The sequence below is a fragment of the Cyprinodon tularosa genome, unplaced genomic scaffold, assembly GCF_016077235.1.
Source record: "Cyprinodon tularosa strain WSP-4 unplaced genomic scaffold, ASM1607723v1 ctg16, whole genome shotgun sequence".
Lineage (NCBI taxonomy): Eukaryota > Metazoa > Chordata > Actinopteri > Cyprinodontiformes > Cyprinodontidae > Cyprinodon > Cyprinodon tularosa.
The window spans coordinates 1674954-1819132 of NW_024038437.1; the positions used below are offsets into that span (position 1 = coordinate 1674954).

Consider the following 144179-nt stretch of genomic DNA (forward strand, 5'->3'; position numbering starts at 1 on the left):
ATGTCTGGTTTACATCAAGTAAAAAGCAATGTCTATTTTTTTTCCCTAAAATCTATTAGGTTTGGGGTAATAACTTTTGTCATATTAAAGAATTTTCTAATTCAAGTTATATAGTTATGGCATTTTCCCCCCATTAATAAAAATATCAGTGCATAAAGGTTTTACCATGTTTAAACATATACCTACCTCTGATCTTCTTTATATTTAATTATATACATATATTATATATATTTTCTAAGTACCACTGTATACAAAATTGGTTGATTACTAGTTAGTTTAAACATTATCGGAGTTAATATGTGTAAATATAAAAACATGCCACACTATTCAGATTTTCTATTTGAATTTCAAGCCTGTCTTTTTTGTTTGTCTCAACATTGTTGTTCATAGTTCTAAAGTGACACAATTTAAAAATGATTAACGATGCATTTACTGTATTGCTGATAATATTCTGTAGTAGAGAATACCACTTTGGCAGAGGATTCAAATAATATCCACCGGTCATCCGTCGCTTCTAGATAATTAAACTCTTTATTTACAAAACCCTGGCTACCGTATGTGGCAATATTGTGTGATATAGCTTATTAAAAAACTGTAAAAATAGGAGACAATTGCAAGTATGTCATTGGTATTTTTTTTCCCCGTGTCACCTGAATGCAGCATAGTGACAGTTTTCCTACGTCGTGATTGGCTGTCTGGATTGGCCAAACATAAAGGCTGACGTAAAAAGCATGGCGACGCTTGCTGGCAAAATCGTCCAATCACATTGGAGTGGGTTGGCTTCAGGACTGCTCGTCGCCCGCGTTTGTTTGATAGAATATGAATGAGAAACATAGCTTGAATTTAGCTACGGAGTTTATTTTTTGACATTTTCCCCCTGTTTCTATATAATAAAACTATAAAGAATCGGCTAGTATAGATACATATGGAGCTCGGTTGACTGTCTTCCTTGGGTTTGTATGTTTACCTAACAAACGTCTCGGAAATGGAACATAACTCTCCAGTCTGGTGCTAATAAATATTAGCAAATATGGGAGGTTGGAGCTCTTTGGATAAATATATAAGGAAAACAACGTGAAGAGGGTTATAAACATCACACAGAAGCGTCGTCCTAGGTTAGTATGAAATTAAAATAAATATGGAGTTTGATGCAGGCAAGCAGAAGATAATATTGCTAACACTTAGCATGTTAGCAACATCCACCTCTATGTTAACATGTAAAGTGTTGCGGTAATGTTAAGTATTATCTTAAATCAATGTGGTTTGTTGATGGCATTACATTAAACTTAACCCTGGTCAGTAAAGAACACAGTCCTGCATGTTCAAGATGTTTCTCGGATCAGATTGGGATAAATGCATTTAAGAAAAACCATGTTAATTAGAAATCAGTGACACTGAAGCAGGGAAACATTCTCAAACATGCAGGGCAATGTTATGATGGTTGGGGTTTCAAAACACTTCACTGCTCTGTGCCATTCAGGACGTTTACCTCCACCCATCTTGAAAAGTATATTAGTTTGGGTCTTTTAATAATGCTTTAATTTAAACTTTTCTCTCTTGCAATTATCATGACATCACTAGAGCTGCAGCTAACGATTATTTTGCAAATTAATTTTTTTTTTCAATTAATCCTTTAATTGGAATAGTTTCCTTAAAGAAGATTTTTTACGAAATTGAACCAGGTGAAACATAATCTTTTTCCACTTGAAGAGGTCTGGGTGGAGCATAATGACAGACGAAAACATTCTTTTTTGTATCTTAAATGCAAAATGTTTACATATTTTTTTATTGTATTTACAATTTTGATATATTTACTGTTCTAAGTAGGTTGCTCTGTAAGAGCAGTAATAGATTACTAAATTAGTTGATGATCATTTCAATAATCGATTAATCACAATGAATCCCATTAATTGTTTCAGCTATAGACATCAGCCAACTTATTGCACACCTCAGTATAGTTTCACCTTTCACATTTTTAAAAGGGTTTAGGTTTGATGAGTGTTTGGGATCATTGTCCTGTTGTTGATGGAATTCTGACTTGGGGATAATCAAGAACAACCTCGGACCCCCCTCCCCCTCCATCTTTAACCAAGTTATGTGAGTTTTCCATCACCGAGAACTGAAAGGTTGCTGACCAAAATTGAAGTGAAATGCAGAGTTTACATCAAAACGCTTGATCCTCTGCTCAATAAATCTATACACATGGGCAAACCAAACATCATGTAGATGAGAGCTTCACAGTTTGATTAGAGAAAAATGAAGGATTTGCCCTTGATAGAAGAATGTCTGTGTTCCACATGTTAAGTGTAAGCTTGTTGCATATTGAAATGACTCTGTTTCACTGCCAGTGGTATAAAGTGCAAAGCTGGTTGGTTAACGAAAAGCAAATTTCTCTTTAAATCAACAGGTTGTGGATAATGCAAACTATAGACCATGCTTAAAACTAGTGTTGCACGATACCAGTATCGCCCCGATAATGCACTAAAATGGTGGTATCAGTATTGGCGAGTACCAAAAAAATAGGGCACCGATACCATTTTGTTTGCCAAAAGTTTATTTAAATATTGTCACCCATTCCAGGTAGGCAATAAAAAGTACTGGATTCACTTTATATTAGTCTTTTTCCTGATTCACAAAGGTAGGCAGCAGCTTGATAAAGCCATGATGACAATTATTTTACATCCAAGTAGTATGCAGTTCTTCATATATACACACAGACACGTTAATTTCAAACAGATGGTATCGGTATCGGCCGATACTGCACAGCCAAAATGGCATCAGCGCAACACTACTTAAAACCAGACTCCGAGGCACAAAAACAAACCAATATATGTGAGCGCTTCCAATTCTGAGAAGAAAAGTTGCATATCTACAAAAATGTGCCAGATTAGGGTGGGTGGTTATAAATGGCATGTTTTTTGTCTTTAACTTGCTACGGGAGATTAAACTATCTATGGGGCGTTTTAAGTTGTGGCTGTATGTAAAGTTTTGATTCAGTTTGGGTGAAAGAAAATCTACATTACACCTGAACTGTTACTGTCATTTCTGTTTTAGAAAAAATGGTTAAAGCTGATATAATTCTAGTTAAGAAATAGTCAAATACTTAAAAGTAAATTTAATTTGACACTCATTTCATGTTGGTTATGCGTGTATGAGTGTGTATATAAAGTGTTTAGAGGTAGAATAAGGTGATGTATTCTAGGCTGTTTGCTTTTGAACAGGTTGCAGTTCAGTTGAGCTTCAGAGGAGGGTCAGATGTTTGGTTTAAAATATGATCTGTTGAGGTTTTTGTCAGGGTGTCTTGGCAGTTTGTGTTTTGCAGTTCAGAGATGGTTCTTAAAAAAACTAACATGCATTTTTTTTTTTTCCCACCAAGCGTCCAAGACAGAATAGCCACCATGAATGCAAGCTCAAACAATCCCACAGAAGCCGCCCCCAGCAGCAGCATCACTGAGCTGCTTAGCGCTCTGTGTGACTGCAGTCTCTCCGGGGTGTCTTGGAAGTGTCGAGCCCTTGGAGGAGTTTCCAGAGATGCTTTCCACAGAGCTCTCAAAAAGAAGGCTTATGGCGCCCTGCTGTCTAAGCTTTTTCAAGATGGCACCAAGCGGCCTGCCTTGAGACCAAGTCCTGTGGCCAACACTCCGCCTAGGAACAAAGTCCTGATGATGTGTTTTGACTTGCGAGTGGCCGGGTGCCGAGATGAAGCGGAGGCGCTGGAGGACCTGCTGGGGAGGCTGCCTGAAGGAGCCTCCTCTGGTCTGACAGAAGTAGACTCAGTGCTGGAGCTCCTGGTGTGTCTTGCTGGCTCTGCACCTCCGCCTCCTACCTCTTTCAGCAGAGACTATATGAGACGAGAGAGGCCCGTTCTACGAAGGCCCCAACCCTGGAGCTACCAGAGCGAGGAGCTACAAAGACTTGAAGCCAGGGCGTGGAGTCTGGTGTGTGCGGAGGAATGGGCAAATTTGGAGACTCTGTGTGGATCTCAGCAGTTGATAAACTCGCTGCCAGGGACGGGGTTGCTGACTTTGAGGACTAAAGTGGAAGCAGAAGAACGATTTGAGAGGGAAACTAGGCTGACATTGTTTGGGGCACTACAACACACTCGAACATCTGACATGGACATCAGACTGGACCTCCCTCCCATTCCCAGTAATGTCGATGTTACTGGACTGGCTATCAGAGTAGGTCACTAATGATTTAACCTCAACACAAAAACTAAACTTTAGGATTTCTAAGATATTCTACTGAAGCACATCTTGTGTGACCCGTGCAGGTTCCTCACTATTTAGATCAGTCTGAGGACGAGGGCTTCCAGTCATCCTCCAACCTGACACCAGACTCTCAGTCGGAGACGAGCCCTGTTCCAGATGTTGACATCTGGGAGGCTGTCCGCACATTTGAGCCTGGGCGCCGCCGCTGCTGGGAGTCCGTAGGCTGGTAAATGAGCCGTTTGCTAATTATTAATGTACATCCAAATAAATTAGAATCTCATTGAAAAGCTAAGTAGTAACATTTACAGACAGTAATGTATTTGACTAATTTCTGTATTTTTTTCACATATTAATTTATTCATCTTGATGAAAATGGCAACAGCTAATGAAAACCCAGAATTACGTTCGTAGGAAACGTGACTGAATACATTATAAAAACAGTAGAAACAGCTTTCTTTAATATGGAAATGTCTGCCTACTGAAAGCTATTTCATGCTCTGTACATTCTATGTTCTAAAATCTTTTGCTTTGGCCCTTTCTGCAAAAATTACTGCATCAGCTTTTTGCAAAGAGAGGCTCAACTGGTTGCCCTTCAGAGGTGTTCAGGAAGCCCGTTGCTTTAACAGCACCTGTACTATTTGTTCTGGTGTTCTATCATCTTCCTCTCTTCAAAAAAATCATAATTTCTGTGCACCTTTTAGATCAGACTTGGCAAATAAAGCCGGTGATCCCATGTTCATTGAACCAGCCATTATTGTCAGTGTGGGCAGGTGCCAAGTCCTGCTGGAAGATGAAATTAGCTTTTCTATAAAGCTGCTCCGCAGAGGCGAGCATGAAGTGCACCACAGTGTTCTGGCAGAAAGGATTGCTGACTTTGGATTTGATAAAATATCGTGTCCAACACTTAAATGACACATGGTCTCTCAGATTATCCACGGCTGTGTAAATTTAAAGGGAAACGCCTTTTTTTTTATTTTTACATTGGGCCCTTGATTTTACGTTTTTACATCATGTTCTACTCACCCATATGAGTTTTGTGTCATTTGGAGCCGTTCTGAAGATATTCTGTTAGGTTATATCCAAGTAACGTCTTCCTATGGGCAACGACTTGAAGGCACAAACTCAACTGTTCATAATTTATTCTTTATGGTACGCCATCATTCATAACATGTAGGCGAATCACTGTCCCCCAGACATTTCATTTCATTTATTTTAAAACATGATATGATTTAACAATGTTTACATTGAATGCTTCACAAACATGCATCATGTTTTAAAAAAGGAGTAGGATGAAGCATTAGCTTATTAGGCCCTACCCCTCAGTTACATGTGTCATGGTGGTAAAGGATAATTATTTACAGTAAGACAAACAGTATACCAACTTTTTATATATTACTCTTTTTTTTGTATTCATCAAAAATACTTTTCTTATGTTCTTTTTTGAATTGCTGGATGCTTTTACATTGTTTAATGTTTTTAGGCAAGCTGTTCCAGAGTTTCACTCCACTAATTGATAAACTAAAGCTTTTTTTTATTGTTCAAACATACTTAGTTTTGAAATTTAATTTTCCTCTTAGATTATATTTTCCATCTCTATCAGAAAACAATTGTTGTATGTGCGCAGGAAGTTAGTTATTACTACATCTGCGGTTATTTATATCTTTTAAAAACAAAGCGCCGCATGTATGATGTTATTCGCGCGCCGGACTGGAGTTGTGACAGGCAGCTCGGACCACAGGCGGCTCCGCTCTACCCCTTCTATTCATTCGGCGAGCTAATCTGAATCATTTAATTCCATTTCGAGAGCGAGATCATCTGTGGTAGTAGCACTAGACATCATTCGTTTTTAAAAGATACAAAAATAAAAAATATAACCTTGGATGTCTGGGGGACAGTGATTCGCCTACATGTTCTGAATGCTGGCGTACCATAAATGATAAATTCTGAACAGTTTAGTATGTGCCTTCAAGTCGTTGCCCAAAGGAAGACGTTACTTGGATATAACCTAACCGAATATTTTCAGAACGGCTCCAAATGACACAAAACCCATATGGGTGAGTAGAACATGATGTAATAATGTAAAATCAAAAGCCCAATGTAAAAAAAAAAACAAACTCTGGATCTAAGGCAGCTTGTATTCTGTGCGTCTCCCCTTTTCCTCCAGTCTCTATAGTCCTTAAATTTGAAGAATAATAGTCCTGTTCTTTTTCTCCAAGTGGGTAAAACACTGATGTTTTCTACATTTCAAAAATAGATCGACAGAAGTAATGTGAGAGTTATAGCCCACATTCTGGATATATGTCTCTATGGTGGACTTTGAAACACTGACTCCAGCTCCTTGTACAATTCCTCCAAACTCTTGAATTATTTTTTTCTCTCAAATGTTGAAGGCTAATTAGAAATTTGTTTTATGTCTAAATAATGATCTTTTTCTGAGAAAATACATTTTGGGTTTTAATTGGCTGTGAACCTTTATTAAAGCGAACATGGATGAAGTAACCTTGAAAAAAGTAACCTTGAAAAAAAAAAAATTCCTAAAATCATACAGCAGTTTATTATATTAAACAACTATAATGAGTCATGAGTAAGAAACATGTCTAGTTCAGTTGAGTAAATGGCAGAAAATCATACAAATAAGTAAATGAAGAAAGTGTACTGTGGATTTAAACTGAATTTCTTTGATTTTTGTTTTGCTAGCCCACCTGGAAAAAAGGAGTCCTACTTTCTCACAGAAGGAGGCAGGGAGACATTTGACCAGCTTTATCGGCTATGGGAGGGAGAGATGAGGGTCGTGAGTTCCGGTGCTTCCTCTCCTATCCTCATGCTGCCTCTAGACTCCCAGACGCAATTAGTATCCGACCTCCTGAATGTTCTGATTGGAGTGGCGTCCACCACCTTCCCTCTCAACCAGGTGAATTCGTCGTCACTTATTACTGAGACACACTTAGATGCAATCTTTTTTGGCACAGTGCCACTGCGCAGCAGCACACAGAGACATTTGAGTCATTGCACAATTAGTCTGAGATATAAACAAACGCATTTCCTTTTAAAAAAGGTTATTACACTAAAACTTCTAGAGAACTGAGCCAGATCGTGTCAAGCCATTAACCTGATTAAACGATCAAGGAGTAAATTGCAGTGTTCCTCATGTTAAAAAACAAACCGCAGGAGAGAGCAGCAGTTGCTTTATTGTGTCCCATTAAGTTTTTTTTTTCTTCTGTTTCAGGAAGGCTATAGTCTTTTCTTTCATTGCTAATTGAATCACCATTCCCTGATTTCCCCTGGCCCCTTCCTTATCCTGTTACTGCAGGAGATGTTTGACACTAACATAAAGACATAAGAATAATGTTTAGAGCACTTCTCAGTAGTTCTCAAGGCTTTTAAATGTTTCTAGGACTTTTTGTTCCACCATCTTTAGTGCAGACTCCATGACCTTTTTAAAATGCTGTTAGCTGGAAACCTACTGTACAGCATGAGGATGGGCCTGTCATTATGACTTGTTGCTATCTTTATTCCAGTAGACGGCAGTCAGAGTGATCTCTGCTTAGAGAAATCAGGAAATATATTTTTAAGGGTGGGGCAGCTATAACATAGCTGCTTATAACAGTCAAAGTCAACTGGATGCTAATCAAAATAGCTACAGCTGCTAGAGAGGGCCCGTGTAAGTTAAATGATCTTAGAAATATTTGTTTAAAAAAATCAGCATATTCTCATATAGTATTTAACATGGTTTTATTTATAATTAAAACAGGCTAGAAACAGGTTTTCTTTCTAAAGTTTAATTGATTTTAACTGATAGAATTACATAGATTTTCTAAATAATCTCTTGTTCTACTTAATCTATAACATTTTTTTTTTTAGGTTTCACACAAACTGTTGCTTCTAAAATCGTTCAGCTCCCCAAATGTGATTCGGGTTAATTAGAGAAAAACTAGCAGGTGTTCCTAATAAACAAATTGAATACAATTTAAAATTTCTCAACACGACTAAATAATAACAAAACTATTTATTTATTTAATTATTATTCAATTTCAGCACAAAATATCTCTTTATTACCTGCTGACGTCTTGAAATGCCTCAACCCCTTCAAGATGAGTATGTTTAGAATGAAGCAGAGCAGCTTCTGCTGATCTCCAGTTAGCCAACGGATTCCTCAGAAACCTTAACTCAGCTCATTAATAATTCTGGGTTTGTGTTGCAAAAACCTTTTCTAATTAAAAGCAAAGATTTTCCCTGACAATGATGGCTAGTAGCATCTTTCCAGACTTCTTTTAGGGACATTCCTGGTTGGACTTTGAAATATCCTTGGGATCATTTGTTTACATTGTTGCAAAGACCGAGTGAGTGTGTTGCTGTGGCTAAGGCAGATTTCATCATTGTTTTATTTGTCAGGAGAGCAGTGTCTCTTATCGTCTGTGTTCTTCCTGCATCTCTCCATGCTCAGTTAGGCTGCGTAAACCTCATTTACATGCTATAAAATGCTGGCTGTCAGCTCACAGCACCGGGCTCTGTTACACCATATATAACACTATACATTAATATACAAGAATCCAGTGATTTTTAGTTATTTATTTCAAAGTAATTGCATTTTTTCAAGGTATTTATTTACAAAACAAAAGCATGCAACCATTTAAAAATGGGTTCATCACCAAAGTTTCTCTTGAGATCCACCAGTAAAGATCAAAAAATTTTTTTCAATTATAGAAAATGTTTAAAGCTACAGTGTGTAACTTTTAGCGACATCTAGCGGTCAGACTGCAGACTGCAGCAACATGAACATCTCCCCCCCACCGCTTCTCCCCCCCAACAGTACGGCGAGCGTTACGGGACAAAATGTCTTCCATGACGTCCGCATCACCTACCTTCTCAAGTGATGAGGTTTGTTTACATAGATAATTTTACAGATAGTATTTCATTAATCTGTGTAGGGTATAGATTTCATGTAGACTTAAGATAATAAATATACCCGTTATTTTTTCTACATCGTGACATTTTGGGGATCTCGCAATCACTAGTTTGTTGGCTCTGCGCTGCCGTAGCGCAAAGATGTCTGCCTCCATGGCTGCGAGACCCGCTCCTATCTAATTATAAATAACGAATTCTAAGGCAACGTAAATATTAAGGTTAAGAGGCTGAGCTCGTAGATGATGATAAAATAACATAGTTATGTATAATATATTACATTTCTGACTGTATATCCCTGTAATTATTACACACTGTAGCTTTAAATAAACCTTGCTTTTAGCTCAACTCCTTGTTGTTATACTGAGATGCTGCCATAAGATCCTGTTTTAACATGAACAAGAGCAGGTAGTATAAAGTAGATTCTTGGCTTCACTGGTAAAGCATGAAAACTAGCAGTCATATTGTAAAGATACAGTTTCCTGTTGTGCATTCCTTGTTGCGTCTTAAGGTTTAGCAGAACTGCTGAACTATTTACAGACCTTTTTTTTTGCAAGACTTCATTTCCTTTTTTGTAGAAAAAGCATTTTAGGAAATCAGATATGACTCACAGTTTGTTCAGAAAACTAACAAAAGATGAAGTTAATGTGATTTTTATATAAAACCTTTTTGTTTTGTTGACCAGGTGTGCTTTTATGAATGCCTTTATGGCTGGAAAATATTCTGTTCTTTTTGTTTTTTCTGTGTTATCCCTGAAGGATACTGCGTAGAGACACAATTTCTAGTTCTTATAAAACTTCTGCTTATGTCATCTAATAAAGTAACTCCACTGACTTCAAATGCCATCAAAGAGGTGACTCTCCAAACACCCCTGAGTTTCATTTTCCCTGTTACAAGTGTGGAGAATTATTATTATTTTTTATTATTATCAGACATCCCAGCTCCTTGTAGACCTTTTCTAAATATGTGCTTTCTATGACAGAGCGTTCAGTTCGACTTCAGGCCTGGTGTATGCGTATCGGGAGCTTCTCCAGAGAGCGTGTCTCGTCTTCTGGGGGAGTTGGCCCAGTATGGCACCTACTACCTGAGGCTGAGTCGCTTTTCTCTCCAGAGTGCTGACAAGAAGGGCCTAGTCTTCCAGGTATGTTTATATAATCACCCTTAATTAATGCTGCTGGGACCACGTTTTCTGTCTTGTATGCTGCACTAATGTCATTTTTACCCCCACTGTGTTCATCAATTTGGAACATTTTAATAGTCCCTTAAGGGACAACTGAAGACAGCCAGGCCTAGATAGACACACTCTATTTATGACAAAAGAAAACCATCTAAAAAAGTATAAGACAAAAGCACTTCAATAGCAGAAAACATTAAAAACACCAATAATGAGAGCAGCCTCTATGGTTATACAAGGCTGTTTTATCATTTCTCTTGTTTAGAGCACCTTGAGAAAACATAATGTTAAACCTTTTCATCACCTTGGAGCCACATACTTAAATTGGTTTTTTGTGTAAAATTTCATGTGATACACACTAAGTACACAAGTAAGCTGAAAATAAAAGAATCAAGAGCTTTTGAGATATTCTTTTAATAAAAAACAGATGTGCTTTCATATTCTGTCTTGTTTGTTTTGATCTCCCTAAATCAGAGGAGTGCATCTAATTGCCATCTGAAATTACATAATCTATAACCTGAAATTACATACATCAATTTGAACGGAGATGGACCATTGTAAAGAGAAACAGCCAAGAGGCCAAAGGTAACTCTGGAGGAGCCGCAGATGCCCATTGCTCTGTAGATGGAGTCCACTGGGCAAATACTTGTAATGTGGTCCACAAATCTGCTGCTAAGAAAACAATTCTAAGAAACTTTTTCTCCATGTTTGGTTCTAGTTCCTGGTGTACAGACCTGAGTGGTCTGGGAGGTTGATAAACTGACAACAGCTCTGTTATTTGTTGAGGTGCTGATCTATTCATTGGTTTATAGACTTACCAAAGGATTCTAGTCTATTCTCTGAGCTACAGGGAGCCAGGGAAGAATCTTAAAACCAGAGCTTATGTGCTCTTTCTCAGTTCTAGTAAGAACAAGGGCAGCAGCGTTTTGGATCAGCTGCAGCTGTCTGATGGACTTATTAGGCAAATCTATAAAGACATTGTTGCAGTACTCAATTCTAGTAAAGATAAATGCATGAATGAGTTTTTCTTGATCACAGTTGGACATTAGTCCTTTAATCCTGGAGAGGTTTTTCAAGTGATAAAAGGTTAACTTAGTAACTGCCTTTATGCACCTCTGAAGGTTCAGGTCTGAGTCCATCATGACACCAATCTTTCTGCCATAAACAGATGTTTCTAGCTGTATTAGCTGGAGCTGTGAGTTAACTCTTGATCTCTCCTTTGGTCTGAAAATTATTTCCTCAGTTTTGTTTGTATTCAGTTGTAGAAAATCATGATGCATCCATGTACTGTTCTGTTTTGAGCATCTAACCAACGCTCTGATGCTTTTATAGTCCCTGGTGACATTGTGATGTAAAGTTGTGTGTCGTGTGCATAGATTATGATAACTGATCTTGTTGTTTGCTATAACCTGAGCTATAACCTGTCATACCTTGGCAATTTAGACAGCATATGCCTGATGTACGAAAAATCTGGCAAAAACGCTGGCATGTATAAGTTATGAGCACGCTGAAACACGCTGGCACACATTGACATACGGCAAGTACTTCTGGAATTTTTTTGCTCGCTCAAAAGATTTTGAAATTTTTAGCATTCTCAAAATTTCTCATCCTTTGCTGTACGTGGGCCATAATTTACAGGTAAGTTATTTGATTGTTGACATACGTTAAGTGTAAGTTACTCATAAGTGGTGGCATCTAGCTTATCCAAAGCCAAAGTGTAACTTGTTCATAACTTATGCGTAACTTATCTCTAACGCATATCAACGTATTTGACGTGTTCCAGATGACCACTGAACGTGTTTCTAACTTACAGTTACTGTATAATGCCGTATTGGCATCGTTTTGGTATAAAAGGGGGTTCACAGGAGGAAACCGTCAGTACTCCTCCAGGATTCAGGACATACGCTTTGGAACCTTTATGAATACTCGGGAAAGTTCAGCGTATGCCAGCGTTTTAGAAGATTCTGGGACGTCAGGCATATGCTGTCTAAACCATAGAGGTGTGACAGGGGCTCAAGGGGAGCATGTAGATGTTGAATAGGAGGGGCTCTAGAATGGAGCCTTGAGGAACTCTGCATGTGATTTTTCTGGTCTCGGACTTAAAGTTCCCTATTGACACATAGAAATGCCTGTCCTTCAGGTAGGATTTAAACCAGTCCAGTGCTCTACCAGAGAGGCTGAGCCAGTTTTCCAGATGCTCCAAAAAAACCGAGTGAATACCAGAGTCTGAGTTTATATTGATGTCATTGAACACCTTAATCAGGGCAGTCCCTGTACTGTGGTTGGCATGGAAACCTCACTGGAAGACATCAAAGCAGAGATGGTTTCACAAAATGTTAACTCCATAAATATTAAAGTATACCATGTTTCTCATAATGTGCTTACATGAAAAATTAAGATGTCTTTATTCCGCTCTTTCAAATAAAGTTTAGTCACTGTTGGATTATTTCAGCACTGAGCTGAGAATGAAATCCTAATACAATCCTTTAAAGTTTGTCGTAACATGAAGGTTAGATGCATCAGGGTGTGAATACTTTTGGAAAACTATGTATAGGACTGATCTTTATTTCTTTTTCCAAGGCGTTCACTGGTGGTCTAAGGAAGTATCTGCATTACTACAGAGCTTGTGTTCTCAGCACGCCACCTACTCTCAGCCTGTTGACGATCGGCTTCCTTTTCCGCAAAGTTGGCCGCCAGCTCAGGTGAGATCGCACCTCCTTTTTGTCATTGCTGCTGATGGTTTCTTTTGTTTTTACTAATTTTAACCTTAACCCCACACTGTCAGACTGATCTGACAGAGATCAGCTCACTGCGTGCGTCACCACATCAAAAACTCCCTTCACTCTCTTTTCATCTCAAGGTACCTGTCGGAGCTGTGCTGTGTGGACGGCCCTTCGGGTACGGGCCACGCGACCTTCCCTGTGGTGAGGGCTCTTTTATCTACGAAGTGTAATTTGTCATCTATCATGGCTGTGTTTAACCTTCCGGGCGAGATGTCAGCTCTGTTCATGTGGCTCTCCTCAGGGTGTTAAGCTGCTGTCCTACCTCTACAACGAAGCTCAGAGTAACTGCAGCAACGAGAACTATCCCGTCCTGCTGTCCCTGTTGAAGAGCTGCTGTGAACCTTACACACGGTTCGTGATGCTGCAGCTTCACCTGAAAGATGCATTTAAAAATCTAGAGACATGGCGACTCTACTAACATGCATAAGCTGTTTGAGCAGTTTTTTTTTTAAGAGTCTTTGCTTCATTTAGGTTTGTGTCCGACTGGGTGTACAGCGGCGTGTTTCGAGATGTTTATGGAGAATTCATGATCCAGGTCAATGAGGATTACCTCAGTTTTAGGGGTATGGAAAAGGACACACACACACATAAAGGAAAAGCTTGCTAGGCAGACTGTCTATAGTAGGAGGGGGAAAAAAAAGATTTGATTTGAACCTTTATTGCCTAGTTGGATTTGTCCTTGTGTCTATAAAGGATGCCACAAAGTTATTGAAAAATAATAAGCAGGGAAGGGAATCCGACTTGGCTGTGGGAGACCAGAATCATCTCCACTCAGGAAGCCAGACGAACAAACACAAATAATATTGCTTTATTCTTTTTATTTAGTACACCCTGCTGATTGTAGGAAAAAAAACTTTAATAAATGGCTATCTCTCAGCCTTACCCTCAAAAGCTGGACTTTCTGAAGTATTTTTATTTGGTCTAATTAATCGGTTCCATGAGGAGAGCTGAGAGATGAAGAAAAAAACCCATCTGGGGTTTACAGAAGCTCCCTAACTTTTTGTCTCTCTTAAGTCTCAACATGCTTTTTTTCATTGCTACATTTTCTGTCTATTCACTTTTACATTTCATTCCCTGAAACTTAATTCTTAAAGGTAGCTTAAATAATTTTTCATTAAAAAAAATATATATAATTTTAGGTTTATTATATCACCAGATTATTGTTTTTTTTTTTTTTTTTTTTTGTTATCTAAAAGTCTATGTATTTATCAGCAGTTATTTAAAATATCTGTCTGTGGCTTTAAAAAAGAACCCATCCACATAAAGACAAGCTTATATGTATCCATAGAGTTTAGACATCTACACAGATTTTAGCATTTCAAGAGACTAAAAATAAACCACATTAAAAAGCTTGTTCCGGTAAAATCAGACAGTCCTTCTGTCTAATATTATCTGTCAGTTTATATTCCAGTATATATCCACTAATCGTCTGTTCATCCCTTCATCTGTTAAACACCTATAAATCCATGTGTCCAGTATCCATCACTTTATCCTGTGCTTCTATCTGGGATGTTTGGTGATTCTGTATTTAAAGCCTGACTCCTGTATAAATATCTCATATTTGTTTATACTGAAGGGTGGGACCTTGAAATAGGATAATGAATATGCTGAAGGATGCTGGAATATAATGGAATGCTGTGTTGGGAAAAGTGTAGCAGCCCTGTGTTTAACTGCAATAAAAGGTGTATATATGTGAAGGGTTTTTAAACATTTAAAAAAGGTGGATTCACATCAATGCTTTATCTTTGAGGGGCTACAACTCAAATGGGATTGCTCAAAAAAAGCTTGCTTCAGTAATTAATATTAGAATTGATTCAGAATTGGGGAAAAAAAAATATATATATATATAATTTAATTTCATCTTAGATAAGTGAAAGAAGGAGGATAGATAAAATTTTAACTATTTCTAAATATTATCCAAGAACCTTAATGAAGTGTTACAGTCATTTCTTTTTCCTTAGAGTAGAAATATGACAAAATCCATATGGCTTATAATCAAAAAATGAAAGAGGAACATGTTAAATGAGACAGATTTTTTCTGATCTTTATGAGTAGAAAAATGTGACAGTAAAATTCCCTGTTTTTTTTTTTTTTTTTTATGCAGTTGTGATAAATTAATCTGAACAAAGCTGCAAGTTAATTTTCCAATCATGTCAAGACAACATAGGAAGTCAAAACAAAGATCTCCAAAGCTCTTGGCTACAGTTTCATATTTAATTGTAAGATGGAAAAAAAACAGCCCTTTACATTTTTTTTTTTTTTGACAAAATGGCCAAAATCTATTGGAAAATAGTCCTCCTTTGTTTTAAGCAGGCAAAGGTGTTTATCTGATAATTTACTGACTGAATAGATGTCAGCATGTTTACCTGTCAATGAAATCATTCAGGTGCAGGCATGAATATGCATAAACAAATTTCAAACACAAATATATATACAAGCTTCTCCTTTTTAATGTTGACACTGGCTAATAGATACAGTGAGGTATGAATGATTATAGGCTGTCCAAACACTGTATGTAACTCAGCATCCTATTCAAGGTCACACCGTCATGCTGGTTTTGTCTGCCTCCATTTTTGCTCATCGGCTCCACCTCATCAGCTCGAGTGAAGCTCCACAGCTCTCGCTCCTGCTGTTTGAAGGAGACGCAGTTGTCACTGTTTTCTTCAAATTCAGCCAAGGAAGCAGTCAGCAGTGGCAAAGCATGAGCTCTGAAGCTCGTGCATTTATGTTATGCTTTTATGTTTAGAATTACTGAGCTAAGTGCTGACAATTACAGGTGTTAATCCAAGCAGCAAGTTTTGTCATGTCCCATAACTCATAGTAAAAAAGAGGAATGTTCTTTTAGTTCTGGCTGATTCTAACGGGTTGTGTTTGCATTTCTACAGACAAACACTTCTGGGTCCAAGGCTACACTCTGATCTCGAAGGATGTGGAGGACTGCATGCCAGTCTTCCTGAGACACATCGCTAACGACGTCTATGTCTGTGGGAAGACCATAAACCTTCTCAAAATTTGCTGTCCGCAGGTTTGTTTTGTATGTTTATAACCATACATGCAAATCTAAAGAGATTTAATGCAGTTCTCTGTATTAAAAAAAACAACTAAAGAATCCCTCTGATATTTCTAATATTCTCTATATAACATCGCAGGCTTTTATGTGTACTGTCATCGCCCAAAAAGTAACCTTTAGAAGTTGTACGGTGACAAATATCCTCACATCTACTCCATATCAGATTTTTATACACAGCCACACTTGGTTGAGAGTTTTCACTCAGTTTTGAGGAATTACAGGTGCTGGTCATAAAATTAGAATATCATGAAAAAGTAGATTGATTTCAGTAATTCCATTTAAAAAGTGAAACTTGTATATTATATTCATACATTACATACAAACTCATATATTTCAGATGTTTATTTTGTTTAATTTTGATGATTACAAATGACAACAAATGAAAATCTCAAATTCATCATATCAGAAAATTAGAATATTACTGAAGACCAATAAAAACAAAGGATTTATAGAAATGTTGGCCAACTGAAAAGTATGAACATGAAAAGTATGAGCATGTACAGCACTCAGTATTTAGTTGGGCCTCCTTTGGCCTGTATTACTGCAGCAATGCGGCGTGGCATGGAGTCGATCAGTCTGTGGCACTGCTCAGGTGTTATGATAGCCCAGGTTGCTCTAATAGTGGCTTTTAGCTCTTCTGAATTGTTGGGTCTGGTGTATTGCATCTTCTTCTTCACAATACCCCATAGATTTTCTATGGGGTTAAGGTCAGGAGAGTTTGCTGGCCAATTAAGAACAGGGATACCATGGTCCTTCAACCAGGTACTGGTAGCTTTGGCACTGTGTGCAGGTGCCAAGTCCTGTTGGAAAATGAAATCTGCATCTCCAAAAAGTTGGTCAGCTGCAGGAAGCATGAAGTGCTCTAAAACTTCCTGGTATGTGGCTGCGTTGACCCTGGACCTCAGAAAACACAATGGACCAACACCAGCAGATGACATGGCACCCCAAACCATCACTGACTGTGGAAACTTTACACTGGACTTCAAGCAACGTGGATGAAGTGCCTCTCTTCTTTTCCTCCAGACTCTGGGACCTTGATTTCCAAAGGAAATGCAAAATTTACTTTCATCAGAGAACATGACTTTGGACCACTCACCAGCAGTCCAGTCCTGTTTCTCTTTAGCCCAGGCAAGACGCTTCTGACGCTGTCTGTGGTTCAAGAGTGGCTTGACACAAGGAATGCGACAGCAGAAACCCATGTCTTTCATACGTCTGTGTGTGGTGGTTCTTGAAGCACTCACTCCAGCTGCAGTCCACTCTTTGTGAATCTCCCCCACATTTTTGAATGGGTTTTGTTTCACAATCCTCTCCAGGGTGCGGTTATCTCTCTTGCTTGTACACTTTTTTCGACCACATCTTTTCCTTCCCTTCGCCTCTCTATTAATGTGCTTGGACACTGAGCTCTGTGAACAGCCAGCCTCTTTAGCGATGACCTTTTGTGTCTTGCCCTCCTTGTGCAAGGTGTCGATGGTCGTCTTTTGGACAACTGTCAAGTCAGCAGTCTTCCCCATGATTGTGTAGCCTATAGAACTAGACTGAAAGACCATTTAAAGGCTTTTGCAGGTGGTTTGAGTTAATTAGCTGATTAGAGTGTGGCACCAGGGGCCATCAATTTTGAACCTTTTCACAATATTCTAATTTTCTGATATGATGAATTTGAGATTTTCATTTGTTATTTGTAATCATCAAAATTAAACAAAATAAACATCTGAAATATATGAGTTTGTATGTAATGTATGAATATAATATACAAGTTTCACTTTTTAAATGGAATTACTGAAATCAATCTACTTTTTCATGATATTCTAATTTTATGACCAGCACCTGTATTTTACCTAAACAAAATAATAAAATAACAGTATTTAATGCATATTTATAAATAATTGAGAACAGACATGGAATTCCTGTTCATTTGCAGCTGATTCGTTAACCATGGAAATAAAGTGTTTACATCCCCAGTGCTATTTATTTTCTTTCTTCCAACAAGGATTAAATTGTTTGTATTTCACAAATACAGACAGGCACTGCATATTTTTGCTACTTGTCTATCTGTAACAATATAACTTTTGGTTTATTTTATAACTCAATAAGACCCAAGTATATTTATCTTGACATATACCAAGAGTCTCTTATTATTAGTTTTACAAGACGCAGGAAGATGTTCTTCTTCATGGAGTATAGAGGTAATATTCTAACTAGGGGTGCGCTGACAGAAAAATTTGGGCTGATATCGATATCTCGTGTATTGCAGTTGTGACTGGTAGCCAATATTCAATGACCTTTACACAGAGTGAAAAAAAGACCACAGTGCTTCTGTTGAGTCCCTGCTTCAACTAAATCATTAAAATATTATCATCTTGGTAACGCTCCTCTGTATTTTCCCCATATGCATCCCAGTGTAAGCCCCGTTTATTGCAGAAAAATGGAAGATGTGATCTGATCATTTAAGCTGAAGCATTAATTTAATTTAAAATACAAAATACAAAAATAAAATACAAATACAAAAGTATATTTTCAAATTTTTTAACAGTTGTGAAGCTTAGACATCTATAAGCATTGGGATTTCGTGTGATAAGCCACCAAGATGAGGAATATTTCCTCAAGGATCCCATTATTTATTGTATCATCATGGTCTAATTAGCTCTAAACTGCTTATGTGCCCCTGTTGGTGAAAAGCAAAGCCTACAGCATGATGCTGCCACCACTATGTACTAATGTTGGGATGGTTTGTTGAGGGGGTTTGCATTTAAGTAAAAGTAGATGCAGCTTTCTCTCCCAACCAGAGAACCTTCTTTAACGTTAACTGTTTCTTTGTGTCTTTTTTCGCCTAACTTCTTGTGATATGAGCCTTGCAGTTGCATCAGGACATGTGTGGAAAAAAATCAAGGGTAGCAACACTTTTGCCAAACTTTGTGCTTGTATACATTTTATAGGTTATTTTTAGCTTCTTATCCTATTGAGGTCCAAATCTCTCCCATATGTTTTCCCAGATTCTTTGCTAGTTTACTTTCGCATCTAGCCAGGAATAGGAGTCGTACTTTCCGACAGCTGGTGCAACATATTTTGTTTATGGAATGAACTTTGAGGTTATAAAACATGTCAACATGATGAGTCATGCAGTTTAACACTTGAAGCAGCGAGCCCCCTTTTGTAGCACTAACTTCTCACCAAATGTGTTCTTCCCCAGCACTACATCTGCTGGTCGGAGCTGCCGGTGCCTCGCATCGCTGTCACCTTCTCCATCCAGGAGGTGGAGGAGATTGAGCGAGAATGCGCGGTGTACCGCGGACGTATGGAGAGGATTGCAAAGCACAGCGCTGTAAGCAGGGAGGAGCAGGTAAGGATACAAGCTCTGTTTGTACTTCTTTATTAGATGTTTGGTGCTATAGCTTTCCTGTGCACAATCTGATGCACGTTTGTTTTTAAGGCATTGAGCTAGTTTATATGGCATGCACTGTTTGTGCAGCTGTGACAGGAAGAGATGCGGGAGGAGAGGTAGAGCTCTGGAGCAAGGGGATAAATCTTTGTTAATGATGATTTCTTGCCTGTCCATTGTTTAGGCCCTGCGAGCAGAGCGAGCGCGCCAGGACCTGATCAATCAGGTCAGGGAGTCGGCAGCCAAAACCCTGGAGAGCATCCGAGGTTAGCGTCTCATTTAAACACTAAGAAACACTGATTGTTATATAGTTCATGTTGCAGCTAAATATACCTTCAACATGTTACATTAATTACACACCAGGTAAAATTTGTTTAATTACACTTTCTTGCTATTTGAGGACTTGTCTTCCATTAGTTAAGGGTGTGAAATTGAACAGAGTTCTGCAAAATTGTCTCTTTAATTTTTTTCCTGTGGAAGATGTAAAGAAGTGAATTTGCTTGGGGAATGCCTGCTCAGTTCCTTTATGCACGCCTCGGCTTATATGAGTACAAGGCAGATGGTGATGTTTTGTGCTGCGGCGCGTGTGTTAGAGCGATGCGGATGTTGGGTTGCTTTTCAACGAGGAGTAAACAGCCCACTGTTATCTGCCTCCACCTCCTACAGGGCGGCAGGTGTCACAGCGTCTGGCTGAGGAGGCCAAGAAAAGGGAGCGCTTTGAGGAGCTGAAACAGCACCTGGAACAGGAGCAGGAGGTACATGAAGTGGAAACGCACTTAAAAAAAAGCATAATAATCTATTTAAAATGTGTGTCTATGTCTGCATGAATGTTAAAGATAGATTAGAAGTTATGTCCCAATAAAATGTGTGTCACTGTCTTACTGTCACTTTACTGTGTACATGTCAGTTTGAATTTGCTTTATCAAAGCCTCATAGATGCTGCCCAGAAAATGACAACAAAACCAAAATTCTTTCTCTGGAACATACTAAAACGCAGCAGCCAGTCTTTTTCTGCAGCTATAATAAGTCTGGGTAATTAATTGCATTTGCATTATAATTGTCATTTAAGAAAACTCTATTTTCAAATTGCAGAGACTCTCAACTTTGGTCATTTTACATTTAACAAGACTGAGAAACTACATTTTCTCACTCCAGCCCTTCAAGTGGTGGTAATATATTTAAAGTGGGTTACAGTTAAGTCCTGCAATAATGGACTGAACAAGCAAGCTTTCAAAATGATTAAATGCTGGAGTAAAACATCTACATGCTTGTGATTAGTGTGAAGGTAAATTTGATAAAATTGCAATACTGAAAGCAATCGCAATTTAGATTTTTGGCAAAATCATTTAGCCCTAATATAAACTGTGGCTTTTTTTATCATCTGCTTGTTTGAATTTCTGTACAAAACGTGCTTTCAGAAGTTAGAAACTTTATCTCGCAATAAGTGAAGCTTTTGCCCTAAAACCTCAAAGGTTTCTATGAAACAGCAACAAATTTGCAATATTTGGAAAGACTGCAGAAGATCAACAAGTCTATCTACCTAAAGAGTCAAGTAATGGCAGCGACAAACACTAGCAACAAGTGGCACCAAGCCTAAACCCAACACACAACACTGTTGCTATGCAACAGCAATAAAAATGTTTCAACTTTCTCGGGTTGCATCGCAAGCCTGCTTGTGCATGTCTACATCTATGAGGTCAAAATGTCACACGCGTGAATTTAGCTGGTCGCTTTGCTAGAGGACGACAATCGACTGTTAAGTCATTGCAGGCGAAGTGCGGGGAGGGACGTCCCGGAATTAAACCATTAATAGAGATGCTATCCCTTTGATTTGACACCTATTGGTAGAGAGGTTCACACTACAGCTGAATAACAATCTTCAGGACTGAGGTACATTGTTGGGTTTGAATTAAAGTAGAATCACGTCAGTACGGATTAGTCACAGTCCAGACTTCAATCCAATTGGGATTTTTTGGTAAACTCACTCACAGATGCTCTCCTTCTGATCTGACTAAGTCTTGGTGGTTAAACGAGCAAGAATGTTTCAGTTGATGGATGTTCAAAGCTGGTATGGCACTGCTGTAAAGGTGGTTGAACACAAAAGCACAAGATGGTAGTTAAATAATAATTTGTAAAACAGATATGCCCTTAAATGTGCTCTTAAATTTACTTTAAAACTGTGAATATTTTTGCAAGGCTTCATAGATACATCTTACATTTGCACCCATCTCAGATTAAAGGGCTAATATGGATTTTTATAAGTACAACGTTCAGTCTGACAGATTCTCTGGCAGAAATTGTTGTTCTGTTGGAATTTAGACGTTTCTCCGTTCTTACTATCCATTAGTTATCCAGATGTAAGAGATAAATATGGTGCTGTCTTGACTTGTCTGTATTAGCCTGATATTTGCTTATCTTGAAACGTTGTAGAGAGACAATTTTCAAACCCCATTTTTATTTCTCAAACACCACATAGTCTGACCCTCTGGTTGCCCTTTTTTCTACCATCTGAATGATTTGCGCTTTGCTGACCCTATGTGAAACGCCATGCATTATCTCTTATATCTCTTCTGGCAATGCACTGTTCTGCTAAAATGGAAGAAGACGACCCTGTTCACCCACGCTCATTTCCCCCCTTAAGCCTAGGAAAGATCTTGGCATTTTTTAGCAACTCCAGGGAAAAGTTTCTTTTCTTCATCCCTCATGCTTAGAACCTTAACACCCAGCAGCTTCTAGTATGTTTTTTTTTCTACAATAATAAGTATAGAATGTAATGATGATGTTTACATAAAGAAAAATACATTTTAACTTAAACAGAGATGCAAGATGACTTTATTATTGCTGTGATTTATAAGTCAGTGTTTTAAAAAGGTCTTTTCACTGCAACACTTCTTTCTCTTTTTAATTACTTGAACAATATATTTTTGAGGGAAGCACTAAACTTTTCAAACCTGAAAGTCTTCCTTTAGCACTTCTGTCAGCTTTTGGAACTGGGACAGCTTAACAAGATTTGTTTGCAATAGAGATATTTTATTCCTCCTTGTGGTTGAAAAATAATATGAAACCCTTAGGTGTTGTATTAAAAAAAAAATCTATGTTGCATTTTTCACTGGAACTATATATGATTTTATGAGTTTTGAGCTTACTTAGATGCAAAAACACTGCTCATATGGTGGGGATCAGTAGACTCTGTCACAAATAGCCTCCAAAGTGACATCATGATGACAGCTGAGATGCAGACTAAGGATTTTCTGTAGGGTCTGAACAATCTAAAATAATCCTTTAAAGGAGGGCATGAAGGCTCAAAAAATGTCCACAAAAATATACAAACATCTAATTAAATGTCTCCTGGTTAAATAAGTGCTTATGTGTGTATTTGTTTGTGTTTGTGGGATCAGTGGCGAAATGCAGCCAAGAAGAAGCAGGAGGAGAACGACTTCAGCTTTGCCAAAGAGCTGAGAGACAGAGAAAAGCGACTGCAAGCCCTGGAGGAGCAGCTGGAGCAGAGAGCCAGGTTTGACAGCTTCCACAGAGTCAACTGATCTGCCAGCTCCAACATAGAACTGATCGTTCTACGTTGGCATTTTTCTTGTTATATACAATGTGTTGAACTTGCTGAAGCATCACTTCCACAAGTGCTGCATATGTTTGCGGCTAGACTTATGCTACATTCCCGTGCAGTCGGGATAAGTGTGTAATGCCACAGCGTGAGCAAACGCTATTGAAACTTGTAACGCACGCAGCGAGCTGTCATTCAGCGTGGCGACATGTTGGAGATCAGAGCGTGCCAAAGCTGAAGGAGGGAAGCACCTGCCATCTGCAGCCTCTTAGGTCTGCATCCTTCCACTCCTCTCCCTGTCAGGAAACATTTCTGAAATTCAAAGTTTAAACATAAAGTTTTTGATATGTGGAGGAAAAGATTAATAAATGGGGGGGGTTATGAAGGTGGGATTACTATTTTTTTGATCGAGTAATAAAGGGCTATTTTAGTTTCACTAAATTAAAGCTGCAAACTTAAATTGACCTTGAGAGAGAGAAATAAAGATGATTTTCAAGGTTTAGAAACAGACTTGATGAACTTCAATCCATTATATTTCTGAATCAAGTTTAAAAAAAAAAAACGTTAAAGGTTTACATTGAGATGAAAAAAAAAATACAGATCTGAAGTCCATTTTAGTCTTCACATTTTATGTGCCTGTTAAAATGTTTCGGTTTGTTATCTTTATATAGAAAATCTTTGACCCTTTCTGCATAATTTTGGCCAGTTATTATAAGTTAATACAGATCTGAAGCCATAGCTCACAGATGCCCATCACAGGCCTTTATGATTAATCCTACAACGCAAATAGGAAAATATTTTAGGGTTAAGGGAAAATATATATGTATTAGAACTTTTCAATTTATCTCATTAAGCATAAGTTGCTTAATAGCAACCCCCCCACCCCCCTCCACTACCTTTTGCTAAACATTGTTGTTATATGGCTGTAAGAAAAATACTACACTTTGATTGACTAGAAAAACAAATTAAGGTGGATACACTTTCTCTTATATTTTTGTTAGTGGAGGGCCGTTATCGTTGTTAATCTATTCTCAAAGTTGGATTTGGTGCTGGGTCTATACTTATGATGACTTTCTCCTTGATATTGTGTTTGTCAGTGTTTGCCAGCAAGTAGCAAATAACTCATGCTGAAACCAAGGTCCAGTCGCAAAGCTCTTTATTGATGCAATGCAAAAAAACAGGAAATCCTTGTTCCCTTATATGTAACTGGTGAAAATTTCTTTTGAGGCTGCCAATGTTAACACTTACAACTCCAGCCTCACAGGACACAACAATGACGGCCTGTAGGGGTGTAAATCACACCTATCATGGAGATTCAATTGAGTATCGATTTCCTGACCCAACGATTCGATTATTTTCGATACTCAAGAATACACCACGATTCGATTAATTGGTTCGTTTTTTTTTTTCTTTTTACACCTTACAGGCTAGACAATGTTTCAAATTTGAAGTAAATCAATGAAAGCTGTAATATCGTTATTCTTTTATTTTATTTTTTTTTTTGAGAAACTACAGAAAATAACAGAAGTAGAGAAGTTGCACTCCACTTATTCCTAATAAAACATCATTCACTGAAAAATAATAATGCCCCTGCGTTATAGATTCTGCAAGGCCTTGCATCAAAAAATACTGCAGAAAATCAGTGCAATGAGTGCAATGAAATACCTCGGCTCCAGACGTCCCCGCCCCCTCCGCAGACGCTCCACTGCACCTCTCCCAAATTGTAGCTGACCGCAGACAGTGCCGCAGACAGGAGGCCGGCTTGTTTTGTTTTCATGACAGAAATAGCGGAAAACAACTTGTGAAGTTGGACCATCTAGAAGAGCGAGGTGTGCGAGAACGCTGGAATCCTTTTTCCACCTGGATCTCCGCTCTTTTTGGCATGATTCGATATTCTTGTGGACGTATCGATGCATCGGATCGTCGGCTGTTGGATCGATGCATCGATACAAAACGATTATTATTTACACTCCTAAAGGCCTGAGTCACTGGTGGAGAAAGAAGAAATAGAGCTTGGACTGACTGACTGACACAAAGCTACTGACTGTCAACAGTTCATCATGACCTATTATGTTGGCTTTTAGTTCAGTTCAGTTCATGTTAATTCTCTATCTTTTGTTTTGTCTCTCCATTCCAGAAAATTATTTTGATAAATTTGTCACGTCTAAAACAGTCTGTTAGATTTAACAGCTGAAGGAATAGTGGCGGGTTTACTGCTTAAAATAAAGAGAAAATAGATATTACACCTGTTTTAAAAAAATCTTTCTGTGAATCTCTTGAAACATCTGGGTTACCACAAAAATCTCGTACCTGTCCTTGCATAGATGGTGAGAAGCTTTTAAACATGGAAAAAGGAGGCAAAATAGTAAAAAACAGATTATAACCCTGATTTCCTGCATGCTTAGGAATCGGTTCTAGTCTACTTTCCAACATGGAGCTAGAGACAGTGTCCTGACCCTGTTGTTGCAGCTCTGGATTAACCTTGCATCTGAAGGAATGTCGCCTTTCTTTCTGTTCCTCCATCACTATACAGAAAGGAGCTGATTGCTCAGTACAGCCGGTTGTCAGAGGAAGCAGCTCGCAGAGAGAGACAGGCCATGTGGAGAGTGCAGCGAATGAGACTCGACGGAGCCAGGAAACAATTCTTAATGCTCGACAGGCAGAAAATTCAGGTGGGTGACTAACAGAGGAACACAAAAGCATGAACAACACAGAAAGATGATTTCCTGCCAAGGTCATGTTCAAGAATTTCTAAAGAAAGTACACAAAGATTTTTATTGTTTCTCAAAGTTTTCAGTTTTTTTTATTAAAGGTTTTGTTTTCATCTTTCAGGCATTGCTGGATAAATGCCCATCAGGCCAGGAGAGCCCTCCCATGGATATATTGCCATCTGCCCCCTCACATCCACCTCAACAAATTCTTGTATTAATTCCTCTTTATAGTAATAACCTTTCTATGGTTTCTTTTCTCTTAGAAACTGACTTGATATTCTTGTTTACAGGATCCGTTAGCAAACGTTCAAAGATCTGAAGCTCTAACTCCACTTCCTAATCCGTCTGCAACAGACCCTCCTCTCATCTGTGAGGACTCTGACATCAGTGACCTTCTCCCTAAATCACCAAAGCCTGACAGTCAGCAAGTGGATATGGCCCTGGAGGAGATTGGCTCTGACCTACCTATTGCTCGCCCTGCTCCACAACTCGTTGACTATGACTTTAGTGCCCCCTTTAGTCCGCTTGAGGGAATCACTGGCCAAGCTTCTGCCCAGTCCAGGCCTCGGTGGGGACCTGCAGACCAGCCTGAGCTGATGCAGAGCCCCATTCTCACAGTTCAAAAAGATGAAAACTTTCATCAAGCTCAGCAGACTCAGGAGGACAGTCAAAATACGGATGTTTACGGACAAACCTCACATGCTTCTGACGCAAACACTCTCAAGGGAGACCAAGAAGCTGCATCTGTACCAGAACAAGAAGGAAGTGATTTATGGAAAAAAGATCAGATAAAGACTGAGGGTGCTGAAGTGGACAATAAGAACCACGGCTCTGAGAGTCCTAATAAAGCTGGTGGAGATGTTTCTCCTTCAGACCTTCAGAGGTCTGTCCCCATTGCTGAAGTTAAGGTTGGAGAGCTGGTTTCAGCCTCCCATGGTGTCCATGGCCATTCATCTGATGCTCATATAAAGGTTGGGCAGTATGTCTCTGAGGTAACTGCTCAGATTCCATCCCCCAACATTCACGGCCATGCTTCAGATTCACACATCAAGATCGGAGAAAACCTGTCCGACGTCACAGCTCCTACACCCTTCTCCAGTTCCCATGGCCACTCCTCTGATGCACACATCAAAATTGGGGAATATATTTCTGAGATTGTCTCTTCTCTTCCTGTCCCTAATGTCCATGGACATTCCTCAGACTCCCACATCAAGGTTGGAGAACTTGTTTCTGACGTTGAAGCGATCTTACCATCACCAAACATTTACGGCCACAGCTCTGACTCTCATATAAAAGTTGGAGAAAATGTTTCAGACATTGCTGCAGCGAAGCATGCTCCCAGTGTTCATGGGCACGCCTCTGATGCTAATATAAAAATAGGCGAGTTTGTGTCCAACGTGTCTGAAGGGAGACCTCGTTGGAGTAAGCATGGGCATGCCTCCGATTGTGTCCTTCAGTTGGGCTGTGTGGTCTCTGGATCAGATCCCAGAACAGCTGCTCTGCCAGGGAGCTTTTACGGTCACTCCTCAGACTCAACCTTAGGTGTTGGATGTGTGGTCCAAGGAGATGAGCCCAAACTGCGATCATTACCTGGCAGCGCTCACGGCCATTCTTCAGACTCTGCTTTAGGCGGTGGATGTCTCGTCTCAAAAGCCGACCCGCTTCCATCGCCTCTGCCAGGCAGTGCTTATGGTCACTCCTCTGATTCGGCACTGGGAGTCGGCTGCATGGTGCTGGGGTCAAATCTGCCAACTGCTGCACTCCCAGGCAGCTCTTACGGTCACTCATCAGATTCTTCGCTAGGGGTTGGATGTGTGGTCAAAGAAAAAGAAGATGGAAACCAGCCAAAGACGTCAGAAAAGGACAATAAAGGTACCGAATCACAGAGGGGCCATTATTTTGCCCCATACAAGCTAAGGGCAGCTGTTGTTATGGTTACAAAAATGCTAAATCAATTTTTCCTAAAATAGTTTGTATGCTTTAGATTTGTTTTAATAGTAACCAGGTCCTCCCGCCCCACTTGTTGCTGCACACAGCCACCAGCTGGCTAAATTAAGTCTTTCGCATGTGTAAAAATTAGGCAAATTCGGCTGTTTAGCACGTTTTTTTAATCCTTTACTATCTTTGCATCTAAATGAACCTCCTAATATCCACCTAATTTCTGGGAATTTCCCCTGTTTTGAATACCCAAATGGAAAAGAAAATAACTGAGGAACTGTAAGCCCAAATTACATGTGTGATACGTTATTCAAACACCTTCTAGTTTCTGAATATATACATGCAAATTGGTTGAGTAAAACACCCAAGCAGCATCAAGCCCAAGCTGCATCAGTTCAAACTAGAGACTGAAATTTTTCCGGGACTCCCACGGGTCACAGGATTCCCGTGGGATACCCGTGGGATGGGAGTCAGTATTAGTAACGATCACATGATTAGGACGGTACAGGATTAAACATTAATGGGAGCAGACGGGAGCGGGAGCAAACCAATAGTAACTAAAAAAAACTAGGATCGATGCCAAAAAAATAGAATAAAATGGAAAGAAAAAAAATCCAGTGCTGACGCCGCCATTTTGTAGTTTTTTTCCTTGAAGCCTACACTATAAAACAAGTCAAAAAAACTACACGACCCAAAAACCAACAGTGCTTCCGCTCTGAGTTTTTCACCCGCGCTCAAAAACAACAATGGAGGGACCAACAGTTACTACAGTTAGAAACAGGAACTTCACTGACCCTTCATAGAAATTCGGATTCAATGTATTGGCATAAATCTTATTGAAGACAACAAGAATGGGAGTGGTGCAGGAGCGGGAGTCATTCTGAATGGGAGCGGGATGGGAGTGGGAGTAATTTCACCAGGAGTGGGGCGGGACAGGATTTAGATTTCTATTCTGGCCCGGGATTGGGACGGGACACAATTTTTTTCTGTTGGAGTGGGACGGGACAGGAGTGAAAATCCACTCCCGTGTCAGTCTCTAGTTCAAACATGACTCAAAAGTTTTTTTTTGTTTCCAAAAATAATAAGTCTTTTTTGAACAGTAGTAATAAAGACATGCTTGCTTGTTGTGGCTGCTTTGTCATACTACATTTCCACATACTGCTATAATTGGTGCTTTGGTGCTCGATCTGTCCATAAAATGAACTAGGTGGTTGAATTGTGGGGAATCTTAGCTTTCCAACAATGTCTAACATGTCTATATTGGTAAACATTTCACCAGTGTTATTTTCATGCATTCTGAGTTATTATATTTAAACAGTTTAAAAAGGGGTCGCTGGCGACCCGATGGGTTTTGAGAGTTTAAAATAATGAAATAGACAATTATTATAATCAGCTAAGATTATAGTGGGGAGTAGCAGCCTAGTGGTCAGGGCATAGAGCTTGGATTCCTGAGGTTCTGAGTTTGAGCCCCACTCCAACAGACTGCCATTCTGGGTCTCTGAGCAAGACCCTTAACCCCACACTGCTCTTCTGGCGCCGCAAAATGGCAGCACACTTTTACCAAAGGGGATGGGTTAAATGCAGAGGTAAATGTCTCCAATGTGAGATATTCAATTCAATTCAGTTTATTTATATAGCTCCAAATTCACAACACACGTCATCTCAAGGCACTTTACAGTTCAACCAGATCATATAGTCAAATTGATTCAAAGTGTACCATCTAATGAAAACCAGTTGATTGCATCGACTCATTGACTCAAATACAATCCCTCACACTAAGCATGCTTGTAGCGACAGTGGAGAGGAAAAACTCTCTTTTAACATGAAGAAACCTCCAACCTCCAGAGATTAATAAAGTTAAATTATTATTTATTTATCATATTTATTTTGACCCTTTTTTTAATTTTACCTCCTTTAAATACATCTCATATGTTCCTGTCTCAGGCTCTGAAATGATTTCAGAGAGGACTAATTGATCAAACTGATGGTAATCCTTGCACAGCTTTTTTTCTCTTATAAAAAAATAATTTTTATTGCCCTTTAATTGACAATGTATTTTTCTTCTCATGTATCGAGTGAGATCTCTTGATTTAGATGGAACCCCCCCTCAAATCATGGTATTTAAAAGTCGTCTTTGCTGTATTGGCCTGTTTAAATACATAAATTAGTTTTGTCATAAGTAAATAATTGTTTGGATTAAATAAAATTGGAATATTCAGTCTACCACTATTACACACCCCTTATTCTAATCCCATGTCTGTTTTTGCCTTGTTCTCTTAGGACGACTGAAACACCTATTTTTTTTCACTGTCAAAAATAGCTAAAAGTGTATATTTGTCTTTATTTTCACATTCAGGGAGCCCCACTGAGCCCTGCGCTGACTGGATGGGGTCTTGGACATCTGGTTTGTGGCTGTCTCCTGGAGAGAAGTCTCAGCAGGAATACCTCATGGGTTTATCTGCCCAGTACCAGGTGGAACACTATGAGGACTGCTATAATTTACTAGGTTAGTGCAAAACATGCAGCAAGTGGGGAAATAAAAGCTTTCTATGGCCTGATATACAATACTCCTCAAAAGAATCCATGCTTCTAAAAGCTGCATACTTCTGCCTCTTGACTGACAGAAAGTGGTGCATAAATGAAGTAAGGGATGCATTTTTAGCAATTATCTAATCAAAATCATCTTGTTAATAATTTAATCTGTTAAAATGCAGCTGCTCTGTGATACTTAGAGTTCTGACTTCCACCAGAACAAAGATTCTGAACATTCAGGCTCACAAATATTTTCAATAGTTTAGTTCATGTCCAATCATGCACAGGTGTTTGCCACATTGTGTTGATATAATTTGCTTCCAATGAAATGCACAGCAGTTTGCCTATGGAATGTTGCAAAACAAGAAGTTGTTCAACTGTATGAATGCTTTTGGCTCAGCAGTTTAAATTTGGTGAAAAGTAAAATGTTTGTGTTTGATATTCAGCTTGATGTCAGAGATTGAATAAACAGGAAAAAGCTTCACCTTTTTCATTTGAGCCGTTTCAGGTCTGCTGGTAGGTTAGGGGGCCTGTGTCCTTCAAACATTTGCGTTGCAAAAAAAATGAGATGAAAGCAAATATTACCTTTAGATTATTATCCTAGATGGATAAATGGGTGCTTGTTCACATAAAAAATGATTAAAACCTAAAAAAAACGCACAGGTCAGCTCTGTGTTTGGATTTGCACGTCTTCTTTTAGGCAAACATCTACTTGACTTGCGTAAATGTTAGTAATTTCATAAAAACAGGTAGATGTTTAGCTGTGGAGGATCATAGCTTGTTAAAGTCCTATCCTCTCGTTTTCACTCTCAATTTGTTGTTTATTCATGCTGCAAGCATTCATGCCTAAATCAATCAGCGTCTTCTCCAGCGAATTCCTCTTCCACATCGCTGATCAAGACCAGCAGCCATAATTATTTAGGCTGGGTTTCCTTAAATACGGGGATCGGATTGACTAAGCAAGCGAAGCAACCTGCTTCTGGGTGATTACTGCTGTAATCAGTCTGAAACTTATCTAACTAGAGCCTAAATTATACGCACACAAAAAAAGGATTCAGACTCGGTTATGTAACCTGCAGCTGTGAGAGAGACACTCCTTCACCACCATCCTCATCATCTACTTCTCACAGCTTCGTCTCCTGAGTCCCAGCTGCTGAAGCAGGTAACACGGGGGCCCTGGGGCCTTCCCATGGACCCAACGCTTCACAGAGCCACAGACACCACAGCTGTCCAGCTCAGTGAGATGGTTTCCCTGCCAGTGCTGATAAAGCACTCCGTCACCGCCCCGCTCATCACGCAGTAAGTTCCCAGCTGGAAGAGCACAGCATGAGGGTTAGGCAGAAAGAAATTACATATTTTAAAGCAGAATTATGGTTTAGATTCTAGGTTTAGAAGAAAATGGTGCAAAAATAAAAAAGATAGGTGGTATCAGCCTCTCTCTGTGATCTCAAGTATTTCTCCCCTTTTTTCATCGGTGCTCCTCTTTGCCCTCTCTTCCCAGTGTGTCCTTGGTGAATAAGGCTGTAGTGGACTACTTCTTCATAGAGCTGGGGGTGGAAAAACACTTTGAGGAGCTGCGTCACTTCCTGCTGATGGAGGATGGCGAGTTTGCACAGTCGCTCAGTGATCTAATCTTTGAAAAGGTGATGCTTTTTGGCCTATTTCTGTGTTTTCTTTGCAGATTTTTTGGTGAGATTTGAAATAGTGTTTTTTTTGTTTTTTTGTCATTGAGCGATTTTCCTCTCTTTGATACGTCTGCTTTTAGCCTGCTTAGGGAACGTAGATTTGTAGGATCACATAGCCATTAAAAAGCATTTTGTCCCATATGCTCATCTGTGGAAAACTTTGCAGTGGTTTAGATTTTATTTAATTTTCTTGTGCATAAATAATTTCATGTAGTTAACCCAATTACATAGACTGCGGTATTACTGTTAACCCTTAATATTTAACATAGATGTAGTTAATCAGATAGACTAGGAATTAACCTGGTGTGCGTTTTATTTGAAAGGTTCTCCTTCCCGCTATCATCGCAAACCCCACCCTCTTACAGGGGATCAGGGGGACCTCGCCTGTTCAACCAAGCCAACAATTCCCTCTAACGACCCCCCCTTTAGAGACATAGACGGTTATCAGTGATTACAGGCTAACAAAGAACCCAAGTGACTCCCCATTCCTAAGGGGCGGACCCATTCTTCCGGTTCAATTTGCATGTTTTCTTAGCCAAAACAAGGCTTTGTTTATGGTCAACTCTATTAAGTCTCAAACTCAATGGTATTTCTGACATTTTGGATTGAAATATCTTCCTGGATGGGAAGAGAAACTTCTTCAAACTTGGAAACAAAGATTTTTTTTTTTTTTTTTTACTTTTTTTTAAAGGTTCTTGCATTTCAGTTTCACTGTTTTCCAGGTCCAGGTTCCTTATGTTATTTAACCTGACCTTCCTTATTTGTCTCTTTTTTTTTTTTTTGCAAGGTTTCTTATTTAAATTCTGACCTGTAGAAATGCCAGCCAAATACTCAGAGTGAATGCAGTATTTTAAACTGAGTGTAATGACTGGGAAGTCTAGACATTTCTCCATGAACATCATGTAAAACCCTGTGCATCTAATTGTGCTGCCAGCTTTAAGCTTCCTGCCATGAATAACAAGTCGCTCACACCTCATTGCTGTTCTGCAGGAACATTCATGTGCATCTGTCTCCCCGGGCCCATCAGACTGAAGGTGTTGTTTATTCAGTCAAAGCTCTAATTCTGCTGATTGGCACTCCTACATCCACACAGGAAGCTGAGCTTTCACCACTCTTTTGTTAAACTTAAGTCTTATAGAATGAGCCTATTTAAGTCAATAAATGTGATTTGTGCTGTGCTCAATCTCCATTTCCACCTTCCAGATGGCCAGTGGCCAGACTCCAGGCGAGCTTCTGACCCCCCTGGTCCTGAACTCCATTCTCAGTAAGGCCCTGCAGTACAGCCTACATGGAGACACCCCCTTAGCTTCCAACTTCACCTTCGCCCTGCGCTTCCTGCCAGAGACCTTCCACCCTCACGCCCCAGACTCCCTCAACTGTTTGGAGCTGCGTTACAAGGTGAGGCGTTTTGATGGAGCGAGCGTGGCGATGAGGACGCTGACATGGGCGTGTTTGTCCCAGCGTGAATGTGACAGCCTGACATGTTTTGACAAACTGCTGTGCATGTAGAAAATGAGCTTATCTCCCTGAAATGGTTGAGCATCACAGATTTATTAGATCCACGCCGTGCTCAGAAACGAATGTTGCACATATTGGCCTTAGCACTCCTCTCTCATGTTTCCTGAAGCAGCTGAGTCTCCATCCTGCCCCCCTCCCCCACCGCTTGCTTATCTTTACCTCTTGCTTCACATGTTCTGCCTCTTTATCTCACCATATTTCTTCATCCTGTTCCTCTCACCCTTTCACAATCCTCTCACCTACTTTATCACCGTCTGCATATTCACACCTCTCTCCGCTCATCCTGCGTCATCCATCACTCTGCCTTTACCTGTTTTTATTTATTTTATTTTTTTTCCCCTCTCAACTCTCATTCCACCTTTCTGTAATTTCCTTCCCACTCTCAGCCTCTCTAAGCTTCACTCTGACAGAGATTTTTTATTTTTTTCCTTTCCTCTCTCCTTCCCCCCAGGTTGACTGGCCGTTGAACATCATCATCACCGACAGCTGCATGAGCAAGTACAACCGCTTGTTTTCGTTCCTGCTGCAGCTCAAACACATGGTGTGGAGCCTCAGGGATGTCTGGTTTCACCTCAAGAGGACAGGTGAGGGAAAGGTAGCTGCTGATGCAGCTTTAGCTCGGACTCCAGCTAACCTCAAAGGAAGGAGGTATAGGGTTCTTCCTGTAGTGCTTTATAGTCGACTCTACATTATTTATAAAAAGGAATGCAAAAGTTATTTTATGATTTATTCATACTAAGCACAGGTCAAGGCCAGTGGGAACGTTGTCTAGCTGTTTTCTTCTTGGAGTTTGATGATATTGATCTGCAACTCTTCACAGAGCTCAGAAATTGATATACTGAGAGAAACAGAAGATGGAAACAAACAGTAAAACAAACTTTAGTAATATTAGCATGATGCTACAAAATGTCCATACAGCACATCAAACCTACTTTATCCCCAAAAATGAGAATAAAATACTCAAATAATAACAATAATTAAATATTTAATTAATTAATAATAAATAATTAAGTTCTAGAACATTTTCTTGCATTCAACTCACAAAATTCAATGTATTTAATGGATTAATTCTACCGTTTCTCAGGCCATTTTCTCAATATGTGTTCTTGTGCTTTCTCATGTGCTCGTGTACTCGTGAAAAGTCATCAGCATCAGCCCCAGTACTGTTCCAATTCACAAGAACAACAGACCAAGAACAGACAAAGTCCACCGATATTGTTCTTCCCCCTCCCTCTTTACCCAGCATGCATCAGAGCAGACTTATCAATTCTTGAGATTGACGGCTGTCCCAGCATGCACTGCGGCAGCAGCAGCTTAGAATGGAGCGCTCACAGACCTCAGAGTATTAAGTTAAAAGTTCTATTTCCTGTTGCTGTTGTTCAATAAAAGTAAGTTTTAAGATCATTTGAGGCGAGAATATTATACTTTATATATGGTCCATTTACAGATTTAATGCGTCATTTAAAAAAAAAAATTCTGAAGTTGAGGACAGCGGGAACCAGCGGAGCTCCTAGGCTAACTGCAGCCCGTCTATAGCAGCCCTCTTTCTGCATAGCCATGTGTGAAGGACCGCTGGCAATGATGCCGACTTTTTTTTGTTGTTTTATTTGGCAAAATGTGATTTGTGACACCAAATGAAAAAAGTCAGAATTTGTTTATATCTAGAGACTATTAATAACAGGACGTAAAATGCAGCTCAAAAATGCGATCAAGTAAAATGATACGACTGGCATAAATCAAATACAAACAGCATAAAAATAAAACAAGCCGGTCCATCTAGGCGTAATCGGAGACAACGACACACAAAGTGTGCTCCTGATGTCCAGTCTGCTCCGTAGCTTTGTTTTGGTCGCTGTAACCGCAGAAAATCCCGCTTCACAAAGAGGATGTTAGAGATAGGATGAGTCTTGAACTGAATTAAGCTGTGTCAAGAGCCACAGATGCACCGACTGATGTAATTGGGAGAGAATACCGCAATTTTTAAAATATTTTTCAAAATAAAACATCACTCAGACTCTGATAGTCCATATATATATACTTTTTTCTGTGCGGCCCGGTACCAAATGACCGACGGACCGGTATTGGTCCGCGGCCCGGTGGTTGGGGACCGCTGCAGTAAAAGGTTCATGCATTGGTGTGTTCTGTAAAATCCTACCTAGGTTTTAACTCCTCCACATCTTCATCCTTGACTTGTCTACTGTTTCTTGGTCAGCATGATGTACTTTGTTCAGTAATATTCTGAGACGAACCTCTGAGGCCTTCACAGAACCTGCTGGGTTTTTACTAAGATTTATTTCTTACATGTCCAGGCCACACGTATGATTTCCTCTGTGTAATATTTTGGCAGGTTTTCTAGCCTGTAATCAGCATGTTTGTCCTCCCCTTCAGATCCTCACCTGCTTCCTTGCTCATGTCTTGCAGCTCTGGTGAAAGGCGCAGGTCGATCGGTACAGTTCCATCAGCTGCAGCTCTACAGGCATGAAATGCAGCATTTTGTTAAAGTCATACAGGGTTACATCGCCAACCAGATCCTACAGGTGTCCTGGACCGAGTTCACGGCCAAGCTGGCCACCGCTAGTGACCTGGACGCCATCCACCGCACACACGCCGACTACCTCAACAGAGCCATCTTCAGGTGAGAACTGGAACTGTAAATGTATGATCTATAACCTCACAGCATGCTGACTGGAACAAACTGCTATTGTGATATTTGATTTGTTTTTCAAGAAGTCAGGAAGTGACAGCTTGTGTTTTAGCATAAGTTATTCAGTCAGTATTTATAGTTTTTTCAGCCTTATATTAGATGCTCTCATAGCCATAGACAGGTAAAGGCTTAATATCTCAGTTTCAATCTATTTATTTCCCTCATAAAACACTCATCCACATTCTAGTTGAATGTGCTGAGGCTAAATTGTGAGCATGATGAATGATTTAATCTGCGGATAAATAATTCAGAAGAGGTTGTTAGTATCACACTGAGGTGTTTCACAGCTTAGTCTTGTCTGGAAGGTCATTAAAAAGTTGACTTTAATCTTTCTGTGACGTCTCTCTCTCCCCTCAACCTCTCCAGGGGTCTGCTGACAGAGAAAGCAGCTCCAGTCATGAACATCATCCACAGCATTTTCAGCCTCATTCTCAAATTTCGTGCCCAGCTCATCGCGCAACCCTGGGACAGCCAGCAGGGGGAGGCAGTGCACCCAAGCTTCATTGCCATGCAGCAGTCGTACAACACTTTTAAGTATTACTCTCACTTCCTTTTCAAAGGTAAGACCAGAGCCTATTGTTTCACCTCTGGCTGAATGACAGTCTGGTCTCTTTGGTTTCAGCTGCATACAGAACAGGAAAGATTCACCGCTTTTAAAAAGAAAAAAAGAAAGACTCTTAATTCCATCATTAGGCCGTTTAGAAATCACAGAAAAGCCGACTGTAATAGTCTGTAATCTTCCTAATAGATTTTAAGCAGTGTTGCTGCCAGTTCACTGTGTAAAAAGCACTAAACTTAATGTGCTAATTAGTACCTTCATTACAAAGTGGTGCCAATACATTTATACAAGAGAGGTGAAGTCGTTTTAAATTATAATCCTAAATGACCCCTAAAAAATCCACTTGGTGCTTTGGCATCTTGGTCTCCACATTTAATAAAAGTGAGTAAGTCAACACTAAAATACAAATAAACTGCCTCATGTTATTTGAAGGCAGACATTTTTGGCCTATTTTTGTAAATTGTAATATTTTCCCATCAAAGATCACACTAAAGCGTTTCTTATGCATAAAAACTCAACAGTTCAAACCCAATATTTCATGCAGCTCTATTGCATAAATATGAATGCATTACAACTTGGAGAGGAATCACAGGCTTTGCAGGAATTTCTGGATGTTAAACCGTTCTCCCAATCAGAATTAGGAGAGCTAATGTAATTTAGTTGGGTTCAAGACAGAATCCCATTTTGAGAACTTTTTTTTTATAGAGTTGAGGTTTCAGCATTAGAGAAGTCATTGGGAAAAATTTGTTTGCATGTTTTGTAGCATTTTATGTTTTGAGCACCAAATTGGGCCTTTGTTCCAATATTCTGATCCAGATTGCTTTTCTCAGATGAAAAGAAACAGGTTCTATTAATCAATAGCCATTAAGTGCATCACAAATTGGAAGGTGCTTGAACTTTAGTGTCATTTTTCACAGTGAAGGCAGATTTATGGTCACTGGCTGCAAATACGCTGACCAAAGACGAAGCCCATCTGTGTATATTCTAAGTCAAATTTAGTCCTTCCAGTGTTACATGGATTGTAGTGCAGCTGCCCATCATCAGTGGGCAACAGGAGGGTTTAGTCAGGATGCAGTCACCAGCTATCACCAAGAAACATAGATATAAACACCACAAACAGCCGTGCACATTCATTTCAACTTTCTTTCCACTCAAAGAGGTCAGTAAACCCAGCATGTATTGGCCGTAGTCGTCCAGAAAACATTATGTGCTCCTGGTTAGTACACACAGGCTTTATCCGAAAATATCTGAGCACATGACAGTTCTGCAGCCAAAGAAGAAACAAGTGGTGCAACAAGGACACCTTAAAAAGAACTGCAGCTGCCCATGCAAGCAAACCACAAAACTTTATTTGTTTAGCTTCCTGTGAGGATTGAAATGTTTGGGAGTTTCACGGTGTAGCTTCATAAACCTAAGGACATTGTACCAACAAAACCTGCCTCCATCTATATAAATAATATTAAGCTTCTGAAACCCTCCTGGCCTCAACATTGTGGACTTCACCTTAATTGAGTCCATGCCATGAGACCAAGCAGGTAAAATGATCTTTAGCAAACCTGTAAAATAAAAACCAGATGTCCAGATAAACCTTATAAAAAAACTCGTTGGGTTTTCCAACCATTATGGAGTTTTATGCATATATATACGAGCCTGTGTGTATAATTCTGAACCCATGTGGAATATTGAAAACATGCTTAAAATAAAACTTGTACTTTACATGAGCTGAAGTTGCACTTTGTAGCATTAAACCACCAAAAATAAAAAAGTGTTTAAATATTAACATAATTTTTTCAGATAAGTACCGGTATGTAAACTTCTGACTTCTTTCTCCTTTTCACAGTGGTGACTAAGCTGGTGAACCGAGGCTATCAGCCTCATTTAGAAGATTTCCTGCTTCGCATCAACTTCAACAACTACTACAAGGACTCTTAAGGTGCATGCTGGGCTGCTTTTAAACTCCATGTCTTTAGCCATAAACCTCCCTGTGTTATAATTGTGTTTAAAGTCCTTGAAATCCCACCTCTGCTGCACTCAATTTAGGAAGCAAAAAGTAATTAATGTTTTGTCCTTAATCATTTCTGCGCTCTTCAGTAATCAACACACTGCCAGCATGGTTTAACTGAAGCTGATGTCTGTCGTTATAAATTAGATGTACGTTTGAAACTAATATAAATGAACTTTTCATATGTAAATACATTTTTTTCCAAATAAAAAACTATTTGAATTGTTTGATTCATGTTTCTAAAGTAATAAATAAATAAAAAACAACCAATTCATCTGTTAAGAAATCACATATTTATTAAAGACTGATAACAGTGGTTTTAAGAAAACCAGGTTGAATTAAGTGCAAAGCATTTCAGGTATTAAACTTAGCAGTTAAAAAAAAACACAGAAAAAGGAAATGCATTTTTGCTATATTATAGTTATGTACCTCCTAAACAATGAGTACCGAGATTCTTCCTAATGATAAATTACTCACAAAGATGAGAGGAATAGAGCAGCAGCAGGTCACATACAGAAGGAAGATTCCGTTTCCAGACGGGATATTAAGGTTAAAATTAATTTCTTCAATTTGAAAGAGAACACAAACAGCAGCTTGATCTCTAAGGAAATTTGTTTTCATTACTCTGATGAGCAAAGTTTGCCTCAGCGTGAGACACACTGCAAATAAACCCTTCTGTCAGGCAACAGAACAGAGGATTGGAGGATGTTTAACAAGTCGTTTCTGGTGTGAAATCCAAGAAACCAGTCATTAAAAAAAAAAAAGCTGTGTTCATAGAGTTTGCATCTCATCTCAGCCCGGAGGAGTCCAAGTTTTATCCTTTAGTTGTCATATCCGACTTATAGGTTGTATTTTAAAATGTAATATAATTCATGTAGCGCAGGTCTTTTCGCTGCGAGACGCTTTAGATTTGAGACTAGCAAGGATCCTGTCATGTCCGCCTGACAGCACAACAGATTCAACCTGTTGTGCTGTCAAAGGTAGCATATAAAGGCTTTTTCAGCTAAGTAATTCAGATTTATTTGCGGTAGAACAAAGTAAATCTTTTAGGATAAGCCTAAGGGGCCCATTTCACAACTTCCTGCATTACCTCCATTATCTACAAGGGCAACACATTAAAGACCACTGACCACATTATCCCTGGTGTGCAACTTAAAGGCGATTGCTGCAAGTTTAACTCCTCCCAGCGAGTAATTGGCGCACTCTCCCACTCTTTTCCTGTAATGTTTAGCAACCGCTTGCCTGTTCGGTCCATTAATGCTGATATTTAACGCACCTGTCTAGAAGGAAATTGCTTCTAAGCCCCAATAGGCATCAATATAAACCTGTTTTTTGGCTTAAATCTGATGTATCAAAGAAGAAGTCATTTCTCAGCTCTATCGCAAAGCAACTAGGATTGGACAATGACTCAGCCCCGTATCACATGGCTTCAACCTACTATTGGCTCAGAATCCTTTTGTGTCAACATCGGCATTTTAACCACATGGAAATGTTTAGATATTTTGGACCCCTCAAAATTCATTAAGCAATCATTTAAATACAATTTTTTTCTCTTAGAATTATTAAATTGTATTCTGCTCCACTCTAGATGTTGAGGATTAATTAAATTTGATATATTAATTTTGACATGATGATGAGATATTAGACATTTAGATAAGCTAGATCCAGTTTAGAAAAGACCAACAAACTTTGTAGATGATGTTTTGAAAATAAATTTGTACTTAAAAAGACAGACATGAGGCTTAAAACCTACATGCATTCAAAGTAGACATGTTAGATCAATCATGGACCTTTAAGTAGAGGTTTAGCTCAAAGGTGGAATAACGGTTAATATAAAAAGAAATCCCTAAAGGATCAAACCTACAAAAAAAAAGGAGTAAAATATAATCCCCCTCACCTTTGTGGTAAGAATATATTTAAACCCTTCCCTTCAATTTATCATCATATGAAAAACCTTCAGCCATGATATTCACAAACAAGGAACCACTTGGGAACCATGTCCAAGATGTTTTAGAGCAGGGATGTCAAACTGGTTCCAGAAAGGGCCGTGTGTCTGCAGTTTTTCTTTCCAACCAAGCAGTAGCAGACCAGACTCCAGTCATCTCATCAAGTGAGTCCAATCTGAACATGATGACTTGATGAGATGACTGGAGTCTGGTCTGCTACTGCTTGGTTGGAAAGAAAACCTGCAGCCACACGGCCCTTTCTGGAACCAGTTTGACACCCCTGTTTTAGAGCTTGAATTGAAATTTGCAGCTTCTAGCAGGACAGGCTAAAGTGTTGAGGTGAGACAAAGAGCCGAGCTGTTCAAGTTTTTAAAGGTATACTATGCAACCGGTGTTGATTTTCCAGCGAGGCTCCCCCCAGAGGGCGAAAGTAAAAGTGTGCTGTCGTAAATATGCTCAGCTGTTCTCCTGGTTTCTCCGTCAAGCCAGGCGAGGTTGTTTTGAGCTTAGCAGACAGGCGAACGCAACGAATCACCATGTCTACTGCAGGGACTATTTTGTTCCAATTTTCGAGTTTGAAAATTTAGCATGTTTTCATACATTATTTGTTATGCATGTGTCTAAATAAAGATTGTAGTTAGCCAAGTTCTCGCCGTAAAGCAAGACCGACTCTCGCGATGCACAAGACTTCTGAGCCTGTGGGTGCGGGCCGAGGGCTCCTGCAATTGCAAGTACGGTATTTCCCCTACAGACCACCAGGGCGGCCGAGAAAACCTTTGTTCGACCTAAAATGACTCATTTAATCATCCAAAACCTTATGGAACACATTAATTAACAGAGAAATGTTGCATAGCATGCCTTTAACATCTGTTGTCAAAGTATGACCCCTCCACCCAGAGAAGAACAGCTCCTTACATCTTTCATGTAAGGCCAAAGGTTCCTGACCTTCATGATTCTATCGACTCTTCACTGGAAATGTCCTAAATGAAATAGCCCCTTGTATTTTGTTAGGTTCTGCCTCTAAACCCTTTTACTATAAGACGACAAGCAAAATCCTGTATTGTAACATTCAAGGTCATGAAAATATTCAGAATTTACAGATTAAATGGTAAATTGGGTTCAAACAGAGCAGAAACGCACAATGAAAAATTCCCACCGATAACTCAACTTTCAGCTCCTCTGCTTCGATTATCATTAATAAACATGCGAAAACAGGCGTTTTTTTTCCCCCCCCACCCAAGATCGCAATACTTGGCTGAGTCTCGTTTCATGCATTACTGGAGAAAATTAGAGTTGAGTTTCCTCTTGTATTACAGCTCGGTACTTGGAAGAGAGGCTTTAATCTTCTACAAATGGAGCAGGAGCGAACGGTGTCATTTAATCATGCACCGCAGCAGGCCCTCTACACACACACACACACACACATATACACCCCACACACATACAGATTCAATGGCAAATAGACACTAACAAATCATATTTACACAAGATTCAAAAGAAATGGAGCATAGAGTTGTTTTTGGGAAAGATTCTCACTAAGGATGTCGCAGGCAGATTAGCCTCTGTTCTGTTTTCTGCAGGTAGTGGGAAACTCTTTCAAGCAGGATGTCAGTTCAGGTTAGTGTTGAAGATTTAAAGTCTGCAGAGATGAATTAAATGTCTTCCTCCTACCCCACAATTTCTAGGTAGTTATAATAAACTATAGTCACTATGAGCAAAAGCAAACATTGTCTAAACTTACTTCTTTCAACAGTTTTAGCTTCTTTAGCTGTATTAATGAGTGCTTTACCTTAAAAGTGCAATATTTTTTTTATATGAAGCTTCAGGAAATAAAATGCAAAAAACAGAATAATTACATATAAGTTTACAAGGTTTTCACAGGAAGAAAAGCTGAAATAACTGTAAACCAGACATGAAGAGATGGGCACCTCCAGTACCAACCAGGGGAGGACCTTAGGATGTGCATGCCTTGTAAAGTGGTGCACAAAGAAGGAAATGACTTCCATACTAATATTAAAAATGGAATGTGGTGATATTTAACAGCAAAAAGATGATTTATCTGATGCTTTTGGTTGAACCGACGTCCTTCTAGCACAGCAGTGGTATGGAGATGCAGCTGCACAGGTTCTGTAAAAACAAAGCCGTCCCTCTTGGGACAGTGTTACAGTACTAGACTTGGGATGAAGGTCATAATAAAACCTGGACTTTGATGTTTTGTTCTTTGGGGTGGGGGGGGGGAGACGTCTCAGGCCTCAGACTCAAGATCCTCTTGGCCTGCTCCACTGTTTGTTGTCGTCTCGGGCTCGAGAAGCAGAAACTTGCCGTCATTGGTCAGAGGCATGTTCTTCATCAGCTCGGCCAGAGCTTCTGGATCCTTTGGCAGAAAAAAAAAACACCCACAGTGAAAATTCACTGACCTCACTTTGTGTTAAAGCTGCTAAAAGTATTAACATCCCATTAACCTTTATACATCTATAAAACAAACACAGATGTTTGTTTAATTTAGTGTGATTGTATATGATATGCTAACACAAGTACATAATGGTAAAGGGAATGGGATGCTTTTATTTTGTTAACTTTGATACCCCCAAATAAAATCTAGTGCAGCAAACAGTCATAAATCTTAATTAGATTTTATTTGTGTGTAATTAAAAATCATACAAATCTAATGTTTCTGTGAATGCCTCAGAGGTTTGTTGGAAAGCAACGAACAAAGAGCAAGAGGAGGCATGCAGACCAACAAACTAGATCTACCAAGACGAGATTAAACCTCGGTTAGGTTATAAAAAAATGCTCTAGTTCTTTCACGAATCACAAACTTTGGTTAGATGATCAGAAAATAAAGAATAGGTAGATCCATCATCATACTAATGCAAACTAAACTAACAGGAAGAGCTTTAATAACAAGAAGCAGCCTAGTGTAGCTTTGGAGGAGCTGTAGAAATCCATAGCTCAGGTGGGAAAATGTGACATATGGCCCTTCACAAATATGTTTTATTTATTTATTTTATAAATAAAGTGAGCAGAAAATTGTAAGAAGGAAATTAGGCAGAAACTTAAGTCTTAAATGGAAGAGACACCCCAAAGATTTGGCTAGAGTTGCAGCATTAGGTGATTCTTTTGTCTCACATCACCAGTTCATACCGCTCTATGGCATCATATCTAAAGCTATCCTAATGAATCATAAGCGGATTCCTCAAACATTGAAAGCATAACAAATATATTCAAGTTCAAATTCATTGTATTCTCATTCCAGACCATGGGTGCCCTCTAGTGGAGGAGTTCCAACCTATTTCCATGCAAATTTCACCATTCAGTTCAAACAGATGTTTTATGCTAAACATGCAGTCATGTAATAAATTTATAAATATAATACTGTTGGCTTTAGTAAAAGTAAGTTAAAAATGACATCTAAAAAGATTGTATTTTAAGTAAGTAAAAGTAAATTCTTGGTACCAGCTTTTTGCCATCTTAATATAGAATCAAAATGTGATGTTTTAATTCCTGCTCCTAGGTTTCTGTAACACCATATTACCTTCTTTGCTTCTGTAATCTCCTTTGCCAAATTTATGGTGTAACATATCTGTGAATGAAAGGAAAAGGGCAGAACTAATTACACACGTTCAGCTTCAGTAAGCATGTTTTCCACCTGAAACATAAAACTAACAAAATGCTGATGTAACAGAGAGCAGACCTTTTCGCCCTCAGTGTTGCTCTCAAAGACGAAAGCGCTAAACGACGGTTCTCCCTCTTCGTTTCCGTCACTCCAGTCTCTCCCCTCGACCACGAACCCCATCAGCCGTCCGTTCTCTTGGTGCGCCGCAAACTGGCAGACCTCGTCTAGCTGGAACTGAGGAAAAAGGGATAAAGGTGGAAAACATGACGGAAGCCTCTGATAAAAAAAAACAAACAAAAAATGTCATACTTACACTTATTCTTGTTACTTGAGTTTGGGGATCAATTAACCTGTAAAAAGTAAAGACATTTTTTTTCTGCTAGTACATTTTCATATCATTTGACAAATAATTATCGCAAATATCTTTTGGAATGGAATGCATAATAAGCAAAGACAGAAATATAAACAAATATTTAATATTTCAGGGAACGATGATCACATCTGAGAGCTTTTTGCTAAAACCGATTCATCTCTATTGATTCATTTGCCTTGGAGATTTTTTAAACTAAGCCGAACAGCAAATGCATCACACCTGATCACCTCTAAACTGAATTAAAGCAGATTATGTGCACCTGAGGCTGCTGCTGGTGACCATGAGGTGAGCCTCCGTGGTCCTGAAGATGTTGTGGATGGCTCGGGCAGCCAGCACCTGCCTCATGGCCTCGTAGATCACCTCCTGGTTGTTTCCGCACTTAACAGCCATGGAGCCCAGGAAGCGCACGGCGAACACTTGCTGCAGGAGGGAGTCTGCAGAGGAAACATCAATTACAGAAGCTGAGAGCAGACCTAGAGAGCGTTTTAATGCTGCACGAGGCTCAATTTACCATCGCTCTCTGCTGTACACTCCTCTGTTTCTCCAAATGGATTTGTCCGCCTGTAACGATGCAAGAGCATGAATCAGCAAAATAAAAAAGCAGTTTACCTCCTGCATTGGTCATTATGAAGAAATCAGCTTCCTGGAAATGATGTAATAACTCAGTGAGGCCGGTGTTTGGGAGTATCAGCAGGGCCCCACTGCAGCCTGTGTCTTTCATATGAATAAACACGCACAACCTGCTGCCTTGCCTCACCTCCCCCCAGCTCTGTTCTGGTCCTGGAACTCTGACGCCGGCAGCATGATGTCGAACTGAATAGGCGTCCCAGGAGCAATCAGGTCTTCTGGTTCTGGAGCAGCAGCCTCTGTTTTCTGGGAATCGCTTCCAGCAGCTTGGACGCCTCCTGGCTTGGCCCTGAAGGACCAAGACACAGCATGAGTCTGGTTTTCAGGGAATGAACTCAATAAACTAAAAACCTTTCCCAAAGGGAAGCTTATTTTGAAGTATTTAATACTTAGTTCTGATGAAAGGCAAACATGACAAAATATTCAGCAAAATTCTTGAAGCCTCTTATTCACACTGGAAAAACCATCTAGAAATGAGTAAAAATGTCCTAAATTATGTGCATTTACCCTTAATTTGAGTAGGTAAATGAGATAGTTTGCCAATGGAATGAGTATTTTTACTCTTAAAATAAGATAACTAGATAATGTGCACTTGAAATAAGACAATGCAATTGTGTTTTCTTATTTTAAGTGTAAATTATCTTGTTCCATTGGCAAAATGTCTCGTTTACCTCCTCAATTCAAGAACAAATGCACTTTTTTTTAAAGAAAAAATGACTTATCTAGATTTAAACTTTTTCCAGTGCAATTTAATATATCATCATTCACATCATCCAAATTCTTTAGCAATACAAATCAAGCCATCGTCTCCAACATCATCTAAATAATTCCTATTTTTAAGCATTTATACCAGTGTCCTAGAAAAAAAGAATGTATTTAGTGTTTAAAAATGTTCCAACACTTTATCGTGTTAACAGTAAAGATGTATTGATCAGAATTTTGTGGCTTTAGAAAGTTTTAGCCTTATGAAACTTGTTCTGGGATTTCTTTGTCATACATAAGATGTCAGAAAAGCACAGAAATCTTTAAGTTTTAAAATTCCTCTCATGAATAGTTAAAGAATCAAAAGTGATGCCAAGCTGTGTGAGAGAATGAGTGAAGCATCTTTTAGTGGCACCTAAGAAGAGGCTTTAAAATGTAAATCCAGGTTTTATCCAGAAGGCTGCCAACATTAACAGAGCAACTGCACACCAAAAATGATCGAAATAAGTCAACATTTCTTAAATTAAGTTTATTTACCCTTAATTTGAGCAGGTAAATAAGATGATTTGCCAATGGAATGACTACTTTTACTCTTCAAATAAGATAATTAGATAATATTCACATGAAATAAGAAAATCCAAGAATTTTTAAATGTAAATCGTCTTGTTACATTCGCAAAGTGTCTCCTCAATTCAAGAAGAAATAAAGGCCAAAAATAGAAAAATTGACTTATTTAGATCAAAATTTTCCAGTGTGCTTTCTATTTGGTTCAGCCTTCCTGTTATCTGCTAATGGTCTCACTCTTTCTTTTCATCTCCCAGGCTAAATAAGAATATCTTGATATGTCATAGAAAATAATTTCCTTTTTGAAGTCCTTCATGTATCTTTGTTTTTCATTTAAACCTCTCATTGATGCTAACTTGGAGTATTCTTCCCTCAGTAGCAGCTCTGGCACTGCTGTTTCTTCACTAAGGCTTTATAACATTTGGGCAGATCAGGCTGAAAATAACTGTCTTCTTTCCCAGATGTTTCCATACTGTATTCCATACTGTGTCCATTTTTTGTCATTGTTTCTTTAAAGCAGACCTGAAACATTCAAACTTCAGTTCAAGAAAGTAGCGCAGTGTCAACCTTTCTTAATTGTTTTTAAACAGCAAAAGTGTTCAACATACAGATGTAACATATAACTAAGGATGCAAAAATTTATTTTAGGCTATAACCATTTTATCTCATTGTAATGGAAGGACTCAGTCAACTTGGAAGGATTTTATAAAACTTTCAGGTTTATTCAATGATTATTATAAAATTAAAGTATGTGCATATGGAACTTTAAAGAAATGAGATGCTTAACTCTGTTTACTGCAAACTGTCATGCAACTTTGGTAGAAAACTGCTGATGTTTGTGCAAAGATAATCACAGTTATCAGGAGACCACTCTATTCTGTGATTCAATCAGGAGGAGCATTTTGTCCTATGACCCGATCAATTGCCTTGTCAGAAGAACACTGTTCTGTAACCCACCCCATGTGTTATGATCTGCTAATAAAAAGGCTTCTGCTGAGGAAACCCGCCAGAGAGCAAATGTGGCTGAATGTGGCTCTCTCCTCCTGCAGGGGCCAAAAATCCCTATTCTGTGCAGACTCAGTTTATTTTTTATGAACCTACAATTTTGAATGTAACAAAAACATAAAGCTGTACTACACCGTTGTCTACATATAGTAGAGTTTTAAAGTGTGATACTGACCTGTCTGGGTTGGGAGAACCATCTTGTCTTTTCTCAAAGCTGGTGATCGGAGTTACCGCCTGAATGGCGGTCTGATTCAATCTAATGGCCACGGCCTGACAAGGAACAAAGAAGTTCAATTATTTACAGAAATCAGAATTAGACTGTAGAGATATGAACAAAGAAAATAAGAGAAAACTGACCGACTGGGTTGAGATGTTTAAGCCGTGAAACTTTACCAAATTAGTGATAAAAATATTGATTTGCTGCTTATTTCATGATGCTTTAGCTCTTTAAAATAATTTCATTTCTATCTATTTAATCTGAATGTGCAAAAGCACAACTGCTAGCTATGAATGTATGCTGTGAAATGGTTCATGAGATAAAAAAGGAGGAATAGAGCTAGTAGTGACTGATTAATGGAGTGAAATCTGTAGGAAGTTATAACGGTATTTGTACTTAAAAAACATATTTACGATTTCTCTTCAGTAAAAATATTAAACAGATCTGTTCTGATTGTGTGGAAAGTGAAACACAGCATTTTAATATCACCTTTTGTTGCATTTACAACTGCAGGTCTTTCAAAAAATATAATTAATATCATTACCAAGGCATGATACTACCCCCACCATGCACTACAACAAGAATGGAGCCTTTAAAACTTCAATTAGTGTGACTTTATAAAGGTACAAGTTGTATTTTTAAGAAGGCCAGAAAGATCAGCTTTGGTATCATTTAACCAAAACATATTTTCCCAAATAATTTACTTCACCTCCAATATCATAGAAATATAACTGCAGCTATCGTCAGCTATGTATAACATTTAAATTCTAGTTGCGTATTTATGCTTTACCTCTGGGTTATCAGTCAGGTAGATTTGTCTGGAGATGTTGTTCACGGTGCAAATCCACTGTAAAAGAAACAGAAAAAAAAAGTAAAGCTTCCCTTCAGTTTTGTCACAATTGGACTAAAATAACTTGACTGATATCAGCTGTCACAGACAACTCAGAGGTGTCCAGGCTAAAACAAAACTGAAAAGCACAGCAATGATGCCTGACAGCGTCTCCATTGTCCGGTGACAGATACTTATAGCAGAACATCTCTCTGTGATGGAGATCAAACACGCTGTCGTTTTAACGGCCTCCCTGTTGACACCAACCTCTTCATATTCTTTTTTGCTCTCAGCCTGAAGAATCATCGACCTGCAGGCGATAATGGAAGCAAACGATTTAAGTATGGTCTCACTTTTATTTGGTAAATAACAATCACTGTCAGAGGGGACGAGGCTGCGTACGTCTTTCCTGAAGGCGAGGTTATCTGAAAGCAGTAGCGTCTGTCCTCACACTCCACCGCCATGACGGAGCTGTTGTCCAGGTCCAGCACCATGCCCCCTGCCACGGCCCCGCGGGGCTGACACATGAGGTTTCCTCCCTGGGTGAAGAAGAAGAGTCGATCCCAGGCTGTGGTCACCAGCCCAGTTTTACTAGGAAACAGGAGAAAAAACTGGGTTAACCTTCAACTGAATAAATGAAGAATAAAGAAATTTGATAAAGCTCCTAAAATTATTATAATAAGCTTGATACAATCTGAAGGCCTCATATCCATCCATCCATCCATCCATCCATCCATCCATCCATCCATCCATCCATCCATCCATCCATCCATCCATCCATCCATCCATCCATCCATCCATCCATCCATCCATCCATCCATCCATCCATCCATCCTATCTGGTTGATATTTGTGCAACATTACCAAGAATCCACCAGATGTTTTTTCATCTTTTTAAAAGATCCTTATTAGACATGAATGAGGCATTAAGCGACAGAGCATCACCCGTTACAAACAGGAAGTCATTAAGATCAGTCACTCAGGATGACAACACCTGCTTAGCTCTTTCCTGAAACTAAGCTTGAGACACTTTGAATCCAAAATTCATTTGTACTGATCATTCTGCTGTCAGCCATTTCCACAAGGAAACTGAAACATTAATCACAGTAAATCTCTGATAAATTTCAGCACTATTAGCTAAACTGCGGTGCACACACAGCTCAGTGCTGATCCTAAATTTGCCCAAAGAAAGTTTTTCAGGCTTCTGACAGAAAAAGCAATATTTTTTTTTAAAAGTCAACTTCTTTCAGTTTGAGTATTTTTATTTACGTATTTAAACCAAATAAATCACTTTCCATCTCTTTCGGGACATCACAGCCATAATATCTATGATAAGAAAAATTAAAACTTGTCCTACCTATAAAGAAGAATAGGGCAAACTTTTAAATTTTTAAATTAAAATAAATGTTTCCTACCACTCTGAGCTGGAAAATACACGGCCTTTTTCCAAACCCCGAGATGTACACTCACCGGCCACTTTATTAGGTACACCTGTCCAACTGCTCGTTAACACTTAATTTCTAAGCAGCCAATCACATGGCAGCAACTCAGTGCATTTAGGCATGTAGACATGGTCAAGACAATCTCCTGCAGTTCAAACCGAGCATCAGTATGGGGAAGAAAGGTGATTTGAGTGACTTTGAACGTGGCATGATAGTTGGTGCCAGAAGGGCTGGTCTGAGTATTTCAGATACTGCTGATCTACTGGGATTTTCACACACAACCATCTCTAGGGTTTACAGAGAATGGTCCGAAAAAGAAAAAACATCCAGTGAGCGGCAGTTCTGTGGGCGGAAATGCCTTGTTGACTGGTTCGAGCTGATAGAAGGGCAACAGTGACTCAAATAACCACCCGTTACAACCAAGGTGGGCAGAAGAGCATCTCTGAATGCACAGTACGTCGAACTTTGAGGCAGATGGGCTACAGCAGCAGAAGACCACACCGGGTGCCACTCCTTTCAGCTAAGAACAGGAAACTGAGGCTACAATTTGCACAAGCTCATGGAAATTGGACAATAGAAGATTGGAAAAACGTTGCCTGGTCTGATGAGTCTCGATTTCTGCTGCAACATTCGGATGGTAGGGTCAGAATTTGGCGTCTACAACATGAAAGCATGGATCCATCCTGCCTTGTATCAACGGTTCAGGCTGGTGGTGGTGGTTTCATGGTGTGGGGAATATTTTCTTGGCACTCTTTGGGCCCCTTGGTACCAATTGAGCATGGTTGCAACGCCACAGCCTACCTGAGTATTGTTGCTGACCATGTCCATCCCTTTATGACCACAATGTACACAACTTCTGATGGCTACTTTCAGCAGGATAATGCGCCATGTCATAAAGCTGGAATCATCTCAGACTGGTTTCTTGAACATGACAATGAGTTCACTGTACTCAAATGGCCTCCACAGTCACCAGATCTCAATCCAATAGAGCATCTTTGGGATGTGGTGGAACGGGAGATTCGCATCATGGATGTGCAGCCGACAAATCTGCGGCAACTGTGTGATGTCATCATGTCAATATGGACCAAACTCCCTGAGGAATGCTTCCAGCACCTTGTTGAATCTATGCCACCAAGAATTGAGGCAGTTCTGAAGGCAAAATGGGGTCCAACCCGTTACTAGCATGGAGTACCTAATAAAGTGGCCGGTGAGTGTATGGCTAATATTTTAAGGTTTAACTTATTGAAACTTTTGATAATGTTTAAACAATTGCAATAAGTTAGATTTGAGACATTTTTTTTCTTCCCCTATCTAAAGCTGACGACATTAACCACTCTATTGTTCATTGAATTGAAAAAAAAGTCAAATTTTTGCAAACAAGTTCTTCCCTTTGCAACATCCTTTAATAATATATAAATGAAAGCAACAGCTAGTCTGATAAACCAGACTAAATGTGAGATTAAATGTGTAATTTAGTCTGGCCACGATGAATGAGACATCGGAAGATTGTTGATGAAAGCAACCCGTTGTCTTTCAAACCATCTCTGTGCCTATTGGTCAACGCTCTGACCAATTAGCGCCACTGAGTGTGACATAGTAAGCGCGACAGGAAGCTGGTGGGGGAAGGTAAACAAACAGCCTGTCGGTAAAACGGCGAATACATCCTTCTTAAAAATGAATGAGCGTAGAGCCTCTTCCTGCTCACGTTTCAACGAAAACCCAAAATCTAATCCTTCCAAAAATTATTCCAAAGCTGAATCAAACGAGAACTGTTCAATAGTTGTTGCAATCTTTCTTGTGCTTTCTCCAGAGTCGCGCAGCTTTGTCATCCCGCCCTCAAAACCCCACCCGCTTTGCATCGAAAAATTCAAAACACATCTCTGCGTTGTGATTGGCCCGCCAGTTCTAGGGTCCGGGGCATTGATCGAAGCTAGACCACTGGCAGGCAAAAATGATTTTGGCCGCTGGCAGGTGGGGCTAGTTTACTAGGCTAAGCAGCAGCACCTGAGCCATGAGCAGCTGCCTCCTTATTTTAACATGGTGGTTAGTTAACATTTCTAGCAGTGGTAGAATGGAAGCTATAGAGCATTTAAAGTGAAATATTGGTTTTAGTGATGAAAATGTGATCTTAATACATAATTTGCAAGAGCAACTTTAATAAATTAATAAAATGAATACAGTAAAAAAATCCCCCGAGAAATCTGTTGGAATAAAAGAGGTATGAAATAAAAAGCTCCCAAAACTCGACTGATTGTGAAAACCTTTAAACCAGTCCTTTGTTTTGTGCAGAATTCTTTAATGGATCCTCTTTTTCTTTGGCAAAAAACCTGCCTGGTAACAAGGGTCTATAAACATTTGAGAAAATTGGCTAGCACACTAGGCTACCTACGTTTAAGTAAATATAATGTGAGCAAAAGATAAAATTGTTACTATTAGCAGGTTAGTATAAAACTTTTTAGCACCAAAAAAAGCCCAAAAACTTTTCTGCTATTGCCTGGAGGAATCGACTACAGGTGCTGGTCATAAAATTAGAATATCATGAAAAAGTAGATTGATTTCAGTAATTCCATTTAAAAAGTAAAACTTGTATATTATATTCATACATTACATACAAACTCATATATTTCAGATGTTTATTTTGTTTAATTTTGATGATTACAAATGACAACAAATGAAAATCTCAAATTCATCATATCAGAAAATTAGAATATTGTGAAAAGGTTCAAAATTGATGGCCCCTGGTGCCACACTCTAATCAGCTAATTAACTCAAACCACCTGCAAAAGCCTTTAAATGGTCTTTCAGTCTAGTTCTATAGGCTACACAATCATGGGGAAGACTGCTGACTTGACAGTTGTCCAAAAGACGACCATCGACACCTTGCACAAGGAGGGCAAGACACAAAAGGTCATCGCTAAAGAGGCTGGCTGTTCACAGAGCTCAGTGTCCAAGCACATTAATAGAGAGGCGAAGGGAAGGAAAAGATGTGGTCGAAAAAAGTGTACAAGCAAGAGAGATAACCGCACCCTGGAGAGGATTGTGAAACAAAACCCATTCAAAAATGTGGGGGAGATTCACAAAGAGTGGACTGCAGCTGGAGTGAGTGCTTCAAGAACCACCACACACAGACGTATGAAAGACATGGGTTTCTGCTGTCGCATTCCTTGTGTCAAGCCACTCTTGAACCACAGACAGCGTCAGAAGCGTCTTGCCTGGGCTAAAGAGAAACAGGACTGGACTGCTGGTGAGTGGTCCAAAGTCATGTTCTCTGATGAAAGTAAATTTTGCATTTCCTTTGGAAATCAAGGTCCCAGAGTCTGGAGGAAAAGAAGAGAGGCACTTCATCCACGTTGCTTGAAGTCCAGTGTAAAGTTTCCACAGTCAGTGATGGTTTGGGGTGCCATGTCATCTGCTGGTGTTGGTCCATTGTGTTTTCTGAGGTCCAGGGTCAACGCAGCCACATACCAGGAAGTTTTAGAGCACTTTATGCTTCCTGCAGCTGCCCAACTTTTTGGAGATGCAGATTTCATTTTCCAACAGGACTTGGCACCTGCACACAGTGCCAAAGCTACCAGTACCTGGTTGAAGGACCATGGTATCCCTGTTCTTAATTGGCCAGCAAACTCTCCTGACCTTAACCCCATAGAAAATCTATGGGGTATTGTGAAGAAGAAGATGCAATACACCAGACCCAACAATTCAGAAGAGCTAAAAGCCACTATTAGAGCAACCTGGGCTATCATAACACCTGAGCAGTGCCACAGACTGATCGACTCCATGCCACGCCGCATTGCTGCAGTAATACAGGCCAAAGGAGGCCCAACTAAATACTGAGTGCTGTACATGCTCATACTTTTCATGTTCATACTTTTCAGTTGGCCAACATTTCTATAAATCCTTTGTTTTTATTGGTCTTCAGTAATATTCTAATTTTCTGATATGATGAATTTGAGATTTTCATTTGTTGTCATTTGTAATCATCAAAATTAAACAAAATAAACATCTGAAATATATGAGTTTGTATGTAATGTATGAATATAATATACAAGTTTCACTTTTTAAATGGAATTACTGAAATCAATCTACTTTTTCATGATATTCTAATTTTATGACCAGCACCTGTATGTATTTTGAAGGGCACTGTTTCTACCTTCAACAATATATTAATATACTTGCTCTGTATTTCATTTCATTTCAGTTCAATTCAGTTTATTTCTATAGCACCAATTCAAGTTTTCTATCTAAGGAAAACCAAGTGATTGCATCAACTTATTGACTTGAATGCAATCCCTCACACTAAGCGTGCTTGTAGTGACAGTGGAGAGGAAAAACTCCCTTTTAACAGGAAGAAACTTCCAGCAGAACCAGGCTCAGTGTGAGCGGCCATCTGCTGAGGCCGACTGGGTGTTAAAGGAGGCAGAAGCAGAATTAATTTCATAATTATAGTTTAGTTTGCTGCCTAACTTTGAACATCATTCATTAGACGAATTGAACAGCAAAAAAGGTTTAGGTAAATTTTCAATCTATCATTTACTTTTAACTTATTATCAATGTTTCTGGGGTAGTTTAGCTTCTTTAGCAGATCAGTTTACCATTTACGCTAACAGCTTTGACACTGACTTTTCATTAGAAAATAAATGTCTTTTCTAGTTGACTGATGTATTTAAGATCTACCATCGGGATTAATCTATTAATTTGTAAACTACAGGATTATGAATCACGTGAACCCCCCATGCTCCCTTTTCTTCACACATCCTCTTTTGAAAAATAAAACATTTTTATTTTTGATCAGTAGTGCAGAGTGTGGCAGACCGTGCACCCGGTGACTCATAGCCCTAATACCAAACCATTTAAAACCCTGAATCTCATTTTCCAGCAGTTCATCTGAAAAGAAGTTGAGGTGGCACTAAGCGTGCAGAGTGACTGGTGATCTGGGAAACCTTTTTCCTTTAGAGTCACAGACATTTGTCAGAGACTTTTGATGTATATGGGGGAGCGACGGCATTCGACAGCGCTGGCATTTCACTAAATCACAACGAATGCTACGCTGCAGTTTTGCCCCCCCCCCCTCCAGCTATTAAGGAGGTTCCCCTTCTCATACATCTGCTCCACAATAAGCTGACGGAGCACGCTGTCACCATGTTACCTGACCCACCTTGTCTTCTTTGACAGACCTATTGTTCCTTTCATTCATGTTTTCTGCATATTTTTAGACCAGATTTCCAGGAATAACTACCTCCATAACTCACTTCTGCTTGTCTGTTAAGGGATTTTTTCAAATTTACTTTTTGCAGAAACCACTTAAAAATCAACAGGCACACATGAATATGAGACATCAGCAGACTTCAGATGGGGTTGGAAATACAGCAATCAATCTTACTTCCGAATGTTGAGGTAGCCAGCCTTCTGGATAAGCGTGCGATTAACCGTCTTGGTTTCCTTATCAGGCATATAGACGGTGTCTTCCACAGATAGAAGGTCCTTCTGGGACATACGCATGACCTCGGCCTCAGCATCCAGCTGCTTCTGAATACTGGACAAAATTATTTATTTATTAAGAGAAAAACTATCTGAATATACAGACTTTTTATCATTTATCAATTTCTACGGTAAATCCTTCAGGGCCATGCAAAAGTCTTCACACAACTTGAATTGTTCTACATCTTGTCCCGTACAACTCGTACTCGTACTCGTCGTCTCCCGCTTTATCCGGAACCGGGTCGCGGGGGCAGCAGACTAAGCAGAGACTCTCACACTTCCCTCTCCGCAGACACCTCCTCCAGCTCTGCTGGGGGAAGCCCTAGGCGCTCCCAGGCCAGCCGAGAGACGTAGTCTCTCCAGCGTGTCCTGGGTCGTCCCCTGGGCCTCCTCCCAGTGGGACGTGCCTGGAACACCTCCCGAGGGAGGCGTCCAGGGGGCATCCGAAGAAGATGTCCGAGCCACCTCAACTGACTCCTCTCGATGTGGAGGAGAACCGGCTTCACACTGAGCCTCTCCCGAATGACCGAGCTCCTCACCCTATCTCTAAGGGAGAGCCCAGCCACCCTACGGAGAAAGCTAATTTCAGCTGCTTGTATCCGGGATCTCGTTCTTTCGGTCATGATCCAAATTTCATGACCACAGGTGAGGGTAGGAACGTAGACCGAACGGTAAATTGAGAGCTTTGCCTTTTCGCTCAGCTCTCTCTTCACCACGACAGACCAGTGCAGTGTCCGCATTATTGCAGCAGCCGCACCGATCCGTCTATCGATCTCCCGCTCCATTCTTCCCTCACTCGTGAACAGAACCCCAAGATACTTGAACTCCTCCACTTGAGGCAGGGACTAAAAAGCAACTAAAAGCCTTATTGTTTTCTTTAGATTTAAGTGCTTAGCTAATGATAGAGCAGTGCATCCATGTATTGAAATGAAAGTTATACATGTGTAGGACCAGCATGCTGAAAACTATGGATGCCCATAGCATAATGTTTCCAACAACATGTTTGTTACTATTGACATGTGTGTGCAAAGTAAGATTTTCTTCACACAAAGTGTTTTGCATGAACACTGAAAAAAATAATGCAACCGCTTTTGGCATTTTCTTGATAATATTTAGTTAGTTCAACACAATTGTTTTATGTTCTACCACATGAAACAATTGTGTTAAAGCTACAGTGTGTAATAATTACAGGGATATACAGTCAGAAATTTAATATATTATACAAATCTATGTTATTTATCATCATCTACGAGCTCAGCCTCTTAACCTTAATATTTGTGTTGCCTTAGAATTCGTTATTTATAATTACATAGGAGCGGGTCTCGCAGCCATGGAGGCAGACATCTTTGCGCTACGGCAGCGCAGAGCCAACAAACTAGTGATTGCGAGATCGCCAAAACGTCACAACGATGTAGAAAAAATAACGGATATATTTATTATCTTAAGTCTACATGAAATCTATACCCTACACAGACAAATGAAATACTATCTGTAAAATTATCTATGTAAACAAACCTCATCACTTGAGAAGGTAGGTGATGCGGACGTCGTGGAAGACATTTTGTCCCGTAACGCTCGCCGTATTGTTGGGGGGGAGAAGCGGTGGGGGGAGATGTTCATGTTGCTGCAGTCTGCAGTCTGACCGCTAGATGTCGCTAAAAGTTACACACTGTAGCTTTAAAGTAACTAAATAAGATTAAGTAAATGCCAAAAATGGTTGCATTATTTTTTTCAGTGTAGGTTAGGTACACAAGTTTGGGACTCATCTAATTGAATTAGTAAACATTGAAAAAGGGTAAAAAAAAATCTGCAAGGCACTATAAGCCACAGTCATTAGTAGGAAAGTGCAAATTGAATGGAATTACTTTTGGGTCATGTTGGACACTGAAGAGAGAAAATTGTCCATCTTCTTTGACACCAGCTCAAGGCCCTTCTTGAAAAAGTTGATCTGTGAGCAAACAGATAATAAAAAGTTCATTATTAGGGTGTAGATGGATCTACAAATAAAATATCTTTTATAGTTATTGTGTTTCAACAAAGCAAATAAGACATAGCTTCTAGCTGCAAAGCTTTTCATATTTATTTGCAAATCTCAATGAATCTGTATAAAAATCCTTTAAATAATCAGTCACTGCAGGAATGTGAAATGGTACTTTAAAAATGAAGAAAACCAGCCTCTTTTTTTTAAGTACATCTGGTTAGTGTAAGATTCATGTCACTATTTAGGTTCATCAGAGGGTTAAGTGTTTCCTGTTTACCTGGAGCGTAAATATAATGTGAGAGGGGCTGATCTTGGACTCTTACATATGGGAAGGACACAAGAATATACTGTTTAAATAAAGAATTTATGTGAGGTTCTTACGGAAGAGGATTAGGGCCACTGAAAAAAATAAAAGTTAACTGATTTTTTTTTAATTTTATTTCAGTATAGTATGGGAAAAAAGTCAGAAATTTGAGAAAAAAGTCAGAATTCTGAGATTAAAGTCAGAATTCAGAGAAAAAAGTCAGAATTCTGAGACTAAAGTCAGAATTCTGACTTTTTTCTCAGAATTCTGACTTTTTTCCCATACTATACTGAAATAAAATAAAAAAAAAAATCAGTTAACTTTTATTTTTTTCAGTGGCCCTAATCCTCTTCCGTAGGTTCTTATAGCTAATATAGGAGAAAAAAAAAAGCAGTATTACACCTGAACTTGGATAGATCTACATACAGAAGAATCTTTTTAAATCATAGAACTAATTTAAAAGGTAACAAAACAAGACCCATCAGCATGACGAGAAGATAGATATCAATATCATTACTGGAAATTTTCAAAGTGAGAATATGCAACTGTAATGAATAGATTATTTAATATTTATTAAATGTTTTTCAAAAATCTTTACCAGGGGGGCAGATCCTGAACTGTGGTTTCGATGTAACAACACGTACAATAATTTTTTTACTTTAACGGTTTCTTTATACACTAATAAAAGAAACAAATCTGCCTATAAAAACAAATATTTGACTCTTTTGATTAATTTTTTGCCATCAGGATCATGTGGTGAGACACAGTTCAAAGGTCAGCTTGAAGTCAGTACCTGCGCCTGAGTGTAGCCTAGCATCGGCTCAAGCATGGCTACTCTCTTGCGGTACTGCAGGGCGTTGAGGGCGCAGTAATACTGCAAAGAGGCCTGGTGCTGCTTCCTCCTGGTGTACGCCACCTCCTTCACCATGTCTGCCTTCAGCTGTCCAAACAGGAGAGGGCAGAGCATGCAAATTTACCCTGTAAATCTACTACTATCAAGATTTGCTCTCTCCTACATACCGTATGCAAACACTGGTCATGCTCTTAAACATGCAAATTTAGCAAGCTTCCATTTGCTTGTGCTTTCAGAACAACATGCTCTAATGTTTAATAGCCACAGAATCGGCACTTTCAGAGTGAAGAGTTACAGTTTAACAGCACATTTAGCTCTGGAGCAGATCACTTTTTTAACATCATAAAGTCTCAGATGGCTGTTAAACACTTCAGCTGCATTAACAGCAGCATTGCTGCACTGTAAGGGTTTTTACTGCTAGTTAAATCAGCACTCTGTGGTTATTCTACCTTTTCATTCTCCTTCTTCTTGGGCAATCGGCTGTACTTGACCATAGCCGCCTCATGTTCTGCTCAGGGGAAGAGAGGGGACTGAGATTAAGTACAAAAATTGTCTAATTTGCTCCTGAAAAACGCTAAATTTCCATGCTTACCATCAGTGGCGATGCCAAATATTTCCTTCAGAGTGCTTATTTCTGCAAAGAGTGATTTTTATTTTTTTTAAATAAGGGATAAATATAGAAAAACTTATTTATCGTTTCTTTTTTCCCCCATTAGCTACCTGTGAGGTCTTTCTCTCTGAACTGGATCAGGGGGAACACCATGCTGTCAGCCATCTGGTTAGCCAGCTCAGAGTGGAGCGAGTTTAGCTAGGGAAAAAAAAACAACATAACATTTTCAAACATCTTTGCACAAAGATGCAAACAACAGATGGATATCTTGAAGGATGTCGCTTTCTTTATTTATATAACCATAAAAGGGTTTTCATTCATCAGTGTTGGTTGTGATGATGGCACAAAAAGCAAGAGCAGGTTATGTGAAGGAAATGAAAAACTTTCCATTTCACTCTGACGATGGAAACAGGACTGCACAGATGAGCAAATCCTTCTTTTATTCTCTCTGCTTATCAACAAACTCCACACCAACAAGTCTGCAGGGTAAAGCAGGTGGATTGGTTTGATTTGGTGGGAAGTGGATCAATAGGATTAGACTTAAGAGTTCAGGTTTGGTCTCTCCGCTAAATGACGTTTCCTCAGTTTGGACGATGAAGTAAAAGGTCAACATCTCGTGTCTTTGAGGATGCCAGTCCTGGGTGCTGACAGGGCCTGCTCCTGAACCCCCTATGGCTGACACCGACAGGCCCATCTGTTCTGACTGCAAGAACAGCCACTCCTGATTCATCTACACATCCATCCATCGACCAGAAAGCTCTGCTTCCCTCTGCTCATCCATTCAGCATGACAAACACCACATTCCCCTCACTACTTAGCCACTCAGTTCCGGTCTCACAGGGCTGGCAGCCTGCTGGTCTTTTTATTAGCCTCTTTTTTTCCCCTAGCAGGATGCTGGGCAAGCACAGGTGTAACATCTTTTGTAATGAGATAAAGAACCTCACTAATAACTTTGGAGCCGCTTATCATCCCTCATCGGGTGCACGGAAAAACACAAAAGCCAAAAAACCAGACAGAAAAGAAAGGAACTCACCTCTCCAACGGTTTTTGCAAAGCTCTGCAAAGTAGCGATGACTTCTTCGTCTCCTTTTCCAAGGGCAAAATTCTAGACAGAAAGGGGGGGAATTCAGTTGGCTTTGAAATTTTATCATAAATCTAACCAAAAAAGGGAGGCTTATTTAGGGGCGAAACACTCCTTAAAGACTCCCAGAGACACTGAGCTATAGCTCTTAACAAAAAAAAAAAACCTTGAAATGCATCATTAGGAGTTTTTTTTACTTCTGATTAAATCCTTTCTGTGTGACTCCACATTAAATCTACAAATTGATCAGCTGTTATTCCTACATTAGGTGTGAAGTAGATCAGAAGTAACTTTCTGACTTGTTTAGTTATTTCTACACTAGCAGGAGCTCAATTGTTGAAGCACAATTGTTTACTCATTACACCCATACCTTGGCCACAATATTGACCTTAACTTGGAACAAGTATCACAGCATAGAGGCTGTATTCACTGATTTAATGCGTAATTTACAATATTCTCGACTCAATATATTTGATGTTTTATTTACAAAATTAACACAAAAGGAGAGCAAAATATTTTTTCTGACTAATTTAGTCACCCTATGAGAATAGCCCCATTAACACTACCCTATGCTAGCATGGTGTGTAAACAAAGCGGAGTTTGTATGACGTCATCTGCGCGCCGGACTGCAGTTGTGACAGGCAGCCCGGGCCACAGGCGGCTACGCTCTACCCCTTCTATTCATTCGGCAAACTAATCTGAATCGTTTAATTCCATTTGGAGAGCGAGATCATCTGTAGTAGTAGCACTAGACATCTTCCAGGCATGTGAGTAAAACTAGCAGCAGTTCAGCCGACAGGATAAATGCATGGTAGCCAGCACGCGGATGACGTCATACACACTCCGCTTTGTTTTAAAAAAATATAAATATAAAATATATAACTGTGGATGTCTGGAGGACAGTGATTCGCCTACATGTTACGAATGCTGGCGACCATATATAATACATAATGAACAGTTTAGTTTTAGCCTTCAACTCGTTGCCCAGAGGAAGACGTTACTTGGATATTACAAAATTTAATATCTTCAGAACAGCTCCAAATGACACAAAACTAATATGGGTGAGTAGAACATAATGTAATAATGTAAAATCAAGAGGCCAATGTAAAAAAAAAAAAAAAAACGGCGTTCCCCTTTATGGTGGAGGATCTTAACCTTCTGGGCGAATAAGGCACTAACTACCTGTCCGTAACCTATTTTGGAACTAAGCCATTCAATAATTTAGAAGCATTTTAAAATATTTTTTTGTGAAGGTGTAAGGACGTTATAACTGGGCAGATGTGCTCTACTTTATTATTTTTAGTGAGGACTTGGCAGCAGCATTCTGGATCAACTGTAGCTGTCTGACCTGTAAAAAGACCTTTGTGGACAATTTATTTTTCAAGATCCCACTCAATTGTGTCTACTTTAATCATGGAAATGCTTTTCAGTTGATAGAAGTTTCTAACCATGTTTCTGTTATAAAGTATTTGCTTAAAAATCATTTTCCTGAAAGAGATTTAGTATAAATGTTAAAATGGCCCAAATAAAATACCTCTCTGGCTGGTTGCATCTGACCCTTTATGGCTTATGTGAGCAATAAAAGTGAGATTGTTTCTTGCTTTTTTATCATCAAAGAGCATCTCCAGTCAGAGGCTACATCCCCACAGCAGCCCTTTGTATATAACAATTGAGTAATTTGTTATTATACCTTCATCTTTAGCCCTTATATAAACTGTAATTTTTTTCCGAACCTTAATGTTTTATCTCAGTTTTCCTTTAAAATTAAAGAACAAAAAAATAGTGAATAAATGAGGCTGTGTTCAATTTGCGGAGGAGCTTTCGGATATCTTTGCATACTTCACAGACATTTTGTGGTTCCTGTGAATGACTGTGTATGTCTAAACTTAGAGCACATTTAGACCGGCCAATTTTGCTTATATTAAATGTCAACGTCTAAAACAGGTTAGGAAATCTTTTACAGATCATTGCAATAAAAAAAACTGTACATTTAAAACATCAATAAAATGCATCTGTGTTTGCTGTGCAGAATATACGCCTGCCCATACCATAATACTCCCCTCCACCATTACGGGCCACCTTAGTGGTATTATACCTTGGTAAAACAGCAACCTTTAGGGTAGCCTTTAATATGGCCAACCTAAGGCACACCTGTGTAATAATCCTGCTGTCTAATCAGCATCTTGATATGCCACACCTGTTAGGTGGATGGATCATCTCAGCAAAGGAGGACAGATTTATGAACAATTAACAAAGGAACAACAAGTAACAAAAAAGTGTTGCATTTATATTTTAATTTTAACTCACTGACATTTTCTGAATGGAGTATTTTCTGCAGAATCTTTACCATAAATTGTGATTTTTTTTTTTGAAACATAACACTGCTCTGATATGTATAACGATTCTAGATTGCAATCATTAAAAGCCCTTCTAATCTTTAGGTATTAATCTCATGCCCAGCTTTAGAAATATTTGTTCAGAAACTGTTGTGGTGGCTCTTTTCAGTTTTGCCCCGGCCAAAAAACAGGTTAATTAAATTATGAACCTTTCACGGTTTCTACTGTGGTGTCTGGAAACTTACCTTCTTTTCATAGTCCAGAAGCTGCCGTGAAAGCTGCTCTGTGGCCAGCCCCATTTCACTCTGCAAAAACAGAAGGAAGACAAGGAATTACTTATTATAAAAGGTTAATTACAGGAGCGCCATATCCTGCGTCTCTGGCGTATCATAAAAGAATTAGCAAAATGAGAAGATAAGATTTGAATCAAAGTTCACATGAGATTTCAATTGAAGAAACAAAGGGACAACGAGTTAAACCAAACCTTACAGTGCAACTATAAGATCCAAAGACATGATTATAAATGTTTGCAACAGAGTTGTAAAGGTAATACTCTCAGTGCAAATGCTTTCAGAAACCTTCTTTAAACATACACATCTCAGGATTCTGATTAGAAAATGGCCCATGTGAGAGAGGATTCTAACGCATAAAGCAGAGTCATTAAAACAAGATCTAAAGAAAACATCTTAGTTTTGAACATCAACCTAATGGCTTTAATGGATCAGGGTGTAAATGTGACCATTTGTGCTTTGGTACCTGAGCTCCAAACACCCGCTGCATGGCCTGCAGCAGCTGGTTGGTGTACTCTGTGAGATTCCCTGCATCTTCCTCGAACACGCTCAGCAAGGATCGGGTCTGTGAGACAACACAAGCGCTGGTTAATGTTCCCCTGTTCCAGAATCTACTTCATCTCTTTACTACATAATTTTAATCTAAATTCAAGGGAAAGTAGAATAAACCTCAAGACATATCTTTGAAAACTGATCATGCTTAAATTCAAAGAAAAAAAGTGTTGCTTGCTTTTCTAATCAATCTTTCTCACAGAAAAGTGTTTAAACCATCAGTACACCTCCTAAACTAAGCACATTAACACTTGTGCTACTTTTTCATCCTTGGTCACAGAACAATCACAAACTTTACTGTATTTTTTTACTTTATTTTGTATGATATAAAAGTAATCCAAAGTTTGTTGAATTTCCAAGTCTAAACTAGTTGCATTAAATTAGTTTAACAAAATTATACTAAGAAACAATATATAAAGGAGGTAATATGAAAATGCACGCAGCAATTTTTAGACTTTATTTATATAAACGCAGAGGTGTCAAGCAATGAAGTACAAATACTTTGTTACTGTACTTAAGTACACTATTTAGGTATCTATACTTTACTCCATCACTTATTTTTCTTCCTATTTCTGACTTCTACTCTATTGCATTTTAACACAAGTATCTGTACTTTCTATTCCTTACATTTTTAAAACAAATGTTACTCGTTACTCTTGGCTTCGGTTTAATGTTTATAAATATTTTTTTCACGTCATGTGCGCCATCCAATGCAGATCATTGGCTCCATCCACATCTAGTGAAAACTACTGTAATTGGATGAGTCATATGACGCAAACACTCATTGGTTAGCTAAAGGAAATCATCAGAAGCAAGCAGGTGTTCTTCAAACTGCAAACGTGAATTGTCTATGCCATGCTACAATTTTCAGAAAAAGATGTTGAAATGTCTGAAAGGTCGGAAACAGGCGAGAGCGTATCGGGAGATGGAGACCAACAAGACCTCCTTCATCCTTGGCCCTATCTCAAAGAATTTTTTCGAAATGGTCGAAAAATTGAGCTTTCAGTTCATATAGTGGCATCTGGCTGTTTTTTTTTTTAAAGGTTACTTTATTCTTTTAAACTTTAAGTAGTTTTTGGAGCATATAGTTTTTCACTTTTACTTGAGTAAAGAGGTGAAGTTGATACTTCAACTTTTACCAGAGTGCTTTTAAACTGCAGTATCTATACTTAAGTAAGAAATGTGTGAACTTTTGACACCACTGTATAACCGTGGAAAAGCTCATGCAGCATTAATGTGCATGAAAAGTGCTGCAGAAATTATGGAAGTTAAAATAAGGGGATAAGTAGCTGAAATAAAGTTATTTTATTAATGATGTAGACACTGATGACTTGATTTGAGGACAAACTAATAAAAAATTTTACTACAGGATGTCTATGCAAACTTAAAAAAAAAAAAAAAAATCAAGTGAAGCCACTTATACCAACAGGTGCAGCAAGGAAATGCGGATATAGCAGAAAGTAACACGCCCATAAGGGTTGGGTCTGTTTACATTTGACAGCAGTTGACTTTTGATACTCAAAGAAAGATAAGACATTTCACATTAAAATTAAACCATTTGCAGAATTGTCAGTCTTTGCTCTGTTAAGATTAAAGCCTGTTCCTGGAAAAGACAGCTTCCTGAAAACAAAAAAAAAATTAAAATAATAAATCTTCTTGTATAAGCTGCACTTAAAGTAGGACCATTAAAAGAAGACAGATATGTTTGACAGGGGAGTGATGCAACAAATAACACAAAACAGCCCAGAGCAAGTCAAAGGTTTCCAGAGCTTATTTCACTCTAATGTTATGCATTGAAATCCTGCAGACGCAGTAATATTAGTGACAGCGCTGATTCAGACTATAATGGAAACCTTTCCCATGAAGCCTGATTTAGGCCGAAACTGGCTCTGCTGCAGCCTGAAACTACAACTCTAAATATGACCGAGGGAAATTAAACTGTACCAAAAGTAATAGTAAGGGTTGAGTTACATGTTTAAAACAGAAGCTTTAGGGTGTACATAATGCAAATAAAAGGACTCTTTTGAATAGAGGTAGCATTATTAACATAAAACTAACCAATATGTGATATTTACAGTTTGGTTAGAAAGTGTGTTCGCAGCAAACAGCCGTTTCCGTTACTAACGGGGGATTACATCCTAATAACAATGTGTCAACTGGACGCTTGTTTCACCATCGAGGAATGGAAACAGCCCACAGTGGAAACTGGATATTAGCTAGGCTAAAGTAAAGCTAACCTCTGCGCTCCTAACAAACTAATCGTGTTAACAGGGTCTCCACACGCGTGGAAAAAAAGACTCCCACACTGGCGTACCTGAGGGCTGTCCTGCAGGGCGTCCTCCAGGAGTAGTTTGTGATGTACGGCCGGCATCTTGTTAGCTGTACCAGGAGACAGGAATGAGGGGCTGGAAATACTAACGAATGAGAACTACGTTTCCCAGAGATCTTTGCGTGCCTACGTAGAATTTGAAGGGACAATTCTCAGAATTCATTTTTTTACACTGTTTTTACGGACAAAAACAACCGTATTTGGTTAATTCTTTTTTTGAAAAGCTTATTTATATGATTTAGATTTTGTAAAGTTAAAACCCCACTTTTATTGCGATTTAACGTTTTAGCCTAGCTCATATATTTGGCCCTAGCTCAGCAACGTCACAAAAAGCAGAATAAACACTGCCCCCTTGTGGTTCTAAAATGGACATTACAGTCGTTTTACATCCAGTTTGAGAGTCCTGAGAATATTCATGTTGCATTCTATGTTTAGTTATTGTTTTCAGTTTCGCTTCCTTCAAAAATGTTTCTATACCTTTATTTCACTGACTTGTTTGAGTTAAAAAGAACACTTTTCACACGGTTATGTAATCAGTTGACAACAAAGTGGATTCAATTTTGAGAGACATGAAATGGAAAAAGCAGCAGACCCACGAATAAGTGTAAATTAAAAAAAATATATAATAGATCTAAGTCTTACAGTTATTAAAATTCTGCTATACTGTCATTAGCAAAAACATTAATTAGACTAGACCTATTTTTTCATTTTATAATATTACAACCCCATGATTGAAAGTGGGCAGTGTTTAATTTAATATCAAGATAAATACTTCTGTTTTTCAAGAGTATCTTAAAGTATATTAGGGAAACAATTTCATGGTTTGGTTACAAAATGTTATTTAAAAGCTTGAAATACCTAATTGTTCAAGTTACCAAACTGCAGACGACATGGCACAATTGTAAACCTACCAGGGCATGATCTTATACCTATATTAATAGACACAAAAAAGCATTTTTAAGTCACTTATATATTGTAGTTCACACCTTTCTTCATCTCAGAAAATGAGCTGCAGAAATCTGGATGTTTGACCAACCCCATTATACAGAGTTACAATCATGAAGTAAGGATGAAGGAAAATTGCGCATTATTCTCTTCTTCTTTTCACTTCAGAAGAAAATGCTTAGTTAAACAAAAATGGTTTCATGTACAACTGTGAAAAAATCTGTATGTTAAAATTTAAATTTTAATTAAACTTCACCCTCATTTGAATTGACAGAAGTAAGAGAAAGCTCTGGTCTGGTCTCATAAGGGTAAAATCTTAACTTTTTGACCGACAGTCAAAAAGTTAGATTACCAGAACAAGAGTTAACAGCCCACTGAAGACTATATCCTCATGGCAAACATGGCTGTGGCAGCATCATGCTGTGGGGATGCACTTCCTCGGCCAGTACAGAAAATTTGTCAGGGCTACTGGAAAGAAAGATGGAGCCACTCCGATTTAACAAATTAGAGTGACTTGATTTCAGGGTAAATGAGATCCAGTTTTTAGCTTGTAGAACCTTATATTCTTCATGGCTTTCTGGCCACTGTTACCACTATAGCAATACTGTTTAAGGCAATATTTTGCACATATAAAGCACTGAAACATAACACTATCTAAACCAGTTATTACAGTTACATCAGCAATGTCCTGCAAAAAAAATGACCTCAGTGTCATAGTGAGCTAGAAGAACTTGTTTTGTCTTGCTCAGTGTGAAAAAATATATCAGATACCAGGGTCTTCCCAGAAGCCACCATTATCCATTCCACTAAGTTATATTTTTTAAGAACTGTCAAAAATAATTCAACTGTATTTTATGATACTGTAAAAAAAAGATAATATACTTTTTCAATTGTTTTCTGCATATTTGATCTTATTTTCCCTCCACTTTGAAAACCACTTGTCTAAAACAGTTCTAAGGAGTATCTGAAGGCTGACTTAATGCAACATTCAAAACAAATAAGCAACTTCTACATACGGTCAAATTAGGAAAGTATAACTGCTGTTTGCAGGTAGCATCTAAGCTGAATGTGGAAATCGGCTACCATTCTGTTGTACTGATTTATAAACTCATAGTTCCAATTTTTGGGGATGTTCCAGTTTCAGTTTATGACTTGGTATTTGGAAATGTCAACTTCTGATGTGAAATAAAACACACCATCATTACAGGGCAATTCTTTTAAGAGTTTTTATAAGCCTTGAAAATGGGGGAGTAGTCCACCTTCCAACAGGAATTCAACTCTAAGCATACAAATAGAACTACAATAGATCTAACCTGTGAGATCAACAAAGTCAATCAATCAATCAATCAATCAATCAATCAATCAATCAATCAATCAATCAATCAATCAATCAATCAATCAATCAATCAATCAATCAATCAATCAATCAATCAAATACAATCGGATGGCTTAGAACAAAGCAAGAGTTAGAATGGCCCACTCAAAGTTCACTAGAGCAAAGTTCTACACCCTTGTTTATAGATGCTGGAGATCGGCCTGTTTTCCAGTGTAGTCCTGTTTCTCTGACCATGACTGGCTGGATGTGCCGGAGTTTGTCTTCCTGGCTGTGTGTTTCCTGGACGGGGCCACATTTTACAGCTGCTTCTTGTGTCTCTGCTTCTGTATCCTTGAACCCCAGTCGGCCTCGGCAGATGGCCGCTCACATTGAGCCTGGTTCTGCTGGAGGTTTCTTCCTGTTAAAAGGAAGTTTTTCCTTTCCACTGTCGCTACAAGCATGCTTAGTGTGAGGGATTGTATTAGAGTCAATGAGTCGATGCAATCAACTGGTTTTCCTTAGATAGAAAACTTTGAATCAATTTGACTGTATGATCTGGTGAACTGTAAAGTGCCTTGAGATGACGTGTTGTGAATTGGCGCTGTATAAATAAACTGAATTGAATTGAATTTAACTAGAGTAGCTTTTATCTATTGTCTTGATTACCTTTATCCAAAACATTGAAAAGGATAAAACTTAAAAAAAAAATTCAGATGAAGCTAGTAGCTGATGCCCCAAATATCCACTACCGTACCAGAACAAACAACAATTGCTCTTTCAGTTTATTGGAAAACTTCTAACAAGTATATCTGGCTTTTGACTATAACTTTGTAAAATAAAGTCTTTCTGAAGCTCTCAATAACAGTCTGACTAAAGTTTAATTTGTTTTGCTGTGTGTGGGTTGTCTAAACCAGCAGGCTCCCAGCAGCTTCAGCAAAAGGCACCACCTTTATTCTCCCCCCAGTGGATTTGTTTTGCACAACAGGCCAATTGACTGTAAATTAGTCAAGGCAGTTTTATCCTTACCATATTAATTTTTAAAGTTGGAGGCAGAACAAAGCTTGCTTTGAAAGCTAGATGCTCAGTCTCAGTATCTTTAGAAGGATACAGCAGGGCAAGTGACTAAAAAATATGAATCACATTTTAGGAATACCAGTTAAGGTAGATGTAGTTTCTCCTTTGGGAATTATGAAGATGATTGCATTAATCTCAGTGAAATATTTAACAAACATCAGCCCTATGCTGGAAGCAAAAACAAATAAAAAAAAATTTTCAGACATGTACTATTTTTATTTTTTTTTTTGCAGGAAATAATCAGAAAAGTTTGAAGGATTCCATGTCCCTCTGTAACCAAGCCAGAGAGCCAAGTTTTGTTTTTGATCACATACTTTAAAAGTTATGCATCTTTGAAACGGGGACACTTGTCCCCATAGTTTGTTTAAAGCAGCGAGAATGCGGTATCAGAACTGCATCTGCGTGCCAAGCCAAGACCATTTACTTCAGGTCTGAAGTAATTTTAAGATTTTATCTGCATCCTTAGGAAGTTTGTGTGACGCTCAGATCCAGTCATAGAGCAGTCTGGTAAAACTCTGCATTCTGCATGGTCTGTGGGAATCTGGAAACTCTTTATATTCATACATGTGGCAGATCCTTTTATCCAAATTAACTAGAAATATGTGATTAAAACTACTGACAGCGCAACAACGTATTTCTTAATATCTGTTAGACATGATGGGTGAAATGGAAAGAATACAGTCACGAGATGTAGAGAGCTCTCTGAATCCTAACCTCAGGGCTCAGTAGTGTTTCTGATAAGTTTGCTGGTCACATTTAGTCACATGATTCATTTCAGTGACAACTTGCTGTCACAAGGTCCTCTAACCAGGACCTACAAAGAGAGACAATTTTTTCCACTAAATAAACTTCTGTTTTGATCTTCTTATCTAGTCATCTGACTCTTTGATCATTATTTTTTCCAAAACATGGGTTTCAGGATACTCAATTTGAAGTACCGAGTTAATGTTGAAGCTTTCTGAGGACTGTTGATTATTCAACTTGCAAAATAACCTCCTACCTTATACAAACTTAACAAGTTTAAGGGGCTGGAAATATTTGTAGATTCTAAATTTAAAGGTTAGGTGCTAAATATGAATCCCTTAAACAGGTAGTTGAGATTTGCTGAGTTATTTTGGCATTTAAAGCAGCATTATTTAGCCTTGGAGGTTGAAACTAAGAGCTTCTCTAAAAGGTACAGAGATCATGCCATTTTTGACCACCCTAACATAAAACCCAGACTCAAAAAAAAAATATAGCAGTTCATGTGAGGACGCTGTTCTTTGATTCCTCCGGTGCATTTAACACTATTCAGCCTTACTTACCTTCCTTCCTTCCTGGCCACAGCTATCAACACACATAACATCTTGTTTTAAAACTGCCCATGAGTTACTCCAACATATTTCCGTTTGGGATTATTAAAGTTTTTTGAAAATTTGAACTGCATTTCAGTTGAATACCAACATTAATATATATAATTTATAGATTTGCATGATCATTTTGACTAGAAAAGCTTACAGTGTTTTAGTTTTAGATATTGTTTTCAGGATCATTAATGGTTGTTAAACATTGCCCAAGCTTCAGTTTAAATATAAAGTCCCTGACAGCCTTGCTTTGGGCTCTACTTAGGACCGACCTATCTCTCATGGAATATGCTATGGGAGATATCTATATGATAAAATATCAATCAAAAAAAAAAAAAAACACACCAAAATTTTAGGGATAATCTATGCCTCAAATTTCCATTTCTGCAGAAATTAGGTTTTAAAATCAAGAACAGAGCATTTGGAGGACATTTTTTTAAATTGTTATTCACGTTTCATATTCATATTTCAGTGTAAAAGCTCATTGTTGAAATTTTTCTATGTCTGCCAGATACTGCCCTTTAAAACATTTGAGCCCAACAATGATAGATGCTATTAAAAGGCGAGTGCAGAGTTAGTGCGTATTGTTATCATGCAGAATAATATTCCCTGCAGAGGTTTATTTCAGTAGTTTGGAATAGACAAGGCCATCTCTGGAGGGTTGAATGGCATTCTTTTATACAAGTACCTATTGAATGCCAAGTGATAAGGAAATTGGTTATAAATTGTCTAGACACAAACCTAATCCCCTGGTTAAAAGGAGGAAAGATAAAGTTGAGGGAATGCATTTAACCAAAAATTTATCAAACTTGTTAATCCAAGTTACAGTGCTGCAAACCCAAATTAGAGTACCAACAATCTTATCATCAAAATACCACAATCTTCACACTGAAACCGATTTTACACGCCCATCTTTCCTCAGATTTTGTGTATAGGAAAATATTCTCGCACATCCTTTCTAAAAAGAAAATGCTCATATGATAATAAGTTAATGAATATGTGGTATACTTTATTATTACACTGTAATAGATGAAAAGTAAACAGAGGGGCCCGGCAGAGGACAGTTAGGGAAGCTAAAAGGGTTATTTGAGAGTCCCTACTCTCTGGAGGATCCGTATCAGAGCTGCTGCAGAAGCAGGGCTCTAAACATTATTAGGGAATCTTTGGAATTAGGGAAACAGCAACACACCCGCCAAGCATCTAAACAACCTGTTGCCACAACCTCACATATTCACCAGTCATTAAGTTGATTTATGCTTAGTGGTCACTGTGGACATATAGTCAAATGGCATTTTTGTACATATGGGTTTTGTTAATATTCTTCTATTTTTTATGAATTTGTATCTCCAGAAATGGAACGCTCAAAATAAACAAAAAAAACAAAACAGTTTCTATGTGTGAGTCTTGCATTTATCAGCACTTGTACAACAGATTACTGTAATCTGTTGTGTCATTAAGACTACCGACTCCCATTTCCTTTTTGTGCAAATGACATTTTTTGTTGATGTTGTTAAAATGCAAGAAGAAAAAAAAGTCTGAAAACTGGAGAACAAGAACCTTAATAAGTATAATTAGGATAGCAGCTAGTAGAGCGAATACCACGTTGAAAGAGTCCAGGTTAAGTGTCTTTTTTTTTAACACTGTTCATTTGAAGTAAAACACATGACCACATCAGTTTAGAACGTTTACTTGGTCTTATCATCTTCTCTTTGATCCAGGACTAGGTCTTCCCTCTCTCCAGGCAGCTTCTCTAACTCTCCTGAGAAAAGTCTGAGGTACTCTGGGGCCAGGTGAGACAGAATCCCCCCAGCATGTCCTGGGACGTCCCTTTGACTCCTTTCAATGGAACGTGCCTTGAATAACTCTTTAGGAAAGGCGCTAAGGGGGCTAGGAAACAGACAATGGAGCCACCGGAGCTGACTCCTCTCAGTGTCAAAAAGCAGCGGCTCTACTCCCGACCACAATCTGATGGTCCAGCTCTTCTCTATCTCTAATGGAATGCTCAGTCACCCTGTGAAAAAAAATCCCATTTCAACCACTTGTACCAAGAATCTTGTGCTTTAGGTCTTCAAATTTGGAAACAATGTGCAGTGGATTTTTTTTTTTTTTTTGTTTGTTTTTTAATTCAATAGTGGTTTGTTTTTTTCAGCATTAGGCTCACAGGAAGGGGATATGATAGAGAGGGAGAGACATGCAGAAAAGGACCACAGTGTGGATTCAAACCCGGGTCGCCCACGTCAAGGACTAAGGCCTCAGTACATGGGTCGTGCACACCAACCACTGCTCCTCCTGCACAACGCAGTGGATTGTTTTTAACCTTTTTTGGAAGTTCTTTAGGTCGTAATGACAATTTCATGACCATAGCTGAGAGTAGGAATGTAGATGGACTAGTAGATTAAGAGCTTCTGATTTCGGCTCAATTCCCTCTTCACCACAGCAGGCCTGTGCAGAGTCTACATTACTGCTACAGCTACACTGATTAGTCTGTCAATCTCGGTCCTTTTTCCCTTCGTTCGTGAACAGGAGCTTCAATATCTTGAACTCCGCTCTGACACTGAGAGGAGAAGTTTGGTTGAGAGCTATGGACTTGGACTCAGAATAGCTAAACCTCATCCCCGTTGCTTTGCTCTTTGCAAAAATGTTAACTTCTTTTGGCCCGTTGCTTGATATTTTGCTAGAGTATTTCTACAAAAGTATTTCATGAACAGCAAAATGGCTGCTGCAAAAAACCCATAACAACATAATGCACAATGCTATTATTTTTTATTTTATTTATTTTATTTTCACAACAAAAACATAAAAATAGAATAATGTTTCACTAAAAAAGAAAATGTGATGACAACTGCCGAAAAAGTTGCTATAAAAGAATAAAGCTATTTGAAGTTGATTCACTTGATAAACACTAAGAATACTTGCCTGAGCAAACAGTGGTTGGGAGGTGTGTCTACGATTTACACAAAATATTAGTCTTAAAGCTCGCTTCTGGAGTCGAAAAACAAATTCAAGTTTAGTTGGGTGGGTGCTAGCCCAAGCAACATTACAGTAATTAATATAGGGATATAACATTGAATAATATAACATAATTGCAACTTTTTTGTTAATCAGGTGCCGGATTTTTCGACCACTTTGGCTATTTTTTGTACTTATGGCACTAACGTGAGGTTTCCAGGATAAAGAATAATCTAGAATAACACAGAGGAAACGAACAGATCTAACATTATTAAAAGAAGTATTATCAATTTGAATTTTCATTGGAGATTTAAATGTATCAAACTTATAACCAAAAAATATAAACTTGTTTTTTTTTATGTTAAGTGACAATTTGTTGAACTTGAACCAGGATAACTTGTCAAGTTCTTCATTACCTACCTTTATTAAAATTTCAGGGTTTTTATGGGAGTAAAACACACTTGTATCGTCTGCAAATAAGATTTTAGAAAGTTTATCTGAAACACTAGTTTGCACTAAGAACGTTAGACTTTTACATTTCTGCCTTTTACCTCCAACTGCAATAATAATATATTTTGAAAGAGCAAATAATTTTTAGTCAAGAAACTTACAATTCCATTTTCTCTTTATTTGTTTTTTAGAGGAGTGGCGGCCTAGTGGTTAGGGCATTGCACTTAGAATCCAGAGGTTCTAAGTTTTAGCCACAATCCCACAGAATGCCACTCTGGCTCTCTGAGCAAAAACCCTTAACCCCACACTGCTCCCCAGGCGCCGCACAATGGCAGCCCTCTGCTTCCCAAGGGGATGGGTTAAATGCAGAGAGTTCATTACGCTGCTCTGTACCTGTGACAGTTATCTGAAAATAAAAGCTGGAAAAAAAGAAAAAAAAAAGATATTTAAAATAATCTTAATCTAAATTTAGGAATAACTTTTTATTATTCTGGCTTGTTGGAAAAACAATAAGTTTTGTAATTTTATATAACATTTTTAATGCATGTTGGTCGAGGTGAAATGAAAAATGGCTAGATTATTTAAGTTTAGAAAAGAACATGATGAAAGACTGAGGAGAAAATTCTAAGCGGGGTTTTTATGCTTAATACCTGCAAGGATTACCATAGAATTAAAAGCTGTTAAAAGTGTCTGTTGTGGGAAGGTCCCAAAAAGCATAACTGAAATAAAACCAAGCTCCATGAGTAATAGTAGGGGGCATCATTTGATCCTTGTTGTTTCTTTTTCAGTATTTTTATTGGTCTGTGACTGGATTTGTTTTGCTAGAGCTCAGAGGAGTCAGTTTCAACTGTGAGCTTTATCAACACAAAACCCTCACAAAGGTCCTGGTTTTTTTTGGGTTTTTTTTCCTCACACAAAAGCAATTTGGGAATTTTACAGCGAGCATCTCTCTCCCACAGGCTGATATATTGATGCCCTTAAATACAGTCAATTTTTTACACCTTCATGTAAAACAGAAGCTCCCCATTGGTTAGAGTCACACTCCACCCTCCGCCTTCTTTACCCCGGTTTCCCGGGCAACCATGTCAGGGTGGAGAAAAAGAGCAAATCATGTGAGGCTAAAGCATCTTTCTCTCTATCTCCCCCCACTCTCCCTCTCTGTCACTCTCTCTGAATGTGTCTACGTATAAAAGCGTCTCAGTGCTTTCCCCTCAATCTGAGCTCTCCATAGACTCGCAGTGCAGAACGGCGCGGGACTCAAGCACATGACCAAAGGGGATTCCTCTGAGCCATTTCCTTGACCTTCCTTCTTTTTTTTTTACACTTCCACAAACCCCTCTCTCTCCTCCCTCCAATGTGTTGTGGGTTTCCCTCCTCTCATCTATATCCTTCCTCTCCCTGAACATCTCATCTCTGCCTGGACGGTGGCTGCATCGATGCAAAATGGGTTGTGGCAATTCCTCAGCCACCAGCACCTCTGGAGGGGGTGAGTGTTTTAGGAATCTGTGTCCGGATGTGCCAGCCAGCGTTATGATGAGTGGATGTCAGTGAGAGGCTGTCACTACATCTGTGGGAAAGGGCGAAGGTATTTTGAATGTAAATGAAGTATGCCAGGGTAACCCTTACGCTCACAAGTGCATCTTTATAGGAACTTGCTGGTGGGTCTTGGTCACTTGATTTCATTCATGAAAACAATTCCTCTCCTTTATGTTAGTGTTTTTTGCTTTAGAGTAATACCAAAAGAGATTTAAACAAATTGCAGAATCTATATTTTATAATCATGAATCATAAACTCAGTGATAATCCTATAAAGATATTGATGCAAATCTGTCTGGTTTGACTGAAACATATGTATCTTTGAAGAATATTGACTTTAACAGAGTTAAATCTGCAGATTGTTTTGTTTTGTGTGTTTTGATCCTGCTGTTTTGCTTTCCAAGGCAAAGCTGACATTCACCCATCCTTGTCTGAATACTTGGCCACCGCCAAGTATGTCCTGAATGCAGGCGTCACTGAAATACTAAATCATCTGCAGACTTACTTTCATACAACCTGAAGAACACACGTTAATCAGTGATATTTCTTTATCTTTTTGTGTTTCTAACCCTTAATCAGTGTTATGCTTGTTTTTCATCTAACACATCTCAGTTACTTGGTTAAGACTGATCCGAAGAATATGTTATAAATGATAGTGAATTATACCTGAGAAAATCTCCAGACTCTCTCACATATACAAGTCTTGTCTAGGTAATAATTAGTTTGAAGTATCTGCAGAATTACCTCACCAGCAGCACTACCCATTAAAGCGGTGTAATGGGAGTGTTTGTGCTTGTGTAAAATGCACATGTGCTTGCAGGTACCTAATCAGTGCTTGCCTGGCATGTTAACATAGCCAATCACAGCTGCTGGTCTAAATGTGATCCACTCTGAGGTTCCATGGCCAGTAAACAACTTCTAAGTAGCTCCCTGTAGATTGTATCATGTTTTTCTGCAATGGGGCGGACGTTTTCTATGTTTTCTGCACCGTCGGCCTTATCCATTTTTAATTTGCTTAGTCTCAGAGGTCAGCGATCAGAAGAGTGTCAAGGGTGTGTGTCATCCTGTCACACTGATAAATTGGGCGTTGCTGCTGCTCTTATTTGTCCATTCCAGCTGATGCCAGGCCTGTGTCAAAGAACACTGGTTTAAGTTGCAAAATTAAATCAGTCATCTTGACCTTTTGGTGAGGTATTTAAACATACTTTAGATAAAGTTCATATGATTAGTCTTGATCATTTTCCTATTTTTTGGCTTATTTTTTGTAGATTGTTTTCAAATCAATAAAAATATATATATATGCACTTTGAAACCTTCATGCTTTGGGTTTTGTCATATAAGACACTGAGTAATTGTTTAAAGCTCCTGTGAATAAGTTTGTGGAACATTTTCTTTCTTGTTTTTCTATTTAAGATTTTTTGTAGAATTCTTCTCTCCTTGTAGTTTAGAAGCTGTCACGGTCTTGGTTCTGTTAAGTTTTCTTTGAGTTTTCAGTTTGACGTTGATTTGTGTTTTTCTTTGTTTTCTTTTTAATTCCTATTTTGTTGTGTTTTCTAGATGTATTTGAGTTCTTAGGTTTTTCTTTGTTGCTCTCTGTTGCCCTCTTGTGTTGGTCTCCTTTTCCCTAGCTCCTTTCTAGAAGCGTCTGTTCACACCTGCTCCCAATCAGCTCATTAGTCCTGTCTTTGTTCAGTCAGGCATAAATACTTTTCCTGTGCAGTTCCTCAGTGCTGGTTCCTCGTCTTTCCCCATCTTTCCCTTGCTCCTCATTCATGTTTTCCATGAAATCTCCGTGGTTCTGGTTTGTTTTGCATTTTTAAGTTGAATTTTTTAAATTCCTGCCTCTGTTACCTGTGATTCCTCCATTAAACTCTCACCTCTGCATCCTTGCCTTTGCAATTGGGTCCTCAAAACCTCAACCAATCCCTGACAGAAGCTACCTGTTTAGCTGCAGAAATATGTTTGTATTTTGTTTTAAAACCTCTCAACAGGACCAGGACAGACTTTATGCTCAATATCATGGTTGCTAAAAAAAAACTTTAGGTGCATCTTGAATTTATGTCAGGAATTTCAGTCTAAAAGTTCAAACTCATATCCAGATTTACGGTAGATTAATTTCACGTGATAGGTTTTTTCTACTTTGAAAAAAAAAGTATTTATTTTTATTTTATAAAAACATTGCATGTTAAAAAATTTAAAACTCCTATCATCAACAATGGGGGACAATGGAGAAATGGAGGATTTTGATAGGCTTTACAGCAATAGACTCTTATAATTGCTGACCAGTTTGTTTTCACTAGCATTTACATTTTAAATATATGAGCTCCTGTCATTTAAAGTTTAAAGGCCCTTCTGGCCATATTTGTTAGGTCAGATTCTCTAGTCAGATGTAGCATGTTTGGCAAATTAGATGATTACTTTATTCTTTAATAAGCAAGGGGTATTTATCTTTTTTTTAAATTAATTTCATAACCTTTTAAATATTTCAAACAAAGTATTTTAATTCAGATTATTATAGGTTACAACCAATTAAAAATTCCAATTCATTTTCCCAGTATATTACAACATAACATGAGATCAACAAAAAGGTGTGTTTAGATACAAAAGCCTCCTTGGTTGAAGCTAATTTTGCATGAATTATGGTGTAAATGTTATATTTGAAGGAGGCTGAAAAGTAGAGAATGAAACACTTGTAGCCCATATCTGGTGTTTAATAGGACTTATTACTCTAAAACCAACCACTGTCCTCACTAAAAGGAGGATTTTCTTATTATAATCCTCTCAAAGCTTGTGCACCTTTTTCTTCCTTCCTCTCAACTCTTCAAAAATATGCTTGGATATGTCACAGAGCCGGCTTCTTTAGCAATAATGTCTAACAGTAACTGTCAGGAGACCATTTGCTGCACACCTGTCAATTCACTAGTGTTCCTTTTGAAATTGTAGACTATAAAATGAATTAATAAGTTGTTCCTTTTTAATTCTTCACATGTAACATACATAATTTTTAGATTAGTTGTAAAACTATTGAAAATAAAATGAAAATTAAAACTGTTGTCTGTAATTGATGTTTGGAATATGAATTACATTTTTTAAACCAAATTACAGAAAATAATAAAATAAAGTTTAAAGGACATGCCAGTAAAACATGTTGTCCTATGAATGCTTGATATTGTTTGAGAGATAAAGAGAGACATAGTCACAGGACTAAATTATCCTACAAAGGCATAAGTAGCAGGCGGTACAGGTGGATCTAGGGACAAAGAGAGGATAAAGACCTTACAGCACAGTTTATCATCCATCCATTTTCTGTCAAGCAAACAACCATTCACACACACACTCACACCTAAGGACAATTTAGAGAAACCAATTAACCTAACAGTCATGTTTTTGGACTGTGGGAGGAAGTCAGAGTACCCAGAGAGAACCCATGGATGCTCAGGGAGAACATGCAAAAAGAACCGGGCTGGGAATCAAACCCAGATCTTCTTGCTGCAAGGCGGCAGTGCTACCCACTGCGCCACTGAGCAGCCCTTTACACTTTATCAATGAAGAATAAAAAAAAAAAAAAAACTTAAATAAATGATGCAGATGGAGTTAGCAAAGAGTAATTAAAAGGAGTCAAAAGTTAAGTTTGCGGATGTTCACAAGACACAAAATCAGAAATAAACTGGGCCTCTATAGTTTGGACAGCAGCCTGCACTTAGGTGAACAGTTCTTTTCAACATAGGCAAAGAAAAGTGAAGCCTGTCCTTCTTGCAGTTTCCCTCAGTGTGCTAGCAGGTACATCCAAGTATAGGAGGGTTTTTATTAGCCAGGACTTGGTTCTTCACCTAACAGTAAATACTTACAGTATTTAATCATAAAAGGAGAAGGTCTAACATGTAGGACCAAACCCCTTCTAACTCATTTAGACTTCATGTTTATTAGAATCTACATATCAAACTGTCAAAGCCTGCTGGTCTGCCATAATTTTTATTAACGTAAGCTTATGCGCTTCATCGCTGCATCATTACCCCAAATGCTCACTAAGCAGAATTAGCCGTTTCTACATTATGAAGACTTTTTCAAATCTTACTTTGGAAAGCAGTGCTTCATGGCTCAGCTGTTTTTATTCTGTCTGTGGGTTAGAAATGTCTTTGCAAGTGAAAGAAAATTAGCTCTGGACAGTATCTTTAAAAATTAAGATCAGCATCTTAGTTTCTTTGATAATTACATGTTAACTATTCGTGATTAATATTACTGTTTGTTCATTTTGGTGGAAATCCAAATCAGAACTACTGCTGGGATCATTTAGGAGGCGTCAAAGTCAAGTTAGACAAAAACATCATGAATTCGAGCCCTGGCCTTATTGAGTTCACTCAAAGGACCACACTATATGTCACATTGTTCGGCTAAAGTCTTGTGCACAAAGATGCGCAGCCTTGGATATGAATGAGCTTTTGTTGACGGCACTGAAAAGGCCTCCTTGTTGCTTTGGCAGACTCAAAAGCTTCACAGAGAAAAGCTAATTCTCTTTCTCAAAAAAAAAAAAAAGTTAATTCTATATCTGTAGTATCTAACTTTCTACAAATACGTATAAGTTTAATGTTTCAAGGTTTTATTTTGCACATTTAGTTGAAGGACATTCATACTCATTTCTCTCTCTACACTGTTCTGTCCCATTGATCTGTACATGCAAGGGGAGTGTTAAATTGTCCTCCAGCTTAACACGATCGCCATGGAGCACATGTAAATTGGCAAACATTAAATGCTTGTTGGTTCAATGAGGAGTAAAAGAACACTGAGTTCTCCACTGAGGCCACAAAAACCAAGGCTAATTCTGCTATATTACATAAAGTTATGGTTCAGTCGAGATCAACCAGTGTGGGCAAAGCATAATCTATTTCAGTACATATACCAAATTTGTTTTACAAATGCCCTGATGAATAAGTGTTTCTGCAACTTAATGTTAAAGGTAAAAAAAAAAAGAATTGCACCATTTATTTCTAATATTTATGATGATATTGTACAAATTAGCCGTGATATGACATATAGGTATTTTAGCAGACTTATGGTTGAGTTCACATCTTACTAAATGGCTGGATTCCAATTTATTTGCGTACAGTCCAAATCATATTTCAGTTATTATACTATAAGGCGATAATTTGATATCATTTGGTTAATATTTATCTATATTTTAGCTGATTGGTATTTTGCATTGAATTTCTTAGAGGAACGATAATTTTGGTCTCTGTATAATTTAAATTATTTAAAAAGAACCGTGTGATCTTCAGCAGCCATGTTACATTTTTTTATAATAATTATAGCCTTAAATTAAAACAATGGTATTCTCATTTACATTTATACCTGCAAATACACATAAAACCAAAATTAGGAAAAGCCTAACCTCAAAGGAGGGACCATGGCTTTAATTTTAATATACTTTTGAAAATCAGCAGGGTTACCATTTCAGCCTTGTAATTTGGACAGATTTCGTTCACATTGAGATGTCTTGATAATTCAGTTTCTTGTGTCGTCATTGTGCAGTAATATTTTTAGAAGATAGCATGTTGTGGTAGCAAGGACCAGGAGATGGTACACGTGAATGATTAAAAAATAAATGACATAGCTTAACTAATTTTTATTTATTAGTTTATTTGACAGTCAGACAAGCAAAGATCATTACAAGTCAATCGTAAAACGAAAGAATAAAAAAATCAATAATTGACGGTGCCTTGATGTGATTTAATGTGTGCACTTAATAAAACCTTCAGAAATCTGAGGTTTTAACTGCACGAATAAAGAGGATTACAATCACCCTTAATAAATTCCTTATGAGTCTGCTGCAAACCTCCTATTATTGGCTATCCTTGATCCAATAATCCTAAGGACAGAATTAAAAAGTTCATAAGTTCATAATTAAGCATACTGTCTTTCATCTGATGGTCAAAGTAAATCAAATCTCTGTATTTTTTTTCTGTTCTCAGGGCCAGCAGAAGCCTCCAAAGATGTGTAAGTACATCAGTCATTTTCAAAGTATTTGAAGTATTCATGAAGCTGTCGGTGTACCTCAGGTCTCGTCCATCTACAGGTGCTGGTCATAAAATTAGAATATCATGAAAAAGTTGATTGATTTCAGTAATTCCATTTAAAAAGTGAAACTTGTATATTATATTCATACATTACATACAAACTCATATATTTCAGATGTTTATTTTGTTTAATTTTGATGATTACAAATGACAACAAATGAAAATCTCAAATTCATCATATCAGAAAATTAGAATATTGTGAAAAGGTTCAAAATTGATGGCCCCTGGTGCCACACTCTAATCAGCTAATTAACTCAAACCACCTGCAAAAGCCTTTAAATGGTCTTTCAGTCTAGTTCTATAGGCTACACAATCATGGGGAAGACTGCTGACTTGACAGTTGTCCAAAAGACGACCATCGACACCTTGCACAAGGAGGGCAAGACACAAAAGGTCATCGCTAAAGAGGCTGGCTGTTCACAGAGCTCAGTGTCCAAGCACATTAATAGAGAGGCGAAGGGAAGGAAAAGATGTGGTCGAAAAAAGTGTACAAGCAAGAGAGATAACCGCACCCTGGAGAGGATTGTGAAACAAAACCCCTTCAAAAATGTGGGGGAGATTCACAAAGAGTGGACTGCAGCTGGAGTGAGTGCTTCAAGAACCACCACACACAGACGTATGAAAGACATGGGTTTCTGCTGTCGCATTCCTTGTGTCAAGCCACTCTTGAACCACAGACAGCGTCAGAAGCGTCTTGCCTGGGCTAAAGAGAAACAGGACTGGACTGCTGGTGAGTAGTCCAAAGTCATGTTCTCTGATGAAAGTAAATTTTGCATTTCCTTTGGAAATCAAGGTCCCAGAGTCTGGAGGAAAAGAAGAGAGGCACTTCATCCACGTTGCTTGAAGTCCAGTGTAAAGTTTCCACAGTCAGTGATGGTTTGGGGTGCCATGTCATCTGCTGGTGTTGGTCCATTGTGTTTTCTGAGGTCCAGGGTCAACGCAGCCACATACCAGGAAGTTTTAGAGCACTTCATGCTTCCTGCAGCTGACCAACTTTTTGGAGATGCAGATTTCATTTTCCAACAGGACTTGGCACCTGCACACAGTGCCAAAGCTACCAGTACCTGGTTGAAGGACCATGGTATCCCTGTTCTTAATTGGCCAGCAAACTCTCCTGACCTTAACCCCATAGAAAATCTATGGGGTATTGTGAAGAAGAAGATGCAATACACCAGACCCAACAATTCAGAAGAGCTAAAAGCCACTATTAGAGCAACCTGGGCTATCATAACACCTGAGCAGTGCCACAGACTGATCGACTCCATGCCACGCCGCATTGCTGCAGTAATACAGGCCAAAGGAGGCCCAACTAAATACTGAGTGCTGTACATGCTCATACTTTTCATGTTCATACTTTTCAGTTGGCCAACATTTCTATAAATCCTTTGTTTTTATTGGTCTTCAGTAATATTCTAATTTTCTGATATGATGAATTTGAGATTTTCATTTTTTGTCATTTGTAATCATCAAAATTAAACAAAATAAACATCTGAAATATATGAGTTTGTATGTAATGTATGAATATAATATACAAGTTTCACTTTTTAAATGGAATTACTGAAATCAATCTACTTTTTCATGATATTCTAATTTTATGACCAGCACCTGTATGTCCCACTCTGCACATTATTAAACAGGCTGCAGCGTTGTACAGTAGTATCAGTGGCAAAGACTTCTTACAAAAGTTGTCATAATTCCTTCAACTTTTTAACACACTGTTGTGCTTGACAGTTTACATACACTCCCATTGAAGAAAATTATAATTAGTAATTCAAATTATAATTAGAAATTCAAATTAGTAATTCAAAATACACAAACCTGGAAAAAAAAAAAAAAAAAAAAAAAAAAAAAAATATATATATATATATATATATATATATATATATATATATGTACCACCCCACGAGGGGTGAGAAAACAGTTTTTTTTGGTGTTTTTTATATATATATATATATATATATATATATATATATATATATATATATATATATATATATATATATATATATATATATATATATATATATTAATATATATATATATGCATGCATGTAAACTTTCGAGCTCAACTGTATTGTGACATGACAAAAAAACATTTATAGCACTGTATATAGTTTTCATATAATACAGCAACAGAACTGAGACAAAGAAGATAAATAATCTGAAAAATAAAAAAGTGTTCTATGCATTCGTATTCAGCCCCCATTATCCTGATTACACTAAAGAAAAAATAATCAAATGGGATTACTTTTGGTTTCGATGGAATAACTCCAACTACACTATGTGCAGGGGAATCTTAGTCAGCTAGAATGTAGTTAAAAAGTTAATTCATTTCTATAATTCAGTTCATTAAATGATGCACATTTTATAGACTAATTATGCACAAGCTATTTTAGGTTTGAATTTTTTCTTTATTATGACAATTTTCCACCTATTTAATCAAAGCGTGATATTTAAGAAAAAGAATATCAGACTATTAAAAAAACATTTTTAATGCAGAAATTTGGGCTTAAAACACATACGTTTAATACCTGCCTAAAGGTAGGTAGGTTTAAAAAGTAGGGAAGTAGGGAAGTGGTCATACTGTAGTTGTAGCACAGCAGCATTGAACTTAATAAAGGGCAATCCTAAACATGAACATTTTAGAGGTTGGAGCAAGATTTTACCCTTCAGCAAAAACAATAATCCTAAACATAGAGATAGAGCTAGAAAGGGAGTGGTTGGGATCAAAGCATATGCATATGTTAGCACTGCAAAATCAAAATCCACACCTAAGTCAAAGTGAGAGCATGTGGCAAACTAGAAAGGTGCTGATATTTTCCATCCAATCTGTTATAAGAATATATTAAATACATCTAATCGGCAAATGGGTCAAATAAACCCCAATAGAGTCACAGCTCTTACTGCTAGGGTAATCACTGGGAAGGTACAGTAGAGGTAGATTAAAAGAGCATTTGCTCAAGGATGTTTGATCCATCCATCCATGCATCTTCTCCCACTTATTCCATCAAGGGTGCAGTATGATTGGTGCCTGTCATCAGCAATCTATTGCCTAAAGGAGGGGTACATCCTGCTCAGGTTGCCAGTCTGCTGCAGGCCATGTTGGATACATATCCCTAAAAAAGTTCTAGATGTACAATTAAAAAAACAACAAAAAACATTATGCCATTTAAAATTAAAAACACTGAAGATTATTTTTTTTTTCTAAGTGCACTACTTCACGTTGGTCTATTACATAAAATCCCACTTAAAATTCACATAATTAATGTTGTATATTACAGTTGTCTACCTATAGAAAATATCTCCTTTGAGATTGTGTGGGTTTTTCTGAGGGTTTGTTCTGAGGTACTTTATATGTATTTTTATATTTTTGCAGTTTACACTTTACACAAGGGTGGAGAGGAGCAACATTTTAAAGCATTTCCTGTAAATAATATTATGGGTGTACCAGAATTAATTTTACTGCCTGTTTTATTTTGGAAATAAATGTCCGCGGAATACATAGTGGTGCAGGGAACCAGTAAGCTATGTATCAATCTATTTTTTTGGGTAATGATAAAGCAAGAAATCAGGTGTTAAGGCTCAGCCCCAGAAAGGAATGCATTTTTATTGATCTGGTCTGAATTGATATTTATAGTAAAAAGCAGGTTAATTCAGCAATATAGAGATATGTTTACAAGAATATATGTGTGTGTGTGTGTGTTTACGTGTCTGTGTACCGTACATACTCAGTCAGCATTTGTTTCTTGGTAGCCACCCCAGCAGCCAGTAAAGTACCCATGAGAGCTGACTGAAGAACTCTGACTCATTTGAAGCTAATAAGAGCTTCCTAAAGCTAAAATATGCTGCAAAATACCAAAAACAAATTGAACACACATGCTCTCACATACATTTAAAATGCTTCTCCAACTACCACAATACACATCAATAATATTTCCTTTTTCATTATCCCATATACTGATTTTATGCTTGTTTTGGCAATCAGGCAGAGTAAGCATGTGGTGTCATGCCTATAGGGACCCACAAGGTGGTAAAATCCCCTCCAGTATTCTTGAGTGCCTAATTTTAGTTCTTAGGAGAAAAAATAGCAACAATTAAACACAACATACACATGCACACACTTTGACATTAAACCCCAAATATCATGCAAATAATACAGCCCTCACGCTGAGATGTTTCTTATTATTTAGCCTGGTGTAGCTTTGTTTTAGACCTACGACAACAAGCTGGAAGCTGGTTCAATAACCTTAGCTGAAATGATAATTGTCAATTCCATGTGCCTCATCATCAGCTGCTGACGCGGGGGGAATGATCAGTATTCCCTGCAGCACACCTTAAATGTTCTTCAGCTTAAACAAACAAGCCCCTGAGGCCAGTTGCTGCACAGAAAATATCCAAGAGCCTATGACATTTTCTGTGCTTTACTCTGAAAGCTGACCTGACCTGTCATTCTTTTCTCAATCAGGACAGAAGATCCCTTGGCAGAAGATGAGAAAAGAAGGTATATTTTTTATGCAAAGCAAAATTTTTAACCTGCTATGGTGCTTTTGTAAAAAACAGAGGAGTAAATGACAACACCAGCTAATAAAGCAGTTATCTTTAAATAATATAGTTCCTTGGACCCCTTGAAACCCCTTGAACTTAACTTTTTTGTCACAGTACAACACAATAATTAAATAATTTCGTTGTCTTTGCCAAAAATCTTGCCATCACCTTGTTTCTCAGTGTGCATAATGTTAACGTGTACACCATGAAGTGAAATGTAGCTCTCACCTAGCCACAAAACAATCCTCCACTTTTTCTGTGTCTGCTGCATGACCTGTTACAAACTTTGAATAGGGCTTCTTATGTCTATCTTTGAGCAATGGCTCTCTTGTCTTTCTTTCATAAAGCTCTGACTTGCGGAGTATTTTTTTCATTTTTAACAGAATGTTCTGTACCTCTGTGACTCCTCTAAGGTTATCAGTCCACTTGGCTGCTTCTCAGAATAAGGCTCTATTAGCACAGCCTTTCCGTGTAGGCTATATCTTTTACATTTTTAGATTAAACAGTGCTTTGTGAGACACTAAAAGCTAAATTTAATGTGATTTCACATAAACCTATTCTAACCCTCATCACATCTTTGTCACTGTTTCTGCTGTACTTATGCTAGAATTAGAAAAAGATGGACAGGATTTCTAAATTAAAAGTTTGCTGGATGCAGCTAGTTCCACTAAATTTGTAGCGTTGTAGTCAAGACCACACCAACCAAGACAGTATTGACACAGAGACAAGACCTTATGTGTTATATAAGTATACTTTTCAATTTAAAGGTTAATGTCATGTTATACATAAGGGCTTCAAGAGTGGAATACTGTTTTACAACGTAACCATAAGTAAAATAACTGCAGAATGCACTGGTGATAAATAGATGAAACACTCTCTTAAGTTTTCTAATTTCTACTTTGTTGTTCTCTTATAACAAGTTAATTGGTTATTGATTAAATACTTTTGCAAGAGACCGACATTTCTTCATAGGTGAAGCACACAGAAAATATATACCGTGAACACAAAGTTACTTAATCAGAAGTATCAGTGTCTCTACACCAGCAAGAAACTGTTGCACTAACATCGTCTCCTCTCCTATGATTTCCACTCAGGAATTATGGCGGCGTATATGTGGGTCTGCCTGCAGATCTGACCACAGTGGCTGCTAGTCAGTCTAAGTCCACACGAAAAGGTGAAAGTCTGCAACAAGTATTCTTATTTTGAACAACTTTGACGACTATTTTTAGGCACATCAGGACAAAGATGCTCATTTATATCCAGCAGCTGAGCTACTTGAAAATAAAACACTCCCATTCAGCTGTATGTCTTCAACGACAAAGAACCATGAGAGAATGTATTAAATGGAAGATATCTAAACCTTGGAAATGTTATTTATTATTCACTGCTAAGTGCACAATTAACCTCATTTAGTTAAAACTCAGCTATTTTTTACACTGCATTTTGAAATTATTTTGTGCTAACAAAAGTACAGTGATTTTTTTCTTCAGTTTCTGCTATAAGAAGTATCCTCTTCTCTTTTGTCTGATGTACCTCGTTGTAAAATGCTGCATGCAGTGTGTGAGTGTTATGAACACAGTTTTGACAGGGATATAGAAAGATCAGGAAGGGGAAAAGATTCAAAATGTCAAACAATGTTCCTATAAATATCTTGTTGCTGAGTCATTATTTCTCTGCCTCTTGCAGACTAACAGCTACTGAAGGAAATTCAACAAAGGTACCTAAAATACATCAATGCAGCTTATTTGGCTATTACAGTCATTTGCTTAAACAATCAAGAGCCAAAAGCACCACATTTAAATAAATGAGTCAACAAACACATTTTTACAAAAGGTTAAAGTAAAATTTTAAGACATCACCATTTTTATTAGTTTTAAGATGCTAAAACTTAGATAAGATGTTGGCATCAACTCAGGTACTTCACACACAGATTAAAGGTATAGAGGATGATCTTTTCTTTTCCAGGTGGATCATCTAAATAAATAATACATCTTTTTTGTGCATGCGCACTTTCAGGCATATATCTTTGGTGAGCTACGGTTTCAGACAGTCATTGAAGCTCACCTTTCTCAGCATGGTTGAAAATGGCAGAGGGTCGTAAGAGAAAAAGTGTCTACGAAGTGTATAAATAGAAAAGAAAGACCTCAGAAGAGGCAGATATATATCCCAGAATGCTTTGCGCTGAGAGCTCTCCTCGCAAAGCATTAGTGGATTTGCTGTCAAAGTGGCCCGGTGTTGCCATAGATTGTCCCAAACCGACAGTGGTGACCAATAACAAAGATGCTGCAACGGAGCAAAAAACAGTGATCATCTGTCGGTCAGTTAACTGAATTCACTACAGAGTCGACTATATAGTCCTTCTGTATGTTCACACAGTATGAGTTATGAGAACAGCACATTTTAAACAGGGCATGCACTTTTTAAAAAAAATGGAGAGGGCGGGTCATTTAAAAAATCCTCCACAATACCTTTAAGGAAAAAAAATGTTATGATGCAGAAAATAAGCATTAAATACACTATATTAAATACTTTGAGGAATTGCCTTTCTTTCAAATATAGTAAAAAAAAATAAAAAATAAAATCCACTGGACTTGGTTTCCAAGTTTGAATACGTTTCTCCATACCTAAGGGGCGGATCTGTTCTTCTGATTCAATTTGCATGTTTTCTAAGCTGCTATATAAAGCTTTGAACTCAACACTAATTCTGACATTTTGAATCGAAAAAGCTTCCTGGATGAGGAGCGAAGTGTCTTCAAACTTGGAAAAACCAAGTCCAGTGGATTTTTTTTTATTTTTTGGAATGACTATGACCTGGATGACTGAGAATCAACAGCCTTTCTTGGGTTACCAGTAGGGCTCCAACTAATGATCACTTTGCAAATCGATTAATTAATTTTTTCAATTAATAATCGGATAGCCAAAGGTTCCTTAAAGAAGACTTATTACGGAATTAAACCAGGTGAAACCTTTTCCACTTCAGGATTTCAGGATAGTAAATATTGACAGATTAAAAATATTTATCCTAAATGTATTGCAATTTCACAATTGATGTTCAAGGAGGGCCTTGAACAGGTTGCTAAACTCTGATATTGATTAATCTATTACTGAATTAGTTGGTGATTATTTCAATAATAAACTAATAACGATTAATCTGATTAATTGTTTGAGCCCTAGTTGCCAACTTCAAAAAGTTTGGTGTATGGAGAGACTATTCATAGATTTTGCACAGGTATGATTTTGATCTATTCAACCAAACCTTGAAGTTTTCTGAGCTTTCACCACTTCCATTGATGTTTAAATTAATACATGTCTGGAGATGGAGTTGGACTTCCTGCAGTTCTACATCCTTAGTTTGGAACAAGTTATTTTAGACTATGTATTTTAGACTATGTTTGCTGGATTAGAGTCATTTCCTTATTATTTAAAACAGTAAAACATAGCTGACATTGCCCTATTTTTTCTAAATGTAAAGACTTTGGCAGTGAGAAATAATTCAATAGGCGATTAAACAGATGATGTTATTGAAATACCGTACCAAAATACTGGAAGATTTAATCTGATCTCTTTGTTTTCTTTGGCTTTTCGCATATCCTTTTCTTCATGCACTATCCATATAATTCTAGTTCATCACACAGATATAAATTTTTATTGGTTAATTTCCTTTGATTAATTTGTGTGTGGATTACTTGGGTTGTTGCCAACACCTGTTTGGAGTTTATACTAATGACTCCATTGGAAATTATTTGTTTTTAATTACTAATTAATACTTTCGCTAAAAATGTATATTTATGTGATAATTTAGATTTAAAATTGGAATACATACATTCAATAAAAATATATATTTTTACTAATTAGTTTCTTTTTGGAAAACTATATTTCAATAATGGGATTTTGTAAATGTGAAATTAATTATTTAAAACTGTATACTGTACATACTTCAGTAAAATATATGTAATTATGTGTGTATTTTATAAAAATCGAGTTTACTTTATGATTAAGCCTTACAGATGTGAGTAAGTGGGCAGAAAAGTTGACTTGTTTGCAGTTTAACCAATCAAATGTTTAGGGTTTTTATGATGATCCAAAATGACAGGTTAAACAATTGAAACAAATATCAGAACAACAATAAAGCACTGAACTCGATATTAATTAATGATTTAAACATTTCACTATTTAACTATGCGATGAATTACTTAACGACACATTTATATCAGTATTTTTTAGATTAATGTAATGGAAACATTACATTCTATTGCAATTGTCGCATTTACAAAAAGCATTTGACAAAATATTAGGTGAATGGATTTTGATTAGTTTGGCTCTTGATGAAAAACTTGAACTTTGAACTATGAACCTTTTATCTTCAACAACTAAAGAGGAAGAAAGAGACAGCTCCCCCACCCTGGGACTCGTGGTTCTATGTGAAAGCAGCAGGTATTTTGACACTCCCATCGGACGACAGTCACATCAGTGGACCTCTCCTTCTCAGGAAACAAGGATACAGCCAAGTTAGCAACTAACAGTGTGGGAGTCACACAATCTCCCCGGACCCTTGGCAATAATTATTCCTGGCAATTATGTCACTGCAGTGCATGAGTGCTAAGTTAAAGTAGACAGAACATGCTATAGCCATGAACATTTTTGCATTCAATGAGCTGCTGTAGCATCTGGACAGTTGGATGAAATTCCTTAGCATCATGCTCAGCTGATATTAAGCTGATATTAAGATTGCTTTCATGATGATCTTATTGTGGACATTTGACTTCTCCTGGCCAATGATTCTCTGTATCTGTTGTGGTTGCTCCATGTGCAGTGTTGTTTTGTCCTCTCTGAAAAAAACTCTGAATATATTACTTTTAAAGGAACTGATGGAGTCTTAAAAGTTTTTTACAAGAAATGTTGCCAAACTGTTAACTTGTTTTCCCCTGAATAGGAACTATATAAAAATTTGCAAACTTAAGAGAGCAAGCAAAATGGATCTACCAACTAAATACTAATCAGAATACATATATTATAGCACCCGCTCTCTGTGTTTGTCCCTATGAATACATGGAACTTTTGCAAAATCATCTGAAAATGAAAAATACTGGGAATAGATTTAGACTTAAGATTTGCAAAACTGATTGCATTTGTCAAACAATGTTATTTTTGAACTTTTTAATGAACAAAGGGGTGACCTGGACCCAGTCTCAAATAGAAGCCATACCATTTCTTACAGAAAAACGCCTTTTTACTCTGCAGTTCTTTGTATCTGGATGGACCTTTCCAGCACACCAGTTAGTTCGATCTCCAAGAGGGATTTTCTTGGTGCTGTCAAGCAGTGCTGGAATAATTTTACAAATGGTGAGCCTTTCATTGCCTTGTCAATGTCCTTGCCTACTTTTACTTACAATAATTACATTCTTTCTGTTGACTGAAAATTATAAAAAAAGTAATTTATGGTATCAAGTTGAAGCAAATATTCAACCTAAAAACAACTCTTATCGGCCTCACCTGTATTACATGCCGATTTGCCACGCTGGAAGCTCCGGCCTAATCAACGTTGGGACTGCACCCCCGTTGCAGCCAATCATCATTCAAGATCTCCTTCCTCTGCTCCTCGTCCAGCCTTTTACACACCTCTGCCCCATCTCCTCCATCAGACTCAATCATCCTCTGACTTATTCCACCACCAGTGACCAGTTCCTGGGGGAAGCAGCCATGAATATGAAAGATGACTTTTTCCTCACAGGTGTGGAAATATATGTATTAAGCAGTGAAAGAAATGCATAATTAAATTAATTATGAGTAAATAGCGTATTTGTGTATGTCAGTATTTTATGGCTGCTGTTCACACAGTTATGGTGTTAAAAAAACTCACAAACTGCTGTGGTTACATTCATGTTTTAATCTTGTAAAATGAATGCATTAGGGGTGATCCTAATTGGTAATAGAAATTAAAAAACCTCTATTAGCCAGCAAACCATTTTTATAAGAAAAAAATGAGATTCTCAATAACAAAGGGGGCATCCAGGCTGTCTGAAAGGATACAATGTCAGACATTTCTGAGTTCAAAAATATAAACAATGACCTTGACTGCAACAAGTGCAATGCTGTGGAGGTCAAAGGCTGCTTTGCTTTTGTTATGCCTGAAATAATCTAATTATTTTCTGATATTACACAGAGTAGGCCCTTTTCCTTTATTTTTTCCAAATAGAACTCATACTTGCCATCTGTGTACAGTGCTGTTGCAAATTATGGCTGCCTTTGGGATTCACAAAATTAATCTACCCTCCTCTCCATGGCAGTAGACAAGAGCCCACCAAAGTCCTCATTTTAAAAGAGCAGTTTGCACCACTGTTTCCTCTTTCATCGATTTGGCATGGAGTAGATCAATCGTATCCAAAAAACATCATGCAACATTTTTGGTTTATGGATGGTATAATTGAACTTTGAATGATATGATATTTAAATGAGTGTAGCATTGTGCTATTTTCCTATTGCCAAAAGCATGGGCGTAGGTTTGCATAGGGACCATAGGGACATGTCCCTACCAAAATTTTGAACCGACCTAATTGTCTCTACCAATAATTGGATGTGAGCAACATGTTTATAATTTACAGCAGTAGTTGTTGCAGCAGTGGCTTCTTTTCCTCTGGCAGCTCCTCTGCCTGGTCTCTCCTGTCCCTTTCATGCAGCAGCGCATGCAACTGTGCTGCGCTGTTTAACTCCACTCTCATTGGTTGTTCTGCCTTAGGTTCCGCCTTCTCTCTCTCTGATTGGCTGTTTTCTAGTCCTGGTGTGCTTGGAGCACAACATTGAAAATGTATTCACATTAGAATGCTGCGGTTACTACAATAAATATTAGGCTACAAAACTAGTCCCAATAAAAAAAATGAATATCATGTACACAAAAACCTTTTTTTTTCTTTTAAAAGGCGAAATATTCTGAGTCAGCCAGGAGTTCTGAAGACACAAAATGGGCAAATAAAGGCTGCAAGCCATCAACATTTCTGATTCTTATCCACAGCCAATTAAAAAAGAAAAAGTGAGTGTTTCCTTTTTACCAATATTTAGTTGCTATTACTGTTTTCATTTTTTTATGACTCTTTGAGAAAGTTCAGGTATAATTATTAGCAGGTGTTATTTCTCTTATAGAGTACAACGACAAGAAATGGAGCCTAAACATCTGCTGTTTTTCGTTTAAAAAGCATAATTAGGGTTCCACATAATAATAGTTATATTTTATTGACTATTTATACTTCTAGAAATAGGATAAAGACAAGAACAAACAAAGGAAGAATATAAACATTGATTTTTATCTTACATAGATTTCCACACAGTCTATAAGTAAATTAGTACAAACATTAATGTCTGGTAAATAATGCTTGAATCTGGCTGTTTATTTAGGATATTATTAAATTACAGATAAGATAGTGTTATATTGTCTTTTATAATTGTTAAAAATTATTTTATATTTGAATACACTTAGGCTCATTCTTAGTGTTGTGTTTGTAGATGATGCCACTAAAAAAGAAAATATACATACAGTAAGGAGCTATTTAAACAGTCAGACAGTAGAAATATAGGACAATGATAAAAGGTTGTGTTACATTTAATCCTTTACTATTAAAATTGCACTTATACATTATATGATTATAGGAAACACAGATATCCAGTAATAATGATGCAGGGCAGCTTGTACTGTAGGTGAAACAGCTGCCCTTCAGTGCTTCAGGTGATGTCTAAATAAACCAGGTGAAACTAAAATATTTCCACATGAAGAGTTCTGGATGGAGAATGTTAACAGACAAAACATTTTATATATATGTATATATATGTGTGTGTATATATATATATATATATATATATATATATATATATATATATATATATATATATATATATATATATATATATATATATATATATATTGTATTTTTACAATTTTGGTATAATTACTGATCTAAGTGGGTTGCTCTGTAGGGGAAAGGCACATTTTACATTTATATTATGTTTTATAGTCTCCATTCTCCAGTTAATGATTAATCACTCACTAAATTAGTTGACGATTATTGAAATAATCAATTAATTTGATTCATTTTTTCAGCCCCAGATAAAATACATAAAATGGGCTACACAGAGTAACTACAGCCCAGATGTTCAACTTTTATAGTGAAGTTAATATTTTAATGAATGTATTATTTTGCTTGATACAGAGAGAGAATAGTAGGTAAAATATAAGAGTGGGGTTTAACTCTGCACAATTGTATATCTTCAAAAGAAAATACTGTATTTACCTTCTCTCTTAGTCATGCAAATGAATCCATTTACAAAGTGGAAAACAGTCCTAATTCCACATTCATCAGAGCCGGTGATACTTCAAACATTGATAAACAGCATCTAATGAGTGTAATGCTTATAAAAATTTTGTTAATGTAGCAAAATGTTGCTTTTCTCTTTTAACAATGAATTCCTCTTATCAGTACGGATGCTCACATCGGGCATAAAAAAGGGCATGCATATTGCATAGCACCAATGACACCAGACCAATTGTGTCCCCACCAAAGTTCAAATCAAACCTACGCCCTTGGCCAAAAGAAAACAACCCCCCCAAATGAACAGAAAAAAAAGCTGATATAAATATTGAAGCACAGCTATGTCTAAAGCCCCAGTCAAACCTTAACGATTTAGCCAGCATATGCCTGACTTGCCAAAAGTTTACATTATATTAAAGTTTGTTTGCATTTTGAGAAATTTGAAACTATTAAAGAGGTGTGAATACTTGAATACTATCCCTTTATTGCCCCACAATGGGGAAATACACTCTCTGCATTTGACCAATCCCCTCAGGAATCGGTGAGCTGCCATAGTGTGGCACCCGGGAGCAGTGTGGGGTTAAGGCTTTTGCTCAAGAATTCAAGTGGCAGTCTGTGGGGATCGACACAGAACCCTCACAGAACATAAGCGCACTGCTCTAACCCACTCTAACACTCCCATCTAGTTTTTGCTACTGTCATGTAATTATATTCTGTACAGGCTTATATATTTTCTTTCCCAAAAGAATATCACCCTGCAAACCCTCAGCAGGAAGAGGCAAATACTGAAAAGGAAAAAAATAGTTTTTTTATCCTTCTCTGTGGCTTCAGGGCAGTATCCATAAATGAACACTAACGAAAGATTTATTTTCCTTGTTTGCTGAAGCAAAATTATTACACAAGATAATATCTTACTTTAATAACCAAAGGCAAAAAATAAATAAATCAGGTATAACTACTAAGATCAGCCTGATGATTTTATACTAAGGCAATTACTGCACATGTATTGACTCCCAAGAAACCAATAAATAATTACTAATATGTAGAAAGAATAGTTACTTATTTACAAGGTTGCATAATTATTAACAAAAAAATTGTTTAAAAAGAAGTGGAGACTGTCTTAAAAAAAAATCATTAAAGGGCAAACTTTTGTGTGAAACTAAAAAATGTTAGCACCTTAACAAAGTCCTAAAGGTTCATTCATGTCTACCCTTTTTTAACAAACCTAGCACAAAGTAAAAATAAAATAAATAAAACGTAGATTCATAAAGTACTTATCAGTGCAGGACTTATTAGTTGCAATTAAAGCAAACAAAAGCAAAACATATCTAACAATAATGAAATACATTTTCTTGGTGGCAGAAAGGATCATTTTGTGGAAATATTCAACATCACAAGAACCTCACAACTACCTCACAATAAGATAGTGAGTATGAGTGTAAATGAATGTGACATTTTAAGCTTCTTCTAGGTGGATTTCATATATAGACCTCTTGATTATCTTTTGTCAACAAGAATGAAAGAGGCTTTTCTCTCAACATTTTCTATCAAGCTGTCCTTTTTCATATCTTTCTGGTTTTATTATAGAGCTGAAAAACACTTGCACCCCACCAATCTGTTAAGTAAGAAAATAGGATTGATCCAAAAACACTATCTAAAAGATAAAACCAATATATATAGCTACATTGCCCAAAAGGCAACTTTAAAAGAAAAAAAAAGCAATAGAAATATAGAAAACCCTTTATTGGGTTGCACCCAATGATGCAAATAATGACATCACTGTACATTTAAACAGGAAGTGCTGTTCCAGTCCCTCCTAAGTCATCAGAGTTTATTCAGGTTATTTGGGTGTGGAATAGTGGAATTAGGTGTTGTTGTAACCAACACATGAAGGGGAGAGATAAAATTAAACAGCAGACCAACTTCATAAAAAGGCCTTGAGGGAGGAAATAACAGTTCAGTTTCTATTTGGATATCATTAAAAATAGAAATTTGGCAAAAGATGAAAAAGAGAAAAAAAATTATATAGAATTTAAGAGTCTGTAATACTGAAGCAGCTGAGAGGAAGATGCAAATTTGACTAGACTGAGAGTAGGCCATACACATTTCTATTGATAGTAGAGGAAATGGATTATGATATATGTGAGAGTTGTGGAGAAAATGAAAATGTTCATCAGATTTTGATGAAGTGCTCTAATATGCATCTCAATGGGGGAAGTCATAAGGGAAACACCCCGAGAATGGAGTTTAAAAAGAAATCAGGAGTTTCTACAGAGTGTTGTTTTTATTTTCAAATCATACAAATGTTAGCGTTCTGGTTCTGTTATGTTTTTTTTTTTGGATGTTGCTTTTCTCCTTGTTTTCTAGTTTTTTATGGTTTAATTTTTATTTTATTTTGTTCTTTGTTTTTTTCTCAGTTACTGTCTTAGTCTTGGTTCTGTTATGTTTTCTTTTGAGTGTTCAGTTTTGCTTTACTCCATGTTTTATAGTCGTAGTGGTTTAATTCCTAATTTGTTGTGTTTTCTGGTTATTTGCAGTTCTAAGGTTTTTATTTGTTGCCCTCTGCTGCCCTCTTGAGTTCTCCTTTTTTCTCTTGCCCCTTTCTTGTTTCTGCTCTACTCACACCTGCTCCTAATCTGCTCGTTAACCCTCTCTTTGTTTCAGTTTCCTATAAATACTCTCTCTGTTCTGTTCTTCTTTGCTGGGTCCTTGTCAAACTTCCTCCAACTCCGTCTCTCTGAGCCTTCCTCCTTGTGATTGTGATCCCCCTGTTGTCTCCATGGTTTCTGGTTCACCTTGACTCGTTTTCTTGTTTTGATTTTTGGACTCCTAGTTTCCTGTTTGTTTTCGGTCTTTGTTTTCATATTTGAAATTTTGGATTATCTGCCTCTGTTCTCAGTTATCTCATCATTAAATCCACAAGAAATTCACCTCTGCCGCCCTGTCTCTGCTTTTGGGTCAACAAACCTTAACCAAATCGTGACAACTAAATTAAGAAATAGCATAAAGTTGGACGATCATATAGAGCTACTCGATCTGCTAATTAAGACAAAATGTTGAAATGTGGGAGGCAAAACATTACGAAAATGAAAAACACATACAAAAATAGATAAGCTGTTGCATATAGCAACAAACATCAAAACAATCACCCATTCCAGCATTTCTGAGAAACAAAAGTTTCTGCAAGTATGGTTCTTTTTGTGTATTAAAATACAACAGTCACAAGGGTCTATATAGGCAAACAGAAGCAAATTTCTGTTAAAATATTACGATATTATAAGTGGACGGGTAGACATTTCATATTACCATTGGTCCTGTAGGACAGAGCTTGTGCAACTGAAGAGGATCAATAGTGACCATAGTATCAATACCGAGGATTTTCATAAGCAAAAGAATAAGGCTACATTTTGGAAAACCTGAAAAAATATTGAATTACTCTATAATATAATATATAAATATTTTGAGAACTATTATTATTTTAAGGGAGATTCTCTAATGGTTACACCAAGGGTATGTAGCTTTATTATAAAAGCCAACTGGCCAGCGGAATTTGGCAGGCTAAGAAAGTGTCTTTGAGTAAAACGTTAAAAATTAAGAGCTATTTACACCCTGCAACAGAAAAGAGTAAGAAATAGAAATGGAAATGGATATGAATATTGCACAGCAAACTCAACGGTATCAGATCATGTTTGAAACAGTAGCTTTTAAAAGAAAGGCCTAATAAAGATGATTTAAAGGCAAATACACCTTTGAACCAGTCGTGTCCAAATGCCATCTTTAACAGCACATCCTTTATGTTTTAGATCTTTTGCTCCTCAAAGAGAAATATGCAAATATCCGATGTCTATGAGCAGGCCTATTCACAACTTTCAATTTGACAAAACTGCTTTATATGAATCAATATAACGCAAAATTGTTTTACATTTTGGTTTCATTATTGTGTTCAGAAGGGTTTGGAAAAATAAATGTGTCATTTTTATGGCAAATGAAGATTATATATTTAGCACTTCTCTTTTTGAACTCTTCTGAAGATCTTTTTTTTATCCATTCAACTTCCATCCATCTTTTCCTCTGAGAGGCCCAGCTTGGCTTTTAAAAGCCTGTTGTACTGCCTGTTCATCTTTTTTTAGTCTAATAGATGAATGTCACACATACTTCCCCCTATTCCATTTAATTTCACCACACTAAAAAAGTGGAAGACTAAATCTGTCTGCCAATAACAGTGGAAATCCTATCCGGATGCCTCATACCATTTTACTGTCAGAGCTGTGGGTGTGCCAAAAAGGTCACACATGAATTTAAGGTGCCGGTTAGACTTCATACTGATGCTTCACCTATTTGCTTTCTGTTTGATGTTTCCTTTTAACATAATTTAGCATACAACACAATGTTAATTTAGTGGCATGTTGATACCAGATGCTAAGTACAATCCATTAAAAATTCTACTCTGTTAAGGTAGGTGGGGATTGTTTTCAATTAATTACAGCATTATCTGCACACTGGGAAAGATCCGGGGAAGTCATTAAAAAATGATGAGTGTGCTGTCCAGGGTGTACCCCGCCTCTCGCACAGAGACAGCTGGAGATAGGCACCAGCACCCCTCGTAACCCCAACTGGGATAAAGACGACGGAAAGTGGATGAATGGATGTATATATATATATATATATATATATATATATATATATATATATATATATATATATATATATATATATATATATATATATAGTATATATTGGAATAATTATCCTCACTTTTTAAAATACAGAATTACTTTTAGAGAGCACACATTTCCGTTCATGTCGAAGCTGTTATACACATTTAGCTGTTTCGTACAAGTGGAAAGCAGAATAGAATTCAACTTTATTTTCATTAAATTGTCACAAGTATAAAGAAATGAAATTAAGGGTCTTTGCTCAGAGTGGCGGTCAGTGGGAGTGGAGCTTTAACTCAGAGACTCTGGGTTCCAAGCATAATATCCTAACCACTAGGCCAACAATCCCCATCACACCACTTATAAAATAAGAACAATAAGAGAGAAAAATATTTTTTTTATTTTTATGTTTGAAAAACATCAATCTGATCAGAACTTAAAATTAAGAATCATCAACACACGCAAAAGACCAGGACCAACAAGCACAGCAGCTTGTGTGTTTAGTGACCTCAGGGCACACAGATATGCTTTTAAAGTTGTTCAGAGATAATAAAAAAAACAACTTTATAGTCCAAAGTGAGGGCTTCTCCCGTTATCTTTGGTTTCTGGAAGCAGATGTGCCAAGATTCCTCCCTTGAATTCCTCTGAAACCTTCAAACATAAAATAAGGTTAAGTCTACTTAGTATTATTCTACAAAACCCTTCTTTATACTCAAGAGCTGAAAGTGGTTAAATGATGAAAAATGTTATGCAGTTATCAATTTATTGAAAAATGCTCTGGATGTTCACTCTTTTAGAAAGGGTCTGTTTACCTACTTTTCATGTGATTTTTTTTATCGTACTGTTAATGTTCATTTTTTTTGTGAAGATGGAACTAATGTTATTAATATTAAGTATGATCATTTATCATGCTTTTTCACATTTTTCAGTTAAATAAGGAATTACAATTATGATAAGTAAACAATTATGTCTGCAGTTCATGTGATACAGAATTCCTCTTTCACATACATTTTTCCACTGGATATAAATTGGTTTCTGTAACTTCAGATAGTTTATTATGCTAAAAACTATGCTTGTTTTTATTTTTAAATAAATTTAAAGAAGTTAATGGTCCTAAACAGCAGTATTATCCGGCTTTTATCAGCAGTATAATCCAGTAAAGTATGTATATATGTATATATTTCTTAAGATACCATTGACAGATGTAGAGATGTTGATATCAGCCACCCAATCTACACCAGCAAAAAAGAGGAAAAAATCCTACCAGAGCCATTCATGAATTATTTACATTGACAGTTAATAAAACAGGAGAAAATTACTGAACCAATAAAGAGTGGAGGAAGGAGCCAGGGGGGATGGTAGGTCAAGAAATGAACTGAAATCTAACAGTTAGTGGAAATAAATTTTGAAACTTAATGTAAATTAATATCACCTGGTTCAGTTGAAACTCACAGCTTATGAAAAGGTTTCTTGTTACAGTGTCCCACACAAAAAAATTCTCAAGAACGAGGGAGGGAAGGAAGGCTGGCAGCCAGTCATGCAGCCAGGCAGTCACATATACCGGTACTTGAATTTTTACTGTTAAACAAACCAAAAAAACAAAACAAAAAGAACAAAACACAAAAAATATACAAAAGGCCAGAATGAAATCCAGCCAAAAAATCTTGGAACATTGAAAAGAAAAAGAAAAAAAAAGATTAAGATAGAGTCTGATTGTTCTAACCTTTGGATTGATCCTTTAATTGTCTTTTCCCCCTCTTAGCATGTGCTGTGGGAGCTGCATAGTGGTGCCTTTTTCCAGTGTCATCAGGTATTAATCAGCGTGAACCCCAAATGGGGCAAATCAGTAACAGAAAAGCAAACATGTACACATACACTATCATACTTTTTGAAAAATATACAGTTATTTTTGAAGATGCTAACTCAGAGAAGATAGACCCTAGCCTAGGAATAGAACCCATGGACATGCTTGCTTTCATTGTAACAGTAATGGCTGAACCACCATGCTGCTTGTAAACTAAACCAGTTAAATGGACAATATGGAGTATAAACAGGAATGAGTGACAATATAAATAGGAACAAGCTGGTTATTCAACTAATGCAGTGCAGGTATAAGAAACAGGAACCTGAGGGAAACTACAAGATTAAAATACAAAAACAGAGTGTACACAAAGTGTAGAGAACAGCTGCAAAAACACGCCTCACTGCAAGCATTCATCTAGATTTCAACAAAAAAACTGACAACGAAACTTAGATGTGTTCAGTCTACTGTAACAGGTTCAATGGGTGGTAGACACATGAAGTTTTAAACCCTGTGTGAGTTTATTGTTTGAATTGTGTAAAGGTAACCTTGATTATTATGCAATTAAAAATACACTCATCAGTTCATATTTTGAGAAAATATTCTTAATACTAAATTCATAAACCTGGAAATTATGTATTTCAGATAAATGCTATATTATAATAATGAATAGGCTTATTTAACAGGGTTGATTTGAAATTATCTTAAACTTATGGACAGCTTTAGAAAGGCAGAGGAGAAAAAAATAAATTGTTGTTCAAATTAATGCCTGAGCAATGGATCTGATATTACTTTCTTAATAGTGTCAAATACGTTTAATAAATTATATTCACTGAATATCCCAGGGTTGTTTCATTTTTTTTTTTTTTACAAATGTATTTATGATATCAGTGGTTTGATTTTCTGGCACACAGCTGTACATAATGGAAAACATTGGAAAGACTTGTGATCTGATGTATGGAAATAATGATTTATAAAGGCCCCAGTATTAGCCTAATGAGCAGTTTGGTTGAAATCAGGCTTTGCAGTTCATACTCTTCTGAGAAATCAGAAGAATGCAAGTAAGAATGCAATTAAAAATGCAATGCATTTGCAATTACATGTTTCCATTGAATTTTGCTGAAAAATTATTGGTGATCAGCTCTAAGTCTGTGGGGATTGAAGGGTTCCTAGCCATCACTTCAATCTTTAGCACGCTGTCTATCAAATAAAACACAGGACTGGTTAGTTTTATTCATACCTCTCATTTCTAAATGGGTTTTAATGTTGATTTACTTTTCAAAATAACTAGCTGGTGTTATTGGAACTTAAACAGTTAACCCATCTTAAATTACCAATGAAAAGGCATCTTTTGCTCCCTAAATTGTTATTTTTTTCTATATTGGGGGTGCAGGCTTTTGCCCTCTAGGAAATCTTCATGATAAAAAAATAACACAAATGCTTGGAATGGGAACCAATTGTCATGGCCTTCTATTTTACCTACACCAGGTGCCCATCAGATATGCTATATTTATAAAGAAAAAATCCATCCATCATCACTTGTCAGAATCAATCAAGGCTGATACCTTTCTCCAGCAATCTATGGGCAAAAGACTGGGTACACCGTAGACAGGTCACCAGTCTATTAAAAATGAATGAATAGGCATAAAAATAATGTAAACATCAGTAATGAATGGTAAACTGTTTGAAAACTGACCTTTAGCTACTAGAATATTAATTGCTTTTTAATCATTAATGATGCAATTCATTTACCGTTCCATGGGAAGCTTCACCTTATTAAGAAGAAGCGAGGAGCTACCGGTTACAACAGGAGTTACTGCTGCATACTGTGTGATTATTGTTATATAAATTTTTTTTTTATAAGAGTGCAATACAAAAGACAATAACTGTATTTTTAGAGGCATATATGCCTAAATAACAATCCAAAACTAATGCATAAAGAAACAGAAAAAATTGTTTTATTTAAGACTTTACTGCATAACATGCTAAAAATTGGACTTTATTAGAATCGTCAATAATAGGATAAACATAAGGATACACTTTACCAACAGGACAAATAGGGAGTGGAAAGAAATGAACTATAAGGTGAATAGTGGGTAACCTATAATAATCATTTAAAAGTTTCCTTTTCACTTCTATTGCTTAAGAAGTTAGGTTAGCCCAGCAGTTTCTGAGCCAAAGTACTCCTACAGATGGTCCAGCAGAGATTTATAGCTCGGCTTATACCAGTTCCCCAACAGCTAGCTATGAATCACACCATGGGCGTAGGTTTGCATAGGGACCATAGGGACATGTCCCTACCAAAATTTTGAACCGACCTAATTGTCCCTACCAATAATTGGATGTGAGCAACATGTTTATAATTTACAGCTGTAGTTATAGCAGCAGATGCTTCTTTTCCTCTCGCTGCTCCTCTGCCTGGTCTCTCCTGTCCTTTTCAATTAGCAGCGCTTGGAACTGTGCTGCGCTGTTTAACTCCACTCTCATTGGTTGTTCTGCCTTAAGTTCCGCCTTCTCTCTCTCTGATTGGCTGTTTTCTAGTCCGCGTGTGCTTGGAGCACAAAATAGAAAATGTATTCACATTAGAATGCAGCGGTTACTACAATTAATATTAGGCTACAAAACTAGTCCCAATAAAAAAAAAAAATGAATATCATGTACACTAAAAAACAAAAACCTTTTTTTTTTCTTTTATAAAACGAAATATTCTGAGTCAGTCAGGAGTTCTGAAGACTGCTGGAAAAATGGGCAAATAAAGGCTGTAAGCCATCAACATTTCTGATTCTTAGCCACAGCCAACTAAAAAAGAAAATGTGAGGGTTTCCTTTTTACCGATATTTAGTTGATATTACTGTTTTCATTTTTTTGTTTTTATTTTTACAATTTTGATATAATAACTGATCTAAGTGGGTTGCTCTGTGGGGAAAGGCACATTTTACATTTATATTAATGTATGTTTTAAAGTCTCTATTCTCCAGTTAATGATCAATCACTTACTAAATTAGTTGATGATAATTGAAATAATCAATTAATACGATTCATTTTTTTCAGCCCCAGATGAAATACATGAAATGTGCTACACAGAGTAACTACAGCCCAGATGTTCAATTTTTATAGTGAAGTTAATATTTTAATGAATGTATTATTTTGCTTGATACAGAGAGAGAATAGTAGGTACAAATATTAGAGTGGGGTTTAACTCTGCACAATTCTATATCTTCAAAAGAAAATACTGTATTTACCTTCTCTCTTAGTCGTTCAAATGAAACCATTTTCAAAGTGGAAAACAGTCCTAATTCCACATTCATCAGAGCCGGTGATACTTCAAACATTGATAAACAGCATCTAATGAGTGTAGAGCTTATAACATTTTTATTAATGGAGCAAAATGTTGCTTTTCTCTTTTAACAATGAATTCCTCTTATCAGTACGGATGCTCACATCGAGCATAAAAAAGGGCATGCATATTGCATAGCACCAATGACACCAGACCAATTGTGTCCCTACCAAAGTTCAAATCAAACCTACGCCCTTGAATCACACACAGCTCACTTAGACAACCCTACTCTGTTTGGGGCTTTTCAGTGAAAGAGCAGGATGATTGGGATAAACAGGGCAACCCATTTTTTATTTTGTTTTTTTCTCTGTACTCACCATTCCAGTGTGGAACGAAGCGTTATCAAACTATTTTCACTTTGACTTAAAAAAAGAGAAAAGTACAGAGTCAGACTAGTAAAAGGCTCCATGAGAAGAATAACAGCAATATGTAGGACGATTTGAAACAGTGAATTGAAACTCCTGCCTTTACACCAGGGAATGATTCCTGGAGTTTTGAAATGTTATTAGATGATTGAAAACAGGCTGTGTGATAAATATAAAATATAACTTAAGGACATAATGATTTATAGATGAGGCAGAGGCTGCAAACCACAGAATCAATAAGTTAAACCTAATTTATAGACCGTTTTTACTCAGGTTAATAAGAAAATAAACAAAATGAAATAAAAAACTACACAGATTCAACCAAAAAAAAGCCACATTGACTTATAACACAATGTAGAGGTTTGAGTACGGTACCTTGGAATACTTGATTAAGTCTGGCTGTGGTGACAAACTTGTTCAATTCTGAAAGTCATAAGCAGATGTACTGATTTAAAGAGGAGAAATAAACAGTGCATCTACCCTAAAATGTTCATTTCCACATAATTTTTATTAAATTAGATTAGGACTTTAAAAAAGAAAAGGTCATAAAACATTAATTTCTTAATTATTAAATTTTAACGCCCAAAAAAAATTGTATACACATATTCCCTATTACTTAGCTATTGCTTTACAGAGAGATATGCTGAATGTGAACCAATGTTGATGTATATCTATTAATGTGCGTTATTTAGAAGTAACCAGTAATTTCACAATTAGTCTTCTTTCATATTGTTTCTTGTTAGTTTCTATCTAAATCACAAAAACAAAAACAAAAAATAATCGAAAGTACATTTTTATTGATTTGGAAAATATATGTGAACATCTGCTGTTATTCTTTGTCTATAGTTTAATCTCTTTATTAGGGGATAAACAGCAACTTTTGAATGCTGCAATTTCCAGATATGCAGTTTGTAATTTCAAAGACAACATTTTTATTTTGTCACATAAGAAACAAAGGACTATCAATTTCTCATTAACCATGGGGACAAAAAAAAGGTTCTATTTTGTCATAAATGTTCAATTTGTATTTAATTTGTGATACATTTAGTCTGCTAACTCGAGCTTTATCATCCAAACCGGCAACACATGTAATAGCATTTTGGTTTACAGTTTATGGTTGATGAGACCTGGATTTAGCTTCTATAAAGCTATGGATACTGTCCCATTAATATCATTTATGTATGTATTATTTACCTATTTATTTGCTAAATTCATAATTAGGAATCTGTATTTGGAGAATTGAAATAAGTAAGTTAAACTGAGAGTGTCTGTCAGGGTTCTGCCCTTTGTTTAGGTATCTTTTTAGTTTCACTGTTATTTTGTGTTTTTGTAGTTGTTTTCTGGCAGTGTTGTGTTTTTTGTGTTACTCTCTGTTGCCCCCTTGTGTCAGTTTCATTTCCCCATTAGCTCCTTTCTAGTTACTTCTGTCAACACCTGCTCCCAATTAACTGATTACCCCACTCTTGGTTCTGTCTCCCATTGTTTATCCTCCTCTGCAGATCATCAGTGCTGGTTTCTCTTCCTTGCTTTGCTCCCTGTGTGTGTTTCTCCCTGGCGTCTCCTGTTTTTTTCTTTTTTTTTTTGGTTTGTTTATTTTGTTCCTAGATTTGTGCTTCTGTTGCCATCAGTATTTAAATTAAATCTGCAAGAGCTCATCTCTGTCTCCTCATCTCTGCAGTTGGATCCTCAACCAACCTCCACCAACCCATGACAGTATCAGGTAAACAGAGATTTTGCATTTTAATTATCTTCACATTCCCAGTAGGAATATAGACCAGGTGATGTCTTTTATCTTTCATACAGAGAGGAATTGGCTAAATCATTTCTTTTTCTTACATATGAGCAAACAAAAATGGATATACAGATCCTGCCATGGTAGAACAACACAGATGTGTTAGAATGGAGAAAAGACTAAACTGTTACATCCCGAGGCATTAAACCTTCCAAATGATGAATGGCAGGTTTGATTCATCCATTGATATGATTAGCTTTTAATTAAAAATGATAAAAAAGAAAAACAAATACAGTGATTAAACTATGAGGCTTATTTTGCCAATTATATGAACAAATCCAACTATTCAACAAACAATATTGGCTTATTCTGGTTTTCTTCAGCTTTTAAAATAAAATGTATACAACTTTCAATAACTACTGAAGATTTGTAACATTCCGATCTACCATAATCCTGTTTTGTATTGAGCAGAAAAAATATGTTTTTAGTAAATGTAGTAAATGTAGCTTTTTTATTTTATTTTAAAGCTTTGAATCCTCCATGCAAATAGTTTTTAGTATTAACTGTGATCTTGCTAAAATGCCACTGCCTTTGGAAACCTAACAAATATAGGACTCATGGGGTTGAAGTTATTCCTCTGAGTTTCCATAGACAAACAGCCTGACAAGATAAAGTGAGGATGGCTGAAGAAAGAGAACATTTGTCATTATTGAACCAAGAGCCTTTGTGCAGTCCTGGTACAGAACAATCAATCCCTGCTCCATCTCTGTAATTGACTGTGTTGGTTGTAGATTGAGGGGAGGAGCGGGGAAGTCAGGTCAGCCTTTTCACTGAGCAGAAATTGCAAATTTACTTCCAGAATCTCTTGCTGAATCATAGGATGTTTTGAGCCATAATGATTTAAGGATCTTTGATTTTTCCATTTTCTTTGTGTGTTGTTTACACTTTCTCATTGTTATTAGATTGTAGCCTTTTAGTATTATTTTGCAAATTAACTTCTAGAGCTCATGATTTTGCTTAAACATTTCCGTATTGGATTTAAGTTCTCAGATGAAGTTATTCATCTTTTTTTGCCATATATGCTTCATTTTTTCAGGCTTATATTTTTTTAGTTTTTTTTATGCTAGAGTTGCTCTTTACAATTAGCCCTCTGGTGTATTTTTGGTTTCATTTTACTTTGAGTTATTGGTGTTATAACTTTACACACTTTATGTTCTGTTATCTATTTAGTTCAAATATGCTTTAGCTCAATGCTATTACCTTATTGGATCCATCTATGTCACTGCAGACACCTGTTTCCTCTTCTTTATGTACTGATCAGTTTAATCAACTCTGGTTTATACAGTTTGCCACACCATGCTAGAGACCCAAGACTTGATGATAGCTGTTGATTTGTCTATTAAAACTTTTCTAACCGCTATGCTGCCTCCGCCACACTTAGATCATTCCCAGGAACCAGATTGCTTCAATCCAGTATAAAAGATCAGGTTCATTTCCATTAATGCCATAAGATCAAGATTAACACAACAGAAAATCACATTTGCACATGTGCCATATCAAATTGAATTATCTGCATTAGAAATTATAGGCAATAATGTTTTGGAATAAAAGCCTAGCTTTACCATACAGCCTGTCCAAATGCAAACATGATGACTTCAGCATGTGTAGGGTAGTTTCCATAACATGCTCAGCAACTCATCTCACACACACCCACACATATATGTTATGAATATATATATATAATGTGTGTTTTGCATCAGATAGAGATCTGAGAGTGTGTAACCTGTGAGCGCTACGTGCTGGAGAACATGTCCTTAATCACATCATCTGTGCATCTGGTCCACCGCGACTGTTTTTTCAATGATGTTTCCCTACATCTGCTTTTCAGCAGTTGTGAAGCAGTTGTCGCTGCTTCACTCTGAAACAACTACGCTCCCTACTAGTGTTATATAAGGAAAATTATACCAAGAGTTTAATAATGAATTGAATTCTATTTATTACAACTGGTCAATTTCTTTATGTTATTCCAGTGCAGAGTATCTGAAAAGCAAGTTAAAAGGGATCCTTGTAACTTCTAACCTTTTTTCCTGGTGTAATCTACTACTTTTTTTGCACCTTTGCATTTTTCTAAAGCACTTTAACAAAATATATTCAAAGCTTTCTTATCGTTTCTTCTTTTAATTTCGGCATAATATACATCAAGGGTCCATCTGGATCCTGCAAATTGAAAAGGACTCTTAAGCCACAGCAATAATGCGTTAGTGATATGTCTGTAGTCCAAATAGCTCTGAAAGGTAGAAAAGGAAGTCAGATGCTTCCAACAATAGTTTATTTAGCATAGGGTCAAATGCACTTCAGGAAGAATGGTCACAAAATCCCCAAATCTCACTTCTAAACCTCGTGGTGGATTCCCCAAAAGAAATTAAGCTAAGGTCTACCTGCAAAGGGTGACAAATTCAACTCATGCTGAGTGAATCCTTCAGTAGTATAGCGTTGTGTATATGCTTATTTATTTTTGGGTTTTCCTGTCTGTTTACATGTTTCTATGTTGCACTGCATGGTGGTGCAGTTTGTATTACTGTTTCTTTCCATCAAGAAGATCCTGGGTTTAATTACTGGATATCTCTGCATGGAGGATTTGGGTTCTCTCTGGGTACTCCAGCTTCCTCGTGTACCTGAGCAGATAGACACTTAGACCCTGATGAAGAAGTAGACAAAAGATGGATGTTTCAATGTTTTCTTGAAAGAAAAACCTTGCACTACAGCTGTACCAAAAAGAGCTTTAGAGACAAAAATCGCGATTTCAGCAGCATGTCATATTTGTAAATGAGTCAGTCTTCTGAAATATTCTTAACTGTACTTCAGTGCTGTGCAATTAATTATTCGAAGGCTGAAAATGATAGGTTATAGCATGACCTTACTTCATTTAACAGTATTTTTATATTTTATTTTGAAAATACTTGCTATCTGTTTGTGCCTGCTGGTTTATATCTAGACACATTAATGTGCACTTATTCTTCATAATGTATCATGCTGTGTTAAGGACACAAATGTAATACCCTGTCAGATCACAGTCAGGAGCTGCTGACGCTCTGGAGGTTATGGAGCTTCTGACGTTGCTGCTGTTAACTGTACATCAAATACAACAACAAAAATATTTTTCTTTTCAATTTATTTTCTCGGCATACGTGATGTTTACTGTAATGTCCTTTTTGAAATATGTATTAATAATTCCTTATTTTCTAGCAACAGCAGCATTGCTTTTCTTTTTACCTCCACCGACGAGGTTTGATAAGCTATGAATGGATTCTGATGACATTAAATATGTGCTAATAATCTCCACATGCTGTTGTTAACATTGTAAGCTCTATTGGCAAGAATTGTAGAATTCAAGGCTTTTTATCTTCTTCCACTGCCATAGTGGATCGTTGGCTTCTTCCATTTTTGGTCATCCTTAACTCTGGATTAGATTTGTAGCCTATTTGATACCACCTGTTTATAAACTGAGAACCAAAGAGACAGGTAGGGTTACTCCAACTCTTCATCTCAAGTGTAAATACAGATGCAAAAGACCTGTTTATATTGATTAACAAATGATGCATTACTTTGTGTGAGGACTTTTATAATAAAAAAAAAAAGAATAATAATTTTTTTATATCTATGCCTTCTTTGAAGTTGATATTACACCTAGGTTTTTTACAGTAAAAACCATGAAGTTTCTAGGAACTACTAAACCATCCATGTATACAAGTATTTATTTTTTTTTTTTTTTTAGGGGTGCAGGAGAGAGTTGGAGTGGTAAACTTGTACCTGCATTGGTTGAGGAGAATATATTGGGTAAGAGGCAGGGTTCATTCTGGACTGTTGTGAGTCCCTCACAGCGGGGCAAACTAATGGATAGACGACATAAAAAAAAAATTGTAAATACTGCATCCTTAGGGACAATTATGATTATCTAAATAAAAGTAGTGTTTTTTGTTTGTTTTGGTTTTTACTTTGAGGGGAAGTGAGAAAATTCAGAGAGAACCACTCAAGCATAAAAAGAACATTGAAACTCCGAGAATGAAGTCTGAATTTGAACCCACAGCTCTTGCTGCAAGGCAACAGTGGAAAATGCACCAGCCAGGATATACTATGAAAATGATCAAAGCACTAAATAAAAAAAAACAAAACAACTTATGCCTATACAGCCACGAGCATAAAACAGTCCAGCATTGAAAACATTTTTTATCAGTAAATTGCTCTCATGCAGCTGCATCTGTAAAGCTTGATCCTACCAGCAGATGTCAGTGTTGTAGCACCCAAACTCCATCTAATGTAGTCCATGCCTTTATGTCTGCTAAAACCCAAATATAGAAAGACACTAAAAAATTTTTTTTAAACCACTCAGATATTGTTGTAGGAGGCCTTTGAGGCTGAAAATGAAGTGTTTTCAAAAATTTTATGTTTTAGTAAGTTTTTACAGAAATGTTGTAATATTGCAACATTGGGCCAAATGGGGAGCAGAATTTCCTGTATGTGTACTCATTGTCTGAACAGCAATATAGGACTACGGATTAATTTGCAGGGTTTTGCTTTTATCCCAGAACAGTATAACATGAAAAATACTCTCAGTCATGTTGTTATGAACAGTTTGTTTTTATTTATTCCAGCAAAGAGAACTTTTTATTTACAATGATAGTCCCAAAAACAGTTCCTTTCCTCTGAAAAACAGAGGCGAACATCGCACTTGCTGCAATGGGTATTCGTATACCCTTTACTGCAATGTCTGCAGCGTCCTCTCTTGACCTTCATGGGGAAATGTCCAGTGAGGTCCTTGCGCACATCGAGTGGGGGGTGTGCACATGATTTCTTGGACGGACAATTTGGACTCCCATCATCTGAGGATGGTCTCTTCCTAGCAGTCAAGGGACTCCCTGCTGCGTCTGGGTTCCCACTGCCTGATGATGGACGTCCTCTTTTTGGAGTTGTGAGTGTTGTGTCCATCTGATTTGAAAAGAGAAGAATCAATATTAATATTAATAATCAATTCATGCACGTGTCAAAAATGCATGCAGATATCGCAAAACATGGTAAATAGCAGAAATAGATTCTTACCAGGATGAGAGAGGATGCTAGCTGTGCCTGGAACTTTCTCATGTTTAGCATCTCCTTCTTTGGCATCGCGAGAGCCTGACAGTGCCGTTTGTAGAGGAGCCAGGCGTTGACCACGGCGAGGGTGATGGTGTGCCAGAAGATGTACATGTACCATCGGCGGGATTTCAGGGTGATCTTGTATTTTGCTGTAAATGAGTCCAACAAATCCACACCTCCCATGTATTTGTTGTAGGTAGCCACAATGTAAGGTCTTTCAACGTCAATGTAGGTTTTGGTGGCTTTGTCCCAGCGCTGAATCTCCTGCACAGGTTCTGGTCCAGTGAAGGATGACACAAGTGTGACTGCCCTGTTGTCATACCATTTCACAGCGCAGATGTTGTGTGTCCCCTCCACTCTGTGGTCAAAGCTTCCTCTACCCTTCTTCTTCAAGCTCTTCTCATCTTCAAGGTTGCAGTTAGGGAGCCGCACCTGCCTGGCTGTACCCACATAATGAATTCCATGCTCAAGGAGCTTCACTACCAGTGGAACAGAGGTGAAGTAGTTGTCTGCATAGATCTTGTAGTTCTGACCCTTAGGAAGTGTGGAGGCAAGCTTCAATACAACATCACCTGACAATCCAAGTTCAGATTTGACGCGTATTCCATTCTTGCTGCCCTGGTATACATCGAAGTCAAGCATCATGCCAGAGATTCCAGCTCTCACCCATACTTTGAACCCCCATGGATGTGGCTTGCCTCGCATATACTGCTTGATGCTGCTGAACTTCCCCTTGAAAGGAATCATCATTTCATCCACAGAATTGTGCTCTTCTGGTACCACCTGCAGGCATTTCTCCCTGAATGATTCAAGCCATGGTCTGAGTTTCCAGAGTTTGTCCCTCTTTTCAATCTCTGACACTGTCAAATTGTTGACAAAATGTAATTTTGTCAACAGAGATTGGAATCTGTTGCGTGGCATCACATCAGCAATAGGGGGGTGCCGTGTATCTGTCTCCCAGTACATACGGCTTCCAGACATTTGTACCAAGCCCATCCTCAGGTACATGCCCAACATTTTCTGTATTTCCTTTGTATTAGTGTTAACAGATCTTCCATTATTTTGAATGCTGTACTCATTTGTACTTGTAGCCAGAGCTTGAATCGTGTCCTCTGACACAAACTTTTGGAAGTATTGGAGTGGTGTGTGGAGGAAGGTTACATCGTCTGTGACAGGTGGACCAGAAAAATCCGTATTGGGACTGATAAAATCCTTTTTTTGCCAGCGATATCTGTCACGGGGCATGATGCGTTCATTTTCTTGGGGCTCAATGTCCACATTGGCTGGGCAGTCAGACGGCTCTTGGTTTTCTTTGTCCACACAGGGATCATTGTCTGACTCCTCATCACTTGCATCAGTGTCATCAAGGGGTACGTCCACATCACTCTCTCCATCTTGGATGATTGCAATGATATCCTGCACACTGTACCGAGGATCTTTCCTTGCTGCTGGCATTCTGAAATGGAAAAGATAAAATTTAAACAAATGTATATATAAATAGTACACATACTTAGATTCTAGATAACCTGCAGGAAAAGACTGGGTGGTTGAGAGATTTGAAGTGTTTACACATTGCCCTGAAGTAACCCATTCACACATTTCACTGGTCACACAATACTGTGTCACACAATACTGTGTGGCCGACCAATTCTAAACTCTGATTATCATCAAAATAGGAATACAAGTAGCCTCCAACTTACAGCCACACCTTACATTCCTGAACATCAACCCCTGTTCCAGAGCAATGTAATGCAAAGGCCCCTCCAAGCATCCCCACACCTGCTTTGACTATGAATTGATTGGAACATTACCTTATCAATAGCCAAGACAAAGGGCAGACATGCACAACATGGCTGTTGTGTTGTAGACATGTTAGAAAGCCGTACCTTCTGTGATAAGGGAAAAATACTAAGTGTTGAAGGTGGTTAGAAATCCTTATAAGTTAATTAAAATGATTAGATATGGCAATATATCTTAGTATATTAGCTTCTAACACAATAATACATATAATTCAATATAAGGCAAAGGGCTAGACTGTGTAAATTATGTGTGGTTCAAAGTTATATTGGGAAAACTTCCTCTCAAGACATTCCTCTCAAAAACAGGGTTGTTTTGACTACCACATTCACCCAATGTTGTAATATTGCAACAATTACAAAACAAGCTCTAGATAAAGTGTAGGGCACATTTTCCACAATAACTACATATTTACATGTTGTAGACACTGTAATAAACACAGAAAAAAATATGCAAAGCTTTTTACTTACTTCAATTAGATAAATCCAGTCCAGTAAATCGAGGTGATGATGCTCAAGCAAAAATCTGGAGGTTGTGTGACTTCTTCACCTGAGGGTAGGCCTTGTATACAAATGTAGGACCCAATAGCATTGTGAGATGAAACAACATGACTCAATGAGTATGTTAATGCAGTTGAACCAAAAAAAAAAAAAAAAAAAAAAAAGGTTTATTTTGGGAGGACAAAAAAAAAATGTTGTAATTCTGCAACAGTGGGTCTTACAGGAACAGTAGAGTAATAAAGGGATAAAAGCCAGGCAAGCGAAAAACAGTCAACCAAAGATGCAGTTTGAAAAAAGCCCTCAAGAGAATTCTAGAATAAATTTGTGCGGCCCGAGAGTTGGATTGGTCTACTAATAACACCATTAACTACCCGTTCATCAATAAATTGGGAGAAAAATACTGATTGCCCAAAAGGCTCTTGTGTAGTCTTCTTGAAAAATTTGCAGCTGCTTGTTAAGCACAATCAAGAATAATTCTAAACGGTTTCTACAATAATGAGTCTAAAGGCTGATAATTGTTTTAAAGCACAAAATACTTCATGATTATCACAGCTTTTCATGTTTTTGTAAGGAAAAAATGAGCTGTGAAACAAAATGGGAAGAAAGTCTATTTACAGACAGAGCAATCATGTACATAAAGCGACCTTTAACTTCTGGTAAAGGCACTGGTCTGAGATGAAGAGTGAAAACTGTAAAATCCCTCTCAGCTCAGTGATAGTTAATGCAACATACATAAAAATGTACATCTGCAATATGCAAAAATATACTAAATAAAATCAGTGGAATGAGTAGCACCCTGGGTCATTTAAATTCATAAAGGCCTACAGAAGAATCTGATCTCTCTTAAGTCCTCTATTTTTTGCAATCAACAGAGACCAATGAGGGCTTTTAACTGAAGGCCAGTCAGATGTGAGATCTAGATCAGATGAGGTCCTTTAAAAAACAAATACATGATTCCAAAAGCTTTTGAACAGTTTTGAATAAAATAACCTGTATTATGTATTATAGAGATTCCTTGGTAGCATGTGAGAGTACGTGAGGTTGCTAACAGGTGCTCAAATGAAATGAGCACCTGTTTAGAATTGAACTTTTTAAAAACAAAGCTTTAACTCTGAATATAAACTTAAGTTATAATCCAGTTTTTGGCTGTAATTAGAGGTGAGTATTCTACTTCCTGTAGCACACAAAGAAGCTCTGCTAATTGTTACTATATTGTTTTACAGTTCAGTTTTTTATATTTGTAAAATACTGGTCCCTGGCATAAGTTTGTAATTTAGTTTTTCCTATGAGAATTTTCGTAAAGGTACTAAAAGCACCAAAAAAATCAATTTCTGTCATGATTTTGGCAAAGTAACTCTCTCTTCTCTGCCTGCCTGCCTGATCACAGCCTCTGTTCTGCCCCATGGATTCCTCGCTCCTACCTTGCCACTGCTGAACAATCTCCTGCTTTCAGAACACCGACCTCCGTTCACGTTCCTGCCTACTAATTTCTGCCTCTCGGTTCTCCCCTGGGTCCACAAGCTTGTATTTGTCTCCAGAGACAAATAGAAAAATCAGTGCACGGTTTCCTGTCTTTCATTCCTGTCTTCACGACTCTGACCACAGTACTGATCCTACACCTCTGAGTCCTATCTTGTCCCCAGATGATAGTTATCTATAACTTGTTTCCTGACAATAACCACACTGAAGGGTGTGCTGATATCAGTGAAGTGGACCTGTTTTGCCGTCACCTCCACCTCATCTAAGAAGGAATCTAAACTCTGCTCTAATTCCAGTTCCCCGGGGTTCAATTTAATTCAATTCTGTTTGTTTATATACAGCCAGTTCACAACACATGCTGCATGGTGCATTTGTGCTGCATGGTGTGCTGCACGGTGGAACAGTTTGTAGCACTGTTGTTTTGCAGCAAGAAGATTCTGGGTTTGATTCCAAGCCCAGGGTCTTTCTTCTTGGAGTTTGTAGGTTCTTGGGTCAAATGCATGGGTCCTACTGCTCCTGCCGGAGACAGGCACTTGCACCACCACGACCCTGATGGAACAAATGGGAGAAGATGGATGGATGTCTTCTCAAGACACCTAAAAGAGAACATACAGTTGGATTGATTGTATCGAGTCACAAGGTCCTGCTCCTCTCAGATGAGGTTTACAGCTATGGTTGACAAAGTGAGTGCAGGTTGCTTGCCAGCTCTCTTTTGGATTCTCAATAAAACCTTAAACTTTCCTGTTGTGTCCAACTGAAATTTCAGGTCTTCTGTATCATTACATATTCTAGCTTGCTTTTTATTTTATTTTATTTTTTTATTAGGTAACTTAAAAACACTTAAAAGCTTTTCTCTTGCAGACGGCTGCTGAGTCATGTTCCCAAAAAGGTTCTTTGACATACAAGGATGATGATGTAGTATTGGTATTTCTTAATAGAGAGCCCATTTTAAATGATTTATGTGAAATGTTTAAGGACCAATTATTGGAAATGCAAAAGAAAGATTTAGGCAGTTCTCTTACTACAAAGAATAGACATTTAGTCAAGCACCATAAAGGAAACACAGTGAGGAGGATGTGATGGGTCACATATTTTCTTTTAAAGATGTGCCTAATGACAGTCATTCTGGGCTCAGTGTGCTGGTACCTGCTGAGCCTACATCTTACAGAAGGTATTTGATCTATCATATTTTATGTCTATTGGCTTATTTACATTAGAGCTGCACACTTTTGCCACAATTGATTTCCTTATGGGTTACTTTTTATGTTATGCATTTATGCATGAGTTCAGGAACTTCATTACACTTCAGTAACTGCCAGTTGCCTTCTCAGCATCATGGTGCTCACCTTATCTTTCATTCTTCTTTTAATATATTTCTCAGTTGTAGAGTTGGAAATGAGATTGTGAAGATGACTGTACGAAAAAAGGTGGTCAAATTGATGTCTTTGCCCTGTGGGATATAGAATTTTAGCTCGAACTTTCTCTGCTTTGACATTTTCTGACATGCAATGTAGCTAACCATCATCACTGTATGAATAAGTGTGTGAATGACTAAATGTAGTGAAAAATACTTTGGAGTCACCTTACTTAAAATGTGCTATAAAAGTGTAGGCCATTCACTTCTGTTACCCATGCAAAGAAAGACTAATTCGACTTTGCTTAATTTTGCTTTTAATATTTCCTAACTAAACTCGTTTACAACACTGAAAGTTTTGTCCAGTTCTTTAACGATCAGAGATTTCCCTATAGCCTTAAAAAAACATAAATCAAAATGACTTATGCGTAATACAAACACATTCCTTTATTATGCAAATCTGTTCATTTAACAAATCCTGATTTAACATTGATATTAAGCAGTTTGGGATCCATCTATTTGTCTCTGTTCAGATATCACAGGCTACAGAGGCTTAATGGTATACAGCTTGAGATCTCACACAAAGCCAGGCTCTGTGTCAAGCTCTTCTTTCTCAGCTACTCTTAATCTAGACAGTCATGTTTAACTGAGGACCAGAAAGACTCTCATCAGCCTGAAACGGTCCCACTGAACCGTAATGGCATATTGTATCCAATTTTTCTCATAATAGCTTCGCCTCGTCTCTTCCTGTTTGGCTGTGACTTCATCCTGGATATAAATATCAGCTGTGCTGCTGCCATCAACACTTTTGTTTATATATGTTCGAGATCGGCCTGTTTTTCGGTGTAGTCCTGCTTCTCTGACTGCGGATGGCTGGATGTGCTCTCTTCATCCTCTGACATGGGAGCTGGCTCGGAGCTCTTCTGCCTGGTTGTGTTTCCTGGATGGGGCTGCCTGTTAGAGTTGCTTTTTGTATTTCTGCTTCTGTCTCCTTGAACCCCAGTCGGCCTCAGCAGATGGCCGCTCACACTGAGGCTGGTTCTGCTGGAGGTTCCTTCCTGTTAAAAGGGAGTTTTTCTTCTAAACTGTCCCTGCAAGCATGCTAAGTGTGAGGGATTGCCTTCGAAAACTTTGAACCAATTTGACTGGATGATCTGTTGAACTGTAAAGTGCCTTGAGATGACGTGTTGTGAATTGGTGCGATATAAATAATCTGAATTTAATTGATCAATAATAGAAGGTTCTGTGTATTTTGATGAGCCACAATCTGGAATCCTAAAACATGAGGGGAACAGAAAAAACAGGATGACAAGAGAATGTCTCCCTCTTACTTCAGCTGTTCCAGTTACAGACAGCAGACTGAGACATAGTTCCCTGTCCAACATGTGGATCTATTTAAAGCAGGTGAAACAATGTTGTAGAGTACATCTTCTGTCTCTTCCAGGGGCCACTGAGAAATATAAAAGTTAATCCAGTGTAAAATTGAGCAGTTAAGCACAACTAAAAGTTCTAGTGTGCTTCCTCTGCCCATAAGTCAAACTGCCTGACCTGTTCGAGCACTGAAGGAAGCTGATTTAACCATAACATTCCTGCTCCCCTAAATCCTTCCTGATTTAATGTTAAACACTTAATATAACTATTCCTTACATCCTAATGTCTACTTTAGGATGGGTTTTTAATTGGTAAAAAAAATATATTAACTGACAAAATTATTTTTAAATCTAGGTGACAATCTTCCTGAGGAATATGCCATTTGCAATGATATAGCCCAAGGATCTGTTCAGAATCAATCAATTAATCATACATTAACATATATATTTATTTTTTCCATAATGATTAACAACTTAAACAGCATTAAAATCATAAACTATATAGTAATTTCCTGTCATGAAATTTTTTTTAAAGATTTAAAAAGACCTTTTCACAATAAAAATATTGCGTATCAAACATGTGCATAAGCAGACTTTCTGCACTAATGTGCACTTATTTCTGTGTTTTCTGTATTGGTACAGAAAACAAACCACAACTCTCTAATAGTATAGGTTGTTTTTTTTATAACAGAAATTTATTCACGATTACCAAAAAATAAAAATATTAATTGGTGTAGTTATTTACAAATTAGGAAAAGATTTAGACAATTGACTAGTAATGTTTTGATTTATTTCAGTTTTTCAAATAAAGATGTAAAAGGTGGTATGTTGCATTTGTTAATAGCTTTCAGAGGCACTTAATCATGTAGAGCCTGAATATAAATAATTAAATTTAGGTACAGAATATGTATGTAAAGGTTATATGCAATGGCTTCTTTTTGAGGAATGGAGATCAGGGAACACAGCAGAAGTCAAGGAGGGTACTTTTAAAGGGATCTTTAGATTATGAGAATATATCCTAACCCTACATAAAATTTAAATACGGTTAAACAATTATTCCAAAGGGACGTTAAAGAGCAGATTTAAATGGAGTGTATTTTTGACGTCTTTAAACCTGCAATCTTCAAGTTCAAACCTTCCCTTAGGTGGACTGCCATGTCAATCGATATTTATCGTAGCAGCCAAGAGGCTCTCTTTGGATCAGCTTCAGAGCAAGATTTTGTCAACAGAACAACCACTGTATTGGATGCATGCTCCAAAAATCCGGTCTTGATAAAAGAAATCCAACAAATCGACGGTTGTTGCCCGAAAGCCATCAGAAGCTGAATTTGCAGTTTGTCACAAGCCATTTGTCGCACCGTACATCCCTATGAACATATTATACCATCCATTACATTCGGTGCAGTAGGAAAACCTTTCTTTAGCACAAACAAGTAAGCTGGAATAATGCTGTTACAGAGAAACCATATTAATAATAAGATGTCACTCAAGTTCACACATCCTTCATATGTGATCCCTCATCTAGGACTGATAGAGAAAATGTTTAGACCTCTTGGATGTTTGTATTTCAGTCTTTCTACAGTAGACTAAATCAAAATTCCATATCCAAATGTCTCCTCTCTTTAAAAAAAAAATACATGTTTATATGATCTTATTCAGAATTTAATAATTACAAACTTTATTGTTGATGCCGTTTTTGCTTAAAACTTATCTGCATTCTCCTTTCCCACATTTTTCTGTTAAGCAGACGGCATGCAGCTGATCATCAGAGAAAGAAAACAAATGTCCTCTGGTAATTACAAAAGAGCAGCACTTCCTCTTTCAGCTCAAAGCCAGCCTGGACTCATGCAGGTACAATTCCCTTTTCACCCACCAATTAACCCTGCAATAAATCATTTCACAGCTGCACCATTACACGGGGTCCATTACCTTCTGCAGACCCTCACTCTCAGATAGGGGCCGATGAAAGAAAGCATGGGCCTACAGATGGAGCGTTTGAAGTCTGAGAGGTAATGCTTCTGGACTCTCTTTAGAAGTTGTTTGGAGTTTGAGTTGAGAGACTTGAACATCGTTTTACATTAGGCTTCTAATCCCTCTAATGAAAGCCAACTTTAGGTCACCAATCTTTTCTATAGGCTTGTGCTTTTAATACCCATGCATTGGTGACGGAACCAGCTCCCTTTCTTTCATCAGCGTAGCAGTTACACACACTTTTTAATCAGTCAAACTGATGGTGGAAAATCCTGGTGTGTGTATAAACACACATTCATGAATGCAATTAGCTCTCAGTGTGAAAAAGTGGGTTTGGAAGCGTGCATGTGTTTAATCTGCTCAAAGCAAACAAACTTCAGAGCACTGAATCTGGAAAGTGAGTGTTTTTTGTTTCAAGTGGAAAATGATTTTGTCATTCAAAGCTTAATTATTGTAAATGTTAATTTCCTGCTTCCTGAATACAGCCTTGATATGTTTGTAGGTTTAACCACATTCTGATTTTGGGGCTACCAAATGACCATGGTGTTTAGTTATAGGCTGATTTTCAATCGGAACTCTGGAAAGTTGTTTATAAAAAGTTTCCTGTATTTAGAAAGTCTAAAAAAGTATTATCACAGACATAAATATATTAATTATGTATATCTTCATTTCTGGATGATGCTTTAGACCACCTCTTGTTTTATAAAGGATTAAATAGACCAAAGTAATGTATTGGTTTTGCCTCTTAGATGAATAGGCTCATTTCCTCATGAAACTATTTGAGATTTAAAAAGAAAAAAAAAATGCTTCCTAATTTTAAAATATCTATGAATCATTTTCTTTGGAAAAACCTAAACCCCATACATAACACTATTTAAAGCAGCTTACATGAGATCCTGGTGCATCTCAATAATACATGAAGGAAAATATATATATATAAAAAAAAATTAAAAGTCCTCTGAAGAACCCAAGTTAAGTTTTCACAGTCTGTTAAATTACAATTGATTTTATGATTTTTTTTTCTTAAAGATTTTTAATATATTGGAACAACACAAAGAAAATAAGACATCACAAGACATGAGGCTGAAACTGCATCAAAAAGTGATTTTACAAAAGCTCATTGGTCATCAAAGGAAAATGCATTACAAAGTTTTATTTATGAAAATAGTTCATCATCTTTATCATCAAGTATTATTTATCCCCATTCTTCTTTGCATAATACCTAATACTCTCTCAGAATGGAATGGTAGCGTAACCTAGTGGTAACCTACCACACATAATGTTGTCCAAGTAGATATAAATGTCCAATTACAGTTTTTGAGCACTGTACCTTCTTTTACATTTGCTTTGCTTCCTAAGTAGCTAAAGTCAATCTTTACAAATGGCTTCTTAAGATTATTATTTACCCAAGAGCTATCCCAACCTGTGTGGCATAGTTTTAATAGCCATCTTAAGTATCTTTAATCTTACAATTGGTTTTATTAAAAAAAAAATGCTGTACTCTTTTTGAAAAGTATTAGTCATATTTTTGACAGAGAATAAATGGCAGAAGGCCCTCTGTACAGATAAGCCTAGAGCAGAGATTTTTTTTAACCTTTATTCAAAATGTTTTGTTTGTTGTAAAACTAAAACTAACATCTACAGTAGGTACAGAAGCTTGATGGATGGTAGCTCACCTTCTTTACATAACAGTAATACAATTCAAACAACAACTTAGCCACTACTGAAAACTCAACAGTAATAGAAATATTACTTGGGATCATTTATATTCATGCATTGTTGAAAATAAATAATCTGGACTGCTGTTTTTTGTTTTTAATAAGTTATAAGTAACTCACCTTGAGTTCTTTTTTATTTCTCCTTTAATATCATTACATTATGGATGAGCCAGAAAGAAACAACTGAGGGGATAAAAGGTGTCTTTTAAAATCATGTTTTTGAGTGAACCCTAAGTAGATATTTATAGCTAAGCTATTTAGGTGCTGTTGGCTTTCAGTACACATTTTTGTGTAAGGAATTCAAATAGGTCATAAACTGTTTGTATAAAGCCTAATCGGTTTGTATGATGAGTTGTTTTTGTAATTATAGTTTTCTCTCTAAAGACACAATCTTATGCCATTTAATAAAGAAGGTGGAGTTTTTCTAATTTAATATCTTAAATATAATGATCAACATATTTTTAGAGTTAGAAAAGAAAACAAATCAAAGGAAAACAAATATACATTTTCCTACAGTGCATGTATTGTTAATTAATGTCCTGCAATAGATATGTGAAATGAAAAAAAGCAACTTTCTCATTGTATTTCTTCCCTTACAAAACAGTAAAATAATTTGTTCACTCTGTAATGAAAACTAAGGTTTAGTGAACTGAAATGCACCAAGATGCGCAATCACTTTTTGCAAATGTTTCATACCATGAGTCTTAAACCTGTGTTGAGAAGCTAATGGCACAAGGGGGAGCTGTGGTGAAAAAAAATCAGATAAGGATCATATTTAAAGCTAAATTTACAAGAGACTATTGATTCATTGAAAGAAGAAAAAAAATCCAAATGGGTAAGGTATTTTAGGATACATTTTCTGATGTTTGACAACATTTTATGCACAGTTTTTCGTTTAAGTCTATCACATGTATAATCTAGAAAGTGTAAATAACTGATGTTCTCTTTTTAAGATTGATGCAGCCAGGATGTTATGCATCTTTTTTCCACCCAAGGCAGTGACTTAAAAGCAAATTGTCAAAACAAGGAGAGCATAAGACACTTGACATTCATCTTATATATAATTAGAATTTGTATATTATATCAGCATTAAAATCTATTGTTGTTTTTTGATGATATTGTGCAAGTTATGCATAATGCTTGAACAGATACATGTTTTTTGTGAATGAAAGCTAAAATATTAGTTTTCTCATGTTTTACATTTCATCAATCAAATTCCAACTATGAACATAACCAAAAATCCTCTTTTCTTTAACATATAAAATTAAAAGGCACTAAACACGGTGCTGTAAAACATGACTGGCCTGATATCAGAAATGACAATACTGATGAAGAAAATGTTTTATTAGCAGAAAATTAGCAACCACAACTACTGGTAAGTGCTGATTGATAAAAAACTAAATTAAGATGAATATTTTATTTATATACAGGTGCTGGTCATAAAATTAGAATATCATGAAAAAGTAGATTGATTTCAGTAATTCCATTTAAAAAGTGAAACTTGTATATTATATTCATACATTACATACAAACTCATATATTTCAGATGTTTATTTTGTTTAATTTTGATGATTACAAATGACAACAAATGAAAATCTCAAATTCATCATATCAGAAAATTAGAATATTACTGAAGACCAATAAAAACAAAGGATTTATAGAAATGTTGGCCAACTGAAAAGTATGAACATGAAAAGTATGAGCATGTACAGCACTCAGTATTTAGTTGGGCCTCCTTTGGCCTGTATTACTGCAGCAATGCGGCGTGGCATGGAGTCGATCAGTCTGTGGCACTGCTCAGGTGTTATGATAGCCCAGGTTGCTCTAATAGTGGCTTTTAGCTCTTCTGAATTGTTGGGTCTGGTGTATTGCATCTTCTTCTTCACAATACCCCATAGATTTTCTATGGGGTTAAGGTCAGGAGAGTTTGCTGGCCAATTAAGAACAGGGATACCATGGTCCTTCAACCAGGTACTGGTAGCTTTGGCACTGTGTGCAGGTGCCAAGTCATGTTGGAAAATGAAATCTGCATCTCCAAAAAGTTGGTCAGCTGCAGGAAGCATGAAGTGCTCTAAAACTTCCTGGTATGTGGCTGCGTTGACCCTGGACCTCAGAAAACACAATGGACCAACACCAGCAGATGACATGGCACCCCAAACCATCACTGACTGTGGAAACTTTACACTGGACTTCAAGCAACGTGGATGAAGTGCCTCTCTTCTTTTCCTCCAGACTCTGGGACCTTGATTTCCAAAGGAAATGCAAAATTTACTTTCATCAGAGAACATGACTTTGGACCACTCACCAGCAGTCCAGTCCTGTTTCTCTTTAGCCCAGGCAAGACGCTTCTGACGCTGTCTGTGGTTCAAGAGTGGCTTGACACAAGGAATGCGACAGCAGAAACCCATGTCTTTCATACGTCTGTGTGTGGTGGTTCTTGAAGCACTCACTCCAGCTGCAGTCCACTCTTTGTGAATCTCCCCCACATTTTTGAATGGGTTTTGTTTCACAATCCTCTCCGGGGTGCGGTTATCTCTCTTGCTTGTACACTTTTTTCGACCACATCTTTTCCTTCCCTTCGCCTCTCTATTAATGTGCTTGGACACTGAGCTCTGTGAACAGCCAGCCTCTTTAGCGATGACCTTTTGTGTCTTGCCCTCCTTGTGCAAGGTGTCGATGGTCGTCTTTTGGACAACTGTCAAGTCAGCAGTCTTCCCCACGATTGTGTAGCCTATAGAACTAGACTGAAAGACCATTTAAAGGCTTTTGCAGGTGGTTTGAGTTAATTAGCTGATTAGAGTGTGGCACCAGGGGCCATCAATTTTGAACCTTTTCACAATATTCTAATTTTCTGATATGATGAATTTGAGATTTTCATTTGTTGTCATTTGTAATCATCAAAATTAAACAAAATAAACATCTGAAATATATGAGTTTGTATGTAATGTATGAATATAATATACAAGTTTCACTTTTTAAATGGAATTACTGAAATCAATCTACTTTTTCATGATATTCTAATTTTATGACCAGCACCTGTATGTATATGTATATATATATATATATATATATATATATATATATATATATATATATATATATATATATATATATATATATATATATATATATATATATATATATATATATATATATATATATAATTCACCTCAATGAGCTTTTGAAAAGAAAGAACTGCAACTTGTGAATGATTTAAAGAGGCATTGAAAATGGTAGAAACAACTGTTTTCTACTCCTACGTGTATTGTAATGTTGTCAGCTTGCGGTCTGTGGGTTAGGCTGCCTTCTTGAGCCTACTAGAATGTTAAGTACGATAAAGAAAAGCTGTACAATGCATTAAAAAGGTACAATGGTGCAACATAAACCAACAAAGAGAGTGGGAAGGCCTATGCCAAAGGCCGATGTACGGGTTGCATCATATTCTGTGACTGACTCAGGTGGTCCTACATTTATTTTACCAAAAAACTTCTTTAATTATGTTTAGGTATGAGTCCTGTGAAATTTAGGGCTCAATCTAAATGCAGTAAATTGTAGCCAGTAACTCCTACTCCTTTCATGGGGTCACCAAAAAAGACACTTTCGTGGGTAGGAAAAGTACATTGGAACGCTGTGCCAACTCTGGACAGGCTTTAGCCCTTCCAAATGTCATTTTTGCATAGAATTCAGTCCTAAGTAGAGAAAACAGAGAGACACAAAAACATTGGCATTACATATGTGTCAGGAGTTTCTGCGAAACTAAACATAGTATACCATTGAATTTCAAACCCAGAAACACACTCAGAATAAACTGTCTAGTGCACCCATAACTGTTCAGAATAACAAACAAATGTACGGTGAAGCACAGGAAAGCCAGCCACTATGGTCAAGATTCAGCTGTACAGTCACACCTCAAGAGCAAAGGACAAACCTTTGATGTCCAAAATGTTCTGATTTTAGATTGTTTAAAGGAGGGGTGTACTAACCCATCTTTGTCAAAAGAGAAAAGCTATAAGTGAATAAAGGGTGGAGGGGGGACTGAAGTTTGAGCTTCTAAGCTTCTCCAACTCTGTAGAGGAACTTATTCCAAACAGATTATGCAAGTACACTCATTTTAATTAAAATGGCCAAACACAAGACCTGTACAAAACAATAGACTCCTATGACCAGAGAGAACAGTGCGTAAGTCATTAATTTGGATTGGACTGGAAAAGCCAAGACATATGAAGATACATCAATTTGCATATGTTAGACAAAAGTACATGTGAAGAAATAATGTACTTTTGTTAAACTTAATGAGGTTAACTACGACTTTATGTCCTGTCATGCAAAGGATTTTGGGGAATCCATATAGTTCTTAAGTTCAAGATAGGGAATTTGGAAGGTCCCTGTGCTAACTAAATTAGCAATGGAAACATTTAGTGCATTATTAGTATTAGCATTCCTACCTTTCTTACTTAAAGCACTATTCAGACAGCCCTTATCATGGGAAATGCTGCTTCTACTTTGACTTAAGAGTCCTTATGCTGCGTTCACACATAACACATCTCGAGTGTCACAAAGTTCTTCCACGCCTCATCTAGGCCACGTGTGTAGTGAAGTGAAAGTCAAAAATATTCTGGTCATTTTTGACAGTAGCAGATGCAAATAGGAGAGTGCTTTTGCTTTATTTGCATTGATGATTGAGGGAAAAAATTGCTTTGTTGTTTTTAAGTGGGAAAGTATACCTCAAGTTTTCAACCATGCAGTCAGTTCATAAATGTTAATATCCTAGTTTTAACTATTCTGTATTTGTAAATAGTTTAATAAAATACTTTATGTTAATGGAAGTCAAATCTCATCAACATTTTTTTTTTTGAAGTGCAGTTTGGAATCCAAACAGGAGCTTGCTGAAAACAGATGAGCTTTAAAGGCTGATGATGATCAGTCTAAAGCACAATAAACACCTTATTTTTGTTGATTACCCAAGCAATTGCTAATGATCCGGTATTACCTGAGAGTTCAGCTTGTCGTTTTAAACAGTGGATGATCAGAAGACGGTAGTAAGAATAAAAAAGAAAAACTCATAACCACTCCAGAATCATGAAAAATAAAATGTTTAATCATCTAACCCAGAATGCAAAATTGTGGTGCAGACTGTGTGTGCCATAATGGCCCCTCATTCGGTCAAAATGAGACCAAGAAACATTTAGAAAACTTGGACTGAAAGATTTTGCCAAACACAGAGATTGTAGATTTTTTTTTCTTTCTTTCTTTTCACCAACAACAAGCATGTAGAAGCTTCGCCAGGGTTTCATTGTTTTCACAACCTTGTAGGCTTTCTCTTCTTTTTATAAGACTTTACTATAAATGTTGTCTGTGTTGTTCTCTTTATATTACCATCACCTAAAGGACTGGAGTGAGAAATGTTGCATCTTATCTTGTTAAATGTATTGTGACCAAAATTGAGTTCATCAGTGATTAAAAAAATTGCCATTATGTTACAAATGCAATGAATCGCCGAGGCCTATTACGAAAATAATTGCGTTCACTACTCTTGAATAGGGTTCTAAGTAGAACTTTACAATGATAAAAATATGAAAACGGGAGCAAGAGGCAAACACTTAAAATACAAGAAAGCACTTTTGAATTACCAAGACAGCACAATGCTACTCTGGCTTGTTTCTATACCAAAACATCTGCTTTTGAATTGTGCTTTATTTTGAATTTTGCATAACTGAGAGACAGCAAATTAAAATTACTTCTTAGCGTAATAAATATCAGGCTCTCTTCTGTTATGTAATATTGTCTGTATATCAAAGCAGGGAGGTGAGATTAGGTGCTTCCTGTCCTCTGTCTCCATCCTGTCTATATGTTCAGACATCACAGACTGCAGTGAAAGAAAAGTACAGTACTGCCTGTGTTTTCAAAGCATGTCTGACTCAATGTCAAGGCTGCCTTCTTCAGCAAACTCCAAACTGTCAGTCACATTTATCTGTTTGTGCCTGAACGACTTGCAGGACACATGATACAGCCATCCTATTGAACTGAATTTGACATGTTGTCCCAGGTCAACAAATTTTCTCAGGAACTGCACTTTGGCCTTCGAATTGGTCTGGGCAAGAATCTGGCACCTCAAGTCTGAGGTGCTGAGGGGGAGTTCTGTCACTTGCGCCGGCTTTGCTCTGCTTTGGCCTTTACTGTGCATGCTCTTCCAATTACTGACAAAGGAAAGGCGGCCCTGTGCAACATGTGGTTCCATTTAGAGCAGGTGAAACAATGTAAGAAAGTAGATCCATCTTCTGTCGCATTCCAGGGACCAGTGCGAATAAATCCTGAGGAAAACCGGCATGGTATGGTAGGGTTGCTGAAGGTCCTGGAGGCTTCCTCAACAGGGGCCTACAAACATTGTTCAAAACATACAGCACTTTAAAAAATTATGGATATTTGATAGGAGTATCACCTTCCCTTTTACCTTTGTTGTACTTTGGATGTTTACTTCCACTGCCCTCACTCCCCCCCACAGTTGAGAACTTTAATACTGCTAACTGCACTTTTGATGACATTATAGAGTAAGACTTTGGTCATTATTAAGCTTCCGAGACCAATGGATTTCTGGTAAAACTGACTTGTTGGGCACAATCTTTTCTAATATAACACTGAGTTGTTAACAGTCATATATCGCCATATCCTCTTTCACTTCTCTGTCTCCTGGCAAATGATTGGACATTAATGATATTCCTGAAAAATCATTTAAATCCAGAAAATAAGGAAACTTTTGCTGCCAAATTTAAAGGAGTCTTAGAAGGATTGGTACAGCCTGAGAAGCAATGGCGGGGGACAATGGCAAAAGCTGTCATTAAACATCGATAATTAGGCTTTCTATGACCCAGTTTAAACTAAGATGTTTTTAGGTGAGAATGCAGCTTTGTTTGCATATCTGCTTGGTTGGTCAAGACTTCACTTCATTTTATATAAAGAGCTCTGTTGTTTTTCTGAGACCTAAGACCTAATAAATGTATGCCTAGGACCCTTACAACATTTTTTTCCTGAGACCTCAGGATGTCGTAAAATATACACTGTACTGAACAGGTACTCAACTTTATATGATAGTAGCTAATAAACTATTATATTAAGGCTGACTGACAAAGTAAGAAGACTTGCATCCAGAAAGGGGACTAGTGTGGACACAGTGTAGTGGGTGTATTAAAGGAGGCACATTGTTGGCTGCTCTCTATAGTATGTGTATCCATGTATTTGTGTCACATAATTTTAGCCTTTTAATTTTCTTAACTCTTGAAATTCACAACAATGCATTTATATTTTTTGTTAGTGTGAATTTATGGGGGTTTTGTAACTTGAGGTCTTTGTATTCTTCCATTGTTGCTTCTTTTTTTGTTGTTTTTGTTTTGTTTTGTGGATTGTTTTCCAGAGAGTGGAGATAAAAATTTGCCCTGGTGATAATCTAGTATATTTACTTTATGTGCATGAATATGTATTTTGCCCATTTTAAGATAACATGTATAAAAAGAAACGTACAGAATATTGCAATTACTGATTGTAACTGTAGAGCCTCATGTTGAGTTTAATTTGGTGAACTCTACTTTAGTTTTTTGCTAAACTTGTATCTACAGTATGTGAGAGAAAATATGTAACCAAGAACCCAGTGTCAAACAGATCATTAGACACATGAGAGGATTTGACAAGCAAAACGGAAAACTTTTAATAATAAACTTAGTGAGGAAATGATTTCTGACACAAGACAGGTGGGATTTCAAAACCAGGAAATGGTGTGCAGAGAAGTAAAAAGCGTAACTTCTTCGTCTCCTGGCAAATGGTTGGACATGAAGGATATTTCTGAAAAATCCCTCAAATCCAGAAAATAAGGAAACTTTTGCTGCCACATTTAAAGGAGTCTTAGAAGGACTGGTCCAGCCTGAGAAGTAATGGTGCACAATAGTTGCAAAAGCTGCCATTAAAAAGTGATAATTAGGCTTTCTATGACCCAGGATAAACTTTAAAGATGTTTTTAGGTGAGAATGTAGCTTTGTTAAACTTGCATTTCTGCTTCATATGTCAAGTCTTCACTTAAATTTAAATAGAGCTCTGTTGTTTTTCTGAGACCTAAGACCTAATAAATGTATTCCTAGGACCCTTACAACATTTTTTTCCTGAGACCTCAGGACGTCGTAAAATGTACGCTGTACTGAACAGGTAGTCAACTTTATGTGATAGTAGCTAATAAACTATTATATTAAGGTTGACTGACAAAGTAAGAAGACTTGCATCCAGATATGGGACTAGTGTGGACACAGTGTGGTGGGTGTATTAAAAAAGGCACATTGTTGGCTGCTCTCTATAGTATGCAAGAGAAGGTCAGCAGCTGATTTTATCGGAGCCTTCCCTTCATTTGGCCTTCACATGTTCACGTGCGTGCTCTGTTGGGGTTTGGCAGGTTTGTCTCTTTTCAGCATGTGGTTATATTGGGTTCATGTAGCCACTTTACTCTACTGGAAAGAATGTAGGTTAATATAGCAAGTGGGATCTGGACATCACGCTCTCGTTTGGCGTTTACAGACCATAGGAGAGAGAGCATAGTGTGTGCTTTGAGCTGTAAATCAGGGGATGTTTGGCATCTCCCTATTTTAACAGAGGGGGGAGTTAAGGCCTCATGTTGGGCCACGGACCAGCAGCACCCAGTAAAGCTCAGACATGCAGAATGAGGGAGGAAAGATGAGAGTAAAGGAGGCATATTTTTATACTGGATGAAAGCCCAGAAAGTTTCAGCTAGACATTGGGTTAACAAGAACGTTTTTTGGGGATTACTTCACAGCTAACAGTTTCAGAGGGATACCTTTTTCTATGTGCTTCCGCCAGTACCCACAATATGGGAAATAATAAAAAAGGTATAGAGCCAGCGCTGCCAAGGTTCAGTCAGTTAAAGACTAAAAACTTTGGCAGCAGACTTTCCATCACTCAACTTCATTTTCCTCACACATTCAGATTCCATAGTCTGGTCAAGGATTTTGTGTGTTAAGAGTCCATATTGAAGCCAGCATTTATTTCTGCCTGCAATTTCATTCTAGGTTAATGGCAGGAATTACATTTTTTTTTATCCATAAAACCAACATTTTAGTTAATTACAACTGAAAGATTGGGGATTTTAAAATATGAGGCATATAACTGTTTCAGTTCTGAAATGTATTTTCTTAAGGCAACAAATTGCTGTGTAGGTCGATTACTAATTGCGGCTAATGTCAGGAAACTAATAATTTCAGTCTACTACAGTAGGTACGACCTATATGATTTTTATCCAGTCATTCATTCATTCAGCACTCTATAGCTAATTCCTGCTTGCTATTACACTTCCCATCTGTCTTGATTTTAATGATATAAAACCTTCAATACTTTATTTAGCTTACTTTCAGTTTTAATGTCAGGAAATTAAAGCACCAGACTTTTAAATGTTTGGAATTGAAACAAGATCTAAAGCTTCATATTTCAAGCAGCAGTTTAAGAAAACTGTATAAAGGCAAATATTTTATTTAACCAGTTTATGAATAATTTATCAATTGAATTGATTGCTATTACAACAACTTCAAGTAATCGCTGCCGGGTTTTATATCAGCAGGACTTACTAACTTTACTACTAAATTTTACTACTAAACTTTACTAAAATTTCATTTAAATTCTCTATTAAATGGCTTCTTCACAATTGTAATAAAAAAGGAAAATAAAAATCAAAGTAGGTCAACTAGGGAAAGTCTAAGAGGTACTTATCATCTTCCTTTAAAAAGAAATACTTTTGGACAGTTAGTATTCCTCCAACCTGCATAACAGACAGGAAAGACAATATATTCCCCTATATGTGATCAATCAACTCTTCAATGATGCAAAAAAAGACAAAAAAGCATAGTTACTGAAGGTTCAAAGATGCTCCCTTAAGCCTGACATTAACTGATCTTTGTTTGTTCTTATTAGCTGTTTCTTTTATTTTAAACAGTAAAATATACTATACTATCCAAATATTTGATCAATTACAGGATTATTTTTACTTTATATGTATATTCTATGTATTTTGCATGATATAATTTTAGCCTTTTAATTTTCTTACTTGAAATTTGCAACAATGCATTTATGATATTTTATGTAGGTTTGAATTTATGTTTTTTTTTATATATAACTTAGTCTTTGTATTCTTCCCTTGTTGCTTCTTTTCTTTTGTTATTGTTTTGTCTTGTGGCTGGTTTTCCAAGCCATGAGAGTAGAGATTAAAATTTGCCCTGGCTATAATCTTGTATATTTACTTTATATGCATGAACATGTATTACCCCCTTTTTAAAATAACATGTATAAAAAGAAACATACAGAATATTGCAATTACTGATTGTAGCTGTGGTGCCTCCTGTTGATTTTAATTTGCAGAACTCTACTTTAGTTTTTTGCTAAACTTGTATCTACAAGAGGGAAAATATGTAACCAAGAACCCAATATCAAACAGATCAATGGACACATGAGAGGGTTTGACAAGCAAAGCGGAAAACTTTGAATAATAAACTTGGTCAGGAAATGATTCATGAGGGTGGGATTTCTGAACCAGGACATGGTGTGCAGAGAGGTAAAAAGCGAAACAAACTAAGCAGGAAACAGACCAAGGAAATAGAACACAGGTGCATCAAACCAGCCTAAGAGGACTTCATTAAATCATAGAAAAGGGAAAGAAACTGTGAAAGACATGGTCATTTAATAGAACTCCCTCCTAATTTTATTAAAATGGCCTTAAATATAGTGCAATTGGTCACATACAGCTTTGCACCACATATGAGCAAATATATCCTTTATCCTTTTACATCCTTTAAACATAATTATTACATATAAAAAAATAAATTACACTCCAAAGCAAGTATTAAAAAACATCTTTCAAACACAAGCAGCAAATTTTGAAATGTCTGAAAGCATAAAAAATATGGTGACTCAGAAAATAAAGACAACATTAGACACTTATATATGTGTGTGTGTAAGTATACTTATACACGTGTATATGTATGTACCCGCAAAATTTTAGCATGATAACGTGAGTGCAGGAAGTAATCAATAAACATCCAACAGTAGCAAACTATACTCCCTTTTTTGGACCCTAAGCATTGGTTCTGTTGGCTTAATTGTCTTTAAAGAGGCTAAGGAAAGATAGATCCCATTAACCTGATAACTATCTGTATACAACATCTGATGGCAGGTGTACCTGTAATCACTCTCTGAGCAAGCAGCCTGTGGACACAATTTCCTTCTCCCCGAAAAATTAACCCTGCTATAAATCATTCAACAGCTATTCCCCCCACAGACCCTCACTTTATGATGGGGGTCGATGAGAGAAGATACCTTCTGGTTATACATGGAGTGTTTGTACTCTGGTGCAGGAAGGAAGGAGTATAGTTATTCAGTATGGAGTTTGTGATGAGAGACTTCCACAATGTTTCACAATCGGCTCCTAATCCTTAAAATCAGGGCCAGCTTTAGAGCTCCACTGTTGCAATAGCGATGCTGCAGTGACAGATCAAGCTCCCTTTCTTTCATCACTTATACACAAACAGTTAATCAACTCAGACTGCTGTTGAAAAAGAGTGCCATGGTTCGTACCAATTTACACATTCAATTAGCTCGTAGAGTATAAAAGTGGATTTGGAAGTGTGCACATTCAGCTGCATGGGTTTAATTTGCACTTTGTTAACAGACATTAACAAGCACAAAGTCTGGAAACAAAGTAATGATGCTTTTTTTTTTTCCTGGAGCGAAAACTGATTACGTTGGTCTCAGCTTAATAATTGTAAATCATCACTTCTTGCTTCCTGAACACAGCCTGGATGTGTGTTTGTCTGTGTGTCTAACCACTTTCTGATTTGAAGATGTGATGTTTGGCTACTGTACAACCCTGCTGTTTAGTTAAAGGATAAATACTAATCAGAGCTGTTCATTAAATGTTTCCTGTATTTAGAATGCTACACATAGGAAAGTTCCAGATCTAAAATTGTATCTTTAGTTGTCGTTCTCCCGTAACTCCACTGAAATGCATCATATTAGACAAACACCATGCATTAAATTATTCAATAAGTTAAAAGAGAAAATTTGCATAACTTTTCAAATGAGTTTTACTTCGAACGTTTGAGATGCCAAAATAGTTTTCATTAAATACTGACCACAAGTGGCCATTTCTGTTTTTTTTTTTCTTCTTTTGGTTCCAGTTCCATGATTAACACACTCAAAGGGGCATAGTCACACTACAACGTTTTCTTAACTAATAAATGAGAAGCTCGCTCAGGTTGCGTACAAAGTTTTTTTTTGGAAGAATATCCATGTCCTACTGGAATATTATTGATTATTTTTGTGTTTTAGGCTTAGTTTCTGTTCAGTTCGTTAGTAAGTAAATCCCTTCTTATATTCAAAATAAAAACTCCAGGTAACTGTGGGCATGATATTGTGCAAGTACACAGGGGTAAACAAGGAAAGGATTTGCCTAACCAAGTTAGAATCTGCCAAAGTCCGAAAATTGTGGAAAAAAAGATGGAAAGTTCAAGATCTATGGTGAAAAAATTAGAGATAAAACTAAATAAAAAATTGGTCTTTGACTTAAAAGAAATCAGGCTATTGACATTTTATGTCCCTTCAAGTGCCTCTAAACTAGCTAAACCAGCCTGAAGATTTCTGATTCCCTCTGAATAAGTGATGACTGGATCAAGAGCTGTAAAGAAGATTTCAGACAGTGCTTCACATATCTGCCGCTTTTAGCAGTGAAAAAAATGACAGAGATACATCACATGCAAAAAAACTAAACAAAACAAAAACTGTTAAGAGGAAAAAAAGAAAACCATCTCAACTCTTTCCCTTTCAATACGATACCAAAATTGCAGCTTTGAGTACTGACTAATAACTGATATTGAATTAATCAGTGGCATTTTCTCATTGGATACTGAGTCCAAACCTCCCCTGTAAACTTTGAAATATTATTGGTAAAATATGTTTGTCAAACTTCATAAGTGTAGTCATTAAACAGCATTAAATATATGCTAAAATGTGCCTGATTTCATGATTACTCAAAAAAGCGTTTATTAAACACAAACAGATCTGTGGTAGCAGCGGCTGGGGCGTCTGAGGCAGGAAACCCTGGTTTACAAGTCCAGTCCATACCCAGAGAACAAGGTATGATCCAGCCAGTGGGCTGCCAATAAGATGTGGCGGGCACCGCCCAGAGTGTCCCAGATGCTGGAGCCCCAGAAAAAAAGCAGGAGTCTCAAGCCAGGTCAGGCAAACGGATCAGAACAGGAACAGGCAGTTTCAGGTATCCAGGAATCTGAAGCCAGGTCAGGCAACAGTATCAGAAGAATAACAGGCAGGCTCAGAGGTCCCGGAGTCCGAAGACAGTTCAAACTATTCAGATGGGAACAGGCAGGCTCAGGGGTTGAGAGGCAGATCAGTTTATGATTCTCTTAAAGCGAGAGCGTATGGGGAGATGGAGACGGAGACCAACAAGACCTCCTTCATCTTTGGCCCTATCTCAAAGAATTTTTCTGAAATAGAATAAAATTAAGCATTCAATTCATATAGTGGCATCTGGCCATATTTTTTTTTTTTAAAGTTACTTTATACTTTTATACTTTAGTTTCTGGAGCACATACTTTTTCACTTTTACTTGAGTAAAGAGGTCAAGTTGATACTTCAACTTTTACCAGAGTGTTTTTAAACTGCGGTATCTATACTTCTACTTAAGTAACAAATGTGTGTAGTTTTGACACCACTGATTTTAGGACATAGACAACCAACTTTATATGTATGAATAATGTGGCACTGATGACCAGTTGAATGCTGGTTAAATAGAGGCTGAAGCAGGTGGATCAGATAAACGGTAATGAGAATTGGGCGAAACTAAGCAGGTGAATTGAGTAATCAGACCAGTCATCAGCACCAAGATCATTACACATCTGTAGCATCTAAAAACTATGGCATAAAACTAATATCTACCGACCAATCTAGACCGAGGAGATTTCATCTACATTTCTTTGCTTCCTGTTTTTTTAAGAAAAGGGTTCAATACTAAATAAAAATAAAACAGTAATGAAGAGCTCAAACATTTACGAATAGAGAGGCCAAACATTTAGCCACTCGTTGCTTTAAAAGGTGTATTTTTAAGCTGCAACTTGGTGAAGAGATGTTGAGGTACATTGATATATTTAAGCCTATATATATTATAGAGGCTTTCTACTTGGGTAAATTTCACAGTTAACTCTATCTAAACAATTAGTATATTTAAAAAGCAATCCAATAATCCTTTTAAACAAATTTTGCTTAATAATACAGAAAATTATCCAACACATCTTTTAACCTCTACATTATATAAGATAATTGATCTAAATATATCAAGTTGTTTAGAGTGCAAGCTCAGGTGAAGCTTGTTTAAATTTACTGAACCTTACTTAAATATATTTATTTTGCACAATATTTAATCTGAAGACACTATGAATAAACAACAAAAGAATTGTGTCAGTTTCTCTTTCTCTCTCATATTGTGGTTCAGAGCTGGGGGCTCTCATACACACAAATGCACCCATACAGACACAAACCCTGAGCCTTTCTCTTTAATTTCTTTTTAAATATACTATTCCAGGAGCTGTAATGATCACTCTCTACTCTCTTCACTTTCACTCTATAAAAACCCTCCAGGGTTTTGCTAAATGGCACAAAGTATACCAGAGATCAACCCTTATACACATTATGCCAAACCACTTCTGTCCTTCCCACATCCTTTCAGTTTTCTTCATCCCCCTTTACCACCCATAACTTCCTTAGAGCACAGCTCTTAGTCTCTTACTCTTTGTGTTATACTTTATTTAGGCCTCTAATCATTGATGTCAGAATATAAAGAAAAGGAGTTGAGAAGAAGTAACTGTTGGAGACGGGTGTACCAATACAGATTTATACAGAAGAAATATAGTATAAATCTGGTTTAGTTTATCTCAGAAACTAAATGTAAGTCCAAGAGGAGCAAAAAATAACTTGGAATTCTCCCAGCTTAAAACTAATGTAATCTCAAAACACTTGGTTTATGTTATGGTTAAGGCATCATTATGTTTACAATGCTGGTTTTTAGACATTCAGTATTTACACATAAAAGGTACCTAATAAGCATAACCCCACCTGCGTGAGACATGAACCTAAATAGGACATGTGCGTTTTCATAAACAGTATTACTCATTATGATGATGAAGATTCTCAGTCATCCAGTTCATAGTCATTCTGTAAAAGTTTAAAAAACAATCCACTTGAATTGGTCTCCAAGGTTTGAAGACGTTTCGCTTCCCCTCCAGGAAGGTTTCTCATTTCAAATGTCTGGATCCGTAGTGAGTTTGAGGGTTTAACTCACTGCGGATCCAGACATTTGAATTTTCGCACCAGGTGTGATTAGCAGTAATACATTACTTACTCCCATTGATCAACTTCCGCAGCTTCTGCACATTTAGCTTCCAGTACAGTGAGCACTACTCATCCATCTTGGCATCCAATGTTTTTTGTGCTTCATCACACGTGACTTTTGACTCTTTCTCTTTTTCATACCTCCAATGTTAAAATGCTCACTGGCTTTCATTACTTCTTTAAATGCTTATTATTCACATGTGGAATATCACATGGTCTTGTGATGTCTTAAGTATTTTTATACACTTAACATGCTTGAAGGTATAAAGGATGATCTTTTATTTCTGGGTGGATCATCTAAATATGTGGCCCTCCTAATTGTCAACCATTCTGGTGATATGTTTACATAAGGTGGTCCTATGTGTTTGTTACGTTGGATATCTTTTTCTGCGAATGCACACTTTTAGGCATACATCTGTGGTAAGACAGTCATTGAAGCTCACCTCTCTCAATGCGGTTCTTTGAAAATGGCTGAAAGTCATAAGGGGAAAAAGTGTCTACACAATGTATGAGAAGAAAGGAAAGTCTTCAGAAGAGGCAGACATATCCCAGAATGCTTTGCACGAAGAGCTCCACTCGCATAGCATTATGGGTTTTGTTGTCACAGTGGCCCGCTGTTGCCATAGGCTGTCGCTACCTGCCAGCGGCGACTAATAACAAAGATGGTGCAGGCACCGTGCAGTGGAGGAGTCACGTGACCAATGGAGGGGAAAAGCAGTGATCATCTGTCCAAACTGTCAGTTAACTGAGTTGATTTTGCTATAAAATCCACTATATACTCCCCCCTGTATATAGTGATTGAGGAATTTAGGGGTCAGTGCGGACATTGAGGCACAGTAAACGTGTTTGAGCTATGAGAACAGAAACTTTTAAATGGAGCTTGCACAAGGAGGAGTGGAGAGGATGGGTCTTTTTAAAAAATCACGAAAATCTTACACAATACCTTTAAGTTTGATGACAAACAGAGCAAAAATAAAGTATAACACAAATGTAATATAATAAGCAGACAGGTTTCATGATTTGACTGGAAAGCCTTTGTATGAAAACCACAGTGAGCGATTGCCTTAGAAATTGATAAAGTTATAGTATATGACTGGATCCCTTTAAAACACTACTTCTTTTGACACAATTTTGCTGATGTCTCAGACATTTTCTCCAACAAGTATATGTTTTGGATGCAAAGTTTTAGTTGCACACCACCTCCTACATTCATTTTTCATATAACTAATAATGACTCCGGCAAAGCAGAAAAGAAAAATATGCTCCAAAATGCTGCGTTGGAGCATAATTGCGTCAGAAATTTGTAGCACAGTGGCCTATATGAAGTCTTAAGATTTAAGAGGTTTTGATGTTGAAGAAGTCTGCTTTGGTCTTGATCCCTCGCAGACATGCTGTTTTCTTTAACCCCTGGAACCCAAAAAATCGTAGTTTATTCTAAATGAAGATGGCGAGAGTTTAGAAATAAAACAGGCTCTGGAATTAGGTTGATTTTTATTATTCATTTTAAGCTGTGATCAGGAATCATCTCAACCCCAGTCCTTGGTCCTGTTTGCAGTAAAATAACCTAAAGAACAATAATGATGGCTGGCGGGGATACAGAAGCATATACCCTGCAGTCGTACTCTCACACAGGGGCCTCTGTAAGTTCAACATCTCAAACCTTTCACTGTCACACCACATAATAAACTATGACAGGGTCTATAATCAGAAGCCATTTGTGAAATGTGAGTTAGACCAGGAGTTACATGATCTTTACCCCCTGATGTGTACTTGTCCTGACCTGGGGTCAAAGGCATTTCACATAGAAATCATAGCTGGTTTAGACTTCAGTCCAAATGGGAAAAGACAACATTTAAAGTATTTGGAATGACATCTTGGCCTAGGACCTGTGCTCCGTTTATTTCACAGCATGACATCAAAATAAGAAATAATTGAGAAGAAAGAAATCTGTAAGGCAGGATTATTATGTTATTTTATTGTCACCCTTTTAAATTCTAGACAAAATCTTTTAAAGGAGGATGTAGCTCATCTATCCATGTATGTATCAATGAAACCTGCAAAGTTAAAACTTAATTGAAGAGCAGTATTTTATCAGTCTAATTACACATGAATGAATATGTCTGTGTGTGTTTTTGCTTAGCTTTCAGTCTTTTGTTCTGACGTCTTATTGGACTTTTGACTTAATCCTGATAATACTCTGATAATACTCCATTAGTATGCACTAGATCTCCAGACAGGTGAAGAGCTACTGTTGTAACAGCTGTTTTTGAGTTCTTGTGAATAAGCTGACCTGTAAATCAAAGGGGCTGAAAGAACCAAGCAGAAGTGTGGAAATAGCTAAGGGGTCAGCGGTGAAAGACACACAGATGGGGAAGGTGAAAGATGGCTTAAAGTTAAAGTGCTGTGACTAAGCCTTCAGTTTGGCTGTTTGCGTGCAAACGTGACTACGAGTTATGACTGCATGGGTTTCTGTAGAAGTTTGATTGAATGTGGGCACAGTTTTCTGACAGAAGCACCCTGTCATTAACACTCTTCATTGCTGATTACTGGAACTTCGTGGCCTGTGGAGTGCACCTGGAAGCTCGCACCTGTCCCAACCCTCTTCAGGGAAAGAATTGCTCTAAGGGCAGAAGAGCATTTCAACCCTCTGTCCAAGCTGCATTCAACAAACTACTCATTTCCATGTTTTTATTGTGTTTTTACACTTGTAAATCAACATGTAAGAGTGTTCTGGCCTTTGTGACGGCTCTTATTTAATGCAAGGACAGTTTGTACTGCCTCCCACACAATCTGCATCTGTTCAGACTTGTTGCTCTGATGCTACAAAGGGTTTATCTACCTGTGGAGGTGTTTGTGTGCCATCTGTAACATCTAACATCTCATCTAATGTGATGTTAAAGTTAAACTGATTACATGCATTAATGCTTAATAACGTATTACAAAATAAAATAGCTTTTCTTGCACAAAACAAATTAAAATGTATAAGGCAAATTGTTGTGTTTACTCTTCACTTCATTACCCTGGCTTATGATAAATAATGCCAGGTTAACATTAAAGCTAGCATGCTAAGATACATTTACTAACCAAAAAATGATTCTTGCTCGCATGTGATTTTTTTTTTTAAATCCGTAAATCATGCACACTTAATCTTACAATAGGCCTATTTAGACTGCTGGGTCCATGTACAGACCTATCTAAATAGAAGTTGTGGTGATCCCAAATAAATTGATTTATATTTTGTCTTAAATAGTGATCATCTATATAGTATTTTATTAATTTGACAATTCAATCAATAATAGAGAATCTATTGCTATATCGAACCATGATTATATTTAATTTAGACTCCTGGAGTGTATTTAGAGCAGACAGAAAAATAAAAAATACTGAAAAAAAAAAACTTGTTTGTAAACTAATAATAAACCTGTTATTGATAGGTTAATGTTATTTTATAAGATATTGTGTGATATAAGCAAAATAAGAACAGGTGATGTGATGTCATTGTGTCTCCATGGTAAATATTTTTTCGCATCATCCAAAACTACTGGTGAAAATTCTCAGTCATCCAGGTCTTAGTCATTCTAGAAAAGTTAAAAACAATCCACTGGACTTTGTTTCCAAGTTTGAAGATGTTCGCTTCCGATCCAGGAAACCTATTCAGTTCAAAATGTCAGAATTAGTGTTGAGTACAAAGCTTTATAGGGTAGCCCAAAAACTTGTTTTGGCTTGGATAACATGCATTTTGAACCAGAAGAACGGGTTCGCCCCTTAGGAGTGGGCAGTTGTTTGGTTTCTTGGTTAGTCTGGAATGGCCAATACTGGTCTATGCCTCTGAAAGGGCATAGTTGGTGGCAATTTTTGGCCTGACTGACCAGGTATGATACTTTGTTCCCTTGCATGGGGTTAGAGGTTGAGATGATAGTGGGAAGGAATCAACTCTTGCGCTGCGTTGTAGGTTTTTGAGAGCTGAAACCTGAGTCCACCCCCTCTGTTTAAGTTTGGTTTTTCTCTCAACATAAATGGCTTCCTTAACACCCCTTTCAAACTACCTGTCTTCTTCGTCCAAAATGTGAACATTGTGGTCCTCAAAAAATATCCTTTGTCCATAAGGTGTAGATGTACAGCCAAGTTTTGTCTGGAGGAGGTAGCTCTTCTGTGTTGGGCCATGAGTCTGTGGAGAGGCATCCAAAACTAAATTTTATAAATTAGTGTTCCGTCGTCATCTATCACCCGAAAGAATTAAACAGCTGCTGTTTTTGACATTTGCTTGAAAAGGTCAAAGGTCAATACTGCAAGAGGAAACCCTTAAAGCCTACAGCTCAGTGTGACAAAACAGTAGAAGATGCCTGAGATACTAATGGAACAGTTCGACATATACATTTTTTTATAACACAAGTCTGTGTTTTTCCTTTTGTATAGCTAATTGCTCAGACCTTGAATAATAAAAATGTTTTCGTACTTCTCCTATTTACCCAGTGGTTCATCAATGCCTCCTTGTTTGCTTTATATTTCCTCTACCTTCTGGACTTATGAGCCTAATATTTTATCACTCTAACTCAAGCTTTGTCTTTAATCGGATACTAGTGGGAGTTCAAATGATAACTGAGTGCAAACTCCTTAGTCGAACTCAGTTTTGTTGTTTGTTTTTTTGGTAGAGTTTTAATGTTTTTCTAGAAAGGAGTTCTGGTTATTTCATTTGAAAAGAAAAAGGAAGAGGTTAGTGGCTGTGTCATGTATGTTCACAGATCTATGTGAATTCTGAAGCCCCCATTTAGCCCCCACCATCAGGTTAATCCTGCACTCCTAAAATGCCTATTCCATCTGTGCATTTCTGCTAAAGTAGGTCAGCAAAAGAAAGTTTTGACTGCGGTTCTCAGAAAGTAAAACGGGACAACGTTTCTGCAGTAGCTGAGGATGTAATGTACCACTGACAATGATTGGGTTTCCTGCAGTAATAATGTTTCCAGAACATCCTTTGCATGAACAAATAAGGGAATAAAACTTCCATGATTAAGTTTTTGTGGGAATAGTCAGAAATTGTATTCCCATAACCACCTCTCTTTATTGCAAATTTTAGAGGCAATGTCTTTATTTAAAGAAGGTAAATATTAAGTATATTTGTATAGATGAAGGTCTTACAAATAATAGATATGCTGTTAACTGGTCGTGCATTTTTTTTTTCCTTTTATTATTCATTGTTTCATTTTATTATTATTTCATTGTATCATATGTTATTTCCTAGAAGGGTAATGACAGAAAATGTAATTGGAAATAATAAGCTTTTTTAAGATCTGTAAGATGCTAAATACATAATGCTTTTAAATCATAAAAAATTAACAAAAGGTTTTATTTCAGCACTACTGTGTGCACTCAAGTTTTATGTTAAGGGTCGGTAAAATTTTTGTCAAATGTGAAAATTGGGCTCCATTTTAAAAAAGACTGACATTTTGTGTTATCAAGCCTGCCATAACCAATTATATGGCAAATCGCTGTCTAGATTTATTGGCAAATAACATCTAGATTAGTTAAATTTGACTTACTCAACATTATCAGTCTATAGATATCCACCTAATGTGTGCACCAATGTCATGTGTTGTTTAAGACCTTTGATTTACACACTTGGTCTGGAGATCTAATCATAACAAAAAGGACTGGTCTTCTAGGAAACCTAAAGGTAATAGTGAATAGAATATAATGAAGTGATCTAAATAGACACAGACCTAGTGTAGCCTTACATCAGTTGTCCAGAATCATGTCGCCTTCAGGGATATTTCTTGTTCACTGACACTTCAATTCGTAATGACAGCAATAAATTAAAAAAGCTCCTCTTAGATTTTTCTGTCTCACTAGAGCAACACAGAAGCTTCATGGATATTTTTGTATTTATTTATGTTTACATGTTTGAAATTAGAAAGCTAAATTGTTCAGATTGCATGTTGGCTATCTGCCTCTACCTGTGCATTTCAGAGACTTAGCTCTGTCTCAAATTGCTACCACTTCCTTGGCATGCGCAAGCTAAGATGACAACCAAGCCTCAGACAAAGAAGTCAGTATGTGCACAAGACCACAGCCATTAAGCGATCTAACAGAGTGACAAGGAGGTAGATCCTGTTTCGTTTGCCGTTTCCAGGGGACTACCCTTTGTTTACCTCCATTATGACTCAAATTGTAAGGTATGCAGCAGCTTACAAGCTCCCTAAAGAGCTCAGCTTTCCAGCTACCTATATCTGTTGAGGGAGAATTGGTTTACAAGGCTTGTAGGGTAAAACCCAAAACAGAAAGCATGGAAAAATTGATTTATGGTACGATTTCTGTGTGTTTTCCACCTACAAAGTTAATTATTGATTGCCTTTAAGGCTTACCTTTGTGACTTCAGCATATTCATCTTCCCCTTTTTTCTTCTTCTTTTTTTACCAAGCCTCTTTCAGAGCATTAAGATATAATGTCATTGGAAGAAAATGTGGCCTTCATAAGATGTTGTCAACAAGTTTCCCCTCTGAAACTTTTACTAAGAAGTGCCAACCCTGCAGAGAATGTCTTGAATGTTTCAGAGCTGCAGTGATGTTAGACAACAGTAAAAGAAAACTCAACAACCACTGAGCGGGAACAACATGAAGTTGAGTAAACATAAACCATAACATTTCTCTGAAACTGCTGTATGTGTATTTAACTTTGGGTCAGTATCGTTTGGATGTTTATCTGCTCACAACATTGGCATGAGTTGAATGCTCTGTTACGGATTTCGTTCATTTGGATTAGCTTATTTTCAGAACAACAATGGTCAAACGCAATAGATCTGACAACCTGTAATTGGGTAGAAGCCTTTTATTTTACTATGCTTTTTTTTTCTCCGTAATCCGCACTTCTCAAGCTAGAGGTGCTTGTGTAGGTTCAAGAAGCTATTGGATGACAGTCAGCTTTGTTCAAGCAATAGTCTTCGATCTGTCAGTTAGAGGTAAAGTTGGACGATTTGCAGTTAGTCCTTCTCCTTTATTTGTTTTAGCTTTACTTTATACAGCGCACCATGTATCTTTCAAACATTGGTAGCTCAATCTTTGATTTGCTTGAATGTAAAACCTTCCTGTTCTACAAAAGTGGACCACTGAATAGCTGTACATTTTGTTCCAAAAAAAAAGAAAGTTAAAAACA

At 37.4% G+C, this 144179-nt stretch overlaps 4 protein-coding genes across 4 annotated transcripts; 2 read left to right on the forward strand and 2 right to left on the reverse strand.

The window, feature by feature from the left end:
• Nucleotides 1-770: 770 nt before the first annotated feature.
• On the forward strand, nucleotides 771-38954 carry tubgcp6 (tubulin, gamma complex associated protein 6). Its single transcript, XM_038280426.1, has 25 exons — nucleotides 771-1115; nucleotides 3377-4181; nucleotides 4274-4437; nucleotides 6909-7122; nucleotides 10096-10254; nucleotides 12868-12989; nucleotides 13148-13211; nucleotides 13312-13421; nucleotides 13542-13633; nucleotides 15956-16095; nucleotides 19328-19477; nucleotides 19701-19782; nucleotides 20183-20271; nucleotides 22915-23030; nucleotides 25609-25747; nucleotides 25908-25997; nucleotides 26077-27658; nucleotides 30081-30230; nucleotides 31387-31555; nucleotides 31758-31899; nucleotides 33145-33339; nucleotides 33911-34043; nucleotides 35881-36094; nucleotides 36530-36723; nucleotides 38563-38954. The coding sequence occupies exons 2-25, from the start codon at nucleotides 3399-3401 to the stop codon at nucleotides 38652-38654; spliced, it is 5385 nt and encodes a 1794-aa protein (XP_038136354.1). The 5' UTR covers nucleotides 771-1115; nucleotides 3377-3398; the 3' UTR covers nucleotides 38655-38954.
• A 3565-nt stretch (nucleotides 38955-42519) lies between these two features.
• On the reverse strand, nucleotides 42520-65964 carry appl2 (adaptor protein, phosphotyrosine interaction, PH domain and leucine zipper containing 2). The gene is made up of 21 exons (XM_038280427.1): nucleotides 65844-65964; nucleotides 63444-63542; nucleotides 62933-62992; nucleotides 60304-60375; nucleotides 59381-59468; nucleotides 59253-59294; nucleotides 59110-59168; nucleotides 58601-58747; nucleotides 57388-57470; nucleotides 55425-55577; nucleotides 49006-49194; nucleotides 48871-48913; nucleotides 48565-48621; nucleotides 47733-47827; nucleotides 45417-45575; nucleotides 45171-45220; nucleotides 44919-45093; nucleotides 44600-44636; nucleotides 44365-44520; nucleotides 44206-44253; nucleotides 42520-43044 (listed from the first exon to the last, which is right to left on the reverse strand). Exons 1-21 carry the CDS (start codon nucleotides 65898-65900, stop codon nucleotides 42916-42918), a joined length of 1998 nt encoding a protein of 665 aa, XP_038136355.1. The 5' UTR covers nucleotides 65901-65964; the 3' UTR covers nucleotides 42520-42915.
• Nucleotides 65965-75083: 9119 nt separating this feature from the next.
• Nucleotides 75084-91880, forward strand: LOC119780354 (overexpressed in colon carcinoma 1 protein). Its single transcript, XM_038280373.1, has 6 exons — nucleotides 75084-75420; nucleotides 81437-81461; nucleotides 86007-86042; nucleotides 87181-87260; nucleotides 87773-87803; nucleotides 90463-91880. The coding sequence occupies exons 1-5, from the start codon at nucleotides 75378-75380 to the stop codon at nucleotides 87775-87777; spliced, it is 189 nt and encodes a 62-aa protein (XP_038136301.1). The 5' UTR covers nucleotides 75084-75377; the 3' UTR covers nucleotides 87778-87803; nucleotides 90463-91880.
• Nucleotides 91881-110935: 19055 nt separating this feature from the next.
• On the reverse strand, nucleotides 110936-112414 carry LOC119780366 (piggyBac transposable element-derived protein 3-like). Its single transcript, XM_038280388.1, has 2 exons — nucleotides 111371-112414; nucleotides 110936-111259 (listed from the first exon to the last, which is right to left on the reverse strand). The coding sequence occupies exons 1-2, from the start codon at nucleotides 112412-112414 to the stop codon at nucleotides 110939-110941; spliced, it is 1365 nt and encodes a 454-aa protein (XP_038136316.1). The 3' UTR covers nucleotides 110936-110938.
• Between the last annotated feature and the right edge of the window lie 31765 nt (nucleotides 112415-144179).

Bases quoted from the DNA above. Each gene is read 5' to 3' on its own strand.
- appl2 (XM_038280427.1), bottom strand. From the start codon at position 65,900: ATGCCGGCCGTACATCACAAACTACTCCTGGAGGACGCCCTGCAGGAC. The intron at 59,295-59,380 runs GTAGCTAATGGG...CACTCTTTGCAG, and splicing joins CAGAGAGAAAGACCTCACAG to AAATAAGCACTCTGAAGGAA. The intron at 45,221-45,416 runs GTGAGGCAAGGC...GCATCGTTACAG, and splicing joins CAGAACAGAGCTGGGGGGAG to GCGGACAAATCCATTTGGAG.
- LOC119780354 (XM_038280373.1), top strand. From the start codon at position 75,378: ATGGGTTGTGGCAATTCCTCAGCCACCAGCACCTCTGGAGGGG. The intron at 75,421-81,436 runs GTGAGTGTTTTA...TTCTGTTCTCAG, and splicing joins CACCAGCACCTCTGGAGGGG to GGCCAGCAGAAGCCTCCAAA. The intron at 81,462-86,006 runs GTAAGTACATCA...TTTCTCAATCAG, and splicing joins GCAGAAGCCTCCAAAGATGT to GACAGAAGATCCCTTGGCAG.
- LOC119780366 (XM_038280388.1), bottom strand. From the start codon at position 112,414: ATGTACCTGAGGATGGGCTTGGTACAAATGTCTGGAAGCCGTATGTAC. The intron at 111,260-111,370 runs GTAAGAATCTAT...TTTTCAAATCAG, and splicing joins TAGCATCCTCTCTCATCCTG to ATGGACACAACACTCACAAC.
- tubgcp6 (XM_038280426.1), top strand. From the start codon at position 3,399: ATGAATGCAAGCTCAAACAATCCCACAGAAGCCGCCCCCAGCAGCAGC. The intron at 12,990-13,147 runs GTGAGATCGCAC...TTTCATCTCAAG, and splicing joins AAAGTTGGCCGCCAGCTCAG to GTACCTGTCGGAGCTGTGCT. The intron at 34,044-35,880 runs GTGAGGGAAAGG...CATGTCTTGCAG, and splicing joins GTTTCACCTCAAGAGGACAG to CTCTGGTGAAAGGCGCAGGT.